A 123,128-nucleotide genomic window follows, 5' to 3' on the forward strand; every position below is an offset into this window, starting at 1 on the left:
GGAGATCACTGATGCTTCCCAGTATAGAAATCGTAATAGCGAATTGGTAGCAATTGCGATTCTGCCTCAAAACCTCACGGCGAGGTCACGTCTTTTCGAAGCTGTTCCATGCGCTCACGCTTTCGAAGCTAAGTAATCTTTCACAATTGTGTTTTTGTCGAGACTGTATCTATCTTTCGGTGTGTGTACCTATAGCGTGTCCTTAGGAAAATTTTCGGTGCTAATTTTTCGTACATGTATACACAATCGTCGGTTAATGCGTATCGAGTATTCTGAGGCCTAGTACTCGTAGGCTTAGGCTACCGTACCGTCTCCGACATTGTGGTTTTGTTTTCCTCAGCGGTTCGTCGAATGCGCTGCAATTATTTTCGTTCTCTGTTTCGTCCCAGTCGTTCACCCCATACTTCCTTGTTTAATATCTCGACAAAAAAAAAAAACCCCAAAAAATATTCCCTTCTCAGGTCTTATTCGTTTAATTGTTCTTATTTGTTCGTTCGTTCTTCGTTCACGTTGTTCGCGATCATGCGATCACGTGGTTAGAAATGTATAATCTCTCCCCTGAACAACTATTTTCTCTCATATATTATAACACCTTTTTCTTCTTCTCTTACAAAAGGATCTCTTATCCTCCCCCATCCAAAACCTTGATTTTTTTCTACCCCCGCTAATTTCGGTCCCCTTGTGTTTTGTACCTCTCCCCCCCCCCCCCCTTCCCATGCCTCCTCCCCCCAAGCCCTCTTCCTCCCACACTTCTCCCTGCTCTCAAATGTTGTGTTTGTGTGCTTCCCCTTCTCTCCCCATCTTGTCTTCTGCTCCCTCTTTTTGTATATTTTGCTTGTCTGGTTGATTTGTTTGTGAAATAAATGTTAGCTCTTTCACGAGCCGCTCTTTTAGCTTTTTGTTAGCTCTTTGTCAGTATACAAAAAAAAAAATGAAAGCAAACAAATTCTTGTCCCCCGCCCTTTCGATGAGGTCCGGCTTCCTCATGACTATCTCGACCTGATTAGATCATGTCGGTGATTGGATGAATTATGTTACCATGGCAACCATCTCAGTAACTTCAGTTGGCTTCCCATGGGGAGTTGGCTTCAACCATCTCAGTAACTTGGCTTCTGTAAACAATATTTCAAAAACTTCAACATTTCACTTTCATATTGCAGATCTATTCCTCATACCAACCACAAGGTGGGGTACCTAAACTATCAGCTCATTCTTTTCCAATGAACTGGCATCCATAATTGAAAATGAACTTTAATTTTTATTTTTTTTCCTGGAGGTCAAAATCGAATGGTAATGGTTGTAATAGTTCTGCCAAAGATTACAATTGTGGATGATAAAAAAGTGAACATTTATGTTCAAAGCAAAGTTTACACAAATTGCTTGATGGTTTAGGACTTAGGTGAACTAGCAACGGTACCCGCCCTATGGGCGGCGCTTCAATTGGGGGGCCCAAATTAAAAAGCAAAATGTCAGAAATTGAAGTTTTTATTTTATTTTAAACGATTCATATAAACATCCGTTAAATCATATCACACGCAAATCATCAAAATCTAAACACTTTGTAGAATTTCAATAAAAACCACATCACTGTTCATATCGGTAAATATTATTCCATTGTGTTTGGAAAAACAATATGGCCCATTTTACTCCAGGGCGTCCCAGGATGACCCACCCAGAATTTCGTTGCGATCGGTTCAGCCGTTTTTGCGGTACCTGGGAACGGACGGACGGACATTTGGTGAATTATAGTAAGATGATTCTCGCTTTGGGTTGGAATCTCACCCAGGCCCAATGAAAATTATTGGGTTTGTTATTCAAAAAGCGGGACACCAAGACTATACACTTATTAAGACCTCCCTCTGGAAACCATAAAAATGTCTGGTGGGTTCAGGTTCAGCTCCGAGCAATTCAAGGTTGGGGCCAAAGTTTCCTTGCAGCTTCAGACTTTCTCCAACCAATGTTTGGCGGAATCTCTCAAGCGGGACCTTGCCCTTTCAGTGACATCCACCCACTCCAAGAATGTTCTATAACCACACCACAAGTAATTCCGAAATACCTCTGTAGGACATCTCAAACCACCAACTTTTCCATTATTTCTTATCCAGCCTGTGGTTGCTGGTTGCATCATGGGTTGCTGGGAGCATGGCTTGTCCGCTGATGCAGTGCCCCCCTGTTTCCAGTAAGTTTCTTCCATCAGATTCAACGGATCTTATGCGTGTGACAATGTGTGATAGATCTTGCATGGTGCCGGCGATAACTTGCCTTCTCTTCGGAAAAGACAGTCGGACCTTTGACCTCCACCAACGACAGGTGCTGGCACACGTGTCCGCCGGTTTAAAGTCCAAAAACCCACCCAAGAGAGTTTTGCTCAAACCTCCAGGCTGTCGTTCCAACCCTAAAGTGCATCACGATAACCCATTTATCTCATTGCATCAACTTTATTAGCATTTTACAATTTCATCTCAACTTTGATGATGATGCCCTTCATTGTTGGAAAGCGTGTCTTGGAGCGGATGTTGATGTGAACTTGTGATGTGACCAATTGCACATTGCCCCTTTTGGTAGTACATTTGTCCATTATGCCATCGAGAGATCTTTTCCTGGATTAATGATTCATTTACAGGGCCTTCAGAAAGTATTCACACCCCTTGACTATTTTCACATTTTGTTGTCACAGCCTGAATTTAAAATGGATTAAATCGAGATTTTTTGAAATTGATCTACACATAATATCAAAGTCGAATTTATTTTCTAGATTAAAAAAATAAAAATTTTTATTAAAAATTCAAAGCTGAAATGTCTTGAGTCAATTATTCAACCTATTTGCTATGACACTCCAACATGAGCTCACGTGCATCCAATTTCCTTTGTGTCTACAACTTGATTGGACATGATTTAGAAAGAAACACACCTCGCTTATATAAGTTGACACAGTTGACAGTGCATGTCCGATTAGATTTTTGGGGGGGGGGGGGCAATCCCCCCTTACCCCTCCCCCCCCGTACACCCTCTTCGAGGCCGATTTTTTTTTATATGCCGTGAACATATTTTGGTACATCACGGGTGATGAAGGTTGTGGTCAGGTTTCATCGAAAGTGTGTAGTTTCAGAGGAAAAACCAGATTCATATTTTGGGGGTAAAACCTGGATCCACTTTGAACCCCGGTAGACCCTCTTCCCCCCCCCCCCCCCCTTAGACCCTTACCTTTTTTCATGCCGTGAACAAACTCGAGTTGCAACATACCAAATATAATTTGTGGCAAGTTTGGTCATTTTTTTCGATTGACTTGAAAGTTGAACATAATTTGCATATCGAGTCTCTGAATTGGGAAAACAACTATTTTTGAGGTGAAAAGGTCAAATGTCAGCTTTAGGTCAAACTTCTAAAATCATCAATTTTCATCTGCATAATAATCAATTTCCATTCGATTGACCCACGTTTTGATTATGATGGTCAATTTTAATCTTGATGAAATGGACAATTTTTTGTATGCATGGCAACCTTTTTTTGGAGGTAGGTGGTGGGGAGGGGCGGATTTTGCAAATATCGTGATATGCACATCTTCTTTTATTTATTTTATTTATTTGACGTTTATTTATTTATTTGACTTTTTTAAAAATTGTTTTATTCATTTATGTCGAAACTTCATAGAATCGAGAAGGGCTTGGTCGATATTCACAATATTGTTATTGTACACGGTCAGATCACGCCACGCCCCTCGTCTCCCCCCCCCCCCCCCTAGTGGATGCAACTTGTATTTTTTTTCACCTGTAAACGGAGCTTGAACGTAATCTGTAAACAGCTGCGCCTCCAGAAAATGATGCAACCAGCAGCCAAAGTCTACATACGAAACAACAACTGACACCATATTTCCTTCGTGGAGGGAGAGGGTATTGCGAGTTTAATAAAAGGTATAAAGTTACACCAACACAATGTGCTACCACCAGATACACCGCTTAATAATCTTGTCATGCTAAGAGTGTAAAACAGTGGTTACAAAATAACAACTTGTTGAATTACTTTAAATAAAATAAAAAGTGTGATAAGGAAGTCCTGTGAATATCGTTGACAAGTTAGATTTCGGCATTTTTCTATTACGAAGCTGCATCCCACGACCTCGTCCAATTGACTCCATCCAGTGTCTCGTCTGATTGCAATGCCCGCCTCTTTCGCCCCGCCCACTTTCGTACGTCCCGCCTGCTCTCTGCAACAGCCACGCCCCTACCACACCCCTTCCTACTGCGACGCTCCGCCCTATCTCATTCTCACTGTTCCCGCAAATCATGGCGTCTTGCTTTACGCTGCTGAACGACTTCTTCGTCGACGGGCTCGATGGAGGCGGCTTAACACAGGTAGAGCTGGACGGAGGGAAATGCGGGAACAAGGATAAATCCACTTCTGTCCCATTCATTGTATCTCACTCTTGTGAAGGACGCTTTTCGCTTCTTCAAAATAATACAAATTAAGTAACTGCTTATTTTATGGCAATAAAGCAACCGTTAATTTTTTTTATTGCACTTTATTAATACCTTCTTGTCGAGTTGATGAGTCCATTAAAATGGAAATTATGATTGATTGTTGTTTTGAGCTTTTGGAAACCGTGTCAAGTTTGACTCGGTAATCAGAAGGAGGGAGCAAAGGACTGGTGCAATGAAGATGGGAGATTGATTGAAGGGGAAGTAAAGATAAGGAAGTGACTTTGAGCTTTTGAGGTGTGTGTTGTTTGTGTGTCTTTTGTTTGTGTGTGTTTTTTTTTGTATGTTTGTGCATTTGTGAGTGTGTGTTTTTGTTTGTTTGTGTTTGTGCATTTGTGAGTGTGTTTGTGGGTGTTTTTGTTTGTGCATTTGTGAGTGTGTGTGTGTGTGTGTTTGTGGGTGTTTTTGTTTGTGTTTGTGCATTTGTGAGTGTGTGTTTGTGGGTGTTTTTGTTTGTTTGTGCATTTGTGTGTGGGTGTTTTTGTTTGTTTGTGCATTTGTGTGTGGGTGTTTTTGTTTGTTTGTGTGTTTGTGCATCTGTGTGTGTGTTTGTGGGTGTGTTTGTGCATTTGTGTGTGTGTGTGTGGTTGTGTTTGTGCATTTGTGTGTGTGTGTGTGGTTGTATTTGTGCATTTGTGTGTGTGTGTGTGTGATAGTGTTTGTGCATTTGTGTGGGTGTGTGTGTGATAGTGTTTGTGCATTTGTGTGGGTGTGTGATTGTGTTTGTGCATGTGTGTGTGTGTGTGTGTGTGTGTGTGGTTGTATGTGTGTGTGTGTGTGTGTGTGTGTGTGTGTGTGTGTGTGTGTGTGTGTGTGTGTGTGTGTGTGTGTGTGTGTGTGGTTGTATGGTTGTTTGTTTTTGTGTGTTTGTGTGTGTGTGTGTGTGTTTTGTTTGTTTGTGTGTTTGTGCATTTGTTGGTGTTTTTGTTTGTTTGTGTTTGTGCATTTGTGAGTATGTGTGTTTGTCGGTGTTTTTGTTTGTTTGTGTTTCTGCATTTGTGTGTGTGTGTTTGTGGGTGTTTTTGTTTGCATGTCTGTGTGTGTGTTTGTGGGTGTTTTGTTTGTTTGTGTGTCTGTGTTTGTGTGTGTGTGTGTGTGTGTGTGTGTGTGTGTGTGTGTGTTTGTGGATTTTTTTGTTTGTATGTTTGTGTTTGTGCATTTGTGAGTGTTTGTGGGTGTTTTTGTATGTTTGTGTTTGTGCCTTTGTGTGTGTGTGTGTTTGTGTGTGTTTTTGTTTGTATGTTTGTTTGTATTTTTTTTTTTTTTTTTTTTTTATTTTTTTTTGTATACAAGATCGAGGCTCGTTAAAGAGCGAACATTAATCACACAGAAAGACAAACAGACACATAAAACAAATAACATCGGGAGCGGTAGACAAGATGGGGAGAGAGGGGGAAGGACACAAACACAACATTTGAGAGCAGGGACCGAGAGACATGGAGACATCGAGAGATCTGTGGGAGGGAGAGGGCTTTGGGGGGGAGGCGTGTGGAGGGGGGGAGGCATGTGAAGGGGGGGAGGCATGTGAAGGGGGGGGGGTGGGAGAGGTATAAACATATGGACACTGCCAGGATTTCCAGGAAATAAGTTGGAATTTCAAACAAGGTGGATCTGGGGTGAGTTAGTGGGGGTAGAAAAGATCAAGGTTATGGATGGGGGAAGATAAGAGATGGTGGTGAACAGCTGTTTTAAAGACCTGGAGGGAGGAGAGGGATTGAAGGGAGTGTGGGAGTTTGTTCCACAGGCGGGAGAAAAGAGGAATGAAAGAGTGAAGGTGAGCAGAGAGCCGAGATTTCGGCAGTTTAACCATCAGAGGGTTGCTGGCAGATCTTGTGCGACCTGTAGGAATATTTGGGGGACAGAGCACAGAGAGAGCTGGGGGAGCAAGGCCGGAGAGGAGTCGGTAGAAGACAGAAAGACCACCTACCTGCCTGCGGTGAGTGAGTGAAAGGCCCTCAGAGATAGCTTCATCGCGGGAGATTCCAATGATTTTGAAAGCTTTGGATTCAACAGCGTGAAGCCGAGCCAGGTGTGAGGCAGGAGCACCAGCCCATAGGGGAGAACAGTATTCCATTGAGCTGCGGATGAAAGCCTTGTATGTGGTGAGGTATGTTTGTGTTTGTGCATTTGTGTGTGTGTGTGTGTTTGTGGGTGTTTTTGTTTGTGTTTGTGCATTTGTGTGTGTGTTTGTGGGTGTTTTTGTGTGTTTGTGTGTGTGTTTGTGGGTGTTTTTTTTTTTTTTTTTTTTTTTGCTTGTGTTTGTGCATTTGTGTGTGTTTGTGGGTGTTTTTGTCTGTTTGTGGATTTGTGTATGTTTGTGCATTTGTGTGTGTTTTTGTGGGTGTTTTTGTTTGTTTGTATGTTTGTGTTTGTGCATTTGTGGGTGTTTTTGTTTGTTTGTGCATTTGTGTTTGTGCATTCATGGGTGTATGTGGTTTTGTTTGTATGTTTGTGCATTTGTGTGTGTGTGTGTGTGTGTGTGTTTGTTTGTGTTTGTGTGTGTATGAGTTTTTGTTTGTGCATTTGTGTGTGTGTGTGTGTGTGTGTGTGTGCATGCATTTGTGTGTATGTGTTTCTGTTTGTGTGTTTGTGCATTTGCATGTGTGTGTGTGTGTTTTGGTTGTGTGTGTGTTTTGTTTGTGTTTGCGTTTTTGTTTGGGTGTTTGTGCATTTGTGTGTGATTGTGTTTGTGTGTGTGTGTGTGTGGTTGTGTTTGTGCATTTGTGTGTGTGTGTGTGTATGTGGGTGTTTTTGTTTGTTTGTATGTTTGTGTTTGTGCATTTGTGTGTTTGTGGGTGTTTTTGTTTGTTTGTTTGTGTGTTAGTGTTTGTGCATTTGTGTGTGTGTTTTTGTTTGTGTGTTTGTGTTTTTTTGTGTGTGTGTGTGTGTGTGTGTGTGTGTGTGTGTGTGTGTGTGTGTGTGTGTGTGTGTTTTGTTTTGTGTGCGTTTTTGTTTGTGTGTATGTGCATTTCTGTGTGTGTGTGTTTGTGCTTTTGTGTGTGTGTGTGTGTGATTGTGTTTGTGTGTGTGTGTGTGTGTGTGTGTGTGTGTGTGTGTGTGTGTGTGTGTGGTTGTTTGTGTTTTTGTGTGTGTGTGATTGTGTTTGTGCATTTGTGTGTGTGTGGGTGTGTGCGTTTTTGTTTGTGTGTTTGTGCATTTGTGTGTATGATTGTGCATTTGTGTGTTTGTTCGTGTGTGTGGTTGTGCATTTGTGTGTGTGTGTGTGTGTGTGTGTGTGTGTGTGTGTGTGTGTTTTGTTGGTATGTTTGTGCTTGTGCATTTTTGTGTGTTTGTGTGTGTTTTGTTTGTGTGTGTGTGTGTGTGTTTTGTTTGTTTGTGTGTTTGTGCATTTGTGTGTGTGTGTGTTTGTGGGTGTTTTTGTATGTTTGTGTTTGTGCATTTTTGAGTGTGTGTGTGTTTGTGGGTGTTTTTGTTCTTATATATGTGTTTGTGGGTGTTTTTGTTTGTGTGTGTGTGTGTGTTTGTGGGTGTTTTTGTTTGTATGTTTTTGTGCATTTGTGAGTGTGTGTGTGTTTGTGAGTGTTTTTGTTTGTTTGTATGTTTGTGTTTGTGCATTTGTGAGTGTGTTTGTGGGTGTGTTTGTGCGTGTTTGTATGAGTATGTGTGTGTGTGTTTGTATGTGTGTGTTTGTGAATTTGTGTGTGTGTGTGTGTGTGTGTGTGTGTGTGTGTGTGTGTGTGTGTGTGTGTGTGTGTGTGTGTGTGTGTGTGTGTGTGTGTGTGTGTGTGTGTGTGTGTGTGTGTGTGTAACATTTATTATGTAACAGAAACATAAATTATTATTATTTCTAACATGGTGCTGGTGCTCCAAGAGTGTGGAAACATTAAGTACAGGGATGTGAGTAGGTTGAGTTCCTTCTTCCCACTGTGTCTCTATTTTGGGAATGCTTGATGTAAACACTCTCCGTACCCTTGATAATGAAAACAGTTGCATTTTACCTTGATCAATATAACCATGCAGCATGATGCAGAGCTTGCGTTTGTGATGTATTATTAAAGTGTGGTGGCACAACTCAAAGGCTGGGGTTCTAAGCACAGCATGGTCCATTGGTCCAAGGGCAGCACCTTGGTGATGGCGAGTATCCAGGGGGTGATTCCACCATACATTCCTGAGTTTTCAGCATTTTTGAAGTCTTTGGTGAGATATTTTTCGAGTGTCCACTCTCAGTCTGCGAGGTTGGTGGTTCGAACCCTGGCTCGGTCATTCATTCCAAAGACTTTAAAATGATACGTGCTGCTTCCTTGCTTGGCCTTCAGCATTTAACAAGGATAGGGCACAGCCAAATAATCAGAGGTTGGCAACAATTGTGGAAGCTTGATGGACCTAATGTCCTCCTCTTGCGTTGAACCTCCTTGCAAGAAAACTTGTATCAAGGTCTTAGGTAGACTGTCCTGAGGTGTCTTTACCTCCGCCACCGAAGGTGAACGGAGGTTATGTTTTCACCCGTGTCTGTTTGTGTGTCTATTTGTCTATGAGCAGGATATCTCAAAAAGTTATGGACGGATTCGGACGGAACTTGGTGGACCTTTGGGGGAATGTCCATGCTTTGTTCTTTTTAATGCTGAGCATCAAGGAAAAGAGCAGCACGTGCTATTTTTGAAGTCTTTGGTTTTAACCCCTCAGCCCAAATTGGGCTAAGGGGTATTGTTACGGATACCGGCCCTAATTATGGTGGTTCTTGTTATCATGGTTGATTCTAGATGATGCTTATTGTGGTTAAAAGGGTTAAAAGCACTCCTGGTAAAATGTGGCCGGAAATCGGATCGTGACCCGGAAGAGATAAGGAGGGGAGGGGGAAGAAGCGGCCGAAGATCGTAAGCAGACGTTTCTGATTGCAGCTCCGGACCGAGCAGTCAAACGTACAGTACAAGGGAACTTTGCGTCCTTGAAAAGAAGTCCGCGCGATAGGAGATCGCCGGATTGCTGCGGAGCCTGCATAGTCGGATATCCTCACTGAGGTTGCCGAGTATCCTTACCTCCAAACCCGGGTGTGAGAGAAAGCCGTCTGCCATCTTCGCCACGCGCACAACCGGCAGTGACCAGGTTTTTGTGTCGCGTCGGCCTGGCGTTATTCTCCGGCTTGCCGGGGACGGCTGTACAAGACAGTGGCTTTTGGAGGGCTATTGACGAGACTCGCGGATTGCACCGCAACCGTGTACGTACCAGAAATCGGCTCTGGGAGGTTTCCCATTCTACCGCTATCGGGCTGGGGATTGGATCACGTGACCTGCGGGTTGGTTCGATGGTCTACGCCTCCCCTGATTGGAATCGGAAATTGATTCCACGATCGCTGGAGCGAATCGACGTCGCCTGGGAGGAGTACAGATACATTGGGGAAAGGGCCGTGAATTTTGGGGTTAAGGGACTCGATAAGGTGGTGCCACCTGTAGATAGGAATTATATGGTGAAGGGCTGTGCTAATTGGGGTCGTGATTCCTGTGTGGGATTTATAATATATTGTGGTTTGTTCGTAACCCATGGTGTGGACTAGTTATTGATTGGCTTGTTTTCAACCAAGGACAACACATCTTTCTGCCGGGGACTTCCTCGGGGTTCGGAGGTTTACCGAGACTAGAGGATAGGGGAGGACCCCGTAACAGTATGTATTGTCGTCATGGGCGTCGTCTGGGCGTCCGTCAACTTTTGGTTTCCGTCAATTTCAAGGAGAACGGCTTGTCCGATTAAATCAATTTTTGCAGTGTGTGTTGGGGTTGAGTAGAGGAAGGTTCCTTTCGAAAATGGGCGTGCTGCGATTTTCAATATGGCCGTCACGGCAGCCATCTGGGCTTCCGTCAACTTTTGGTTTCCGTCTATTTCGAGCAGAACGGCTTGTCCGATTAAATTCATTTTTGCAGTGTGTGTTGGGGTTGAGTAGAGGAAGGTTCCTTTCGAAAATGGGCACGCTGCGATTTTCAATATGGCAGCCATATTGAAATTGGTTTCCACATGCATGGGCTGAGGGGTTACGCCTGCTTTGCGGTGCGATTTATTTTTTAAAGTCAGCCAGGCCTTGAACCGCCGACCTCCCACACTCGGAGCAGACGCTTTAACCTTTGCACCATCGAGTCTGGTTAAACCCTTTCTTCTTCGATCATGCTTCGATCAACGTTCTGAACTGATTACATCCATTGCTTACCTCTCCGCCTTCGCAGGCCAACGCTAGCTTCCACGATTAAGATTAGCTCTCCATTCTGGTCACAAGAAAAGTTCCACTAATCTTCAAAACTTTTAATGTTTGGGACAAAAAAAGTCATCGCATTCATTTACAGCTGCTGAAATGGACTGAGGCTGGGGGTCGCTTTTTAAACAAAATTTAAACCAACCGTTGAAGAAGTTTCCCATTGTAGGAACTCTTGCACGGCACGTAATCTTCAAAATATGAGAGGTCTTTGGTGTTGGGCTGATGCTCCATTACCGAAGGTACAAGATGAAGTCCTCCTGTATCCCGGTTGGGAGCTATGTCAACCTGGAGCTCCTTTCTGTACCCTAAATTATTTCGACAAGGAATGGTTAAGTCTTGCATTAATAGTCTTCTGGTCCAACAGCTGATGTGGTCTCTCTTCGGTTTCCTGTCACGTGTCACAATTTGCCAGGATCTTTGAAACAACAAAAGTGGAATGTCTCAACATCATTCTGTAGTCACCAATTGTGGAAGTAAACGAAGTCACGTTCTTCATCGCTTTTCCTACATCCAAAGACCTCTCTTGTAGTGATGTATTGAGAACGTTCACAAACCCAAGACACTTAGAATATGGCAAGGCACACAATTAATTAATTCAACTCTTAAATGGAGTTCAAGATATATGAATCGGCTGTTCCTGGTGTTCTTAAATTCGGTTGTTTCGCAAGGACTGCTAAAGTTTCTACTGTGGATGGTAAGAAATGCAAAATTGCAGAAAAAAACGTCCGGACATTCCACCGATTTATTGCGACAAAGCTCTTTCACTTTGGCCCTTTAAGTAGCACAATGTGCACGTCCAAGTTCTCCTCCAAAACATGCTGATTTTGGGAGGAAACTCTATAATACCCCGTTGAGCAGTGCTCTTCCTCTTTCTCACAGCAGGGATGATGTGGAGAACACCAAAATGAGAGTGCGGAACTGCGTTCGAAGTCTTGCTCCCACCTTGCCGGCCATGATTCCTGCACCGTCATAGCACGGCTTTCTCGTTTTTGCTTGATTCAGGCCAACTTGCTGTGTAAACACTAACTCTTGAGCTAAATTGTCTCCTCGGGTGTGTTCTCTTAGCAAGCTGCTTGGCAAGCGGAACAAGGTATCAAGGGCTAGGGTGTGTTCCGTTGGCAAGATGCTTGGCACGCAGAACCAGGTATCAAGGGCTAGGGTGTGTTCCGTTGGCAAGTGGAACAAGGTATCAAGGGCTGGGGTGTGTTCCGTTGGCAAGCGGAACAAGGTATCGAGGGCTAGGGTGTCTTCCGTTGGCAAGCTGCTTGGCAAGCAGAACCAGGTATCAAGGGTTAGGGTGTGTTCCGTTGGCAAGCGGAACGAGGTATCAAGTGCTAGGGTGTGTTCCGTTGGCAAGCGGAACAAGGTATCAAGGGCTAGGGTGTGTTCCGTTGGCAAGCGGAACAAGGTATCAAGGGCTAGGGTGTGTTCCGTTGGCAAGCGGAACAAGGTATGAAGGGCTCGGGTGTGTTCCGTTGGCAAGCGGAACAAGCTATCATGGACTATGGTGTGTTCCGTTGGCAAGCTGCTTGGCACGCAGAACCGGGTATCAAGGGCTAGGGTGTGTTCCGTTTGCAAGCGGAACAAGGTATCAAGGGCTAGGGTGTCTTCCGTTGGCAAGCTGCTTGGTAAGCAGAACCAGGTATCAAGGGCTAGGGTGTGTTCCGTTGGCAAGCGGAACGAGGTATCAAGTGCTAGGGTGTGTTCCGTTGGCAAGCGGAACAAGGTATCAAGGGCTAGGGTGTGTTCCGTTGGCAAGCGGAACAAGGTATCAAGGGCTAGGGTGTGTTCCGTTGGCAAGCGGAACAAGGTATGAAGGGCTCGGGTGTGTTCTGTTGGCAAGCGGAACAAGCTATCATGGACTATGGTGTGTTCCATTGGCAAGCTGCTTGGCAAGCAGAACAAGGTATCAAGGGCTGGGGTGTGTTCCATTGGCAAGCAGATCAAGGTATCAAGGGCTGGGGGGTGTTCCATTGGCAAGCGGAACAAGCTACCAAGGGCTGGGGGGTGTTCCATTGGCAAGCGGAACAAGGTACCAAGGGCTGGGGGGTGTTCCATTGGCAAGCAGAACAAGGTATCAAGGGCTGGGGGGTGTTCCATTGGCAAGCGGAACAAGGTATCAAGGCCTAGTGTGTGTTCTGTTGGCAAGCGGAACAAGGTATCAAGGGCTGGGGTGTGTTCCGTTAGCAAGTGCTTGGCAAGCAGAACAAGGTATGAAGGGCTAGGGTGTGTTCCGTTAGCAAGTGGAACAAGGTATCAAGGGCTGAGGGGTGTTCCATTGGCAAGCGGAACAAGGTATCAAGGGCTGGGGGGTGTTCCATTGGCAAGTGGAACAAGGTATCAAGGGCTGGGGGATGTTCCATTGGCAAGCGGAACAAGGTATCAAGGCCTAGTGTGTGTTCTGTTGGCAAGCGGAACAAGGTATCAAGGCCTCGTGGGTGTTCCGTTGGTAAGCGGCTTGCTATCGCTTTCTAAGCCAGCCGTTCCATATCAACCACTTTGCCAGGCGCTCGCCTTGCCACTCGGCAGGCAGAGCAAGCGATTGAGAGAGGTGCTTCATTATGTTAGGAAAAATGGCCGCCATAGTCGGATCTGAAATTATGCTCCAACTAATGAAATGTTCAGAGGCATACCCCTGTTATGTATACTGATGATGTTATCGAAAAGTGCATTTCATACTTTTATTGTTACTTCCACCTTTCATCCTCATTCTTCAAAATCTACAAACATGCAACCTCCCCAAAATGCACAGTGGTGGGTGTATAGATAAGCTCGGCAGGGGGTTCCTCCTTCTGAATCCTCATTTATTTATCTTTCTTTCCCCCTGCCAACACAATAAATTTGTTTGGGGAAGTTGACACAAGATGATCGAGTAAATCTGAAAATGACGGCCCAGACAGACGATGGCATTGTTTACATTGGAGACCGCCACATTGTTAAGCGGTGCCAAGCATCACGTTCCGTTGGAGTGCTTGCTTGAGCGCTTTGAGCAAAGTAAGCTGCTTGGCAAGCGGTAAGCAAGCCGTTTGCTGATGGAATAACCCCCCCCCCCCCCCCCCCTGTTGTGCTTTCACTGACATCTATGAAAGTAATGAACTCATCTCTAATCTGGTTGGGTAGCGAATTGTGTCTGTAGCTTTGTTCCCCCTTAGCACAGTCGCTCGCATCATCAGCTGACAGGAAAAACTCAGATCCCACACAATCCGACATCATCTTTCTGGTTGCTACTGTATGTTTTGGATAAGTTGGCGCCTTTTTTAACATTCTCAAGGTGTTCCTCTTGAATTCTCTCCACAGCATTTACTCTGTATTGATGTCAAACTCTACAGAGTCCTGTGTTAATACCGTCTCGCATATATGGGTACGCCATGCTGCGTGTGTAACGAAGCTACGAGAATTTATTGCAGGTACCATATCAGTCACCGCGATCTTTGATGTGATGCTAGATCAAAGGACTCCTCTGCACTCCAGCCACACGGAAGCACAAGCTGAGGCCTTCCCTTTCTCCAACCGCTGTCTGCTAGTTTTTCCTCCGACCTGCAGGGTAGTGTTTCCCCACATAGCATGGGATCAAGGTGGGTCGCTCAGGCAGTCAGGCATGGTCGCAGAATGCCTCGGAATCCAGGCAACGTCGCCCCCTTTCAGATTCAGAGCACATGGGTACGATCCGCAGCCATCTGTCTTCCCAGGCTGAATAGCTTGTTGATGGACTTCATGGAGTCTGGAAGAGAATCCGGTATAGAATGTCGTGCAGACTCAGTACCGTTGGCCACCTTGAGCTGCCCGACTGGGTGAGCTTTTCCCGGGAGTGGTTTTGGGACGTGTTAGTCATTGAAGAGTTATGGAGTTATTGGCCTCGTGCTGGTTCCATTTTGCATGCGGGCTGGAGACAACACTGCCAGACCCCACATCCCAATACACAGCGGCCTTTGGTGGCCTCAAGACGGACCTCAAGTCCAACGTATGGAAGCCTAAAACCTTGCCCAAAATTTTGGACCTATAGGTGCTCCGGTTCAGCCGTGAAAAAGTAACAAACAAATGCACAAACAAACACACAAACACTTGAAAATACTTACAAGATTACGGGTTGCTTGTTTTGTGTGACATACATGTACATGCTATGTTTGTACTCCACAGTGCCCATTGCACTTGGACGAGAAAGTATCTCTTTAAAAATGTGGAGGGAGCAGGTGTGGTAACTTGCCCCCAGAGCTTTCCCCCGATCCGCCGCTATTTGGGGGCTAACTAAGGGTTCAAAGGTAGCACACTCACCTTTGAGCTGACTAGTCCAGGTTAGATTACTGACCCGACTATAAACTGCCATCCCTGGTGTTTCAACAGGCAAGGAATTTCCGCAAGAAGCATGCTATCCTCCAGATGGGATGTAATTTCAGGTCCTGTAATTTGGTCCAAAATGCCGTAAAACAATACGGTGGAATTCTTGTGATATTCTTTCACTATGGCAACTCTGTTCTTCACTTAGCTGAGACACTTTCATCCATCACCCAATCTGTAAAAAAAGAAAACGATATAATCAGAGCCTTCTAATGATTGCATTGTAGCGGTTACCGGTAGCATGACACAATTACCCTGCACCGCCGATGACGCAACCGGCGAGCGGTCACGTGTCCGGACTCGCCCGGGCGTGTTGAGACTTGCCTTTACCGGGCGAACGCTTGCCTTGCATACCATGCCCCGTTGAGAGGCATGGCTTATCTATTTGCATACCACGCCCCGCCTGAGAGGTGTGGCTATTGTGTGTTGAGTTTCTGATATATATTGCCACCCGTTCGATGGGCTGATTCAGTGCTTTGGAGTTCGTTTGAGTGAGCTGGGAATAAATAGCTCAGAGAAACCTAATTCCTGGCGTTGTCCATTTTGTCCGATTTTATCGTGCGAGCACAGCTCCCACAATTGGTGACCCCTTTCTACGAACACGGCGATGGAGTCAGCTGTAGCTTTGAAGCTCCCGGGCTTTTGGGAATCTCACGCGGCCGTTTGGTTTGCTCAAGCCGATTCTCAATTCGCCCTGCGGAACATTAAGGAGGACACGACGCGCTACCACCACGTGGTCTCCGCGCTCAACGCCTCCTCCGCTTCCCAGGTTCTGAGCTTCCTACAGCACCCGCCGGACGCCGACAAATACGGTGCACTCAAAGACCTACTCCTCGGTGCGTTTGGACTCACGGAGACTGAACGCGCCTGACAACTACTACACCTCCCGGAGCTGGGCAAGGCCCGTCCGTCCGAAAGCATGGACCACATGCTTGCTCTTCTCGGTGACCACAGCCCGGACTTCCTCTTCCGCGAGCTGTTCCTCCAGCGGCTACCCGGGCAGGTACGGTTAGCTTGGGCTAATTCGCCCATCACGGACCCTCGCGCCCTGGCCAAGGAGGCCGATAAATTTTGCTCGGCCAGGCGACACGTCGGAACGGCGGCCTGGGACCCTGGGCCGACCGAGGCAACGCCCGCGCCACGACCGGCGCCTCCACCGGCCGAGTCAGCGCCACTGGCAGCAGCGGCCGCCGCGACGCCCCGTCGACCGAACCCGACGCGACCGCCGGAGCCTCCACCAGAGCGGACCATGTGCTATTACCACGCCAGGTTCGGGCAGAAGGCCAGAACGTGCCGCCCACCGTGCACTTTCGGCGGGTCGGGAAACAACCAGGCCTGCGCTCGCTGCCTGCCATGAGCGTCGGCCATTCAGGCAGCCTTCTGTTTATCACGGACACGGAGTCCGGGCGGCGTTTTTTGTGTGACACTGGCGCTCATCTGAGCGTGGTACCCGCCTCGGTGGAGGACAAACAGGCTGCGCTTTGCGGCCCGGCTTTGGTCGCCGCAAACGGTTCCTCCATCCGCACCTTCGGTTCGCGCAGCATCGCATTCTGCTTCGGGGGCCAGCGCTTCAGGTGGGACTTCATCATGGCGAACGTGCCCATGGCCTTGCTGGGTGCAGATTTTATTTGCGCGCATGGGCTTTTGGTCGACGTCAAATGGCGTCGGCTCATCAACGCGGAGACCTTCAGCTCGCTCGCTTGCTCATTGAGCGGCTCCGCTCCGACCAAGCTAGCCTGCGCGCTCCCGGCCGTGGACGATTTCACCCACCAACTCGCCGAGTTTCCCGCCCTCACGCAGCTGACGTTTTCGGCCGTCGCCGTCAAGCACGGCGTCGAACACCACATCCCGACCACATGTCCACCGGTCGACGCCAGGGCTCGCCGCCTCGACCCGGCCAAACTCGCCATAGCGAAGGCGGAATTCGACACGCTGGAGCGATTGGGAATTGTGCGGCGCTCGAATAGCGTGTGGGCCTCGCCCCTGCACATCGTGCCCAAACCGGGTGGTGGATAGCGACCATGCGGCGATTACCGCCGCCTCAACGACGCCACCACCCCCGACCGGTACCCGATACCACACCTACAGGACTTTTCCGCCCGTTTGGCGGGGCGGGCGATCTTCTCCAAGGTCGACCTCATTCGGGGCTACCACCAGGTACCTGTCCGGCCGGCCGACGTTCCGAAGACGGCTGTAATTACACCTTTTGGCCTCTTCGAGTTCCTCCGAATGCCGTTCGTCCTTAAGAACGTGGCCCAGGCCTTCCAGCTGCTGATGGACAGTGTGCTGCGCGATCTCACCTTTCTGTTCGTCTACCTGGATGACATTCTCATCGCCAGCACTTCCCGGGCGGAGCACCTCGTCCACCTGCGCACGCTTTTTGAGCGCCTCGGCCAGCACGGCCTCATCATCAACCCGGCGAAATGCCAGTTTGGCGTAACGGTCGTCGACTTCCTGGGGCACCGCATCACGAAGCGCGGGGCCGTCCCGCTGCCTACCAAGGTGGAGGCAGTCACAAGTTTCCCGCGCCCTCGCTCCATCAAGGCCCTACAGGAATTTTTGGGGATGGTAAATTTCGACCACCGGTTCGTGCCTCGCGCCGCCCAACTCATGCGCCCCCTGTACGAAGCCCTCCGGGGCAAGCCGGCCAAGCACGTCGTCGCCTGGACCACAGAGATGGACGCGGCGTTCACGGGCGCTAAGCTGGCCCTCGCCAACGCGACCATGCTGGCGCACCCGGCGCTCGACGCACCCATCGCCCTCACCACGGACGCTTCCGACTATGCGGTGGGCACCGTGCATGAACAGTGGGTGAACGGAGCTTGGCAACCGCTGGCCTTCTTCAGCCGGCAGCTTCGCCCTAACGAGCGCAAGTATAGCGCTTTCGACCGCGAGCTCCTTGGGCTTTACCTGGCTGTTCGCCACTTCCGCCATCTTTTGGAGGGCCGCCCGTTCACGGCGTTTGTGGACCACAAACCCCTGGTCTTCGCCATGGCCAAGGTTATGGAGCCGTGGTTGGCCCGCCAGCAGCGCCACCTCTCCGCCGTGTCCGAATTTACGACGGACATCCGGCACGTCGCGGGCAAGGACAACGCTGTGGCCGATTGCCTCTCCCGGTCCGGCGCGAACGCCGTCCACCTGGGTGTGGACTTCGCCCGCATGGCGGCCGAACAGACCGCCGACCCCACGGTGCAAGCCCTCCGGACAGCGGACACAGGCCTGCGGTTGGCCGACGTCCCCTTCGAGGACACAGGCACAGTTCTCCTGTGCGATGTCTCCCTGGGCCAACCTCGCCCCATCGTGCCCACCGGATGGCGGCGGCACATTTTTGACGCCCTCCACGGCCTTTCCCACCCGGGCCGGAAAGCATCACAGAAGCTCGTGGCAGTGAAATTCGTCTGGCACGGGCTCCGTAAAGACGTCCGCGACTGGGCCAATGCCTGTGTCGCCTGCCAGAGCGCGAAGGTCCACCGGCACACCCAGGCCCCGTTGGCACCATTCGACGTGCCCACACGGCGCTTCGACCACGTCAATGTGGACCTGGTGGGACCCCTTCCCTCCTCGCGGGGCTTCACCCACCTCCTCACAATGGTGGATAGGACCACCAGGTGGCCGGAAGCCGTCCCGCTGGCATCAACAACATCCGCCGACGTGGCGCAGGCCTTTATTGGCACCTGGATTGCCCGTTTCGGCACCCCCTCGGACATCACCTCCGATAGAGGCCCGCAATTCACCTCCGAGCTTTGGGGCGCGGTCGCCCAGGCCTTGGGGGTCAAGCTTCACCGCACCACGGCCTACCACCCCTAAGCCAACGGCTTGTGCGAGCGGTTCCACCGCTCGATGAAGGCCGCTCTCAGGGCCAGCCTCCAGGACGACGGTTGGGCCGACAGGCTCCCGTGGGTCCTACTGGGCCTCAGAACGGCCCCTAAAGAGGACCTCCAGGCTTCCACCGCTGAGCTGGTCTACGGCCAGCCATTGCGCGTGCCGGGCGAATTCATCCCTGACGCCACCGGCCCCTGGTCCGCGGCTCGCCAACCCTCGGTTCTCCAGGAGGCCGCCAGGAGATTTGCCCCCATGCCCACGTCCCACCACGGCTGCCCCCAACCCCACGTCCCCCCAGCACTTCGCACTGCGGGGTACGTTTTTATCCGGCACGACGCACACCGGGGACCGCTCCGGCCGCCGTACGATGGACCTTTCCGGGTCCTGAAGAGGGACGACAAGTCGTTCACCATCGACATCGGCGGCAAGGCGGACCGCATCTCCGTGGACCGCCTCAAGCCGGCCCATTTGGACCTCGACCAACCTCCACGGTTGGCCCCTCCTCTACGTCGGGGCCGTCCCCCGTCAACCAGGCCCCCAGCCCGACCATCCACCGCCCCGCCAACTACCACCCCCACACGAATCGTCAGGGGTCGTTTCGGCCGGGTCATCAAGACCCCCCTCAAACTGACTCTCCCGGTGCATGTTAATTCTGGGGGGGCGCGTGTAGCGGTTACCGGTAGCATGACACAATTACCCTGCACCGCCGATGACGCAACCGGCGCGCGATCACGTGTCCGGACTCGCCCGGGCGTGTTGAGACTTGCCTTTACCGGGCGAACGCTTGCCTTGCATACCACGCCCCGTTGAGAGGCGTGGCTTATCTATTTGCATACCGCGCCCCGCCTGAAAGGTCTGGCTTTTGTGTGTTGAGTTTCTGATATATATTGCCGCCCGTTCGATGGGCTGATTCAGTGCTTTGGAGTTCGTTTGAGTGAGCTGGGAATAAATAGCTCAGAGAAACCTAATTCCTGGCGTCGTCCATTTTGTCCGATTTTATCGTGCGAGCACAGCTCCCACAGCATCACTCTGTGCTGATCTGGAATTTATTAGATGCCGGTCTGATAAATGGAACATGCCCTTCATTTCTGGAAACTCTCAGTCTCACTTCGTCACTCTGGAAGGATTGTCAAATTCAGTCTCGGGAACTTCTCGGCCTTACCATCAGCCATGACCTCTCCAAGGACAACGACATTGCCAAGCCGGCCTCCAAAGCCAACCGCAGACTGGGCATCTTCCGTCGATCCAAGTCTTTCCTTGGAAAAAAATCAAAGCTACTCATAGTCGACAAGTCCTTTGGCCGTAGCTCAATGGAGTACTGCTTTTCCCTATTGACTGGTGTCCCATCTTGGCATCTGTCCCTCCTAGATGGTTTGGAATCTAAAGCTCTCCAGCTCCACATTATTGGAATCTCCCATGACGAGGCTGAAGCACAAGGTCTGTTGCTTTCGCATCACAGGCAGGAAGGTCGGTTGTCTCTAAATGATGCCTCGCCATTCCTAAATTGACTGCAACCAGATGGGTGACCAATTTATACAGGGTGTTGGCATGCGTTAAATGCAGACACGTATGCAGATTCTGTGTGAGACGTGACTTGCATCTGCATTTCCAGGACGAGTAAATGCCCGATCCACCTGGGAACGTGACTCGGTGAAGAAAGAAGCTGTATGTGCAACAAGATCATTTATTATTTGTGAGATTCAGGTATGTTTTCTTGAACAGAAAAGAATTGCACTGCTTTAGCATCCGTTACCTTGCAATGACCATTCATTGGGTCAAAGTTTCGTAGCAGCACCATCACCATCTCCTTTCAAGATCGGTACTTGCAGTGAGATTCCAGAGGGGCAGAGTGTGTTCACGAATTCTGTTGGGTACAGGTGGGCATTTGTGCCATCAAGGAAGCTCTTGTACCTGTGTGATTCTCCAGGGAATTGAGAGGTCATGTGCAGATTCGCTCTGTCGACTTCTGCATTTGTTGGGCACAGGATATCACGTTCGTGCACCCCAGACTTCATCTGTTATGTTGAAGCCAATATCCTGATGCACCCATTCACAAAGGGCTCATGGTGCTGCCCGAGAAGGTGAGTTGTGAGTTAAGTTGAACTTTGAATCTCCTTGTTCTTTGCGGTAAGGTAGTGATTATTGGGGCCTGAATCTCTTGCAGGCAACTCAATTCTCATGTTCTACGTCAGCTTCATGACTTCCACATGCGGCCAAAAATAGGAGCTCGTCAGGCATCTGGATGCAAACTGTGCTCAACCTCCGTTTCTCACAACTGGCAGGATTTGATGCCAGGCTCCACTGCATACAATAGGAACCCCATCAAATGGCCAATTGCCTTTTTGAATACATTGCCATTAAAGGTTTGGTCAGCTACCTCCGCAACACGTCAATCAAGCATTGATACTTCACCAAGTGCCATGAGCGAAGTGGAGCAAATACGTTGTGTTATGTTGCCACACTCAGAGGCATGGCACATGGATTCCTCTGTAATGTTTTAGGTGCTTTGGTTCGACTGTGGAATGTGCCTCCTTTTGGTGGGAGGGTAACTGCAATCCCACTTGTTGCTGTTGCCAAGGCCGTCTTGTTTTTAGAACAAACGAATGCCAGGATAATGCTCAGAGTGAAGGTTTGTTTTGCATTGAGCTTGGGGATATTTTCCTCATAGTAGGCCTCCAGTCCATGAACATCAAAGTTGGTCTCTTCTTGTATTTCGCGAGACTGGCGATTGTTGAGTGCATCATCATGTGGTCTTTGGAGTTTGAAGTCCTTGGTGAGCTCCAGATTTGCTTCACTCATTTTCTAGATTTCGAGAAGGACTCCATTGAGTATTTGATCTGTTGGGTCGTGCACTTCATCCTGGGGCATCAAGTCATGGCACATTGATCATTTGTCTCTTTCCCAGAATGCCAGAGGGTCTGGAGGTGTCAGGTGGATGAGGAGAATTGGCAAACACCTGCCTCAGCTGAGGTCCAAAGTGGAGTCTGTGTTAGTGGTGGACCTTTTTCCTGCTGCTTGTCTTGTCTCATTTGGTTGAAAGATGACTTTCTGTTCATTTTCCATGTAAATTTGGAGGTTTTGCACACGGATATTTATCCTGGAGAGGGGACTCGTATATAGCCTCCAGAAAGCTTCGGATGAGGTGACGTAACAGCCATTTTGATAGCGCTCAATTTCATTATCCCGCAGATCTCTCTCCTGTGTTTGGCCTCCAACGTAAACCATAATTTGGCTGTGCCATTGTGAAGATAACGGAACTAACAACTTCAACATTGATGTGTGCTTTGTACCGAATGAGGACATATGAGTTGTCTGTCTGTCTGTGAGCAGGATATCTCAAAAGGTTGTGGATGGATTCAGATTAAACTTTTTGGATGGGTTGGGTGTGTGACAAGGAAGAATTGTTTCCGTTTTGGTATAGATCTGGATTCGGATCTGGATCGGGGATTTTCGGATCCAAATTTGGATCCGGATTTTAATTCTTGAGTGATTCTTCAACATTGAGCGAAGGGGCCAAAAACGATAAATAGCACGATCTTTCAAAATGTTATGGCCGGATTAGCACGAAACTAAGTGGATGAATTGGGTAAGTGACAAGAACAAGCTGATTAGATTTTGGTTAAGGTCCGAATCCAGATCTGGCCGGTTTTGAGGGAGTGCATGGGGGTTACGGATATGGTGTGAGGAATGGAGAAGGTGAAAGGATTTTGGAGTTTGCTGATGGAGCTGGTTTGTTGATTTGTAATACTCAGTTCCAGAAAGAGTAAAATAAGCTTGTTACATACACGTCAGGTGGGTCGACGACAACAGTTGACTACCTGATGGTGCGTAGGCGAGATCGGGGGAACCTCCGGGAAAACAAAGGTGATCCCGGGGGAGGAGGCTGTTTCAAAGCACCATTTGGTTGTCTGTGACATAAGGGTGAAAGGCGCGAGGAGAGCTCGGCGGGTGAAGTACCAACCGAGAATGAAGGTGTGGAGATTGAAAGAGGTGACAGCGAGGGAGGCATTAAAAGAGAGGCTGAGTATGGTAGAGCATGATGTGGTTGGATGTCAATGAAAGATAGTCTGTTGGGAGCCGTTGTTAGGATTCGGAAGCTTGGATTCGGAAGAGGGTCAGAGAGCGGTATTCAGGATTTCAAAGCAGATAGCGAAAGAGAGGTGTGATGTGATGGGGGTGAGTTGCTTGAAGCATGAAGTGGGACAAATCGTTGTGGACCTAGATGGAATTGAAGGAAATAGAAGAGATATATGGAAATGATGTTGAATGCAGAGAATGAATGGGATGGCAACATAGAGAGTAACCCAGTTTTAGGACCGGCAGAGAAGATAACTGAGAAGGAAGTTGAAGAAGCGATAAAAGCAATGAAGAGTATAAAAGCGGGAGGGCCGACGGGAGTTGTGGGAGATATGTTGAAGGCAGCAGGAAGTTGGGGTGTGAAGAGAATGACAGAGATCTGCAATCTGGTGGTGAAAGAAGGCCGCATTCCAGTGGATTTGTAACTGAGTACCCTCGTCCCTCTATACAAGGGGAAAGGTGACCTTCTGGACTGTGGCTCATATAGAGTGATGAAGATATTAGGGCATGGAATGAAGGTATTTGAAAGGGTGTCGGAGAGGAGGATAAGGAAGAAAGTGAAGATCGACGAAATGCAGTTTGGATTTATGCCAGGAAGAGGAACGACAGACGTGCCTTTTATTGTGAGGCAGTTGCAAGAGAAGTACATGGAGAAGAGGAAGAAGTTGTTTCTTGGGTTTGTTGATCTGGAGAAAGCATTCGATAGGGTTCCATGCAAAGTATTGACATGGGCAATGAGGAAGTTAGGAGTGGAGGAATGGTTGATCAGAGTAGTGATGGCAATGTACAAAAGAGCGCGCACAGCTGTAAGGACGAAGGACCGGAACAGTGGTGAGTTTGAGCTGAAAGTGGGAGTGCATCAGGGGTCGGTACTAAGTCCACTACTATTTGTAGCTGTGATGGAGGTGCTGGCTCAGAACGTAAAGGAGGGTTTACCGTGGGAGTTGTTGTATGCAGATGATCTGGTGTTGATTGCGGAAAGTATGGATGGACTGAAGGAGAAGATGAACAAGTGGAAGGAATGTATGGAGGCAAAAGGTCTGAAGGTGAATATCGGAAAGACGAAGGTGATGGCAAGTGGTAAAGCATGTGGTGAGGTGGTAAGAACTAGGAAGTGGCCGTTTGCATGAAGGGTGGCGGAGTGAACTCCATTCAATGTACAATGTGCGCTGAGTGGGTTCATCAAAAATGTAGTGGTCTGAGAGGGTCATTAACCAGTGTGGCAGCTACAGTCAAGTGTAAGGTGTGCACAGAGGGAGCTGCAGATGGAGGAAATGTTGAGTTGGATCTTGGAGACGGCGTGAAGCTGGAAGGTGTGAAAACATTTTGCTACCTGGGAGACATGCTGAATGGAGAAGGTGGATCAGATTCGGCAACGGTTGCTGGAGTGAGATGTGCATGGAAGAAGTTTCGGGAACTGAGTGATGTGCTGATGAGGAGGGGAGTGTCGTTGAAGCTGAAGAGAAAGGTGTATGCTGCATGTGTGAGAAGTGTTATGATTTATGGGAGCGAGACATGGGTAATGAACGTAGAGCAGCAACGAAGGCTGGAAAGGATGGAAATGTGAATGGTTCGGTGGATGTGTGGAGTATCGTTGAGAGAGAGGAAGACAAATGATAAATTGCGAAAGATCATGGGAATAGAGCCTGTGATTGATGCTGTGAAGAGAAACAGGTTGAGATGGTTTGGTTATGTGTTGAGGAAGGATGAACGTGACTGGTTGAGAAGAGTGATGGAAATGAATGTAAAAGGAAGAAAGAGGACGCGGAAGACCGAGAAAGACTTGGCTAAAGATGGTGGAAGAAGAAATGCGGGCAAGGGGGGTTAACAAGGAGAGGTGCAGAAAATAGGGCAAAATGGAGAAGATTGTCATGCGGACCGCAAGGCTAACCCCCGCTCTAGTAGGGAAAATGGCCTTTAAATGCCTGTTGTTGTTGTTGTTGTTGTTGTTGTTGTTTGTCTGTCTGTTTGTTTGTCTGTGTGTCTATCTGTTTGTGAACAAGATATCTTAAAAAGTTGTGGACGGATTTGGGCGAAATTTTGCAGAAAGGTAGTGTATGTGACAAGGACGAAATGAGTAGATTTTGGTGAAGATGCGGATTCAGATCTGGCTGGTAGAATTTTTGAAGTGATTCTTCACCATTGAGAGATAGGGCCTAAAAATATATATAGCAGGATATCTCAAAAAAAATTGGAAGGATTAGGACGAAACTTGATGGAGAGGTTGGGTGTGTGACAAGGACGAATCGATTCGATTTTGTTGAAGATCTGAATATGGATTCGGATACGAGAATTATTTAATTTACAAGTGATTCTTCACAATTGAGATATCGGTTGTGAAGCGATATGTAACATGATATTTAAAAAGTTGTAGACAAGTTATGACAAAACTAGGTGGATGAGTTGGTTAGGTTACAATAATAAGCTGAAGACGATTTTGGTTCAGGATCCCAAGCCCAGCACCCTAACCATTGGGCAATTCCAAGGTAAAACGATATCTTTTACCCGTTTAAAATAACGAAAAATGACTTCATTTTTATCATGCAGTTACATGTGGAAGCTGAGGCCGCAGTGACCTGAGGTGCGTTTATTCATAGATATCTTCATATCGATAGAGACGCTTCCTAATTCGAAAACGATGTCAGCTTTCCATCGTGCTAATCGTCATTGCTTTGTAAGTTCTGGTCTTCGCTCTCACAAATGAACACTTTGCTCCTGCCCTTGCCCAGTGTGCTGTTTTTTGGTTCGGTCATTCAGCAGCGCTTCTTCTTCTTCATGTTGAAGTCTCCAGCAACTATATTTGGTCTGTCTTTTGGGGATTCCCCCCGAGAGACGTGATGCTTTTATTTCTGGCCAGTTGGGGTTCCAAGTGAATGTGATAAAGTCGTCAGGTTTACCGTAGATTCTGATGTTGGCATCCATGGCATCCTGGAACCGTGTTGCATAAACTGTCTTGGAGAACCATAGCCTGATGGTGGATGGATGGCTCTGGTGCCATCTCCAACTTCGTCATTGTTGCTGATGGCATCCACAAGGCCATTGTGTTTCTCAGCTTTGGTTATTATCACTGGCCCATGTTAGACGCTGAGCCATGTACCTTTGCATATTGCTCTACCGGGTACTGCTGCAGTAACTGCTTGCCTCAAGGAGTAAATTGTCATGAGATTCCGTGTCGTGCACCTGGAGATACCTGTGGGATTGAGCAGGTGACATCCTCTTACCTGATTCTAATTAAAGCTGTTCCATCAGGGAGGACGACGACATTGTGAAGAGGGTCGGATGAGCGATGAATTTCACTGATTATTATTTGCATTATGGCTGTATGTCAGTCAGCGACAGGACACAATTTTAAACCGATCTTCATGAAACTTCACCAAATGCTAGAGTTGGTCATAAGGAAGAAACGTATTGATTTTGAGGTCAAAGGTCAAAAGGTCAACCATTGTGGCCAAAGGTCAACAACTTTGTCAAATTCCTAGATTCATCAATTTTCATCTGATTGACTTGAAATTTGAAGATAATTTGCACATCAGGTCTGCAAATCCCCCCTTCACATGCCTCCCCCCCTTCACATGCCTCCCCCCCCTTCACATGCCTCCCCCCCCAAAGCCCTCTCCCTCCCACAGATCTCTCGATGTCTCCATGTCTCTCGGTCCCTGCTCTCAAATGTTGTGTTTGTGTCCTTCCCCCTCTCTCCCCATCTTGTCTACCGCTCCCGATGTTATTTGTTTTATGTGTCTGTTTGTCTTTCTGTGTGATAAATGTTCGCTCTTTCACGAGCCTCGATCTTGTATACAAAAAAAAAAAAAAAAAAAAAAAAAAAAAAAAAATGTAACCACCAATTAAATCTGAGGTCAACATAGGCCAAAAGGTCAACATAGGCCTACTTTCTAAAATTGTCAATTTTCATCCGATTGACTTGAAATTTGGAGAGGATTTTTATTTTTATTTTTTGTATACAGGATCGAGGCTCGTGAAGAGCTAACATTTATCACACAAAACATCAAACAGACACACAAAGTATATAATATGGGGAGCGGTCGACAAGATGGGGAGAGAAGGGGAAGCACACAAACACAACATTTGAGAGCAGGGACATCGGGAGATCTGTGGGAGGGAGAAGGCTTGGGGGGGGGGAGGAGGCGTGGGAAGGGGGGGGGGGGGTGGTGGGAGAAGTATAAAACACAAGGACACTGCAAGGACTTCCAGGAAAGAAGTTGGTATTTCAAAAAAGTGAATCTGGGGTGAAATTAGTGGGGGTAGAAAAGATCAAGGTTTTGGATGAGGCAAGATAAGAGATGATGGTGAACAGCTGTTTTAAAGACCTGGAGGGAGGAGTGGGATTGTAGAGAGTGAGGGACTTTGTTGCAGAGACGGGAGAAAAGAGGAATGAAGGAGTGAAGGTGAGCAGAGAGTCTTGATTTTGGCAATTTCACCATAAGAGGGTTGCTGGCAGATCTTGTGTGACCTGTAGGAATTTTTGGGGGACAGAGCACAGAGAGAGCTGGGCGGGCTATGGCGGAGAGGAGTCGGTAGAAGACAGAAGAACCACCAACCTGCCTGCGGTGAGTTAGTGAAAGGCCCTCGGAGTTAGCTTCATCGCGGGAGATTCCAATGATTCTGAAAGCTTTGGTTTCAACAGCATGAAGCCGAGCTAGGTGAGAGGCAGGAGCACCAGCCCAGAGGGAAGAGCAGTATTCCATTGAGCTGTGGATGAAAGTCTTGTATGTGGTGAGGAGCTCAGGTGTGCCAAGGAAGGACTTCACACGACGGAGGATGCCCAGTCGGCGACTGGCTTTGGAGACCAGATTGGAAATGTGGTGTTCCCAGGAAAGATCATGGCAGATAGTGAGACCCAGAAGCTTGAGTGACAGAACTTCTTGGAGAGGATTGTTCAGAAAGTAGATGGGAGGGTTGTCCAGTCGGTCCTTTTGGAGAGACATAGTAAGAGTGTGAGATTTGTCAGGATTGAAAGACATGTTCCACTTGTTTGACCAGTCTGTGATTTTGTCCAGGTCTGCAGAGAGTGAGGAGGCTGCAGACTGCCGATCTGAGGGATGAGGAATGGAGCGGCAGATAGTGGAGTCATCAGCAAAGAGATAGAGAGGATTTTCAAGAGAGTTGGAGAGATCATTGATGAAGACCAGAAAAAGCACAGGGCCCAGAACACTACCTTGGGGAACTCCAGCCTGAACAGGAAGGGGAGATGAGAGAAATCCATTCAGGGCCACACGTTGACTCTGACCAGAGAGGAAGTCCGCAAGACATGCGTGGAGATTTCCATGCATACCTTAGGAGGAGAGTTTGGTGAGCAGAGCTGGGTGCCAGACCGTATCGAAGGCACGTGATATGTCAAGGGAGACAGCTCTGATTTCCTGTTTGGCATTGAGGACCTCCATCCATTGTTGAGACAGCAGAAGCAACATGTCCAGAGTAGAATGACCTGGTCTGAATCCAAATTGATGATCGGAGATCAAGCCATTGGAGAAGAGGAAGGATTTGATATCCGAAGCAATGATGGATTCCATGACTTTGCTGATAATTGGGAGCAGGCTGATTGGTCTGTAGTTGCTAGGATCTGTTTTTGCACATTTTTTGTGTAAAGCGGTAATGTTGGCTGATTTCCAAGATACTGGCAGATGACATTGAGCAAAAGAGAGGGCGAAGAGAACAGAGAGGGTGAGTGAAAGAGCGGCAGAGCAGGATTTTAGGACCCGTGGGCTGATGCCATCTGGTCCAGTTGCAGAATCAGAGTCGAGGGTTGACAGAAACTTTGCATACCAGGTCACTGAATTCAACCACCAATTGTTTTGGAGGTTAACATTGGCCAAAAGGTCAACTCAAACTTGAGACTTTCAACTATTACCATATTTAATCAAATTACCCTGACAGAAAATGCTGCTGGTGGAGGAGACGTGTGTTAAGTTGGGGGAGGGTATTGGGGGAGAGGGGTGGGAGCACATGCTTGAGTTTTACTGAGGAGGGAGGGGGGTAGGGGAGTTTCCCCCCAAAATAGGCATTTGCTTTCTTCTCAGAAAGTACACACACACGATGAAACATGACCACAACCCTCATCACACGTGATGTACCAAAGTTTGTTCACGGCATTATTTTAAAAAATCGAGGTCTAAGGAAGTCTATGGGGGATTTGAGTCCCCCAAAATGGGTATTTGCTTTCTTCTCTGAAACTACAAACACACTTTCAATGAAACTTGACCACAACCTTCATCACTCGTGATGCATCAACGTTTGTTTCCAGCATTAAAAAAATCAGGCGTTAAGGGGCTGTGTGGGGGGTTTGACCATCCAAAATAGGTATTTGCTCTCTTCTCCAAAACTACACACACAATTTTGATGAAATTTAAAAAAAACACAATTTTGGGGGGGGGGGGGGCGGGGGGAGGGGGAAAGGATGGTCGCCCCCCTAAAGTAGGTATTTTTGTCTTTGTTTGTTGAAAGTTTTATGATTCCGTTAGTATGATTCTGCACGCTGTCTCCTACCAACCATTGAAATTTATTTGGAATACCGTGATGCTATTTAAAATACCTTTAGTCAGTCATATACTGCTTTATTCTTCTTGGTGAGCACCAAAGGGTTGTTGTCCTCCGTCGCACCGCGGAGCGAAAGGGCGACTATGGTTTCCCCTCCGTCCGTGTGTGCGTCCGTCCGTGCGTGCGAGCGTGCGTGCATTGAACCTTGTGAGCGGAATATCTTGAAAAATAAGCGAAGTACCAACTTCTAATTTGGTGTGTGGGTGTATCTAGGCATGCGGAAGAACGCTATTGAAAATTGGGTCGCCACGTCAAAATCCAAGATGGCCGCCGCCATGTATGTCTGAACCTTGTGAGCGGAATATCTTGAAAAATAAGCGAAGTACCAACTTCTAATCTGGTGTGTGGGTGTATCTATGCATAAGGAAGAACGCTATTGAAAATTGGGTCGTCACGTTAAAATCCAAGATGGCCGCCACCATATATGTCTGAACCTTGTGAGCGGAATATCTTGAAAAATAAACGAACTACTAACTTCTCATCTGGTGTGTGGGTGTATCTAGGCATAAGGAAGAACGCTATTGGAAATTGGGTCGCCACGTTAAAATCCAAGATGGCCGCCACCATATATGTCTGAACCTTGTGAGCGGAATATCTTGAAAAATAAACGAACTACCAACTTCTAATCTGGTGTGTGGGTGTATCTATGCATAAGGAAGAACGCTATTGAAAATTGGGTCGCCACGTTAAAATCCAAGATGGCCGCCACCATATATGTTTGAACCTTGTGAGCGGAATATCTTGAAAAATAAACGAACTACCAACTTCTAATCTGGTGTGTGGGTGTATCTATGCATAAGGAAGAAAGCTATTGAAAATTGGGTCGTCACGTTAAAATCCAAGATGGCCGCCACCATATATGTCTGAACCTTGTGAGCGGAATATCTTGAAAAATAAACGAACTACCAACTTCTAATCTGGTGTGTGGGTGTATCTATGCATAAGGAAGAACGCTATTGAAAATTGGGTCGCCACGTTAAAATCCAAGATGGCCGCCACCATATATGTTTGAACCTTGTGAGCGGAATATCTTGAAAAATAAACGAACTACTAACTTCTAATCTGGTGTGTGGGTGTGTCTCCAACCCACTCGCAAATATTATCGACTCTTCCATGTTTCCTGCGTCTTCCACTTTGTCAACTCACATCACTTCACCGACGGGGGACCTAGGCGTAACGCTTGTTTCCCCTATTTGTTCCGTGATAACTCGTGAAGCACTGAAGGGATGTTTTTGTTTTTTTAACAAACTTGGTACAAAGGTGTATTATGATGCAAAGATTAACTTTAGGTCAACATCAACTTCAGTTGATTCAACTTTAGTTCAAAGGGTGACCTTTTGCTGAAAGTAGCAGATTGTCGTTACCTTGATAACTTGTGAACTGCTGAAGGGATTTTGACCAAACTTGGCACAACTATGGACTGTAATACAAAGATCAACTGATTAAATTTTGGGTTGAAATGGTCAATGACACAAAGTCAAGTGCCCTCTAATTGAAAATCTGTGTTACGACAATAACATATTGTTACGGATCTGGGACGACGGCGCTCCCCTTGCCAAGGGGGGTTAACCCCTTGTCCTTTATACTGGCCGTCGCCGATCCTGAAGCTACAACGTCCTTCCTGGACCGATGGTAGGTAGGGTTTGTTAGGCCTAGGGGTTCGCTACGTACCTAATTACTACCGCCAGCCGGGAACGAGGGAATAACTTCTGCTCGAACCACGGTTCTCGATGTTATCTGCCGAGCGGGTTAGCAGTCCGAAATTCGAGCCATTTAACAAAGACTAACCCGATTAGAAACGTTGGCCGAAATCGCACCACAGGTACTCAATGGGGAAATCACAAAGACGATCGGATGTGAAGGAAAAAGAAACCAAAGGTAAGAAATAACAGGATTTAATATTATTTACACCAAAAAAACCAAAGAGGAAGAAGAAACGAAGTAATTTACAAGGAGATAGACACAGAGCAACTTATACTTATACAAACTTAACTTAAAACCCCAGACAACACAGAGGACAGATGAAGAGCAGACTCACACGACTGGGGGATGAAAGGAATGGCAGAAGGTTCGTTCAGCTGGCGAGGTTCCGTTCCGACCCACGACTCTCTCTCTCTCTCTCTCTGTCGGTAACACTGGGATTTTCCTCTCCAGATCCTCTTCCTCCTCGTACCTCGAACCCAGCTCCAGCCTTAAACCAACTCAGCAGCACGTACCCAGCTCTCGTACCAGCTCTGAACCAAAATCCAGCACTTGAACCAACGCAGCAGCACGTACCAGTCTTGTGCGCGATCGTCGCACACATATATCAAGCGGGGTCGTGACACGCCCTCGGCCGTTTGGGTCCCGCCCCCGTGCTCTGTTTTGTGGCCTTATATGGCAATGCCACGATCATGTAACCTTATTTGGGCATGGAGCTGAACAGCCCTGCTCCCGTGGCGAGCCACGGGCTTGTCTCTTCTCGGCGACCCCGCCCTTCTTGTCCAAACAGAGCACGGAGCACATGTTCACAATGGCGGCGAACGCCGCTTTCAAACCAGGGCCAGTTGAGAGGGCGCGCACCCCACGCTTGTCGAGCTGTTTTGCACGGAGAGAGAGTTTTGCTGGGAAATGAAATCCTTGAAGGGGACCTATCTTATTTCATTCGGTGCAATGCAATGAACCAGTGGAAAAACAGAGCCTTATACTGACATATAATAAAGAGATAACTATTTAGAAGGTCCTATGATTTTCTACGTGTGTGCGATGGACTAACTAAGGGGATGACCTTTGATCTTTACAATTAATGGAGGTATTTACAAGGAATTATTACATTATTTACAGAGGGTGATATTTACAAACAATTACCAACGTGCAGGATTCTCAAATCCGCAACACAGCACCCTTCTTCCCCCAGGCACGTCCCGGGTCGATAAAACTTTACTTAATGTGACACGCAGGTGTAATTTCCCTCTACAATTAACCTGACCCTGAGTGCGACAGTTTTTAAAACACAAATAAATATGTCCCGCTGTTGCATTGCACCCTGCCTAACAGATTCACACCCACAGGATAACCGAATTGCGGAATGGTTTCCAAACTATACATGTACGGTGGGGAGCATTATTTACAAGACATTATTTGGTATTTACAAAACTGCAACCCAGGACCTGTGATTTTTCTTTTTAGGAAACAAAAAAAAGAAAATTCCTGTGGGAGGGAGGAGACAGCATGCATTGCATCGACGCGCCAGCACCAATAAAGAGCACCAAAACACCAAAGCACCCAAAAAGCAGTCAGTGAACAGTCATCACAATAATAATAACACACAACTGGTGATCTTGTTCTTCTGCTCCCTCTGCTGGCCGATGTTCTTCTTGATGTTCTCAACTCTTGTTGTTCTTCTTGATCTTCTTGTTTGCGGCCTATTTGGACATAATAAAAACAAAAAGCACACAACGCGTCCATCTTTTTATTTATGGCCAACAGGGGCCGACTATGGGTGGTTCACCTGTATGGCTTGGTGCCACCTCACCGAGGTCCACAAGCAAGATCTTCCTCTGACCAACCTGGCCGGTCCCAGCAGAGGGGCTAGGCCCCAACACGTGGGGTCCATGAGTGGTGCTCGGCCACAGACATGTGGTCCATATGGTGGTGCTCGGCCACAACAACGTGGTCCATAAAGTGGTGCGTGGATGCAGGCAGCTAGTTGCGGGGATTCGGGCACACAGACGCGGCCTCCCGCACGCTCCCCCTCAGTGCCCAGAGACACGATCCATGGGTCGGGGAAGGAAGACAAAGTGGCAGCGTTAGCGAGGGTTAAGGTCACAAGGGTACACATCAACAAAGGCAATGCAAGGTGAGGTGCGCACAGAGAGCGAAGTGAGAAAGCTCGTCCCTACCGTACGCCACCCCCCCCCCCCTGTCACCTACTCCACCCTTGCCCTTACCCATATTTACAACAATTTACAATTCGTCTCTACCGTCACGTCTTCCCCATATCTCCCCTAATAACAAATTCATCACAATCCCTCTAACCAAATTTGCCATCATCCAAATTCCTCATCAATTCCTCATAAGGAGGAAGAGATGGAACATCAAGCACAATGTCACACCCACGTCATGATGCGTCTCACATTTCCAAAACATTGCACAAAAATAAACAACAAACCATGGCATGGTGTGGAGCCCTGTCACCTCAGGTGAGTGGATGCAGATGGTGCGAGGAGATTTCAATCCTATTTACCTTCTAAATGACTTTAACACACTTTACACTACCCGGGGTCTTTCCCTGCCAATTCATTGGCTATCTTACTCTATGTGGTTCTAAAAACCAATTCCCATTGACCAAACTGTGGTGCTCATCAATATGGGGTCTCACTCCCCCGGTTCAACTCCCTGTGCCGTTGCACAATTTCAGGACTGAGTCGTGTGGCTCCCCTAACAGGTCTACTTACCTGTGCGCCTCCGCCACTGAAGTTGCCACCCGAGCTTACCTAGCTCCTCACCCTACCTATCTACCTGGGGAAGGCCCTCCTTGGCGCTTACCCCCTCGGTGCCCTCTCTGGCACTGGGCTACCCGGGTCCTTCCTCTGGATCCTAGGGCCCCATTTAACTCTACCGGCTCCCAGAGCCCACCTGCGGCCTCACCTGGCCGACATCCTCACAGTGGTGGAGTGCCCATTTAACTACACACACGAACAGGCCACACGCCCAGCCATTTCCACGCCACTAATGCACCCATCCAAACACCATTCTTCCCCACGCACCACAGATGCCAATATCCAACCACAATTTACCTATACCCGCTACCTAACTCTTAAACTACCCTCCCCGGGTATTCGTGATGGGGGTCCATCCTCCCCATACACTCCCTTCGCACCAACCACTCCACTCCACATTATCCACCATACTCACTCCACACCATCCATTCCATACTCCATGTATTCCATGCCATTTATTCCGAAAAACCATTCTCCATACACCTGTTCACTTGCACACCTGTGCAATCACACCTGGTGCTACCTGCACCCTCCTTCCTCCCAGGCTTCTTCATTCACTCAATACAATGCACAATCACAATTATTCCTCATACACTGCTCCATACACTTCCACGCTCAATACAACTCACAATCACCTCACACTTTTCACAATACGCTACTCCATACACTTTCAATTCTCCAAACCATTGCCTCAGGCACCCAAATTCTCCCACGCTCATACACACATCTCTCCCGAGCATTGCCCCTCAATTCCTCATTTGCTCAACATGCTCACCCGCAAAAAAACTTCCATACCAATCCTCATTCAATACTCTCACCAGCACGCACAACTGCATCATATAAACTACCTGGTATCCTTCTAACTTGGTGCTCCCCGTCTTCCCTTTAAACGAAGCACATACCACGTCATTATAATCCATTCTAACCTCTCTACGTCCCCGACTACCTGTACAATGTCGCTACTTACCTCTACTGTTACCTATTGTCATTTTTCTAGGTCCCTAACAATTATCCAAACCCTCCCTGGCTTGGTTTTCACCGCCATAACCCCATAACTAGTGCTCATGTGCCCCGTTTAACGTCGATGCTTCACTTGCATGCTCACACCACGCGTTCCGTTTGTTGCTCATACATCCCATGCACTTCGTCAATTCCACCACCGTACTCCCTGTTACACACCACACCTCTCGTGCACCTTCTCCCGGTACGTACTCCGTACCACTCATGGGGGTGCACTCTTGCATCCACCCACTCACGCGCTTCACTGGGCTCCCCCGCACCCACGCCACAACCAACTCAGGTGTGCGTTCTCACACACGCTCGACCATTCCAGGTGTGCATTCTCTCACCCGCTCCACCACCAACTCACTCTCCGGGTCCCTCTCACCCTCGCACGTACACTCCGTATCGCTCTCACTCTCCGTGTCACACTCCGTACATTCCGACGTGCATTCCCGCTCGCACTCGGTTTTACTCCCACTCTTTATAACCACTCACTCGCCGACGCACACTTTTTCCTCACACGCGTGGTATTCTTTCTCGCACCACGCACCCCGGACCTCCCACAAACGCCCGGGTGCCATGTCGACCCCAATCTCGCGACAATTCTTTTCGCGCCAAACACTCTGCCGAAAAACCTCAGCACCATACACAGCCCGTCTCACCTTCGGGGTTCTTCTTCCTCCCTGTTCCAACACCTGCAAATCTTTATAAGGATTAGCAAGTACGGCATCAGGATGTGAACTTAGACTTTGTACAGTATCCATCACTTCCTTCAATTCCCGGGCTACCTCCGTCGTCTTTTCAATTTCAACTATACCCATTATTTCTTTGTTCACCTCGATGACCGCTGGCTTTATTAAAATTCCCTCTTCTACCTCAGCGGTCGCCGGCTTCCCCAAACCCCGGTCGCGATCTCTATACCCGTCTTTTTACCCGCGTTTTGCTCCGCCTCGCTCAACCAGCGCTTCTCGACCCGCTTTACCTCGTCGCGTACCCCTGGGACCTGCTCGCCCAACCTGCGGTGTCTGTCCCTCTCCATTTTTTCAGTACTACGCCTTGCTTCATACCGGCTTTGTCCCTTACCAGCCCCTCACTAATTTCTTTAATTTGGTTTCCCATTGCTCCAATTTGGCCTCCCAATTGCTCACTGGTGCCCCTTGCTACGTCCCTCATTGCTCCCATTGTATGGTCCGTCTTTACCATATAGGCCATCATCTGTTTCATAAATAGGCCCCAGTCCATTGGCACCGCTGCTGCGGTCACGTGCGCCGTGCCATTTGGTGCTGCTGCAACCTCTTGCGCGAGGCCGCCATTTTGTGTGTCTGAAACCCCCGCTACCACATCCTCATTGCTCTCCTCCTCCATTTCCTCCCTGGGGTCCTGGGTCAATTCTACCCCCTGTAACTCCCCTACCGGCATCCGGTCGCCTTGATTATCCATGGCACGATTTAATTTAGATCTTACTACAATTTCGGCCGCTCCAAATTTTGACCAATTTTTTTTTTTTTGATGTTTTAAAAATTTGCTTCGGGTCCAAATCCCAACTCCTCGACACCAATTGTTACGGCCAATAGTACAATTGGTGTCCAAAATTTGGGCAAAATAAATTTAGTCCCAGGTTCCAGATCCCAACTCCTGACTACCAATTGTTACGGATCTGGGACGACAGCACTCCCCTTGCCAAGGGGGGTTAACCCCTTGTCCTTTATACTGGCCGTCGCCGATCCTGAAGCTACAACGTCCTTCCCGGACCGACGGTATGTAGGGTTTGTTAGGCCTAGGGGTTCGCTACGTACCTAATTACTACCGTCAGCCGGGAACGAGGGAATAACTTCTGCTCGAACCACGGTTCTCGATGTTATCTGCCGAGCGGTTTAGCAGTCCGAAGCTCGAGCCATTTAACAAAGACTAACCCGATTAGAAACGTTGGCCGAAATCGCACCACAGGTACTCAATGGGGAAATCACAAAGACGATCGGATGTGAAGGAAAAAGAAACCAAAGGTAAGAAATAACAGGATTTATTATTATTTACACCAAAAAAACCAAAGAGGAAGAAGAAACGAAGTAATTTTCAAGGAGATAGACACAGAGAAACTTATACTTATACAAACTTAACTTAAAACCCCAGACAACACAGAGGACAGACGACGAGCAGACTCACACGACTGGGGGATGAAAGGAATGGCAGAAGGTTCGTTCAGCTGGCGAGGTTCCGTTCCGACCCACGACTCTCTCTCTCTCTCTCTCTCTGTCGGTAACATTGGGATTTTCCTCTCCAGATCCTCTTCCTCCTCGTACCTCGAACCCAGCTCCAGCCTTGAACCAACTCAGCAGCACGTACCCAGCTCTCGTACCAGCTCTGAACCAAAATCCAGCTCTTGAACCAACGCAGCAGCACGTACCAGTCTTGTGCGCGATCGTCGCACGCATATATCAAGCGGGGTCGTGACACGCCCTCGGCCGTTTGGGTACCGCCCCCGTGCTCTGTTTTGTGGCCTTATATGGCAATGCCATGATCTTGTAACCTTATTTGGGCATGGAGCTGAACAGCCCCGCCCCCGTGGCGTGCCACGGGCTTGTAGCCTTATTTGGCCTTAGAGCTGAACAGCCCCTCCCCCGTGGCTAGCCACGGGCTTGTCTCTTAAAGGCGACCCCGCCCTTCTTGTCCAAACAGAGCACGGAGCACATGTTCACAATGGCAGCGAACGCCGCTTTCAAACCAGGGCCAGTTGAGAGGGCGCACACACCCCGCTTGTCAAGCTGTTTTGCACGGAGAGAGAGAGTTTTGCTGGGAAATGAAATCCTTGAAGGGGACCTATCTTATTTGATTCGGTGCAATGCAATGAACGAGTGGAAAAACAGAGCCTTATACTGACATATAATAAAGAGATGACTATATAGAAGGTCCTATGATTTTCTACGTGTGTGCGATGGACTAACTAAGGGGACGACCTTTGATCTTTACAATTAATGGAGGTATTTACAAGGAATTACATTATTTACAGAGGGTGATATTTACAAACAATTACCAACGTGCAGGATTCTCAAATTCGCAACAATATGAACCACTGAAGTGATTTCAACCATACTTGCCATACTTATGGACTGTCATATAAAGATGAACTGATTGAATCATCTGATGTTGTCTGTCTTATACTTATCTGTGTTCTCTCTCTCCCCCTCAAGGGACCTTAAATTTTTCATGTGACCTTTAGTTGAGATCAAACGTAAGTGGGATGACATCTCGGTTTGGCAGCGGCATATATATTGGCACATTCATGTCAAATTATACTTTGTAGCTTTTGTATGCAACATGTCTTGATGTTTCTTGTGGGCAAATGTCCTGGCATATGTCTCGGCCTCATCCAAATCTGCAAGGATGAAAATTCCATTGATAGTGTCTTGATGTTGTGTCAAATGTGTCATCCACAAGCAACTTTGAGGACAAAGGCACAATAAGCTGCCTGTCCTACTTACAAGCATCGACATGTAATGCCGTTTGACATCCGATGTGCATGAACAGGCACCATTTTGTTTTGCCTGAATTTTAGCTCACCTGGAACGTAGATCCGGGAAGCTTATGGGATGGCGCGCCGTCAGTCCGTCAGGCCGTAAACACTTGCAACTTCTTTTCTGGAACTGGTTGTGACCAAACTTGGCTAAAATTATATTTCAGGGTCTAATCAGGGTCTAAGAGGGTTACAGGGGGTAGGGGTGGTTGTCCCACAAAATAGGTATTTTTTTGTTTGTTTAAAGTCTTTTGATTATGTTAGTATGATTGTACATGCTGTCCTGTCTCTTAGCAACCATTTTAATTGGTATAGAATACTGTGGTATTATTTAAAATACCTTTAGTCGGTGTAGTGTACTGCTTTATTCTACCTGGTGAGCACCAAGGGGTATTGCCCCGATTTATATTTTCTTTCTGTAATATTCTGGCAAGGCACAATATTTGATTGAGCCGTCAATTTACCAGTAATTGTGTTTCCTTGCCGGTTTGCCCTATTCACCTTTGACCCACCATTGTCAGGATGCGTTTCCTCATCTCGACTTCTTAGACCTTGATCTTGGCTCCATTGGACTGGATGTGGACTCTGTCCTGCTGGGGCTACCTTGGGATGGAGAAGAAGAGGGGGAAAGTGATGTGATGCTTGAAGACAGAGAAGGCGATCCTGAAGATGTACTTGCCTGTGAGGTATAAACTATCTGTTTCTTCATTTCTCGTATTTTCCTTTTCTCGTATTTTATTTGAATATCCGTTGCCTGTATGTTTCATTCCAACCCCCACATTCTGTTTACCCTTCTTTTCCTCCCACTCCTCCATTTACTTCTTTGACATCCCAATCTCCTTTTCCTTTCCTACCCCTTATTCTCCAAACCAGCACAACAGACCACCTGCCCGGCTGGCATACCCGCACAATTAAGCAAATAATGTCGTCTTGCCACTATTCCATGTAATAAATGTGTGTTATTGTCACCTTCTCTTGTTTAATTACCGGCATCGTGCCAGATTGTGCATTTTAAAATCCAATGCTACATTATGACACTAATTGAGAGAGAAACTCACCTGGTGTTTTGATCAATAACTAGCAAAGGTACCTGGTGTTGCCAGGCAATGTGGAGTCACTTCACTGATGGGAATATGAAGAGAAGGGGGGGGGGGAGAAGGGAGGGCGAAAAAGGAGGGGAGGGAGTCAGTGGGTATAAGGGGACGGGAGGGAGAGGGGGAGAATTTTTAAGTGTATCCAGAAATATGGATCTGAGAATTTTAAGTGATTCTTCACCATTGAGAGATACGGCGAAAAACAATATATAGCGCAATATCTCAAATTTTTGGACGGATTTGGACAAAACTTGGTGGACAGGTTGGGTGTGTGATAAGGAAGAATTGATTCAACTTCGATGAAGATTCGAATCCAGATCCAGATCAGAGAATTTTATTTTTAAGTGATTCTTCACCATTGAGTGATAGGGCTATAACTGATACATAGCAGGATATCTCAAAAGGTTGTGGACGGATTCAGACGAAGCTAGGTGGACATGTAGGTTGTGTGACAAGGACGAATTGATTCGATTTTCGTGAAGAACAGAATACGGATGCAGATACGAGAAATAAATTTTTTTTTTACTGATTCTTCACCATTGAGTAACTTGATGTTGGCTTACTGGTTAAGGTGGCTGGCTTAAGGTCTCAGGGTCCCGAGTTCAAGCCACTCTCAAGCCGCTGAATTCACACGAGGTGGGTTGACTCAGCCCCTCATCCTTCCGATGAGTACCAGCTGACTGGGAAGAATGTTCCATTTGGGTATTCTGCGTCGGAGTGGCGACCCGTCCACGATTGTGCCCAATAGCCTAGGAACTGCTTCGGCAGCCATGTGCATCTTCAGATGCAAAAATGAGTGGTCTTCTCTTTTGTTCTCACCATTCAGTGATAGGGCTAAAAACGATATATAGCATATTAAAAAAAGTTGTGGATGACTTATGATAAACCTTGGTGGATGAGTGGGTTATGTGACAAGAACAAGCCGATTAGATTTTGGTTCATGTCGGATCTAGATCCGACCTATCAGTGGATACAAAACGTAAAGTGTTCAGCCTGGCGGAGGTATAATCGCTACCGAGTGCCGTTCTAGTTTTAAAAGAAATTCGAGTTGTTCACAAATTTCACCGAGTTTGTTTTCACCGAGTCTTAATCTACTTTAGCATCTATCAGAAATGAAAACAGAAATTGAATCGGAGTTAAAATGAGGGTGTGAGGCCATCGGGAAGCGTGCGTAAAAACAAACAAAAATGAGCGCTGTTTACTGTGTCGCCATGGCTTGCTACAACAGCTAGTAGAGTGCACTCCTGTTACGTATCTACAAATAATGGGTGTTTACATTTACTCAAACATCCAGTTTTCATTCCTGTACTCCGTTGGAGATCCCTTAATGTGCTTGCGCAGTTTGGGCCCGCTTGGTTTCATGGTTTGGGAGTTACGTAGGAGACACACACACACACAGACTGCCTTTTATTTTTTATAGATGGAGTCTTCTGCCATTGTGTGATAATGTTTGACTCCATAAAACAGTGACAATGTAACTATATTAAAGCAGACATGTCACATCACAGTGACTGATGTGCATCTGTCGGGAGCCATAGCGTGTCGTTCGGGGGAAAGAATTGTAATTGGTCATACGTCACCGTGTGTGTAGATGGAAAGCATTTCATCTCCATCTTCTTCTTCATCACCTTCTCACTCCTTGGAAGCTTCAATTACTGATGAGCTCCTCAAACCCCCAACCACTTGCCTGGTAAGTGAAGTATTTGTGACATTTTTGTTCTGAAATGCACTCCAAGCTAGTTTCTTTGGTTTTAGGTTTTGAACCTTAACCTTCAGTACAAAACACGTTCAATGAAATTAATTGTTTTTTTTTGTATTGGTTAAAGTATGGAGTGTTGGTTTTCAATTCAGACTTTTAACTCCAGAGTTGTCTGAACAGTCCGACATCTAATGGTGTATTTATTGACATCTAATGGCCCAAAAAGTTTTGCAACACAATTTTTTCTATTGCTCGTAATTTATTATACAATTCTTTGAACATACTCGTAGGATAACTAGATGTATTTATTACACTCTTCATTTTTATACATAATCTCCGCCAACTTCAACAGCCTTGCGCCAGCGAGAAACAAGAGCATGTATCCCCTTCTTGTACCAGTCTGAATCTTGAACTCGCAGCCACTTCTTCACTTCTTCAATAACCTCGCCATCACTCCCAAACCCTCTCCCACAGATGGAATCTTTGAGTGCTCGAAAGAGGTGGAAATCTGAGGGAACAATATTTGGGCTGTAGGGTGGTGGGTAAGAACAGTTCATCCGAGTTTTGCGATTGCTTCTTGTGTTTTCAAACTTGTGTGTGGTCGTGCGTTGTCGTGTTTGAGGAGGATTTCAGCAACATTTTTGTGAGGTCGAACTCTCCTAAAAACGATTCTGCAATTGTTTAAAAGTTTGAATGTACAGATCTGAGCTAATGGTTTGACCACTTGGCATAATGTCCACCAAAATCACCCCTTCTGCATCCCAAAAAACGGTGGCCATGACTTTCCCTGCTGAAGGGGTAACCTTAAATTCTTCTTCCGAGGAGAAGTTGGATGATGCCATTCCATTGACTGTCTTTTGATCTCCGGTTCAAAGTGATGGATCCATGTTTCATCCCCAGTGACGATCCGTGACAACAAGCTTTCAACATCAGCCTCGTAACAGGAGAGCAAATCTGAACGCACCTCTTTCCGCAAAGTTTTGTGATTGTCGGTTAGGCTTCGTGGAACCGAACGTGCACACACTTTTGAATATCCTAAGGCATCAATAATGTTGTTCACACTTCCCTTGGATACTGAGAGCTCAGTTACAAACCTTATGGTTGTAATCCGTCGGTCCTTTCAAATGAGTTCATCAGCACGTTGAAGCAACACCGGAGTGACTGCTGCTGTTGTTGGCCGGCCAGAGCGAGACGCGTCACTGAGCTCCACTTGGCCTTTCTCAGAACCCGCAATTCGTGAAACCCAGCGACTAACAGTGCTTTTGTCAACAGCATTGACTCCGTATACATTTTTTAACCGCCTGTGAATGTTCGTTACTGATTCTTTCTCCGCCTCAAGAAATTCAATAAACAAGCCATTGTTTAAAACGCTCATCACCACACAGCGCCATTTTGACGACCCCCCCGTGCATGCGCTAGAGAACGTATTGTTCCGCGTCGCTGCAGTAGTAAGCGGGACATTCAAAATTAACCACAGAGTAAGTTTCAGACATTTCCTGTTGATTTTGACTGAAGTATAAAAAGTGTTGCAAAACATTTTGTGCAACCATCGTATATTGATTGCTCCAATCGGCCGAGCAGAGCCTTGCATGCCAAGAGAGATGATACGATCGACCAGGCCAACCGGGTTAGTGTTTACTCTGAGTGCCTCCCATTGCTTCTCTTACGGGTTTCAACAAAAGGCAGCACGTTGCACTTCACAAACGTGTTGCATGTCTATCTATGTTTGTCAATGAGGATGTAAAAGTAAAACAAACGAAAAATGATTTTTTAAATAACATGTAGTTGCTGTAATCATGGCTGTGGTTGTTGTTGTTTGTGTGCTCCTTCCATGTACTTTTATATATTTTATGCCTCCGCCGACGAAGTCGCCGGAAGCATGTTTTCGGGTTGTCCGTCCATCCGTCCGTGATCGGTTTTCGTCACCACGATAACTTGAGAACGGGTGAAGGGATCTTAGTCAAACTTGGTACAGGTATGTATAATGAGGTAAAGATTAACTGATTATATTTTGGGGTCACGAGGTCAAATGTCAGAGGTCATGTTAGGTAAGAAATTCTGTTACCGCCCTAACTTGTGAACCAGCAATGGAATTTTGGCCAAACTTGGTATAAGTATATATTATGATGAGAAAATGAGCTGATTACATTATGGGATCAAGAGATCAAATGTCAGAGGTCCTGTTAGGTAAAAAGTCTGTTACTGCGCTAACTTGTGAACCAGTGATGGGATTTCGACGAAACTTGGTAAAGTATTGTTGCGGATCTCGAGCCCGTCGACGTACAGAGGGGGGAGGGGGGGGGGGTTTAAACCCTTTTCCCCCTCGGGCCTTCGAGTCCACGAGGCCGCGACCCACTTTACACTCGTGGGGCGGATTGCGGAGCAATTCCAGCCGCCACCCCCGTAGCGAATGTGCGGAAGGGTATCGGGTCGAATCCCCACGTACCTTCGATACACACGCTGCCATGACGACGGGTGCTGGACCTTGCACGGGTCACGCTAGTCGGATACGCCCAAGCGGTTTGCGTGTCATGTGACTCGTGCCGTTAATTCTTATTGAACCCTATTGAGCAGTTTTACTTGTACAGTGTGAAGCCAATGGTGGGAAATGACGTGAACGGCCAAAGGGATGCGAAAGAACACAGGTTTATTAAACAATTTATACAGTGATCAGGGTGAAGAGACACAGAGCAGAACTTAACAGCCTTAACTTAATCCCCGGACAAGGGCCCACTCACTCACGCGGGGAAAAGGATGAAGAAGAACGACGCGCTCCAAGCGTGGTCGTTGGTGCCGTTCGCCCCGGTCAGCTCGCTGGCGTGTCCCCTCGAGAGGTCCGTGGCATGCGCAGGGAGCCCAGGCAGGAAGGTCGTTGGCGTAGGTGGCCCCGGGAGAGACCGTCCTCGCAAGCGTTATTAACCGGCAGCAGAGCGCAGGGCAGGGAGAGTTAGTGCTTTTACAGAGAGCCTCGATCACAGAGAGAGTTCTAACCACACCTCTATCACAGAGAGCTAGTTCGGGGGCAGTCTCTATTCGTGGATCCGGCCCGGGTTCTATATAGCCACTCCCCAGAGTCTCACCCGAATGTTCCAAACTCCTCCCTTGGCTACCGTTGTTAGCCACTCCCTTGAGCTTCCATTGGCTGCTTGCCGCTTACCGGCCACTCCCCTGCAGCTCCTCCCTCGGGCCTCCCAGACTAGTGCCAGGCCCTAGCACATGGTATTCCAGCCCAAAGAGCACATGGTATTCCAGCACAAAGAACTCATGGCATTCCAGCCCAATGAACAACGAAGCCTACACTTACTCGCCTGCTCCAACGCATACTAACACAGGAAAGGAGACTATACTTTAACATTTAATAATGAATAACTAAACTAAGCGAGGCTACATGTTGTGGTGCAACTAACTAAAAAGGGGGGCTTGCCTTTATTCCCAAAACTACAACAGTATATATTATGATGAAAGATGAACTGATTAGATTTCGGGTAATCAAAGGTCAAAGGTCATTTCGGGTAAAAATGTAATGCTTGAGAACAGCTAAAGGGATTTAAATCAAACTTGGTACAAGTTTGCATTAATGTGGGTGGAGGCATATTGGTCGACGTCACGACGTTGAAGAGTGTTGTTCTAGTTTTCTATTGCTCTGAGAGGTATTACTATATATGTAAATTTGTGGGCTCTACCCGTGTCCTTGTAAAGGATTCTTTCCATTGTATTATAATAAAATTAAGGCTTGAGGTCCCGCTTCTTCTTCCTCAACCTGGAAAAACGGGCTTTTAAAACAGGAATATTTGTGATTAAATGGACACATTTTTGCGAAATAAATTGATTATTAGCTTTCTAACGGTACCATTTATATTACTCGACAGCAGCAGGAATCCTTTAGAATATGAAGCGTCACGCGCACACACACACACACACACACACACACACACACACACACACACACACACACACACACACACAATCTGCATATCATGTATACAGACGGATGCATCTCCCTTTAGTAATACATTGAGTGAGTGGCTAGATGCACTCATTCCTCGGGCTGAAGTCATGCATGAGTTCACAAATCCGAGTACGTCACACATGTGCCTCGAGAAGAATGAACATGTATTGTACTCCAAGTTAATTTGCACACAAGTATATTGTCGGGTCAGAGGCGTCGTCAATGCAGTTACTCTGAGCCGGAGGTCTTATAAATGCCGTCGCCGATTCCACAACGGTGGTTAAACTGTGTCCAAAGGTACTGGGTTTTCCCAAGGTTTACCCGACGTAGCTGAAACTGGCGGTGTTCACATGAGAAAGGAGGAAAACAGTAATTCTAAAGGTTTCTAATGGGTAATTCTAATGGGTTTTAAAGGGTATTTCTTATGGGTTTTAAAGGGTAATTCTGATGGCTTCTAAAGGGTAATATAATTCTGATGGGTTCTAAAGGGTAATTCTAATGGGTAATTCTGATGGGTTCTAAATGGTAATTCTAATGGGTTCTAAAGGGTAATTCTGATGGGTTCTAAAGGGTAATTCTGATGGGTTCTAAAGGGTAATTCTAATGGGTTTTAAACGGTAATTCCAAAGGGTTCTAGAGGGTAATTCTAATGGGTTTTAAAGGGTAATTCTGATGGCTTCTAAAGGGTAATTCTGATGGGTTGTAAAGGGTAATTCTAATGGGTAATTATAATGGGTTCTAAAGGGTACTTCTAATGGGTTCTAAAGGGTAATTCTGATGGGCTCTAAAGGGTAATTCTGATGGGTTCTAAAGGGTAATTCTAATGGGTTTTAAAGGGTAATTCCAAAGGGTTCTATAGGGTAATTCTAATGGGTAATTCTGATGGGTTCTAAAGGGTAATTCTAATGGGTTTTAAAGGGTAATTCCAAAGGGTTCTATCGGGTAATTCTAATGGGTAATTCTGATGGGTTCTAAAGGGTAATTCTGATGGGTTCTAAAGGTTCATTCTGATCGGTTCTAAAGGGTAATTCTAATAGGTTCTAAAGGTAATTATAATGGGTTCTAAAGGGTACTTCTAATGGGTTCTAAAGGGTAATTCTGATGGATTCTAAAGGGTAATTCTAACTGATTCTAAAGGTTAATTCCATTGGGTTCTAAAGGGTAATTCTAATAGGTTCTAATGGGTAATTCTAATTGGTTCTAAAGGTAATTCTAATGGGTTCTAAAGGGTACTTCTGATGCGTTCTAAAGGGTAATTCTAACAGATTCTAAAGGTGAATTCCATTGGGTTCTAAAGGGTAATTCTAATAGGTTCTAATGGGTAATTCTAATTGGTTCAAAAGGTAATTCTAATGGGTTCTAAAGAGTACTTCTAATGGGTTCTAAAGGGTACTTCTGATAGGTTCTAAATGGTAATTCTAACAGATTCTAAAGGATAATTCCATTGGGTTCTAAAGGGTAATTCTAATAGGTTCTAATGGGTAATTCTAATTGGTTCAAAAGGTAATTCTAATGGGTTCTAAAGAGTACTTCTAATGGGTTCTAAAGGGTACTTCTGATAGGTTCTAAATGGTAATTCTAACAGATTCTAAAGGATAATTCCATTGGGTTCTAAAGGGTAATTGTAATAGGTTCTAATGGGTAATTCTAATGGGTTCCAAAGGTAATTCTAATGGGTTCTAAAGGGTACTTCTAATGGGTTCCCAAGGTAATTCTAATGGGTCCCAAAGGATAATTCTAAAGGTAATTCCAAAGGTTTCTAATGGGTAATTCTAATGCGTTCTAAAGGGTTTTAAAGGGTATTTCTAATGGGGTTTAAAGCGTAATTCTGATGTGTTCTAAAGGGTAATTCCAAAGGGTTCTAAATGGTAATTCTAATGGGTTCTAAAGGGTAATTCTGATGGGTTCCAAAGGGTAATTCTGATGGGTTCTAAAGGGTAATTCTGATGGGTTCTAAATAGTAATTCTAATATGTTCTGAAGGATAATTCCAATGGGTTATAAAGGGTAATTATAATAGGTTCTAATGCGTAATTCTAATGGGTTCTAAAGATAATTCTAGTGGGTTATAAAGGGTACTTCTCACGGGTTATAAAGGGTACTTCGAATGGGTAGGGTAATTCTAATGGATTCTAAAGGGTAATTCTATAGGGTTTTAAAGGGTAATTCTAATGGGTTCTAAAGGGTAACTCTAATGGGTTCTAAAGGGTCATTCTGATTGGTTCTAAAGGGTAATTCTAATTGGTTCTAAAGGGTAATTCCAAAGGGTTCTATAGGGTAATTCTAATGGGTAATTCTAATGGGTTCTAAAGGGTAATTCTATAGGGTTTTAAAGGGTAATTCTAATTGGTTCTAAAGGGTAATTCTAATGGGTTCTAAAGGGTCATTCTGATTGGTTCTAAAGGGTAATTCTAATTGGTTCTAAAGGGTAATTCCAAAGGGTTCTATAGGGTAATTCTAATGGGTAATTCTGATGGGTTCTAAAGGGTAATTCTAATGGGTTTTAAAGGGTAATTCTAATGGGTTCTAAAGGGTCATTCTGATTGTTTCTAAAGGGTAATTCTAATTGGTTCTAAAGGGTAATTCCAAAGGGTTCTATAGGGTAATTCTAATGTGTAATTCTGGTGGGTTCTAAAGGGTAATTCTGATGGGTTCTAAAGGGTAATTCTAATCGGTTATAAAGTTAATTATAATGGGTTCTAAAGGGTACTTCTAATGGGTTCTAAAGGGTAATTATGATGGGTTCTAAAGGGTAATTCTAACAGATTCTAAAGGTTAATTCCATTGGGTTCTAAAGGGTAATTCTAATAGGTTCTACTGGGTAATTCTAATTGGTTTTAAAGGTATTTCTAATGGGTTCTAAAGGGTACTTCTAATGGGTTCAAGAGGGTACTTCTAATGGGTTCTAAAGGTAATTCTAATGGGTTCCAAAGGATAATTCTAAAGGTAATTCCAAAGGTTTCTAATGGGTTCTAAAGGGTTTTAAAGGGTATTTCTAATAGGGTTTAAAGCATAATTCTGATGTGTTCTAAAGGGTAATTCCAAAGGGTTCTAAAGGGTAATTCTAATGGGTTCCAAAGGGTCATTCTGATTGGTTCTAAAGGGTAATTCTAATTGGCTCTAAAGGGTAATTCCAAAGGGTTCTATAGGGTAATTATAATGGGTAATTCTGATGGGTTCTAAAGGGTAATTCTAATGGGTTCTAAAGGGTCATTCTGATTGGTTTTAAAGGGTAATTCTAATTGGTTCTAAAGGATAATTCCAAAGGGTTCTATAGGGTAATTCTAATGGGTAATTCTGATGGGTTCTAAAGGGTAATTCTGATGGCATCTAAAGGGTAATTCTGATGGGTTCTAAAGGGTAATTCTAATGGGTAATTATAATGGGTTCTAAAGGGTACTTATAATGGGTTCTAAAGGGTAATTCTGATGGGTTCTAAAGGGTAATTCTGATGGGTTCTAAAGGGTAATTCTAATGGGTTTTAAAGGGTAATTCCAAAGGGTTCTATAGGGTAATTCTAATGGGTAATTCTGATGGGTTCTAAAGGTTAATTCTAATGGGTTTTAAAGGGTAATTCCAAGGGGTTCTATCGGGTAATGCTAATGTGTAATTCTGATGGGTTCTAAAGGGTAATTCTGATGGGTTCTAAAGGTTAATTCTGATCGGTTCTAAAGGGTAATTCGAATAGGTTCTAAAGGTAATTATAATGGGTTATAAAGGGTACTTCTAAAGGGTAATTCTGATGGGTTCTAAAGGGTAATTCTAACAGATTCTAAAGGTTAATTCCATTGGTTTCTAAAGGGTAATTCTAATAGGTTCTAATGGGTAATTCTAATTGGTTCTAAAGGTAATTATAATGGGTTCTAAAGGATACTTCTAATGGGTTCTAAAGGGTACTTCTGATGGGTTCCAAAGGGTAATTCTAACAGATTCTAAAGGTGAATTCCATTGGGTTCTAAAGGGTAATTCTAATAGGTTCTAATGGGTAATTCTAATGGGTTCCAAAGGTAATTCTAATGGGTTCTAAAGGGTACTTCTAATGGGTTCCAAAGGTAATTCTAATGGGTCCCAAAGGATAATTCTAAAGGTAATTCCAAAGGTTTCTAATGGGTAATTCTAATGGGTTCTAAAGGGTAATTCTGTTCGGTTCCAAAGGGTAATTCTGATGGGTTCTAAAGGGTAATTCTGATGGGTTCTGAATAGTAATTCTAATAGGTTCTGAAGGATAATTATAATGGGTTATAAAGGGTAATTATAATAGGTTCTAATGGGTAATTCTAATGGGTTCTAAAGATAATTCTAGTGGGTTATAAAGGGTAATTCTAATTGGTTCTAAAGGGTAATTCCAAAGGGTTCTATAGGGTAATTCTAATGGGTAATTCTGATGGGTTCTAAAGGGTAATTCTAATGGGTTTTAAAGGGTAATTCTAATGGGTTCTAAAGGGTCATTCTGATAGGTTCTAAAGGGTAATTCTAATTGGTTCTAAAGGGTAATTCCAAAGGGTTCTATAGGGTAATTCTAATGGGTAATTCTGATGGGTTCTAAAGGGTAATTCTGATGGGTTCTAAAGGGTAATTCTGATGAGTTTTAAAGGGTAATTCCAAAGGGTTCTATTGGGTAATTCTAATGGGTAATTCTGATGGGTTCTAAAGGTTAATTCTGATGGTTTCTAAAGGGTAATTCTAATAGGTTCTAAAGGTAATTATAATGGGTTCTAAAGGGTACTTCTAATGGGTTCTAAAGGGTAATTCTGATGGGTTCCGAAGGGTAATTCTAATAGGTTCTAATGGGTAATTCTAATTGGTTCTAAAGGTAATTCTAATGGGTTCTAAAGGGTACTTCTAATGGGTTCTAAAGGGTACTTCTAATGGGTTCTAAAGGTAATTCTAATGGGTTCCAAAGGATAATTCTAAAGGGTTCTAAAGTTAATTCCAAAGGTTTCTAATGGGTAATTATAATGGGTTTTAAAGGGTTTTAAAGGGTATTTCTAATGGGGTTTAAAGCGTAATTCTGATGTGTTCTAAAGGGTAATTCCAAAGGGTTCTAAAGGGTAATTCTGATGGGTTCTAAAGGGTAATTCTGATGGGCTCTAAATAGTAATTCTAATAGGTTCTGAAGGATAATTCCAATGGGTTATAAAGGGTAATTATAATAGGTTCTAATGGGTAATTCTAATGGGTTCTAAAGATAATTCTAATGGGTTCTAAAGGGTACTTCTAACGGGTTATAAAGGGTACTTCTAATGGGTTCTTAAGGGTACATCTAATGGGTAGGGTAATTCTAATGGGTTCTAAAGGGTAATTCTATCGTGTTTTAAAGGGTAATTCTATAGCGTTTTAAAGGGTAATTCTAATGTGTTCTAAAGGGTAATTCTAATGGGTTCTAAAGGGTAATTCTGATTTGGTTCTAAAGGGTAATTCTAATTGGTTCTAAAGGGTAATTCTAATGGGTTATAAAGGGTAATTCTAATGGGTTTTGTTTGTTTCTAGACTTTGCGTATTTCATATTACAAATGCCAAACCGAACCGCTTCCTTCAGACATGGGTGTGATTTTATTTTTATTATCAAATGGCCAAACATTTTCTGGGACACTCCTTTCACACACCATACCACTTCTCCCATATAACTTTATTTACTCCTTCGCTCCGTCAACTTCATGATCATGAACACACAAACACACACACACGCCTCTTTCTTTTTGCGCATGTACAGGTATTCTTTAGTGTGGGTTAATGTCTCCCTAAGTTGCCCTATTGTATTCCCATGATCATCATCACACAAAATATACTATTTTACCTCGTTTACCCATTTGTCTTGTCCTTTGTTTATTTTCCCAATAATATCATTTTTATTCTTTGTTCTTTCTTGTTGACTCTTTTGCTCCTTTTTGTTCTTTATTTTATGTTCATTCAGCTTCAGCGCCTGCTCCAATCCCCGGCGTCCCAAAATTGCCTCCGACCAGCACCTCTCCCACAGTCCCGTAACCGTGGCAACCGGCGCAAGGTGAGGGGTGTTTGATAAGGTTATGCTTTTTACCTTTTGTTTTAGGCTCTCCATTTGAGGGGGGAAAGCCTTGGTTTCTTCACATTAGCATTATCTGTTGTTTTCCTTCTTCCATCTCAGTATATTTGAAATTGATGAATTGCATCACTTACGGTGCTTTATAAGCTGTATTATCGACCTGATTTAAGTCTGGCATCAATTATTTTGTGCTGAACATCCTTTAGGCTGAAACCTATGAATGTAGAATGAAGAACTAATTTTACTTGTGAAGGCTGCACCCTGATCCGTTCCATGTTCTAGCTCTTCCACGAGCCTTGACATTGTATACAAAAAAGACTAGTGTCGATCTGCATCCGTGGATGGGTACCTATCAAATGGGATGCAAATGAGTTAAGAGGTGACATGTGCATGATGAGAGACATGGGATGTGATGAGGTGTTGTTGACTGTGTGGTGTTTGGAAGTTCCTTCTGCACACGAGTGATTGGAGGAGGTTTGGGCAGAAACTTTAGATTTGGCTAAGGAGTTATTTAGAAGATGTGGCCGGTGAGGGCCGTATGGCAGAAACGTGCAAGTGGAGCAGTGGCCTAAATTGTCGCGAATGTGGTAGGCCCTGTATTTTCACATCATGGAAAAATATGCTAATTATGCCCAAAGCCTCAAGCTCTCAAGAAGTTCTGAAACGATGCATCGCAGTGAATGAATGTTTCTACAAGCCCATTGTCCAGAGGCATACTCTGACATCGCTTTTGATGGCTACAAGTGTCAAAGAAGGCCTATTTTGTGTGTCGGAGATCACTTTGGATGGAAATGGTTACACAAGGAGTTCCAGGAACAGGGGTTCTGATAAAGACGGCTAGTTATAGAAATAGGCCTAACAATCATGCAGCTTGCTTGATTGTCACCATCATGCTTGGCTATTTTCGATGCACCTAAGTTTTGGTCCAGACAAGCAAATGATCACCAAGAATTATGGAAATCCCATGCCTCAAAAACATCGTGTCCTTTTTGGAATGATTTTCAATTTTGTTTGACAGACAGACAGAGTACGAATATGATCTCACTCCTCTGCGCATTTGCGGTCGAGATGAATTCTGAAACAAAGTCCTGTCAAACTGCATGTCTTTTTCCGATTCATGTTCCATTTTGGGTATTTCAATTTAAGTAAGTCGTTCCTCGATCACAAACTGACGTTTACAGACGGACGGACATGAACCAGCGCTTAACCCCGCTTTTTGATCCGTGTGCGCAGGGAAACAACAGATTGTAACTTGGGTTTTCGCAGGTTTTGGTGGACGTCTCATCCAAAGGTCCTCGTCAAAAGGCTAAAACCTGAACGTGAAGCGTTCACCGGTGAGACTGCAATGCAGGACAGGACATGAGGTGCATTGGGTGTGTTACCTTAGCATCACAAGTGCTTTGGAATTATATCGGCTCAATAACGATCCCGATGGATTTCAAAACCAGAAATGCAAGAAAGAAAACAAAAGGACTTGTACACGTATGTGAGTGGAGTCAATTGAGGCAAGGGTGTGGGGTGCAAGTAATCCGTAGGAGTTTGTGCATTCTTCTATAATTGCCGTATGTTTTACCACTAATATCTTTCCCATGGCATTTGCCAGTCAACTGCAGAGAGAAAACAATATGGACTTGTATTACGCACAACTTTTTATTATCGTACTCCTACGAGTTCTACTCTACATCAAAGGTTTGCAATAAATTTAAATCTCTCCGCCAACAAAGTTTATGTTTTATCCTTTTATAAAAGGGCTTGGGACATGGACTCGGACAGAAGACAAAAATGGGGGAAATAAACATCTGGTTTTAAGCAAGCTAACACTGTACATGCTCTTGCACTTCCTCCCACGCCACCTGGCCCTCCAGCCGTCCTGCCCTTCCCCACAAAACCCCACCCTATCACCCTCGTCCCAATGTTCATTGTGACACCATACTTGGGATCACTTTGCGTCATTTGTACGGCTATTTCGTCAGAAATAACACTGGTCAACAAAATTTTAAAAGTTTTATGGTTCTAGTATATTTTGAGGTGATTCCAACCAACATGTACCTGTAGATTTCGATTATGATACCCAATTTTCACGAGCAGTTTTTGTTTCATCCAGTTTTTTGAAGACAGAAATCCAGTTTTTGAGAACCAGTATACCATAGGAATACCACTTCATTTGAAATTCACAAACCTCTTGTTGACCCTGAGAAGGTATTCTTACCACCACTTCATTTGAAACTTGGTTTGATGAAGAACTTTGTGAAGGCCATGGATCAAGATGGTGCTGGCTTCCACTACTTGCTAATGAAGTTCCAAGGCATTGTATCTGAGGCCAAAGTAAAGGTGGGTGTTTTCAATGGTCCTCAAATTCGTCTTGTACTCACTAATCAGGACTTTATAACGAGACTATCTGAGCTGGAAAGCGTTGCTTGGGATAGCTTTGTGGCTCTTGCTAACAATTACCTTGGAAATTTTCGAGCACCAAATTATGAAGAGCTTGTGGACAAGATGTTGAAGAGTTACCAGGCGCTCGGTGCTCGAATGTCACTCAAGATACATTTCTTCCATTCTCCTCTGGACTTCTTTTTACAAAATCTTGGCGATGTCAGTGATGAACATGGAGAAAGGTTTCACCAGGACATTGCCATCATGGAGACTCGATATCAAGGCCGATTCAATCCAAACATGATGGGCAACTACTGTTGGACTTCACAGCGTGAAAGTGATTACTCCTACAAACCCAAAAGTAAAGTTCAGAAGCACTTTTAATGTGATGTAAATAAAAACTTAAAGTTCATATTATTTTTTGTGATATTTTATAAAGTTCATATTATTTTTGGAGATTTACATTTTTTTATGTGATCTGGAGAAAGCATTCGATAGGGTTCCACATGAAGTAGTGACATGGGCATTGAGGAAGTTAGGAGTGGAGGAATGGTTGATCAGAGTAGTGATGGCAATGTACAAAAGAGCGCGCACAGCTGTAAGGGCGAAGGACGGGAACAGTGGTGAGTTTGAGGTGAAGGTGGGAGTGCATCAGGGGTCGGTACTAAGTCCACTACTATTTGTAGCTGTGATGGAGGTGCTGGCTCGGAACGTAAAGGAGGGTTTACCGTGGGAGTTGTTGTATGCAGATGATCTGGTGTTGATTGCAGAAAGTATGGATGGACTGAAGGAGAAGATGAACAAGTGGAAGGAATGTATGGAGACAAAAGGTCTGAAGGTGAATATAGGAAAGACGAAGGTGATGGCAAATGGTAAAGCATGTGGTGAGGTGGAAAGAACTGGGAAGTGGCCGTGTGCTGTGTGCAGGAAGGGTGTCGAAGTGAATTCCATTCAATGTACAATGTGCGCTGAGTGGGTTCATCAAAAATGTAGTGGTTTGAGAGGGTCATTAACCAGTGTGGCAGCTACATTCAAGTGTAAGGTGTGCACAGAGGGAGTTGCAGATGGAGGAAATGTTGAGTTGGATCTTGGAGACGGCGTGAAGCTGGAAGGTGTGAAAACATTTTGTTACCTAGGAGACATGCTGAATGGAGAAGGTGGATCAGACTCGGCAACGGTTGCTAGAGTGACATGTGCATGAAAGAAGTTTCGGGAACTGAGTGGCGTGCTGACGAGGACAGGAGTGTCGTTGAAGCTGAAGGGAAAGGTGTATGCTGCATGTGTGAGAAGTGTTATGATTTATGGGAGCGAGACATGGGTAATGAACGTAGAGCAGCAACGAAGGCTGGAAAGGGTGGAAATGCGAATGGTTCGGTGGATGTGTGGAGTATCGTTGAGAGAGAGGAAAACAAATGATGAATTGCGAAAGATGATGGGAATAGAGCCTGTGATGGATGCTGTGAAGAGAAACAGTTTGAGATGGTTTGGTCATGTGTTGAGGGAGTGTTACGTGGTCCCCTCGGTGACTACCTGGTCTCGGTGACCCCCGGACCGTGAGAGGACCTTCGCCAGAAAGTAGTATTATCTATGCGCTTTCGCAACGCAATTCCTATGAATTCCACCCAAGAGAAACTGATGTTCAATGATATATTTCCAGGGTAAGGATATCATACAATTTCAAGGATACAATCACGGGTATATTCCCCGAGCAATCAACAACAAACAACCATCAACAATTCCCAATCCACAATCAATTCCCTATATGATTAAGATGGCCATCTTATATATGTGTGTCCACTTCTGTACTCACGACCCCCTTTTGGTCTCTGCCCCTCACAATGTCTCTGGGCCCCTCCTGACCAAGATGCTGGTCGGCGTCGCCGCACTCGGGCGGTTGAACGAACCCCGGGTGGACGTTTTTCCACCGGGCAGGTATCGTACCAGGCACCGCGGCTGCAGCCCCTCGTGGCCACGCGAAGCGGGTACGGTAAAGCAAGCCAAAAGCCCCACGCCGCTTGCAAGGCGTGTTAGGCCCCAACGTGCGACCCGTACGCGTCTGTTTAGACGGTGCCGCGAACGGTGCCAGACGCGGGGTCGATGCACGGCCCCACGTCAACTTGACGTCTCCACCGGGTAGGTACACGTCCCGGTAACTCCTCTCGCCAGACGGGCTTCGGAACGCCGCTTTTCCACGCAGCGCAAGGTCGATCCCACCTTTCGTCGGAGCGGGGCGAGGAAGAAGAATCCTCGTCGCTTTTCTTCCTCGTGTCTTTTCCTCTTCCGTTTCCGGTCACTTCCGTTTCCGGACACTTTTTCAGAAGGGCTCCTGACCCTCCAACCACAACAACCCTTAATCTATTACACATGGATAAGCAAAGACCTGAATGGTAATTCACATACATTCACATAAATATGTAACACTCCCCCCCTTCAGGAAAGAAAGTTTGAACCCAGCGAAAACTTTCTTTGCCGGCCAATTTGGATAAACAAACCAGATAACTCAACCCCCCACCTTATCAGTTCCCCCCGGGCACAGTTATCACTTAACAATAAAGCAACAAAATTTCACACAACCCCCAGAGATTTTCAAAGGTAATTCCTTCTGGACAAAGCACCAGCCACGACATTGTCCCTGCCCTTTACATGTTCAATTTCCCCTTGGACTCCTGCCAAGCCAAACTCCATCTCATGACCCTCTGACTTTGACTGTCAGTTTCTTGTGAATGAAGGTTAAGGGGTTGATCAAAGATCCAAAGTTAAGCAACTCGAGAGCACTTTTTCCGGGAGGCCAAGCCGAGTATTCACTACATGGATGCCTTTAGGAACGTGGAGTTCACGGTTAGTCCGTGCAGGAAAGTTCTCTACATGGGCGCCTTGAGGAACGTGGAGTTCACGGTTAGTCCGTGCATGAAATCTTGGCTCGGCGGCTCCGCCGCCTTCAGTGCTTCAACTTCTCAGAACTTCCCTAATAATTATGGTGGGACCGCTTGTCCCTGTAGTCCCATGAATAGCGGTCTCCTTCTCGGCCACTACTTTGACAATCCTTCCTTCGGGAGCTGCCGTAACTCAGGGAGCCTCCATAATAATATTGATTGCGGCCACCACCAAAACTACCGCCCAGTTGTACTCTCCTGTAGACCTCTCGACGCCTACGAAATGCCTTCCCTACTGTTATGGTCCGACCCTCCAAATCCTTGCCATTCCAATTCTTCTCTGCCTCACTGGCGTCTTTTGTGCTGGCAAACGTGACAAAGCCGAACCCTCTTGACTGTTGCGTTTCCCTGTCTCTTACCAACCGCACTTCCACCAGCGGCCCATATCTGTTGAAGACAGAGGTCAGAACTTCTTCCTCTGTTTTGAAGTTCAGTCCCCCTACAAATAACTTGGTACTTTTGTCGCCCTCCCGAGCTGGTGTGGTGTTATTTTCCCTGCTGGGCTCTTTACCAACCCTCAGGTTACCATAAACTTGACCCCCGGCCAAATCATTCCCGATAACCACAGATACACCCTCTACAGGAAGCGTGGCTTGTAAACCGACGGTGACCGGTCCTGACACCAAATCGGACTCCAAATGGATGACATGAAGTGGAGCACTAACACCGCCCCCGATCCCCTGTAAACGAACACTATCCCCCGTTGCCGTCTCCTCGGACCATGGCAAAATGCCTTCAAGCATTAAAGATTGATGTGCTCCTGTGTCCCTCAATATCCTAACCGGTCTCCGGTTAGTCGAGGCTCCATCCAGTGATACAAACCCCTCTGAAATAAATGGTTGGTAACCCTTTTGATGGCGATTTCTCACAATGGCCATTGCATTTGGAGTCATAATAGTCGGACTCCGCTCTGGGTCTTCCCTTTTCATGCGGTAACAACTGGACATCAAGTGTCCAGGTTTTTTGCAAAAAGCGCAAGTAGGCCCGGAGGAAAAACTCGTGGTCTGCCTCGGGCCCCCCGAAATATAAGTTTGTCTTGGGCCCGCCTCCCTCTGATTTCGAACAGGTGGGGTATCCGCGTTGTCCCCATACTCCTCTCGAGGCCGCCGCCAGGTATTGTCGTTCTCCGCACCTGCTGTTCCCCACCTCCCCTGCGGAGATCTAGGCGAGGAGTTAGGTTCGTGGACCCCTATTCGGTGGGTTAAAGCATAATCATCTGCCATGGTGGCTGCGTCCCACAACTTTGGTACTTTCTTTTCCTGCAGATACACTTTGATGTCCTCGTGGACACACTGCTGGAATTCCTCCACCAGGATCAAGTCCCGCAATGTTTCGAAGTCTTTCCCGACTCCTTTTGACTCACACCACCGATCAAACATGTTTTCTTTCACTCTGGCAAACTCCACATGGGTCTCACTCTCCCTCTTCCTGGCATTCCTGAATTTTTGCCTGTAAGCTTCCGGAACCAACTCATAGGCTTTGAGGATGTGCTTCTTCAGTACCTCATAATCTGCACATTGGTCCATTGGTAGCGCCGAATAAATTTCCTGAGCTTTCCCCACCAGCACACTTTGCACAAGTATGGTCCAGGCCTCCTCCGGCCAGTTTAATTGTCGAGCCACTTTCTCAAAGTGTGGAAAAAATTTCGCGACTTCCTTTTCACTGAACGGTGGAACCAGCCTCACATGTCTGCCCACATCCCAGGTTTTCTGGTTAGGTGTCGACCCCGTCAGCAAGGGTGGTGCCTCTCCCCGTTCTCTCATTAACTCCAGCTCCTTGAATTTGATTTCTTGCTGAAGCTCCATGTCACGTTCCTTTAATTCCCTTTCCGCTTTTCTCTCCTCTGCTTCGAGGTCCCTTGCAGCTCTCCTCTCCTCTGCTTTTCTCCCTTCTAACCTTTCCTGGAGTTCTCATTCCACTCTCCTTTCCTCTGCTTGCTTCTCTTCTCTCCTCTCTTCTGCTTTCCTTTCCTCTTCTGATCTTTCCTTTTCTGCTTTCCTTTCTTCTTCTGCTAACCTTTCCTGGAGTTCTCGTTCCACTCTCCTTTCCTCTGCTTGTTTCTCTTCTCTCCTCTCTTCTGCTTTCCTTTCTTCTTCTTTTAACCTTTCCTGGAGTTCTCGTTCCACTCTCCTTTCCTCTGCTTGTTTCTCTTCTCTCCTCTCTTCTGCTTTCCTTTCTTCTTCTGCTCTTTCCTTTTCTGCTTTCCTTTCTTCTTCTTTGATCCGTTCCTGGCTCCGTAATTGCAACTCCAGTTTCCGGAGCTCAACGTCTTCTGGTTCTTCGGGTAGCCACTCCCAGGCGAACTCGTCCCATGTTCCTAATCCCACCATAGATTGTATCACCGTGGCCTGCAACTCTGCCTTCCTCAAATTAGTTCGGACCTCCAAGTTAAAATGTTTGGCCAATTTCAAGAGGTCCGACTTTAGTAACGCTCGGAACTGTGCCTCACTCGGTGTTACCGCAAAGTTCTGTGCCACAAACGCCATGGTGACTATCGTTAACACCTGTTAACCTTCACCCAAGACTTTACCCCAATTTCCCCAAAAATTTACCAATTAATACTTAATTAATAAATTTTAATTAATAAAAATATTATTTTATTATTTTATACAAATACACTTTTAGATCCCGGACGTAGACCCAATTGCGAATCCGCAAATCGTAATTTGGACGAGCCCCCAATTCTGTTACGTGGTCCCCTCGGTGACTACCTGGTCTCGGTGACCCCCGGACCGTGAGAGGACCTTCGCCAGAAAGTAGTATTATCCATGCGCTTTCGCAACGCAATTCCTATGAATTCCACCCAAGAGAAACTGATGTTCAATGATATATTTCCAGGGTAAGGATATCATACAATTTCAAGGATACAATCACGGGTATATTCCCCGAGCAATCAACAACAAACAACCATCAACAATTCCCAATCCACAATCAATTCCCTATATGATTAAGATGGCCATCTTATATATGTGTGTCCACTTCTGTACTCACGACCCCCTTTTGGTCTCTGCCCCTCACAATGTCTCTGGGCCCCTCCTGACCAAGATGCTGGTCGGCGTCGCCGCACTCGGGCGGTTGAACGAACCCCGGGTGGACGTTTTTCCACCGGGCAGGTATCGTACCAGGCACCGCGGCTGCAGCCCCTCGTGGCCACGCGAAGCGGGTACGGTAAAGCAAGCCAAAAGCCCCACGCCGCTTGCAAGGCGTGTTAGGCCCCAACGTGCGACCCGTACGCGTCTGTTTAGATGGTGCCGCGAACGGTGCCAGACGCGGGGTCGATGCACGGCCCCACGTCAACTTGACGTCTCCACCGGGTAGGTACACGTCCCGGTAACTCCTCTCGCCAGACGGGCTTCGGAACGCCACTTTTCCACGCAGCGCAAGGTCGATCCCACCTTTCGTCGGAGCGGGGCGAGGAAGAAGAATCCTCGTCGCTTTTCTTCCTCGTGTCTTTTCCTCTTCCGTTTCCGGTCACTTCCGTTTCCGGACACTTTTTCAGAAGGGCTCCTGACCCTCCAACCACAACAACCCTTAATCTATTACACATGGATAAGCAAAGACCTGAATGGTAATTCACATACATTCACATAAATATGTAACAGGGAGGATGAAAGTGACTGGTTGAGAAGAGTGATGGAAATGAATGTAGAAGGAAGTAGAGGACGGGGAAGACCGAGAAAGACTTGGCTAAAGATGGTCGAAGAAGAAATGCGGGCAAGGGGGTTAACAAGGGGAGATGCAGAAAATAGGGCAAAATGGAGAACATTGTCATGGGGACCGCAAGGCTAACCCCCGCTCTAGCAGGGAAAATGGCCTTAAAATCCCTGTTCTAGTTGTATTTACATTTTTTATATATGATGTAAATAAAAACTTAAAGTTCATATTAATTTTTGTGATGTTTTATAAAGTTCATATTATTTTTGGAGATTTACATTTTTTGTGTGATGTAAATAAAAACTTAAAGTTCATATTATTTTTTGTGATATTTTATAAAGTTCATATTATTTTTGGAGATTTACATTTTTTAAATGTGATGTAAATAAAAACTTTAAGTTCATATTATTTTTTGTGATATTTTATAAAGTTCATATTATGTTTGGAGATTTACATTTTTTTATGTGATGTAAATAAAAACTTTAAGTTCATATTATTTTTTGTGATATTTTATAAAGTTCATATTATGTTTGGAGATTTACATTTTTTTATGTGATGTAAATAAAAACTTTAAGTTCATATTATTTTTTGTGACAATAAATAGACTTATTGAGACTTAATCAAGAAATTCGCATGCTTGAAAGATTTTTTCCACACTTATGAATATATGATGTACTACGTCAAGGTTACGTGATAGCGAAATTTAAGGTCAGATTCGGATTCGTGGGCACCAAATTACTTAGAAACAGTCGAAAATAAGTCAGAACCAATTTGGCTGTTGACCAGTGATTTAGTCCCTGAAAATTGTTCAATATGTACTCGATAAGTCTTCTTGAAGTCCTCTTTGTTCGTTGTTTTATGTTGGTATACCGAGAGTGTTGTGTGTACATAAGTGTATACATATTTTATGTTGGTATTTTAAGTCAGGTCAGTCTTTTGGGACTGCCACTGGTAACATGTAACCACCCCCAGTGCTATCTGCCACATGGTCGGTTTGTCAGCGACTGAACCGACACCCCTCACTGGATTTGCAAGTGTGGACGGATGCAACGGGATTCAAAACGGTCTGTGCCACCCTGCCAGGACTAAAAACAACGCCTGACAAAGGGTGGATGAGCTCCCTTCAAGAGCCAACGGCCATCTAGTCCAGAGATGGTGTCTCCGAAAAAAAAACACCCAATGGGAGTAGGAAAATTTATTTAACTGCTTGGCCTAGTTACCCCCTCGTGCACAATGGTCCTGTAATGAGGGTTCCTTGTTTCAGGACAAGGTGAAGGTTTTGCCAGTTTTTCCTCTTCTTCTTTTTCTCAATAGCTCTCAGCCATGTTTTATGCAAACTTCAATTAAAAAATAAAATAGCACCATCACAAAACAACAAACAAAGAGAACTTGTTACTTCCCAGCTGCTAAAATCGTCATAAACTTTGTAATGGATGCCAAAATAGGGTCGATACATGGCAAGCACCATCTATTGGTCAGTACGATTGCAGCAATTCTGGGTGTGAAACAAGGGTTAATGGCCACCATTCCAATGAAAAGCTACTACTCGATATAACTACCATGTGGTCCACATTGTCAACCATGAGGGCAGTGTGCCAGAAAGGCATCCATGGATTGATTACCAAGTATTGGGTTTGGCTGGTTGACCTGAGGGCCACAGTGTAGCAGCTGACACTGCCTGTTTACAGTGGGTGGTTCTGCATTTCACAGACTATGCCCTCAGCATACTGTAGCTTCAGCAGGAATTACCTCTTTAACTGTGAAAACTATATATAATATTATATATATATATATATATATAAATAATCTACAGTGCATTCAGAAAGTATTCAGACCCCTTCACTTTTTTCACATTTTGTTATGTTGCAGCCTTATGCTGAAATCGTTTAAATTCTTTTTTTTCCTCATCAATCTACACTCAATACCCCATAATGACAAAGAGAAAACAGGATTTTAGAAAGTTTTGCAAATTTATTAAAAATAAAATACTGAAATATCACATTTATATAAGCATTCAGACCCTTTGCTATGACACTTGAAATTTAGCTCAGGTGCCTCCCATTTCTTTTGATCATCTTTGAGATGTTTCTACACCTTGATTGGAGTCCACCTGTGGTAAATTCAATTGATTGGACATGATTTGGAAAGACACACACCTGTCTATATAAGGTCTCACAGCTGACGATGCATATCAGAGCAAAAACCAAGCCATGAGGTCGAAGGAACTGTCTGCAGAGGTCAGAGACAGGATTGTGTCGAGGCACAGATCTGGGGAAGCCTACAAAAAATTTCTGCTGCATTGAAGGTTCCCAAGAGCAAAGTGGCCTCCATCATTCTTAAATGTAAGAAGTTTGGAACAACCAGGATTCTTCCTAGAGCTGGCCACCCGGCCAAACTGAGCAATCGGGGGAGAAGGGCCTTGGTAAGAGAGGTGACCAAGAACCCGATGGTCACTCTGGCTGAGCTCCAGAGATCCTGTGTGGAGATGGGAGAAACTTCCAGAAGGACAACCATCACTGCAACACTCCGCCGATCTGGGCTTTATGGCAGAGTGGCCAGACGGAAGCCTCTCCTCAGTGAAAGACACTTGAAAGCCTGCTTGGAGTTTGAAAAAAAGCACCTAAAGGACTCTCAGACTGTGAGAAACAAGATTCTGTGGGCTTTCATGTGTCTTTCACTGAGGAGAGGCTTCTGTCTGGCCACATCATAAGCTATCTATAAACGTTGACTCGACGTTTGTTCAAGGAGGAAAAACCCCTTGGGGAAGTGGGATATTTATGGTATTAATATTCTTTTGTAATAACATTAATATTGTTGCGGTTTTGTGGTTGTATAAAAGGTTAATTTCCCCTCATAGTTTAGTTACACTACACGTAGCCTCGTTTAAGCTCAGTTATTTCATAGTAAATGTAAGCGTAGACCTTTCCTATGTTTAGTTTGCTTTGAGTAGAATAATGAGAGTTAGGTCTCCTTCCAATGCTTATGATGCCTTGATTGTTTGTGGTTTTGGTGCGAAATCCCACGAGGCCGGCCTGAACAAGTCGATCAAGGCCAAAGGAAGGCGGGACAGGAAGAGTGGGAGTGACCGGTAAGCACGAGCCGCCAATGAGGGCTCGAGGGGAGTGGCTTACCACTGCTGCAAAAGGCGTGGTTTGGAACATTCGATGCGGGCCAGGGCGTGGCAATATAACCCTGTCTCCCGGAGCCCCCACCTCAGTTATGAGGGGAGAGGCGCTTGTTGAGTTGTGAGGAGGACACGCGCATGAGTTACAAGTTGAGTTCTCGGTTGAGCTTGAGTCAGATCCTCCGTTGAGTTACGAGAGTGAAAGCACGCAGTTGTATTAATCGTGCTGTGAAAGACAGCCGTGCCGGGCCAGAGACGCGCGAATATTTCCTTCCGCCTGCCTGCTTTGCCAATACACGCGCCGCGAGGATCCTTCCTTCCCACCTGCCTGCCTGTCTACGCCGGGATACGTGCAGTGACCGCCAGAGGGCCACGCCGGGTGAGCTGTTCCTGGACGACCAGAGCCGGCGCGTTCAGCGCATGAACCATTCTTCCTTCATCCCCCTGTGAGTGTGAATGGCCCCATTGTCTGGGAAATAAGTTAAGACTGTATAAGACTGCCCTGTGTGTCTGCTTCTTCTACCAATCATTGTAAATAATAATTAAACCTGTTATTTATTTGATTCGAGCGTCTCGTGTTTTCCATCATTGACTTAGCATGGTACGAATTATATCGCTCTGATCGGGTTCCAATAGCACGGACCACGTGGTACGCCATCCGCTCGGGTGTACTCAAATTATGCGTGGTTCGTGCGAGACTTGATCCCCGCTTCCGCGGCGGCGTGGGTACTTAGGCACGTGCGAACATTGTCCCGAAGCCCTGTCCCGCGTCTGACCGGAAGTGGCGACTCAGTCTCGCGGTTTCGAAGACCCAAGGAGAACAAGGGGCTTAATCTCCCCTTGGTAAGGGAACGGGCTTCGCGCAAAAACCGTAGCAATATTATGCTATTATCGTTAATTTTGTTATTCGAAGCGGCCTTGGAAAAACGCCACGATAAAGCTAACTTAACATTGATATACACCTCAACATGCAACCCCATTGACGGCAATGGCGGGGAAAACCCGGTCGGGTGAGAAAACCCCCTTGGGAAGGGGGGCAAATGAATGCGCTACAACCTTCATTGTGTAACCCTTCGTCATCCTGTCAAGTTTGGTTGAGATTGCCTAAGTAACAACGGATGTATTGGGGTCAAAAATTCATCAGACAGACAGACACCAAATTGCGTATTTTCTATATTCTCATGAGTCTGATTTACATCCAGGAACATAAAAATTATGGTTAACCATTTTGAAATTGCCTCTCTTTCATTTAAAATTTAAATGCTAGAAATTATGTTAAAACACTATTTCACTTCGAGTTTGCCCGAGCAACGGCAAGCTGAAAGTGCCTGGCGACCAGAACCGAGTCACTGGAAATGCACACACTGAGTGTGCACAAAAACGCCTCATTATCATTCACACGTCATTTGGAAAGTTCCGTATTGTAAGAGTCACGTGATAAGCTGGTGTCATGAAATGTAATCAACACATAAGCTGTGGCTCTGTTCTTGCATTGCATTATAGGCCTATTTATATTGTGTGTGAGAAACCAATTGAGTAAGAGTCATGTGATGGCATGATATCCAATTACAACTGTTCGTCATTTGATATTGTGCTTTATACAAACATTACGCAGGCAAAGTGAAATCTGCTCCTTTGAAAACACGCTCTCCTCGGGTATAACGTGATACATCTTTTTCACAGACTAAAGTCTTATAATGGATGACCTTGTGTTTTTTATTTCTATATATATATATATATATCACGTTTGGAAGACAAGAATATTGGCAGGAATGAGTGTACGTTTACATAAATTTACACAAGACATTCATGGACAACAGACAAGCCACATACATAACATAGTGAATGGGATTTGAATGTGGGATCCCAGCATCATGAGCTACAGTCACATGGGATTTTTGGAGTTCACATCATGAGTTTTGATTTGCTCTTTTATAGCCTGCCAATTATTCCTCAATTGTATACATGTACATTTATTGCAGTACTAGCTAAAGTACCCGGTGTTGCCCAGGGAAATCAAATGATATACTCGAATAATTATAAATTTGTGTGGTTGACAACAAATCATTACAACCTCAACACACGATCTTCACAATACATATTATTCGATCGCCTGCGGGGAAAAAAGAACTCAGGCAGTGTATAAGCACAAGCCCCAATTGAGGCCTGAAGGGCAATTATCTGGTTTTATCTGGTGTCAATTTTTTTGTGGGAAACATAGCCCTCGGCCTTTCTCTGGACGAAAGAGGTGGCCCGGGCTAAGTTTGGTCGCACTGGTTCCTGTAGGGTCCGAATGCAAAGTTGAACAATCAAACAAATAAACTTTCCTCATTATGTAAGTCGGACCACCCCTTTTAAGGGTTTTTTATTGATACAATATGGCTGCCAGGCCACGTGACCGATGAAGTCATAAGTTTACATTCTCCAATATAATTGTTGCGTATATCTCACTCAATAAATTTCAAACTGATCGGACTAAGCCTTGTACTGATAGGCTTATGACGTCATAATGAAGGCAACAATGACGTCATCATTAACAATCCTTAATTCCACATGCGGAGTTCTTTACAATGAGCCACGTTTCAATCTTTTCCATGGAGCGGTTTTGGAGATATAGAGGTCCAAAGTTTTTCGGTTCTTCATTCCAAGATGGCGCTTGTATGATGTGACCAATGATGTCATAATTATCACTGAAACGTTCTACACGTGTAGAGGCATATTTTGGTAAAACTTCAGTGTCAATCGCACCAAAGGTTGTTGAGAAAATGAATTTTTAAAATGCAGACACGTATGTACCGCATACATACATACGTACGACATACATATGACATCCATACACTTTTCACTTCGTGAGCGCAGGGTAATAACTTATGTTCTCTTATGACTGAAACACAACCATCACCCCATTTTGTGTTTATTTGGCTTGACGACACCGGTCAGCACAGAACTGTAGGGAATAATTGCACCATTCCACTCCAGTGATGCACTCGATGCTAATATTAGGATGTACTCGTGAACTTATGCCCAACAAATACAGTTTGTCTTACAGAAGTTTTCATCTGTTCCATCGTTACATCACGGAAGTAGCTACTTTTAGCCTTAATACGGAATGCTGTAACCCGTTGAACACAGGAAGACCCTTTTTTGTTGATGTTGGAGTAGATATTAAATCTTAAGTTCTCCTGTTTTGTTTGTCTGTCTTCTTCTGTCCATCCAGGGGACAACACGTCGCTGTCAAGCCTCTTCAGCACGGAAGCCTTTAGTTCATCGTGCCCAAGATGATGATGACAACGACTCCGACAATATGGATGTTGGACAACAGTTGGACAGTCTTTCTCCTTGCCTTGTTCGTCCGGCTTTACTCTCACCCGTACAACGTCTTCACTACTTCCACGGTTACTGCCGTTCCCTCTCTCCTCCGGACTCTGCTAGCTGTGGTGTCCAGGTCTCACCACGACGTCCGGGCCCGATTTTGGGGCAGCTTTTGTGCTGCGGTGTCGCTCTACTTGACAAGGAGAGGCCATATAAGTTGCCAGCGAGCCCCGTTTCCATGGAAACTCAAAGCCGCCACGCAGTGAGTGACCAAATGATGGAATGTCGGGGAGGGTTTATCGATTGTGAGGATGAAGAGGATAACTATTGCTGTGGAGAAAAACACCTTTGGTTTTGTTCTCGAGGATTTTATGATGAAGAAGAAGAGGGAAAATATTTCAGTAGTTGGATGGAGAGTGAAAAAGACTTTAACAAAGCACTTAATGCTTTTCAAATGCATAACGGTGGAGGGAAGTGTATCTTTGGGACCAAGGCTGGCAAGAGTACAGAGAACTCACTGAATGAAGTAGACATGACATGTTGCTGCTTGGGTTCAAACCTTAATACTGTACCAGTTGGTGAGACTGTGGTAAAGAAGAAGAAGAAGCCAAACAGACAAGGTGAGGTGTTATTTGTACTCCTGGCCAGCGGTATATGAATATAAATATAGGCTTGTATGTGGCTTGATGCATAACCGGGACTGCTTTGATCAGCAGGTTAATGAGATGTCCTTGCCACAAAATGAGAAACGTAAATTGTATGCTGGGCTGCTTCGGTCAACTCTTTCTCGGACAGAGAAAGATAAGAAACAGTTGAGGTATATCAACAGTGCAATTTGAGATTATATAAGGACCTGCAGCATATGCAGGTTAGATGGTGGAGACATAAAGCAGCGGAGATTCAAGTTTTGCTATTAGACACAACACCAAGGTCTTGTTTGACCCATTGAAAGAAACGTTTGGGCCACGTCGATCTACCATTCCACCCACAAGGTCGGCAGAGCCTCACTAAGTACTTTCTAGAATCTTTTTTTATGTTGAAGGATCTAGTCACGGACTATATAGTCCTCATCTTGTGAAGAAAGAGAGAATAGTCGAAGAGTTTTTGAGGAAGTAAAAAAAAAATCTGCTTTTTGAAAAGGGGAAGGTCGTAAGTGTTTGGAAAGACATGGGAAGGTGAAGATTCCAGAGTTTGGCAGGGGAGGGGAAGAAACAAACATCATAACGGGCCATCCTTGAGTTGCCAATGGCCACACAATAATCATGAGATGTAGTGGCTTGTCGAGTAAACCGTGGTCTCGCTAATGGTGGAGATACACGAGCAGAAAAGATAAAGAGAGCCAATTTTGCTTCGTAATTCGAGCCGCTCGAGTTTTGAGGTCAGATTGGGAGAGTTGATCAGTCGGATTACTTTGGATTCAATTCTGTCCAGTAAGTATGTGGAGCTGGAACCTCCCCAGATGTTGGAGTCGGCAGTACTCTATACAAGGCCCAATCAATCTTTTATATAGTTGAAGCAATTGTTCAGAGGAGAAGAATCTTCAATATCTGAATATGACTCCCAGTTTCTTCGAGGCATACTTAGCTATTTGTGTAATGTGTGGATTCCAGGATAAATTTGATGTTAGGGTAATACCTAGTAGGTTTATTGTATCACATAGTGTAATTGTGGAGCTTTAAAAGGAGATTGTTGAGTTGAGAGGAGTTTTGGAGGGAGATGGGAAGAAATTGAGTTTTAGAAGAATTACACTTAACTTGATTACATTTGTCCCACTGGGAAATCTTGTCTAAATCCTAATTTAAAGAGGTGGTTGCGATGAAACAAGATGTAGATCGAGTGAGGGAAGATGGGGCAGATGGGAAAAACATGGAGGAATGTTATGTCGAGTCATCAGCATATCAGTCCATTTGGTTATTTGTAGAAGAAAGAAGGTCATTGATGAAAAGAAGAGTGTTGGAGACAGGACGGAACCCTGAGCGACACCGCTGTTGATAGGGAAGGAGGGATATTTGAACAATCAACAATTACGGAGATAGAGCAGAGATATATATCTGGCCTAGTCATGATGAAGAATTATAGTGTGGAAGCTTAACTGTGAACGATGCTCTTCTTGGACTGGTGGAGTAGAACCCTATATATTCTGACCTAGATCTGGCTGCTCTATCTTCTGACAAATTACAAACTGCTTTGGGTCAGGTGAACAGTGGCAAGGCACCCGGGAATGTCGAATGCACATACCGGTGGTGGGAAGTTTATCCTTGGGACCAAGGCTGGCTAGAGTACAGATAACTCGCTAAATGAAATAGACCTGACTTTGCTGCTTGGGTTCACACCTATATTCTCAGCTTCCATACAGCTCTAGCTATACCATATTTGAATGCAGTTGGGCTCGGGCTGTGGGGAAGCTGACAGGTTTTTCATTATGTATGGGATTGCAATGATTGCCACAGAAGTGTAACAATGCCACATTGTTACATCGGGAAGCAGGATAATGCTGAGTGTGGTAACTGCGGAGGTACAGTCACGTGAAATAATAAGTACACCCCATGTAAAGTTTTGACCTTTTCAACATATTTCAACATACAGCTATTTGATCTTCATTTCAACAATATTGATAGATAAAGGTGATATAATATAACAAATATCATGAAACATTTACAGTTTGTAGTCCATTGTATAATTTAAATAAACATAAATGCAAATTTTGCATGTGGAAAAAGTAAGTACACCCTTGGCTCTAATAGGTGGTATTGCCCCCTTTGGCAGAAACAACCTCAAGTAGGCGTTTCTTATAACTATCTACCAGTCTCTGACATCGACTGGGAGAAATTTTTGCCCACTCCCCCATGCAGAATTCTTTCAGCTGTGCGATGTTTGAGGGGTTTCTTGCATGCACAGCTCGTTTCAAATCCCCCCACAACATCTCAATGGGATTTAGATCTGGGCTTTGACTTGGCCATTCCAGAACCCTCCATTTCTTTCTTTTCAGCCATTCCTTGGTGGATTTACTGGTATGTTTAGGGTCATTGTCATGTTGCAAGGTCCACCTTCGGTTGAGCTTCAACTTTCCGACAGATTGCCTCACATTATCCTCAAGTACCCTCTGGTACAATGAAGAATTCATAGTGGATTCTATGATGGTGAGCTGCCCAGGCCCTGATGCAGCAAAGCTGCCTCAAACCATAATATTTCCACCACCATGCTTTTCAGTTGGTATCAGGTTCTTGTGGTCAAATGCTGTCTTTGGTTTTCGCCAAACATGTCTTCTGGTATTGTGGCCAAATAGCTCTACCTTTGACTCGTCTGCCCAGAGCACATTGTTCCAGAAGTGCTGGTCTTTGCCGAGGTGTTCATCAGCAAACTTTAGTCTTGCCCTGATGTTCTTTCTGGACAGCAAATGTTTCCTCCTGGCACACCTCCCATGTAGATCAAATTTGTGCAGCCTCTTTCTAATGGTAGACTCGTGCACTTTGACATCAACAGTGGCAAGAGCTACCTGTCGGTCCCGTGATGACATGCTGGGGTTCTTAGAGACTTCTTTCAGCATCTTGCGGTCTGCTCTTGGGCTGAACTTGCTGGGGTGGCCTGGCCTGAACAAGTTGGCAGTTGTTTGGAATCTTCTCCACTTGTAGATGATCCTCCGGACAGTCGAATGATTGATTTCAAATTGTTTGGAGATCTTTTTAAATCCATTCCCAGACTTGTAGGCATCTATAACCTTCTTTCTGAAGGCCTCAGAGAGCTCTTTTGATTTAGGCATGGTGACGCCACACACTTCAACAACACAGAGCAAACCAAACTAAATGTCTGAAGTTTAAATAAGACAGGTTCCTCCAAGATCCTCTCTGACGATGTTCTAATCATTTGCACATGAGCTGGTGCACCTGATTCTAATTTTAGGTATTTGAAGTAGTGATAAATGTAGGGGTGTACTTACTTTTTCCACATGCAAAATTTGCATTTATGTTTATTTAAATTATACAATGGACTACAAAATGTAAATGTTTCATGATATTTGTTATATTTTATCACCTTTATCTATCAATATTGTTGAAATGAAGATCAAATAGCTGTATGTTGAAATATGTTGAAAAAGTCAAAACTTTACATGGGGTGTACTTACTTTTTCACGTGACTGTATGTCTTTACCTTATGACCCTGGAAAGATCTTTAGCTGTGTTGTTACCTCCGCTGCTGCAGGTAGACGGAGGTTACGTTTTAACCCCTGTTTGTCTATCTCTGAGCAGGGTATCTCAGAGATGTGACAGATTCGGGAGAAACTTGGTGGACAGGTTGGGAGTGTGGCAAGGACGTGATTTTGTGTTTTGGTTAGATTTTGTTGAAAATCCGGATACTATAATTTTAAGTGATTATTCACTATTGCGTTATAGGCCCAAAAATGATACATAACACAATATCTAAAAATGTTATGGACAGATTTGGAGGTAGCTTAGTGGACATGTTATTGATTCGATTTTGGTGAAGATCTGCATCTTGATCCGGATCCGAGAATTTTTAAAAGTGATTCTTCACCATTGAGGGTTGGGCCCAGAAACGATATACAGTATATATAGCATGATATTTCAAAAAGTTGTGGACAAGTTATGACAAAACTAGGTGAATTAGTTGGTTAGGTGACGAGAACAAGCCGATTCGAGTTTGGTTTAGGTGAGGATCCAGATCTGGCCTATCAGTGGGAGACAAAACGTAAACTCTTCAGCCTAACCTAGGCATGCGCTCTACCGAGTGCTGTTCTTGTCCATTTTATTTTTTTGCTGCCATTCTTGCTGAGCCCAATTCAGAGATTTGTCAAATGCGACTTTGCATGTTTGGTTCCACTCTAATGGTAAACGATTTGATTTCCAAAGAATGCAAAGAAAAACTGAAGTGAGTGGAACATTGATCAGATATCATTTCTTTTTTTTTTGCTGCTCCTGATTTGAACCTCTGCTCACCCTCGAGCCAATATCTGAAAGAGGTCGTACATCACGTTGCTGCTGCTGCTGATGCTGCTGTTGCTGCTGCTGCTGCTGCTGTTGTTGCTGCTGCTGCTGCTGCTGCTGCTGTTGCTGCTGTTGCTGCTGCTGTAATACAAAAAAATAATCAAGAAATAGGGACAGTTTGGAGAAACTTTTTATCCCATATTTTTTTTCATTGGCACCGTGGTTTATATTATTGGTGCATATTATGTGCATCCATCTGAGCTATCAATTTAGCAATAAGTTGGAATCTCAGGATTGTTTCTTGATTTCTTGACTCGCATACATACCGTAAAACGGGGTGAATAGGGACAGCCATAAAAATCCTATTTATTCCTATTTAACCCATATATGGGGTTAATAGGGACTATAAGTTGCTTTTTAAAAAAACAAGAGAACACTTTCAACCCAAATATCAACAAATCAGTTTGGTTATCAATTTTCAGTGAAAAAAGTTTCCGAACTTTTTTTCAGTTTGTGTCCCTATTCACCTTGCTGTCCCTATTCACCTTCTTGTCCCTATTCACCTCATTTTACGGTATGTATGTGAGTCGTGTGGTGTAGTGGACTTACATGCCTGCCTCACAAGTCAGGGGATCTGCGTTGAATGGAGACACGGCAAGTGGGTATGGGAAGCAGCTGAAAAAATAAAACATACGGGTAGACCCAGAACTATCCGAGTGTGACACACACAATCAAAATAATTAGAATGAGAACGAAAAAAATACACGGGAATGAGCACTCGATATCAAGAACAATTGACACGCAGAGCATAACATTGACGGCAGCGCAGACTCATCCAGTGCGATTACTTAGCTTTTTGGAAGCAGATCATTCGCCACATCAAGAGAAGCAACCACGACCAGAAAACCGGAAAAGGAAATCAATGAAGTTGTCAGTTGATTTACAGTTGAATGCAAAACGTAAATCGGGCCCTTTGCATTCAAGGTACACCACATGATCCAGGTTCAATGAGCTTTGTGTACAACTTGGTGTAACATCTTGCACTGTGCGTGTTTCGCAGGTGACTTCAAGAATTTATCCCTCAGCGATAGCATACCTGCAAACAGGTAACAGAGTTTTCCATTCGCCATTGCTATTGATAGATCAATGTCTTTGCTTTACATTTTTCAGCATGTTTTTGCTGAAGTGTTATGTGTACCACGAGGTAATGGTCAATATATTTTTTGTCTATTGAAAGCACTCCAGGAGCACAGTGATGCAACCATTGCGCAGGCTTGATGGGCCGAGTGGCCTCCTCCTGTGTTGAAGTTCCTTGTAAGGGAGCTTCTGTTTCTATATTATTATTGCTACTAGCGGACACTCCCACCCCCCGGGCGAGAGTGCCCTTCTCGGCCCACCTTCGGTGGACAATGTGCAGCGGAACATTCTTGGAAAGGCACTTTATAATTTTTGTCATTTTAAAAAGACATTTTATTAATCACAACATGTCATATTCCACATGATAATTTTGGGTAGATTCCATTATATTATGAAGAAGGGAAAGGCCGATGATTTGTAATACTGGCTGCCACCAAAGGTGGCGCTACAAACTCCTACATATACATATAATTATATATGTGTGCATACAAACTCCTACATATATATACATATATATATATATATATATATATATATATATATATATATATATATATATATATATATATATATATATAGTCAGGTGAAAAAGTAAGTACACCCCATGTAAAGTTTTGACTTTTTCAACATATTTCAACATACAGCTATTTGATCTTCATTTCAACAATATTGAAAGATAAAGGTGACATAATACAACAAATATCATGAAACATTTACATTTTGTAGTCCATTGTGTAATTTAAATAAACATAAATGCAAATTTCGCATGTGGAAAAAGTAAGTACACCCCTACATTTATCACTACTTCAAATACCTAAAATTTGAATCAGGTGCACCAGCTCAGGTGCAACTGATTAGAACATTGTTAGAGAGGATCTTGGAGGAACCTGTCTTATTTAAACCTCAGACATTTAGTTTGGTTTGCTCTTTGTTGTTTGAAGTGTGCGGCGTCACCACGCCTAGATCAAAAGAGCTTCTGAGGCCTTCAGAAAGAAGGTTATAGATGCTTACGAGTCTGGGAAGGGACTTAAAAAGATCTCCAAACAATTTGAAATCAATCATTCGACTGTCCCGAAGATCATCTACAAGTGGAGAAGATTCCAAACAACTGCCAACTTGTTCAGGCCAGGCCACCCCAGCAAGTTCAGCCTGAGAGCAGACCGGAAGATGCTGAAAGAAGTCTCTAAGAACCCCAAAATGTCATCACGGGACCTACAGGTAGCTCCTGCCACTGTTGATGTCAAAGTGCACGAGTCTACCATTAGAAAGAGGCTGCACAAGTTTGATCTACATGGGAGGTGTGCCAGGAGGAAACATTTGCTGTCCAGAAAGAACATCAGGGCAAGACTAAAGTTTGATGATGAACACCTCGGCAAAGACCAGCACTTCTGGAACAATGTGCTCTGGGCAGACGAGTCAAAGGTAGAGCTATTTGGCCACAATACCAGAAGACATGTTTGGCGAAAACCAAAGACAGCATTTGACCACAAGAACCTGATACCAACTGAAAAGCATGGTGGTGGAAATATTATGGTTTGAGGCAGCTTTGCTGCATCAGGGCCTGGGCAGCTCACCATCATAGAATCCACTATGAATTCTTCATTGTACCAGAGGGTGCTTGAGGATAATGTGAGGCAATCTGTCAGAAAGTTGAAGCTCAACCGAAGGTGGACCTTGCAACATGACAATGACCCTAAACATACCAGTAAATCCACCAAGGAATGGCTGAAAAGAAAGAAATGGAGGGTTCTGGAATGGCCAAGTTAAAGCCCGGATCTAAATCCCATCGAGATGTTGTGGGGGGATTTGAAAGGAGCTGTGCATGCAAGAAAGCCCTCAAACATCGCACAGCTGAAAGAATTCTGCATGGAGGAGTGGGCAAAAATTTCTCCCAGTCGATGTCAGAGACTGGTAGACAGTTATAAGAAACGCCTACTTGAGGTTGTTTCTGCCAAAGCGGGCAATACCACCTATTAGAACCAAGGGTGTACTTACTTTTTCCACATGCGAAATTTGTATTTATGTTTATTTAAATGATACAATGGACTACAAAATGTAAATGTTTCATGATATTTGTTATATAATATCACCTTTATCTATCAATATTGTTGAAATGAAGATCAAATAGCTGTATGTTGAAATATGTTGAAAAAGTCAAAACTTTACATGGGGTGTACAGTACTTACTTTTTCACGTGACTGTATGTATATATATATATATATATATATATATATATATATATATATATATATATATATATATATATATATATATATATATATATATGTATATATATATATATATATATATATATATATATATATATATATATATATATATATATATATATATATATAATATTCCGTTGAACTTGGGGCTGACTCAGAAGAAGACCTTTGTTGGTCGAAAGCTTGGTCGACAATTAAAGATCGACGTCCTGAAGCTACGTCCGCGTCTTATTTAATCTAACGATTATATACAGACTTGGCATTTAATATGGAATATTTTTTTTGTGGGGGTGAACTTACTTTTCAAGATGTCTTAGAGCCTAAAGTTCATTGGAATTATGTTGAAATTATTCTAGATTTTGTTAATGTGACCTTTTAAAGAAACAAAAACCACATTTGACATTTCGAAACAAATAAATTGATCCTTGAAAGTAATGTAAACTGATATCGAACTCAATTCATGGACAGTACTGTGTTAAACTAATGTACGTTTTCCAGAAGTATCTCTTTATTTTGCACATTAGCCAAAATTTTTTTTAGCAAACACAAAAGTTATATTACGACTGGGATTACGGACAGTAAAATTACAGTTCAGTATTTCGTGTAACCCCCACGAGCATTCAGGAGAGCACATACACGTTGAGGCAGGCTGTTCACGAGATTTGCCAAGGTTTGGACAGGAATCGCTTGCCATGTAGTGACAATAGCCTGCTGCAATTCACGCACAGAGGTCGGCTGCTGGTCCAAGTGGTCGATTTGACGCGTTAATTCTGCCCACAAGTTCTCTATCGGATTAATATCCGGGGACATGACAGGCCACTCCATATGCTCTACACCTTGGTCAGCAAGCAAGTGTTGGATCATGCGAGCACGATGAGGCCGTGCATTGTCATCTTGGAAGACAAAGCTTCCTCGAAAGGCTGCACGAGCAAATGGAAGCAATGTTTCTTCCAGAATGGCCCTGTACTTGAACTGGTTCAGGTTTCCATTCAGAACAACAAGGTTAGTTTTGCCCCCTGCATGAAAAGCAGCCCAGTGGTCACCCCACCACCTCCAGCTTGGACTCTTGGCACTATACAATCTTTGTTGAAGGCTTCATGCACTTGTCTGCGCACTCGGACGCAGCCATCTTGACGATAGACCAGAAATCTAGACTCGTCACTGAAGATCACGTGATTCCAGTGTCCTCGCTGCCATTGACGGTGCTCTCTGGCCCACTGCAATCGGCGCTAGCGGTGTTGTCTGGTCAGGCGTGCCTTTCCCAGGGGACGCCTGGCACGATAGCCTGCTTGAACCAGTCATTGGTTGACTAGCCTTCTGGATACAGGCACATTTGTCAGTTGCTGCCACTCAGCCCTAAGCCGATTAGCTGACTTGGTATGGCCATTGCGGACTAACCGGTGCAGCTGGCGATCATCCCTCCTTGTGGTTCTGCGGGGACGTCCTGGCCTCGGTATTGGAGTAGGGACACCCCTCTGAGCATTTCGTTTCAGGATCTTTGACACCTGACCTTGAGTGATGCCATACTGCTGAGCAATAGCACGCTGTTTCATGCCGTAATTTCGTAAGGCCACCACTCCATGACAAACAACATTGTCGAGTTGACGGACCATCTCCAGAGGAAGCGGCAATAACTTTTGGAGACGTGCAGCAGTTGTTTTCCACTAATACAGAACGCAGCAACCCTTGTATACCCGACTGTGAAGCCAATCTTCAAATGCACCTGTCCGTACATTTTGCCACGCCACCTGTGATATAATCCTGTTGTTGACTTCTTGCTGCGACAGACAATCAGTGACATGGTTCTTTTAACAAATAAATCACCAAAGTGTAAAAGAAACTCACCAGATTGATATACTGAGTTAAGAAAGTAAACCCAGGTCAAGAAAAAAAAAAAATTCCATATTAAATGCCAAGCCTGTATATATATATATATATATATATATATATATATATATATACATGTATATATATATATATATATATCAGATATCATCTATAAATGATATCTGATCAATATATATACAGGGTGAGTCAGATGTAGCGCCCGATTTCTGTTTATATATACATTTATTTCTACCTTCTTGCACACTGTAATACAAATGGCAAACAAACAATCAACTGATAGAAATATATATGCATATATAAACAGAAATCGTTATATACATTTGTATATATAGATAGATAGATAGATAGATGGATATATATAGATAGATGGATATATATAGATAGATAGATATATAGATAGATATATAGATAGATAGATGGATATATATATAGATAGATAGATGGATATATATCGATAGATAGATAGATATATAGATAGATAGATGGATATATATAGATAGATAGATAGATGGATATATATAGATATATAGATAGATAGATGGATATATATAGATGGATATATATAGATAGATAGATAGATATAGATAGATAGATATAGATAGATAGATATATAGATCGATAGATGGATATATATAGATAGATTGATGGATATATATATAGATAGATAGATAGATAGATGGATATATATAGATAGATAGATAGATAGATATATAGATGGATAGATAGATGGATATATATCGATAGATAGATAGATAGATGTATATATATATAGATAGATAGATAGATAGATGGATAGATTTTTTTTTTTTTTTTTTGTATACTGATTCGAGGCTCGTGAAAGAGCTGACATTTACTTCACAAACAAATCAACCAGACAAACAAAATATATAAAAAGAGGGAGCGGAAGACAAGATGGGGAGAGAAGGGGAAGCACACAAACACTTGAGAGCACACAACATTTGAGAGCAGGGAGATGTGTGGGAGGGAGAGGGCTTGGGGGGAGGAGGCGTGGGAAGGGGGGGGGGTGGGAGAAGTATAAAACACAAGGACACCAAGGACTTCCAGGACAGAAGTTGGTATTTCAAAAAAGTGGAATTGTGGTGAAATTAGCGGGGGTAGAAAAGATCAAGGTTTTGGATGGGGGAAGATAAGAGATGGTGGTGAACAGCTGTTTTAAAGACCTGGAGGGTGGAGTGGGATTGAAGAGAGTGAGGGAGTTTGTTCCAGAGGTGGGAGAAAAGAGGAGTGAAGGTGAGCAGAGAGTCTTGATTTTGGCAGTTTAACCATAAGAGGGTTGCAGGCAGATCTTGTGCGACCTGTAGGAATATTTGCGGGACAGAGCCCAGAGAGAGCTGGGGGGGGCAAGGCCAGAGAGGAGTCGGTAGAAGACGGAAAGACCACCAACCTGCCTGCGGTGAGTGAGTGAGAGGTCCTTGGAGTTAGCTTCATCGCGGGAGATTCCAATGATTCTGAATGCTTTGGTTTCAACAGCGTGAAGACGAGCTTGGTGTGAGGCAGGAGCACCAGCCCAGAGGGGAGAGCAGTATTCCATTGAGCTGCGGATGAAAGCCTTGTATGTGGTGAGGAGCTCAGGTGTGCCAAGGAAGGACTTCGCACGACGGAGGATGCCCAGTCGGCGACTGGCTTTGGATGTCAGATTTGAAATGTGGTTTTCCCAGGAAAGATCATGGCAGATAGTGAGACCCAAAAGCTTGAGTGACAGAACTTCTTGGAGAGGATTATTCAGAAAGTGGATGGGAGGGTTGTCCAGTCGGTCTTTTCGGAGAAACATCGTAAGAGTGTGAGATTTGTCAGGATTGAAAGACATGTTCCACTTGTTTGCCCAGTCTGTGATTTTGTCAAGGTCTGCAGAGAGTGAGGAGGCTGCAGACTGCCGATCTGAGGGATGAAGAATGGAGCGACAGAGAGTAGAGTCGTCAGCAAAGAGATAGAGAGGATTTTCAAGAGAGTCAGAGAGATCATTGATGAAGACCAGAAAAAGCACAGGGCCCAGAACACTGCCAGAACACTGCAGAACACTGCCTTAGACAGATATATAGATAGATAGATGTATATATATATAGATAGATAGATAGATAGATGGATATATATATAGATAGATAGATAGATAGATGGATATATATAGATAGATAGATTGATAGATAGATGGATATATATAGATAGATAGATTGATAGATAGATGGATATATATAGATAGATAGATTGATAGATAGATGGATATATATATATATATATAATTATATATGTGTGTATACAAACTCCTACATATATATATATATATACACATATACGCACGCATCTCCTCCATTATCGATAAGATTATTAATGTTGTTAAAGTGCATAGTGATTGTTGTTTTGTTGCGTAATACTTTGGTGAATGGGTCAACAACATTGTGGCGCCCTTTATTTTTACGTCCTTCACTTTTTATGATAAAATGTAGGAGACTTTTGCTTTTGTAATCAAACAATCATAACATTTTGGGGTTATAGTAATTGGAAAAAAGAAGCAGCCGATATGAAATATTTCATCAACTGGAAGTTGGCAAAGGTGTGCCAACTGCCGTGGAAAGTGAAACTAGAGCAAAGCCTTACTTTGTTTCCAACAGCGATTAAGCATACCCGATATCAACTTTCGACCAATAAGGTGGATTGGTCAAAATGGCCGCCGACGCAGACCCATGCCAGCCTCAACAGATTTCAATAAATGGGAAGTAGTTTGACGTTTAGTTCTTCTGCCTTGGTGTTTATTCATGTTTGAGTGCTGCTTTCATGGGTTTGATGTGACTTTGTGGTGCAGACTCTTTCAATGTGGCGCCATGATGGAAAGAAATGAGCCTCTGGAGAGGTTTCTACAAGTAGAGCTTCCAACAACTGCAGGTATTAAATAAATACATGAATTCGCCTTTTTTACCACCTGTTGTCACAACATTTTTCGTGCACACTTACCTTTAGATGGTGGAGGTTTTGGGGGTAGGTGGAGCAACATTTACTGATTATGTCTCCACAGTAGTGAGAGTTGAGAAAATCAAAATAAAGAAAATGAGTAAGGGAGGTTTCAGGAGGTTGGGGTAGGGGTGGTGGGAGAGTGGTGGGATTATTAAAGAAGAGGGTTGGGAGTGTGGGAGAGGTTGGATGAGAGGTCTTTTACTCACATCCTCTTGGGATGTCATCGCATGTTGAGTCATCCATTTTTCGAGGCCATGCTGTGTCAACACCAAACAAGTCAATATGTTCCAAGTTTAAAGAAATTCAAATGTACACAGCTGGAAGCATTTACAGCAGCCGCTTTCCCATCGCCAAAAAGGGTTACCATACTTGTTAAATGCAATCTTATGACATACTTTGCAGTATTATTTTGGCAGTTTGGCAGTATTTTGGCCCCTGAAGATGAGGGCAGAATTTGAAATTGGTCCATGTATTGGCCTATCTGGGGCTTACAGGATGGCCTAGACTCTAGAGCTATGCACACTCACTTCTAAGCCGTCTATCCTGGGTTTGAATCTCGCTTTAGCTACAAACTGTCATCCTATTGTCTCACATGCAGGGTGAGGCATCAATGTGTGTGCCGTCCCTCAAATGGACGTTAGGATGGGCATCCCATCTGCTAGAATTAGTTGATGTATGTTAAAGATGCCACGGTGTCCTTCACGAAGAGTAGGTGAGCTATCGCTGGCACCCTGAACAAATTACAATCTCCTGCTCCAGCCTACAGGGGGGCAGCGATGCATCAGCAGCACAGCTGCGTACCACTCAGCTAATGATGCGACTCTCTGTGCCATGTGCTGCTTACAAAAGAAGAAGAAGAACGCCCCATCTAATGTTGCCAGGCAGTTGGATAAAGAGAGGAGAGTCTATAATCAAGAGATTTGAAATCGCTAGAGTTACAGACCCACAGCCTGACGTTCAAGAGACGACCTGATGTGAAGCAGCTGCCGGATCTGCGGTACTTGGGCATTTTCAACCATGTGCTCAACAGTGGGCTTAAACGTTATCGTCAGGTTCACTATGTTTTTTCGTCAAAATTTTTTGGAGATTAGCAAAACTATACATTTTTGAAATATTCAGAGCATGAGGAATCCAAAAATTAATGTTGGCATTTGCGTAGACATCTTGTGTGGCCGCCATTTTGGATTTTCAAAATGGCCGCCATAAAATACATAATTTGCGCTATCTCGGCTTCTAGTCAACCTAGAATCTTGTTTAAATATGCTAATCCTATGTTTTCTGGGTCAAGAAAACCATTGGTGGGATCATTAGACTTCTAATCGTAACACTTGCTTCACTTTTAGGACTTTCCAGATGTTAGTGATACAAAAAATATTCTGCATATTCAGCATATTCCTGAACGGTATGGACCTAGTAGATCCTGTGTATAGGACTTATAGTTCGATCTGATACTAACAAGGCTGCTTTCTTGCTTTATAAACCCATACCTATAACTTCAAAGGCTGCAATATCATGTGTTATGTAATACAGTTATATCACAAATATAAAGACAATGGTTTTCAATTACCTTTGTTTGTTGCTTTTCTGTAATCCTGAGCACTATATTTAGGCCTTTATTGGATTCCTTGACCCATAAAACATAGGATTAGCATATTTAATTAAGTTTCTAGGTTGACTCGAAACCGAGATAGCGCAAAATGTATTTTATGGCGGCCATTTTGAAAATCCAAAATGGCGGCCATGCAGGTGTCTGTGCAAATGCCAACATTGATTTTCGGATTCTCGATGCTCTGATGATTCCAAAAATGTACAGGTTTGCTCATCCCAAAATTTTGAACGAAATTATATTTGTTAACATAGTGAACCTGACTTATTTTTACATCCACGAACCAGACTGGGTGGAGACTGGGTAGTGTAATGGGTCGATCACCTGCTCTCAGTCTGGGAGGTTGGCGGTTCGATTCTGATCATGGCCGAGTCAAACCAAGGACTTTAAAGAATGGAACTTGCTGCTTCCTCGCCTGACGCTCGGAACTTAGGGCATGGTATGGGGGAATCCTATGGTATGGGAGGGATCCTTCCTAACTAGCCCACTGACTGCAGAGAGAAATGTGACCTCACAAGATTGTGTCGCTGACACCCACAGTGCTTCAGGACATTACGTCACTGGCTATGTTTGTCCGATGTTTAAAGAAACGTCACCTCCTTGTCTGTTATCATCTATGTCTGCATGTGCGTGCGTTATTTGTGTGACAACTCTCCATGAGCTTTGAACCAGGTAACAAAAATGCAGAATGACCCAGTTTTCTTACGCAATAGCTTCGTCCACCTGCAAGCGATGGGGAGGCCCCACATAGAGCGTGCCAGCCCAGAGACAGCCTCCGGCCCGGGAGTTGGCGGCCCGCGGTAGCCACAAAGGATGAGCCCACCCATAGGCAGCCATGGTCCCTGGGCCCTGGATGAAACAGCTCCAGCAGTCATAGGATATGTATTATATTTATCATAAAGACTGGTCTTGTTTTGATGACATCCAACTTTAATCCTTCAATGTCAGATTGTTGTGTAGCAGCCTTCCATCTTTCTGCTGCTCGGTCCACCTGAGACAGAAGGCAAAGGGCAAGTATGGATCAAATGGAGCAAGTAAAAAGGGCCTGCCTGTAAGTTGTCTCCTCCTCCGTTTAATTCCCGTAGAAGTCGAATCGGAGCCAAACCACCAAGTCATTTTGCGCGCAGCAGGGGGCTCTGCATCACCGAACATGTAGTTCATGAGCCGTTCACAAGAATAGGCCTTTGAGCCGGTGTCATAGCAACAACGACCGAATTGGCGAAAATATTTGAATTGGGTCACAGTCAACATTCCCATTGCTGTTTCCACTGTGATGCAAATTTCCCGGCAATGCCTTTGTGTTCATCCGAGCGGTGACCAGACGAGCATTCCCAAGTTGGCACCATCGTCGATAGAAGATTGATTTGGAAACGTTGCCAAGTTTCAATTCCTCCCGGTTGCTGTTGCTTCATTGGTGCTTTTGATAAGCTGTGTCCAACTTTTAGTTGAAGACTTTAACGGTTCACCACCTGTGCCTTAAACAAAAATCTTAACCAGTGGTTCATGCTCATGGATCTTGCCCTCTCTCTCCCCCTCCCACACAACCCAGGATTGACTCCCCCGACAACACCTCCGCACAGACCCGAAGACCTTGCTTTCCCTTTGCCTGCGGAAGGGTCACTCCGTCGGCGCAGACCTCGCTTTGGAGATCACGATTACTGCCAAAGGGTCGTGACCCACATCGAGGGGCAGCAGGGTGATGCTTCCGCCAATAGGCGGCGGGCTACATCCGGGTCACGTAGCTCACACCATGCCACCCGTCCAGCCTAGAGAGCAATCCGAAGGGCGGAGGTTCTTGCATTGTCTATCGCTTACTGGGCTTTGGTGCTGTTTTAAATTGCGACCTCGTTTTACGCTAAAAAAAAAAGTTTTTAATATCCCGATTCAGACTGTCTCATTGTGCTCGTTTTTCAGAAGGTATCCGTCCGGGTACGTCATCGTGCGTCTACGTAATGTCTCCCTGTGGTCTTGAGCTTTCTCTTCTTCTTGCTTCTTCTCTTTGTGTCAATACCACTCGGGTCGTGAAATTGGTCTGCACTCTTATTTAGCGATCGGCTTGAAGTTCCACGTGGAGGTCATATCACTGATTGTCGATGTATCGAGTGGTTTATCCTAATCCAATCCTAGAGTCAAGATGCCCTGAATGTTGAGTGGTGAAGCTTGTTACCTGCAAATGTAACCACACCCTGCTTTTTTCCACAAGTCACATGACACGGTGTTCTAAAATATATTGCAAAGATCTATTTGAATGTACCGTATTACCCTAGAGTTGTCTTAATCACTTAACTTGAACTACCCCGATTCCAATTGCTCTTTGTTTTTAATTCTGCATTTGTTAGATTTTTTTTAATTTATGCCGAAGGCCATAAATCATCGTGTTCACGGATTGTCCGTCCGCTATCGGTTTTTTTGTTACCAAGATAACTTGTGAAGATACCAACATGTGAACCTCCAAAGGAATTTCAACCAAACTTGGCAAAAGTATGAACTGTGGTACAAACATGAACTGATTCGATTTTGGGTTCGACGGGACAAAACTCATCGGTCATGTGGCCTTTCATTGAAAATCTTTCTTACCACAATAACTTGTGAACCATTGAAGGAATTTCATGCAAACTTGGCACAAGTATGGACTGCAGCACTAAGATGAACTGATTCAATTTTGGATTCAAAAGATCAAAGGGCTCATGTGCCCTTTGAAATTCATTTTGCAGACAACTCGAGTTAGAAGCATCTGATGTTGAATCGGCTCCTCCACTTCTCTCTCTCTTGCTCTCTCGGGTGGCCTTTACTTTCTCATGTGACCTTAAAATTGAGATCCACTGTAACAGTGAGTTGACATCAAATGCGGGCGGAGTCTTTCACGTTCCATCACAGTTTATTTCCCATTTAAAATTTCTCAGCACTGTTTTGTTTGGATGCTTTTTTCGATGCTTTCTCACCTCCACCGTGTGCTTTTAACCATGATGTTTGTTTCTTCCCAGGGTTTACTTGAATATGGAAACACTTTCTGAGCAACAGCTCAATTAAATAACACCTTTTCTGCTATTTGTTTCCCACAACAGAATTGTCAGTGCAAGTCGTTTCCGACGTTTACATCTTGGCATATTACAGCATTGTGGGGCTGCCCAGGCGATTGTAGTCCAATACGAGTCCTTGTAAGAATAGGTGCTAAAACCCCATGCTGAACCCGTGAGAGACTGCTGTGGGGAAGGTGTTGGAGACATTTAGGGACCAGATGAGGAACCATTTAAATAAATATAAAGTAATGAGATGGAGTCAGCATGCGTTTACCGAAGCGAGATCAGCATGTTTAACAAATTGATGTGAGTTCCATGAATGAAGCAGTTTCTGATTGGATGGATGACGGAAGGGCAATGGATGTATACGAACAGGAAATAGCTCCTGGGCACCATTGATAATTATTACACGAAATGATACTGACCTGTACTCCAGCAATATCATGGTCAACCATTTCAAATGTGTGTCTACCCTCAGGAGAGCCAGGAAACATTATCTCTCTACTCTCAAGACCGAACTCTCAAACCTGTCTCCCTCTTCCAAATCCTGGTGGCGTCTGGTCAAATCTGTTTCTGGTGTTTGTTCCCCATCCATCCCCTCCCTTACCTCAAACAGCTACACAGCTGACTCCGCACGTTAAAAAGTTGAATGCCTCAACTCTGTGTTTGCCTCAGAATTCCTGTATTCTGAAATTGGCATTTTTTTGGATCTCCCTATATTTTCAGGGAATATTTTTCACCGAATTTTCAACAAAATGTGGTAATTTTAGAAAGGAATGTTTTGTTCTTTAGTGATGTTGGCTATGGCAACACCACTAAAGTGGTGTTGGCACAAATGCACAACGTAGCCAATTATATTGTCTATTTCTGTCTATTGTCATATTTATATTGGCAGACAATGTTTGTTTCTGTCTCTGTCATATTTTTGTAATCCCAGATTTATATTGTCAGACAGTCTGTTTCTGTCTGTTGTCAGATTTTCTATTGCCAAGCAATGTCTCTTTCTGTCTATTGTCAGATTTATATTGTCAGACAATGTCTGTTTCTGTCTATTGTCAGATTTATATTGTCAGACAATGTCTGGTTCTGTCTTTTGTCAGATATCTATTGTCAGACAATGTCTGTTTCTGTCTATTGCCAGATTTCTATTGGCAGACAATGTCTGTTTCTGTCTTTTGTCAGATTTATATTGGCAGACAATGTCTGTTTCTGTCTTTTGTCAGATATCTATTGTCAGACAATGTCTGTTTCTGTCTATTGTCAGATTTATATTGGCAGACAATGTCTGTTTCTGTCTATTGTCAGATTTATATTGTCAGACAATGTCTGGTTCTGTCTTTTGTCAGATATCTATTGTCAGACAATGTCTGTTTCTGTCTATTGCCAGATTTATATTGTCAGACAATGTCTGGTTCTGTCTTTTGTCAGATATCTATTGTCAGACAATGTCTGTTTCTGTCTATTGCCAGATTTATATTGTCAGACAATGTCTGGTTCTGTCTTTTGTCAGATATCTATTGTCAGACAATGTCTGTTTCTGTCTATTGCCAGATTTCTATTGGCAGACAATGTCTGTTTCTGTTGCGAGCTGCGAGGGATCTTTACAAAGCTGAAACTCGTAAAAGGTTACCACGGTCCACCATAACACAGGATCACTTGACAAACTTAGCCATTCTATTCATCAAGAAATAATGTTTTGGCTCGATCAATTTTCGTGATGTTGTTGACCAGTTTGCTGGAAAAAGGCACCCAAAAGTTGCATCTCATCGTCGATAGGCAGAATGGCTCAAGTTTGCCAAGCGACCTCAGATCCATTCGCACATTGTGAGTGATTTATATTATACTAGCCAGAGGTACCCGGCATTGCCCGAAGCTGTTCTAATCCTGTTGGCATTTTGAAGGAATCAAATTTTATTTTAGGGTCACGAGGTCAAAGGTCAGAGGTCACGTTAAGTAAAAATCTTGTTACCGTGATATCTTGTGAACCAGTGATGGGATTCTGACCAAAGTTGGTACAAGTATGAATTATGATGCGAAGATGAACTGATTCGATTTTGGGGTCAAGAGGTCAAAGGTCAGAGTCCGTAATAGGTTTATAACTTGAGAACAGCTAAAGGAATCTAAGTCAAACTTGGTACAGGTATGCATGATGATGTAAAGATGAACTGATTAGATTATGGGGTCCAGAGGTCAGAGGTCCTATTTAGTAAAAAAAAATTCTGTTACCGAGCTAACTTGTGAACCAATGATGGGATTTTGAGTGTTGACCAAATTTGGTGTAAGTATATATTATGATGAAAAAATTGACTGATTAGATTTTGGCATGAAAGGTTGTAGTTATTGTTTCATATGCAGCCTATGGCTGCTAGTTTGCATCATTTTTCTGGAAGCGCGTTTGTGCCGCTGATGCAGTGCCCCAATTACCAGTGGGCTTGTACTCAATTTGCCGATCTCCGAAGGATGACAGACTGAGTCAACCTCCCTGGCGTTAATTCAACGATCGACCGGGATTCCAACTCAGGATTACTCGGATCCCAAGCCAGCACCCTAACCGTTTAGCCAACACCAGGCTATGGCATGAAAGGTACATGGTGGATATGGAATGTCTCTTTAGTTCATCAATTTGAGCCAAGGACATTTAATCATGGAACCAATGCGGAGGAGGACGGACTTTGCCAAGTTGGCAACTGTTGGCAACAACACCACTAAAGAACATTTCCCAAAGGCACCTGGAACCCTCAGTGGCAGTGATGGAAATTATGATGGATTTGACACCTTTGCAAGTTCAAGCATTGGGTGATGCCAAAGGACAAGCTGCCAGATACATTTGCTGGCCTTGTTCTTCGTTTGTTTCTCTGCAAGTCATTTTTCTCAAAAGAATTTGTTGAGTGACGTGAAAAGATATCAAACAGCACTGGCCTTGACATGGTGCTCAGGTTGCAGTTAATTAGCACTACTTGTCTTAGGTTGGTGTGGGACATCAAAACATCAATGATATCCTCCAGACCCTCATCACCGATGGGATTTCACGGGGGCAATGCACCGCCACCTCATATCACCCCCATCCTGGCTCATGATCTGTATTATCCCCATCAACTCTTCCTAACCCAACCCTCTTGCTGATTTTAGGGTTTTTCCCTTCTCTCTTTACCTTTCCTGCTTGTTTTCCCCATGCTGATTGTGTCCAACTGTTGCCTTGCAACCTCCACTGTCAATTTAACTGTCCTCTTCCATGAGCCTCACTCTTGACTCTGTATACAAACAAGACCGACAGTCTAAAAATGGCGTAGCCGACCTTGTTTGATACATTCGTTGAAGAGGACAGTATGACCTCGGTGGGGATACCAGTTAGGGTTAGCAAATACAACAACAAACAACAACAGACAGACATTTTAAGGCCATTTTCCCTGCTAGAGTGGGGGTTAGCCTTGCGGTCCCCATGACAATCTTCTCCATTTTGCCCTATTTTCTGCATCTCTCCTTGTTAACCCCCTTGCCCGCATTTCTTCTTCCACCATCTTTAGCCAAGTCTTTCTCGGTCTTCCCCGTCTACTTCCTTCTACATTCATTTCCATCACTCTTCTCAACCAGTCACTTTCATCCTTCCTCAACACATGACAAAACCATCTCAACCTGTTCCTCTTCACAGCATCAATCGCAGGCTCTATTCCCATCATCTTTCGCAATTCATCATTTGTCTTCCTCTCTCTCAACGATACTCCACACATCCACCGAACCATTCGCATTTCCACCCTTTCCAGCCTTCGTTGCTGCTCTACGTTCATTACCCATGTCTCGCTCCCATAAATCATAACACTTCTCACACATGCAGCATACACCTTTCCCTTCAGCTTCAATGACACTCCCCTCCTCGTCAGCGCGCCACTCAGTTCCCGAAACTTCTTTCATGCACATCTCACTCCAGCAACTGTTTCCGAGTCTGATCCACCTTTTCCATTCAGCATGTCTCCGAGGTAGCAAAATGTTTTCACACCTTCCAGCTTCACGCCGTCTCCAAGATCCAACTCAACATTTCCTCCATCTGCAGCTCCCTCTGTGCACACCTTACACTTGAATGTAGCTGCCACACTGGTTAATGACTCTCAGACCACTACATTTTTGATGAACCCACTCAGCGCACATTGTACATTGAATGGAATTCTCTCCGACACCCTTCCTGCACACAGCACACGGCCACTTCCCAGTTCTTTCCACCTCACCACATGCTTTACCACTTGACATCACCTTCGTCTTTCCGATATTCACCTTCAGACCTTTTGTCTCCATACATTCCTTCCACTTGTTCATTTTCTCCTTCAGTCCATCCAGGGTTAGCAAATCATGTAAGTAATATTTTTTTTTTTCAATAAATTCCACGTTCCTGTGCCACCTTCAGTCAAACATCGGGAATTGACAGCAGGTTCGTGAATGACTTGGACAAAAAAGTACCCAGTCTGAATGTTGTTATATCCAGTCAATGGCGAAACTGCAAACGGGGAATCCGCGAATGTCACGGATGGAAACCCTGACGTCATTTCCTCATTCTGCTTGAAATTCGATATCTCTATATTTTCATTCATAATAGCATCATTCATCATTCCAATCACAAATGAATACAATAGTATTAATCTGTCAAAATATAATGTTAAATCATGATTGTATTGAGATATTATGAAACCAGTGAACCGTCGTCATCTGTTCACTTCCGGATTCGGGAGCAAGGTCCGTGTCGATCGCATTTCAAAATCATAATTGTTTTGAGGAATTTCTGAAACCTCCAACTTACCTTACGACACCTGCTGGGACCCCAAAACGTTCCACAGGTTATTATATTTTCATTTTAGTAAAATATGCAACTGTAATGGTTACTAAACGCTGTCCCCCTGTCAGGTGACCAGATCCTCAGCTCTGGTGTGTTTGCGGGGACATACGGACAGACAGCCGCTGTACTTGATGGCGTAGCCATGAAAACTACACACCTCGATACGTGCGAGACACATTAATTGGCAAGAACTCAGCAGCTGACGCAATGTCAAGACGGAATGCCCTTGATGCATTCTCCACCATTGACTTTCAGGCCCTTGCAACAGCAGATGCCAGATTTGATCATGTACATGTTGACATTGTTGGCCCACTCCCTCCGTCATGCGGTAATGCATATATACTGACATGCATCGATCTTTTCATTCGCTCACCAGATGCCATACCAATCCCCGACGTCTCTACAGAGTCTGTGTCCCGTTCCTTCATTTGATGTTGGGTGCAGGGATTAGCTGGGATAAGATTACAGGGATTTGGCAGGTCGTCTTATTGTGGGGCCTGCAGAAAGATGGCGGCCGACTGGTGAAAATCCCATTCGTTGATGAAGCACCCGGTCTGTGAAACATCAGGGTGACAGTTTATAGCTGCATCAGAAAGCGAACCCCAGCAAAAGGGCTTGGAAGTGAGTGCACGTAACTCTGAGGCCTCGGCCATCTTGTCAGCAGCCTTATATCTCTGTGAAAATAAAAGTAAAAAGTTGTCATAAAAATATATAATATACAAGTAAACAAACAAACAAACAAAAAATTATATATATATTGTTACGGATCTCGGACGTCGGCGCTCCCCTTATCAAGGGGGGGTTAATCCCCTTGTCCTTTTAGCTGGCCGACCCGGGTCCTGGGGGTTATACGCGCCTTCCGGTCGGTATTAGGTAGGGTGATTGGTCAATTTAGTCCCAAATACCTAATTACTAACCCGACCGTAAAGCAGGAAAATAACTCCCACCCGAACCACGGCTATTGGTGGAAACGCCGAGCGGATAGCGAGCCGCGACTCGGGCCGTTAATAATGACGCTAAACCCGATTCTAGCGGTTTCAATCGTGCCACGTTTACCCAATGATAGAAAGGACGGATGCGATCGGATGGAGAGGAAACGAGAAGGTAGGAAGAACAAGATGGGTTTATTAACAAATGTACAGAAGAAGAGGAAACGAAAGGGATGTATGTACAAGAGAGGAAGAGGAAGAAGCATAACACAGGGCAGTCTTAAAAACAGTCTTAACTTATTACCCAGGACAAACATACACACTCACACCGGGATTGTAGCTGGTAGGGTGGAAGGTCCAGGTAGAGGGTCCGGCAATGAGGTCCAGGCTCCAGTCGACTCCGGTCCAGCGGGCGAAACCTGGCAGGCAGCTCCGCGTATGGTTGGACGCGAGCGGACAGTTCATATAACGGGGGAGGCTGGGACGCTGCGTACGTAATTCGTGCACACTTGTGACAAGCGTGCTCTCTCTCTCTCGTCCTCCTTTGATAAGGTGCGCTCTCCCAAATAGTTCTATGATCAATGCCGTGCGCATGCAAGTCCCGTGGTGAAGGTGAGCTCTCTCCCGCAGTAAGTCCGAGTCCCTCTGAGTCTGACAAAGGGCTTTGCGTTCGCGCTTATATAATGCGCCACGCAAAATGCTCTCCGCGCTCCCCAAAGCCACGCCCGTTGGTGATGTTCCTTCAGCCCTGGTTGGCTGGTGGGGGCTTACCGGCCACGCCTTTGATGACGAAGATGTGGCCACACCTCGGCATTCCGCCCGCTTTCTCGGGCCTAACCGCATGGCTTATGGCGGCGTTTGAGCGAGCTACAGCTCAAGGCAGCGAACGCTGCTAACAAAGGCGCATAACAAATTGGAGAGCCATAAGGCACCGACTGTAGGGGCGCGTAATGGCGTCGCTTGGAGAGAGAGGTTGGCAAAAATGGATGGAATGGGCCTACTCCTATTTGATCGACGCAACGCAGATTCAACTATTGGAAACACGGCCTTATCTAAAACACATACTAATGAAATAACTGAAGTCCTATGGTGGCCTTCATGTTTATTGTGGCCTAACTAGGGGTGCTACCTTTAACCTTTTAATAATGGGATATTTACAAGAGTGTGGGTTCTAAAACCGCAACACTGCACCCCCCCCCCTTTTTCTAGGCTCGTCCCGAGCCGAAACAAAAGGGACTATTTTTTAAATTAATGTGACACTTGTGTGGTTACCCTCTACTTTTAACCTCACCCTGAGTGCGACAGTTTTAACACTAGATATGTCCCACCTGCTGTGTTGCATCCTATCTAACTGACTCACGCCCACAATTAACCGAATTACGGAATGGTCTTCAAACTACACATAAAGCCGGTGGGGAGCATTATTTACAAGACACTAATTTTTAATTATTTACAACTATAACCCAGGACCTGTCTTTTGTGGGAAAAGAGAAGAACTTTTGAGAAGGGGAAATGCCATTGCCATGCACTGCACCGATACACCATACCATATGCACCCATAAAATGAATGCACCATAATAAAGAAATGCACCACAATGAAAATGCACGAAAAGCACCAAAAATGAAAAGGCACAAAAACACTTTAAAATAATAAATGGTGTCTTCTTCTTGCGCTTGCTCTGCTGGGCCGATGTTTCTGGCTGTCTTCTTGCTTGATGTTATTTCAATAAAAAGGGCACACACCGCATCCACTTTTTATTATTTGCATGGCCAGCAGGGCCAACTCAGGTGGTCCACCTGCATGGCATCGATGCCACTTAAAACAGTGGTCCGCAAGCCAGATACTGCTGGCAACAATGGTCGGTCCCAGCACAGGTGCCAGACCACAGAACGTGTGGTCCATAAGTGGTGCCAGGCCACAGAACGTGTGGTCCATAAGTGGTGCAAGGCCACAGAACGTGTGGTCCATATGGTGCATCAGTGCAGGCAGGAGGCAGCAAGGGTGTGGGCGGACACCTGCACACTCCCCTCGGACACAAAAGAACATGGTCCATGAGTGGGGAAGGAAGACAAGCAGAGTCAGCAGGGGGCAAGGGCGCAAGGGTACACATCATACAAGGCAATGCAAGATGAGGGGCGCGGGAGAGCGAGCCGAGAAAGCTCGTCCCTAACCGTTCGTCACCCCCCATGTCACCTACTCTACCCTTGCCCCTACCCCGTATTTACACAATTTACAAATCCGTCTCTACATTTTGTCTTTCCCATCCCCTCTAATGCCAAATTCGTCATCAATCCCTCCTAAAGAGGAAGAGATGGAATATCAAACAATGTCTTCCCCACGTCCTGATGCGTCTTCCCCTTCCAAATGTTTGCAAAACAAGGTGTGGAGTTCTATCACCTTAGTGAGTGGATGCGGATGGTGCGAAGAGACTTTCATCCAAGCTATACTTCTAAATGACATTAACTCACAAATTAACTTCACAAAATCTAGAATAATTTCAACATAATTCCAATGAACTTTTGGTTCTAAGTCCTCTTGAAAAGTAAGTTCACCCCCACAAAAAAAATATTCCATATTAAATGCCAAGTCTGTATATATATATATATACAGTGAAACCTTGACTTACGAGTTTAATTCGTTCTGTGACCGAGCTCGTAACTCAATTTGCTCGTTTCTCAAATTAAATTTCCCCATTAAAATGAATTGAAATGCTATTAATCCGTTCCAGCCCCCCAAAAACCACACCAATTTTTTTTGAAATATACAGTATATATAAAAATATCTCGCGCTTTATATTTCACCTGTATGCAGCATACAAGTTGGCAGGATGGCCTGGACTGGAGGTACGCACACTTGACTCTAAACTGTCCAGCCTGGGTTTGAATCCCGACCCAGCTATAACCTGTCATGTCGGTGTTTCACAGGCAGAGTGATTCATCAATGTGTGTACCGCTAAACTGGGCACCCCGTTTGAGTCCCATTAGTTGTTGGATGTTAAGGATCTGTGTAGTGTTCTGGGCACTGTGCTATTTCTGGTCTTCATCAATGACCTCATCGAAATGACCTCATCAATGACCCATCGAAAACCTTGATATTTTCTACCCCCGGTAATTCACCCCAGAGTCCTTGCAGTGTTCATATGGTTTATTCCTCTGCCACCTCCCCCCAAGTCCTCCCGATGTCCCTGCTCTCAAATGTTGTGTTTGTGTCCTTCCCTCTCTCTCCCCATCTTGTCTGCCGCTCCCCTTGTTTTTTGTGTTTTGTGTGTCGGTTTGTCTTTTTGTGTGATTAATGTTAGCTCTTTCACGAGCCTCGATCTTGTATACAAAAGAGAGAAAAAAAAAAAATCTCACCGTGTCTTCCACAAAGAGAAGGCGAGCTATCGCCGGCACTCTGAACAAGTTGTGGCCTGGCATGCTCTTCTCCTCTGCCGTTATATACGTCCTCCTCGGCATCTTTTTCCAGAAGAGCCCTGTCTCGTCACAGTTGAAGATTTGCTGGGGGATGTATCCTTCGGCTTGTATCAGTTCGGCAAAAGTTATAATAAAATCTTCAGCTGCCTTCACATCCGAGCTTGCTGCCTCACCATGCCTGACGACGGAGTGAATGCCGGTCCTCTTCTTAAAATTATCAAACCATCCCCGACTGGCTTTGAATGACTCTTCCGATGCCTCGTCCGTTGATGTTCCCGCCGCCTGCTGCACCAAATCCCCGTAAATGTCTCGTGCCTTCTCACACATGATGCTCTCGGTCACGGTATCTCCTGCGAGCTGCTTCTCCGTCAACCACACAAACAACAACTTCTCCATCTCTTCATGGACAGAGGTCCGGAGCTTTGAAATAATCGTAACGCCCTTGGCTGGCGTTATAGCCTTTATCGACTCCTTCTGCCTCAAAATCGTACATATCGTAGAAGTACTACGATCGTACTGCCTCGCCAAGTCGACAACACGCACACCTCGCTCATGTTTTTCGACGATTGCGTGTTTTATATCCAAGCACATCATCCTCTTCTTCTTCTCAGCACTGCCCTTGGCACTCAATTTCTTAGGACCCATGGTTAAAACTAAGAAATTTTCCAAAATAACCAAAATGCGAAAACAAAGCAGCAGCGATATACGGCAGAGATGCTTACACGGCAAGATAACCACGTGACCGGAACGCTCGTTGGGCCACCTAGTGGCGGGTGCCGTAAACTCGTAACTCAGATCTCGGCTCGCATCTCAAAGCAAAAAACCGCCTGAGCGACGGCTCGTATCTCGGAAAACTCGTAAGTTGGTGCACTCGTAAGTCAAGGTTTCACTGTATATATATATATATATATATATATATATATATATATATATATATATATATATATTGTTGTGGATATGAGGATTGTGTTTTTTTATTATTGCTTTATTCTGGACCCTCCTGCCTCCAGTCAGTGTATAAAGGTCAAAGGGCGTTCCCGTAGTTAATTCCATAAAGCATACACGAAGGACACCATATATCGCTGTTCAATAGTTATATCCTTATTATGTGTATTAGTGTAAGCCTGTGTCTCCCATTAATTTAAATACTCCATTGCACCAAGTGAAATAAGAGTAGATCCCCCCTTTCATTCACATTCCCCTTCCAACAATTGCAAACTGTTCCCTCCGCGACTCCATTCGCCACGAGGTCAGCTTGGAGAAGAAGGGGGAGGAGCTGCCGACTCCTGGGCGTGCCCGCCCATCGTCATCAAGGGCGGAGCCAGAGGGCCGTGCCGACCAATCAGGGCCGAGGCGAGCTGACCGATGGGCGTGTCCTGGACACCAGCGGCTTGATCGCCTGAGGCGCTACATAGAGCGCACGCAAAAGCAAGAGAGAAGTTGTTGTTGGACTAAGAGTTGGACTGAGTGGGACTAAGAGTTGGACCAAGCAAGAGAGGAAGTTGTTGGACTGGGTTGGACTAAGAAAGAGAGAGGAGAGAAGGGGCGAAGTGAAGCAAAGAGAGAAAGAGTCCTGGAGTTTGTGAGAGAGGGAGAGAGAACCCGTCACGCCAGACCCCCCACCAGCGGCGTTGGCTCCACCAAGCAGCTCCGACCCGTTACCCCGCGCACACGACAGGATCGGTGGCATCGGCGGCCGTCGAGGTCCAGCCCGACATCCCGTGCGGGATCAAGCTCCAGCCAGCTCCGTTCCTTCCTCCCCCTCCAGCCACCCACCTCCTGTCATTCCTGCCTGCAATTTCCTCATTCGTGTACGTGAGTTTGTTCTGTTTGTCTTGTCCCTGGGTATTAATTAAGCCTGTTTAGATAAGCTAGCGATTTTCACTGTGTCTCTGATTTCTTCTGTAAATTATTTTATTATCCTTCCTTCTCCTTGGTTACTTTTGGGTGTAAATAGAAATAAATTATATTGGTATTTCTTACCCTTTGTCTTTCTTTCTTCTTTACATCCTTCGTTTTAGTCTTTTCCCCATTGAATATCTGTGGCGCGATTCGGCCAACGTTCAGGAATCGACGGTAACCGGGTTAGTCGGGGTAACTGTTCGGGCGCGGCGGCCATCCGCTCGGCAAACAACATCTTATCCGCGGTCCGTAACAATTGGTGTCGGGAGCGAGATTGGACCCGAAGCGCGCTTAACGCGCTCAAAATTACGAGCAGCCGAAATTTGTTTTGTTTTAGAAAAACCCGAACTTTGAAATCGCGCCATGGCTAGTCAAGGCGATCGGATGCAGGTGGGTGAGCTAGAAGAGGGGTTAGGGGTAACACAGGACCACAGGGAAGAAATGAAGGAGAGCAATGGTGAGGTGGTTGAGGAGGTGTCAGGCGCGCAAAATGGCGCCCTTGCGCACGTGGGTTTGGCGGCACCAAATAGAGCCGCGCCCTTTGTCCCAACGGTGGAAGACATGCAATTATTTCTGGCTGAAATGAGGGCCCTTATGGTTAAGTCGGGTGAAGAAATGGAAGACAGAAGGAGGGCTGACAGTGAGCAATTAAGAGAGGGGTTGAACAATAAATTTGAGGGGTTAGACAATAATTTTAAGGGGTTGGACAGTAAATTTGAGGGGTTAGACAACGGGATAAAAGAGGTGAAGAATGGGTTAACGGGGGTGGAAAATAGAATGGCTGCCCAGGAGAATCAGATAGAGGGGGTGAAAAATGGGGTAAGGGGGTTAGAAAACACAATGGACGACAAATTGCGGGAAGTAGGGGAGCAATCCGCCCGGGAAATCAAACGGAAAGGGAACCAGATAGAGGAGGTGAAAATCGGGTTAGACGCTAAATTGGATGCTCAGAGGGATAAATTGGAACAGATGAGGGCGGCATCTACTAAAGAAATGGGAGAAATGAAGGAGGAAATAAGACGAGGTGTAAGCGAGGAGGTCTCGGGGGTACGCGAGGAGGTAAAGCGAGGTGAGAAGCGTATGGAGAAAGAGGTGAGGAATAATACGGCTAGGTTACAAGGGGGCATAGAGGACCTGACGCAGGAGGTGGAACAGCTGACGGTGGGACAAAAAGAACTAGTAGAGCAGGTGGAAAAGAACACTGCGGTACTAGGAGGGTTAAAGGCGACACAAAAAGACATCAGGAACGAAGTGATAGCGACAAAGAAGGAATGTCAGATGGTACGTGAGGGACTGACAACGAGGTTGGACGAGGTGACAGAAGCAATGGAGACGAAGGACCGGGAGGTGAGGACGCACATAGAAACGGTCAAGGTAGCGTTAGAGGACGAAATTGAGGAGATGCACCGGGAAATAAAAGAGGTGAAGCAAAAGTTAGAGGAAGTGGAAGAAGGGGTGATTGAAATTAAGAAGAGACGGAGGGAAACTAAGAGGGAGATAAAGGAGGAGGTAATGGAATATGTGCAAGGTCGGTGCTCAAATCGTGATGGTGTGCTCACTAACCAAATAAAGAGTTTGCAGGTGGCAGAAGAGGTGCGGAGACGAGGTGCCAAGGTGAGTGGCGATATACGTGGAAATGTATATGATGTGAGGGGAGCTTCAGTCGGCTTGGGGGTTGATGTAGTCCCGGGTGTTCGTGAGGGACCAATGGTGAGATGTATGACTGGTCCGGAGTGTATGGAAAGAGGAGGTGTGTGAGAATGTCTGACTCTGGGGTGTGTGAGGAAAAAGTGCGCGCCAAGGAGTGAGTGTGCTGTCGAGAGTGAGTTGGTCGTAGCGCGGGTGCACATGGAAGCGCGGGATGGGGAGTGTTACAGAGGGTGTAACGGGAGAGTGTGCGCAAGAGGATGCGCGAGAAAGGTGTGTAACGGACGGGTGCATGAGGAAAGAGTGCGCTGTCAAGAGTAAGGGAGAATGCACACCTGTGGTGAGTGTTACGGAGGGTGTAACGGGAGAGTGTGCGCAAGAGGATGCGCGAGAAAGGTGTGTAACGGACGGGTGCATGAGGAAAGAGTGCGCTGTCAAAAGTAAGGGTGAGTGCGCGACCGAGTGTGGAGGTGAGAGTAGTGAGAGTGACACGGAGCGTGAGTTGGTTGTGGCAGGTGAGAGAGGATGTACACCTGGAATGGAAGGATGCGCACCTGGAATGGTAGAGCGCGTATGGGAATGCACACTGGAATTGGTAGTGAGGCACGTGATTGGCTGTGCAAGTGAGAGCACACCTGTGGTTGTCACCGAGGAGGTGACCGAGGAGGGGGCGCGAAGAGGTGTGTTGGTGAGGTGTGCGAACGACGAGTGTGTGCAAAGGTGTGCGGTGGTCAGGTGTGTGACAAAGTCTGTAAGCGGAATGAGTGTACCTGGGTGTGCCAGGGAAGGTGCAATGACAAAGAGCATGGAGATGGCTGGATGTATGAGCAAGGAACGGGCTGAGGGGTGTAAGAATGCGAATGGAGCATCGACGCTAACCGGGTTAGCGGTTAGAGCGACGTTTAGCCGAAGCGGGCCTTCGGTGCGAACCGGGCAGCTTTGCGTGCCGCGGGGATCCGCGGCGGTTTCGAAAGAACCGCCGTGCGAGATCCACGCCGGGCCGCGCTTTGAACGGCCGCGTCCGTGCTCCACTAAGCGGAGCGGGCGGCCCTGTAGGAAGGGTCGTCACGACAACCCTTTGTGGTTGAGGCGTTCCGGCAGGTCGAAATCGGGCCATTGGACGGCTCCGTGCCGAGATGGTGCGTGGGATCTCGGCCCGGGTAAGCCCCCGTCCCTGCACCGAATGCCAGAAGCATCCAGCCGCCGGCACCAAGCAACCCGCATTCATTGCTCGGCTTTGCGAAGCCGAGCTTTGGAGATGAATTGGCGCACCGAGAGGCACTAGTGAGTAGACGTGTGACGAGGATAGTGTTTTGGACCCGAAATTGCAAAGCAAAATTTGATGATTGGCAGAGAGATGATTGGCAGATGATTGGCAAATTTTTGATTTGTTGAATTTGGATGAGCAAAATTTATAGTGAAAGATACCCGATGTGGTGGGATTGCAACTTTGCAATCTCACACACAGCGGGGGCAAAGGAGCACTAGTTTTATGGGGTTTATGGCAGTGAAAACTAGCCCGGGAGGGTTAGGATATAGTGTGTAGGGATCTAGAGAGGATGACCTTAGGTAATGGTAAGATTAGGTAGTGACAATGATACCTGTAGTGGGGACGCAGGTAGATTAGTTTGGATGATAATGATGTGGTATGTGCTTAGTTTAAAGGGAAGACGGGGAGCACTAAGTTAGCGGGGCAACAGGTAGTTCAGATGATGCCGTATGAGTGTTGGAGGTGTATTCAAGTGTATTGAGCAGGGTATGAGTAAATGATTGAGTTGTGGTGTGATTGCACAGGTGTGCAACTGGACAGGTGTATGGAGCAGTGTGTGTGAGTGATAGTGATGTGAGTTGTGCTGACCAAATGGTCCAGGAAGGAAGGAGGGTGCAGGTGTCACCAGGTGAGATTGCACAGGTGTGCAACTACAGGTGAATGGAGAAGGGTTGTGTGGAGTATATGGAGTGTTGGAATGGATGGTCGTGGAGTGAGTATGGTGGAAACTGTGGAGTGGAGTGGATGGTGCAAAGGTGTGGATGGGGGAAAGGAGGATGGACCCCATCACGAATACCCGGGGAGGGTAGTGTAAGAGTTAGGTAGAGGGTACAGGTAAATTGTGGTTGGATATTGGCATCTGTGGTGCGTGGTGGAAGAATGGTGATTGAATGGGTGCATTAGTGTTGTGGAAATGGCTGGGCGTGTCGCCTGTTAGTGTGTGTAGTTGGTTTGGGCACTCCACCACTGTGAGGATGTCGGCCAGGTGAGGCCGCAGGTGGGCTCTGGGAGCCGGTAGTTGTTGTGGATGGGGCCCGAGGATCCGGAGGACGGACCCGGGTAGCCCAGTGCCAGAGGGCACCGAGGGGTGACAGAGCCAGGAGGGGCCTTCCCCAATTAGATAGGTTAGGGTGAGGAGCTAGGTAAGCTCGGGTGGCAACTACAGTGGTGGAGGTGTGCAGGTGGGTAGACCTGCTGGGAGAGCTGCACGACCCAGCCCGGAAATTGTGCAAGGGCACAGGGAGTTGCATCGGGGGAGTGAGACCCCAAATTGAGAAGCACCACAGTTTGGTCAATGGAATTTGGTTTTTAAAACCACATAGAGTAAGATTGCCAATGGTTTGGCAGGGAAAGACCCCGGGTAGTGTAAAGTGTGTTAATGTCATTTAGAGGATAGTTAGGATGAAGAATCTCCTCGCACCATCTACATCCACTCACCTGGGGTGACGTAACTCCACACCATGCCATGTTTTGTTATTTTTATTGTGCAAATGCTTGGAATGTGAGATGCATCATGATGTGGGTGTGACATTGTGCTTTGTTGTTCCATCTCTTCCTCCTTATGAGGATTGATGACGAATTGGGTGATGGCAAATTTGGGTTAGAGGGATTGTGGAGACGAATTTGGTATAGGAGAGATATGGGGAGACGTGACAGTAGTGACTAATTTGTAAAGGTGTAGATTTTGTAAATATGGGGTAAGGGCAAGGGTAGAGTAGGTGACAGGGGGGGTGACGTACGGTAGGGACGAGCTTCCTCACTTCGCTCTCCGTACGCACTTCGCCTTGCATTGCCTTATTGATGTGTACCCTTGTGACCTTTCCCCTCGCTCATCTGTCTTCTCCCCCCTTGTCTCCCACATGAGGACCTGTGCGCCACTGGGCGCCGAGAGGAGCGTGCGTGAGTCCGCCATTGTGCGCCCGAATCTCCCGGAACCAGCTGTCTGCATCGATGCACCACCTTATGGACCATATGTCTGTGGTTGAGCACCACTTATGGACCCCATGGGTTGGGGCATGGCCCCTCTGCTGGAACCGGCCATGAAGGCCCGAGATCTTGCTGGCGGACCTTGGTCACAGGGCACCGATGCCCCACAGGTGAACAACACATAGTCGGCCCTGTGGGCCATAAATAAAAATGGACACGTTCTGTGCTTTTTATTATGACAAATAGGCCGCCAGCAAAGAAGATGACAACATCAGGAAGAGAGCATTAGCCAGCAGAGTGGGCCGAAGAGCAAGACACCACCAAGGGTTTGTTGTTTTTATTTTTTATTGAACAGTGATGACTGTGCACCGATTGGTGCTTGAGGGTGTATTGGTGCGTTTTTGGGTGCTTCATGGTGCGTCGATGCAGAGCAGACTGTCTCCCCCCCCCCCAAAAAAAAGAACAATCACAGGTCCTGGGTTAGTGTTGTAAATAAAATAGCGCCATTGTAAATAATGCGCCCCCACCGTAAATGTATAGTTTGAAGACAATTCCGCAATTCGGTTAGCTGTGGGCATGAGTCTGTTAGGTAGGGTGCAATGGAGCAGCGGGACATATTTATTTATGTTTTAAAACTGTCACACTCAGGGTCAGGTTAAATGTAGAGGGAACTACACCTACGTGCCACACTAAAAGTTAAGGTAAGAGGCCCGGGACGTGCCTAAGAGGAGGAGGGTGCAGTGTTGTGGATATGAGGATTGTGTTTTTTTATTGTGTTTTTTTATTATTGCTTTATTCTGGACCCTCCTGCCTCCAGTCAGTGTATAAAGGTCAAAGGGCGTTCCCGTAGTTAATTCCATAAAGCATACACGAAGGACACCATATATCCCTGTTCAATAGTTATATCCTTATTATGTGTATTAGTGTAAGGCTGTGTCTCCCATTAATTTAAATACTCCATTGCACCAAGTGAAATAAGAGTAGATCCCCCCTTTCATTCACATTCCCCTTCCAACAATTGCCAACTGTTCCCTCCGCGACTCCATTCGCCACGAGGTCGGCTTGGAGACGAAGGGGGAGGAGCTGCCGACTCCTGGGCGTGCCTGCCCATCGTCATCAAGGGCGGAGCCAGAGGGCCGTGCCGACCAATCAGGGCCGAGGCGAGCTGACCGATGGGCGTCTCCTGGACACCAGCGGCTTGATCGCCTGAGGCGCTACATAGAGCGCGCGCAAAAGCAAGAGAGAAGTTGTTGTTGGACTAAGAGTTGGACTGAGTGGGACTAAGAGTTGGACCAAGCAAGAGAGGAAGTTGTTGGACTGGGTTGGACTAAGAAAGAGAGAGGAGAGAAGGGGCGAAGTGAAGCAAAGAGAGAAAGAGTCCTGGAGTTTGTGAGAGAGGGAGAGAGAACCCGTCACGCAGACCCCCCACCAGCGGCGTTGGCTCCACCAAGCAGCTCCGACCCGTTACCCCGCGCACACGACAGGATCGGTGGCATCGGCGGCCGTCGAGGTCCAGCCCGACGTCCCGTGCGGGATCAAGCTCCAGCCAGCTCCGTGCCTTCCTCCCCCTCCAGCCACCCACCTCCTGTCATTCCTGCCTGCAATTTCCTCATTCGTGTACGTGAGTTTGTTCTGTTTGTCTTGTCCCTGGGTATTAATTAAGCCTGTTTAGATAAGCTAGCGATTTTCACTGTGTCTCTGATTTCTTCTGTAAATTATTTTATTATCCTTCCTTCTCCTTGGTTACTTTTGGGTGTAAATAGAAATAAATTATATTGGTATTTCTTACCCTTTGTCTTTCTTTCTTCTTTACATCCTTCGTTTTAGTCTTTTCCCCATTGAATATCTGTGGCGCGATTCGGCCAACGTTCAGGAATCGATGGTAACCGGGTTAGTCGGGGTAACTGTTCGGGCGCGGCGGCCATCCGCTCAGCAAACAACATCCTCGCCGCGGTCCCGTAACAATATATATATATATATATATATATATATATATATATATATATATATATATATATATATAGATATATATATATATATATATACACATATACATATACATATTGTTGCGGATATGAGATTGGCCTCTATCCATATCCGCTTGTAAATATTCCCCTATTTCCCCAATACTTCCCAACTATCCCCAATCCCCCATTCCCTAGTCCCATTTTCTGTAAACAACACTCTGTAGACCCGACCTTCCCCTATTTCCCCCATTAAATGTCGCATCCAGGTCCACCGCATCTCACGTAGACAACTATAGGACATCTTGCTAGTTATTCGTAGTCTATGTCAGTTAAGGACTCGTTTCCATTAATTCTGACTCTTCGTTGCACCAGAATGTGATTGTATGGCACCGTTAGGAAGTTTAGGACCTCCCAATACCTCCCCGCAGCTCTTCCTCACGGTTCAGCAACAACAACCACAACAACAGCAACAACAACGGCGGCGGCGCGGGGAGTGCGCGTCCTCACTCCGGCTTGGTTATCCGCCATCGAACATGTGCTCCGACGGGGTTACCACGTAGGGGCTCGCTGTCAGCTCCTCGTCAAGGGCGGAGCCCGGTAACCCCCCGCACCCAATAGAAGCGGCGGACCGATTCCATCTGGGGCGGAGCCAACGAGCCGAGGGCGTGTCACTCCCCACTGAGCATGCGCAGGAAGAGGGAGGTGACGTCAGATGCGCGCTGGACTTGAAGGAAGAGAGACGCCACCAACCGAGCGCTGTGACACCTCCCTGCATCTACTGGACCGTGCTGTATCCTGTCCCTGAGCCAAGGTGCACCTTGTGCTATCGACTGCCTGTCCTTCCCTGCCATCAATCCCTGTGTAAGTCAGTCTTGTTCCGTTTGTCTGTGGTCTGTCTGGGATAGATAAGATTGTGTCTAAGTGCCCATCTTTTCTGTGCTTTACCTCATACCTTGTAATCTACCCCTTTTCTGCACCACCAATTATATCCTCCTCCGGAGGTCTTGAGAACTGTACCCCTTGTGTCGTTTCATTTATCCCAGTCGTTGTGTCTTTTCCTTCATTGATTTAGCATAGCGCGATTTGGCCAACGTTCGAGTGTAATCGGGTAAACTGTGCGAACACGGCGGCCATTCCGCTCGGCCCATCATAACATCTAAGTCGTGTCCGTAACAATTGGTGTCGGGAAGTGGGATTGGACCCGAAGCGCGCTTCACGCGCTCGAAATTATTAACGGCGAAATTTGATTTTGTTTTACAAAAATAAAAACCCGAATTTTGAAAGTCGCGCTATGGCAGATCAAGACGGCTGGGTTCCGGTAGAGGAGAGTGAGGCAGGGTCGATCCAGGACCAAATTGAGGGACATGAGGAGAGCGAAGCAGTGAGCAGGCAGGTTCGCAAAATGGCGTCCTCGCGCACGAGGTTGCGGGCGCGCAAAATGGCGCCTCGCACATAGCTACGACGGCCGCACCCGCTGCACAAGTGGGAGGGATGGCCCAAATGCAGGCCCTCATGGAGCAATTTATGGCGCAAATGCAGGCGTCCCTCAAACTGCAGAGTGAGCAATTGGGGGTAATGGGGAACCGGATGGATGCTCAGGGTGAGCGATTGGAGGGCCAAATGGGGTCCAATAGCGAGAAATTGAGGGAGGACATGGGGTCCAATAGCGAGAAATTGAGGGAGGACATGGGGGCCAATAGCCAACGGTTAGAACAAAGGATGGGGGCCCAGATCGGAGGGTTAGGGAGTAGAATAGAGGGATTAGACAATAGATTAGGGGAAATACAGGAGGGGTTAATGGGGGTAGAAAACAGAATGGCCGTTCAGGAGAATCAAATGGAAGGGATGAAAAAGGGGTTAGAGGGGTTAGAAAACAGTATGGAAGGCAAATTGAGGGACATGAGGGACCAAGCGGAAAGGGAAGTTAAACAAATGGGGCAGCAGATAGAGGGGGTCAGAATGGGGGTAGAAACTAAATTGGATGCTCACAGGGAGGAAATGGAGCAGATGAGGGTGGCATCTGGGCAGGAGATGCAAGTGATGGGAGAAGAGATCAGAAGAGGTGTGAGTGAGGAGGTCGGAGGAGTGCGTGAGGAGGTGAGGCACTGTAAGGAGCGCATGGAGAAGGAGGTGAGAAAGGGGACTGTAAAGTTACAAGGGGGCATAGAGGACCTGACGCAGGAGGTGGAACAGCTGACGGTGGGACAGACTGAGTTAGTGGACCAGGTAAAGAAGAACACAGCGGTAATAGAGGGTTTAAAATCGACACAGAAGGAGATGAAAAAGGACGTAGGGGTAATTAAAAAAGAGTGTCAGACGGTACATGAGGACCTGACGAGGAAAATGGACGAGGTGATAGAGGTAATGGAGACGAAGGACCGGCAGGTGAGGACGCACATAGAAACGGTCAAGGTAGCCTTAGAGGACGAACTTGAGGAGACGCACCGGGAAATAAAAGAGGTGAAGCAGAAATTAGAAGAAGTGGAAGAAGGGGTGAGCGAAATTAAGAAGCGACGGAGAGGGGATAAGAAAGAGATAAAAGAGGAGGTAAAAGAATTGGTCCAAAGTCTGTGTTCGGATCGTGATGATGTGCTCATTAACCGGATGAGGGATTCGCATGTGATGGAGGAGAAGCGAAGAGAAAGAGGACCCGGTGTAAGTGGTGACCAATATGGTCGTGCGTATGATGCGCCAGGTGATTTAATAAGCTTGGGGGTCGAGATAGACCCGGATGTTCGTGAGAGGCCAAGAGTGAGGTGTATGGCTGGTCCGGAGGGTATGGAACGAGGGTGCGAGCGAGAGGGTCCGGTGATGGGAGAGGTGCGAGGTGTGGGTGAGCAAGGTTGTGGTGGTATGGAATGGGTAGCGGGTTGCGGAAGTGGGACCCATGCATCGACACCAACAGGGGTAGTTTTTAGAGGGACAGGGGAGGCACGAGAGCCCCTTGGGGGTAATGTACTGTGGGGGCCCGGCCGGTTCGGCCCCGCGTTGACCCCGCAAGGGGCGACGCACGGGGTCCGGCAGGCGGGCAACGACTCACATACGAGGTGGTCCCACAAGGTCCCACTCGCGCCGTATGACGGTGGGTAAGGGTGGCATCCCTGCCACCCTTCCCATGTGGGGGGCAAATGCGCTATAGTTTATGGGGTGTATGGCAGTGAAAACTAGCCCGGGTGGGTTAGGATATGGTGTGTAGGGATCTAGCGAAGATGACATTAGGTGACGTTAAGGTTAGTTAGTGACAAGGATACCTGTAGTGGGGACGCAGGTAGGTTAGAGTGGATGATAATGACGAGGGAGCGCAATAGTTTAAAGGGACGACTGGGAAGCGCAAGTTTCAGAGGGGAGTAGTTAGATGAGATGATGCTGTGTGAGAACTGGACAGGTGTGTGGAGCAGTGAGGGAGTAGTGAGTGTTGTGGATCAGCGCGAATGCGCTTGCGGAGAGAAGGGTGCAGGTGGCACCAGGTGTGAGAGCACAGGTGTGCAAGTAAAGGTGGTGTGGAGAGAGTTGGAGTAAGTGGTACGGAGTGGTGTGCATGGTGCGAAGGTGTGGATGGGGAAAGAGTGGACCCCTTTTCACGAGTACCCGGGGAGGGTAGTTTAAAGAATAGTTAGAAGGTATAGGTAAATTGTGGTTGGATATTGGCATCTGTGGTGCGGGTGGAAGAATGGTATTGTGGATGGGTGCATTAGTGTTGTGGAAATGGCTGGGCGTGTAGCCTGTTAGTGTGTGTAGTTGGTTTGGGCACTCCACCACTGTGAGGATGTCGGCCAGGTGAGGCCGCAGGTGGGCTCTGGGAGCCGTTAGTGTCAGTGGGTGCCTGAGGATCCCGGGTGTGGATCGGGCAGCCCGTGCCAGAGAGGGCACTGAGGGGGTGAGAGTGCGAGAGGGCCTTCCCCAGTTAGTTAGGTTAGGGTGAGGAGCAGGTAAGCTCGGGTGGCAACTACAGTGGTGGAGGTGTGCAGGTGGGTAGACCTGCTGGGAGAGCTACACGTCACAGCCCAGAAATTGTGCGAGGGCACCGGGAGATGAATCGGGGGGGGGGGGGGGGGGGTGAGACCCCAAATTGAGAAGCACCACAGTTTGGTCAATGGGAATTGGTTTTTAGAACCCATAGTGTAAGTTGGCCAATGGATTGGCAGGAAAAGACCCCGGGTAATGTAAAGTTGTTAAAGTCATTTAGGAAATAGTTAGGATTGATGAACCTGTCGCACCATACGCAGCCACTTACCTGAGGTGATGATGATGACTCCACACCTGTGTTTCCTTGTTTTGTGTTGCAGGAAATGAGAATTGCTGTGTGGATTTGTGAGACGCATCACGACGTGGATGAGACATTGGGGTGATTCCATCTCTCCCTCCTTAGGAGGGACTGATGATGAATTGGTGATGGCAAATTTTGATGTTGAGTTGGAGATGGCAAATTTTGATGAGAGTTGGAAATGGCAAATTTGATTGGTTAGGAGGGAGAGAAGACGAATTTGGTTTATGGGAGGAACAGGGAAGACAGTAGGGACGTTGTTGATGTGTAAAGTAGATGTTTATGGGTAGTGTTGTGTTTTGTGGATACAGTAAGGGGTAAGGGAGGGGCAATGTAGGTTACCTGGTGGGGGGGGGGGGGCGTACGGTAGGAACGTACCTGTCTCACCTGGTTCCCATGTGCCCCCAGTGTGCATTACCTTGTATTGCGTGCACTTTTGTGCCCTTACCACCTTACTCAATTGTCTTTTGTCTCCCACCTCCGAGGATCTGGCTTTGGGGCAGAGAGAGAGGAGAGAGAGGTGCTGGCTCCGCAGTTGTGGGCCTGTACTTTCGCTGCTTGCTGCCTGGATCGATACACCATATGGACCGCAATTTTTGTGGCCACCCACCATGGACCGCAGTTCTTCTGCGGGCAAGCACCACCCGTGGATGGACCTATGGGTCAACGTGGCACCTATGCCATACAGGTGAACCACTTTTAGTTGGCCCCCTGACGGCCACAATTTAGAAATGGACGCGGTTGGCGCCTTTCTTTATTTTTAAGGAAGCCAGAAGGCCAAGTGCTCCATGAAGGCAAGACCAGCGGCAGAACATCGGCCGGCTGCGACACCACCGGTGACCATGGATACTTAATTGTGCATTATTGTTGAACACTTTATTGGTGCACCGGATGGTGCTGACTGTGTGTATGGGGTGGTGCTTTTGGTGCTTGGACGGGGTGCTCTGCACATTATTAAAGGCCGTAGGGCCACAGGGCACTCGTGGGTTGGTGTATCGATGCTGGCATGCGTGCTCTCTCTCTATGCATAACATCTGCATGTGTTCCTCAAAGAACAGGTCCTGGATCGTAGTGTAAATATCAGTCTTGTGTAAATAATGCTCCCTACCGGCTGTATGTATAGTTTGAGGATTCTTTCCGTGATTCGGTTATCCTGTGGGTGTGTTTCTGTGAGGAGAAGGGTGCAAAGTCGCAGGGGGACATATTTACTCATTTGTGAACATCTGTAAAACTGTCGCACTCAGGGTTGAGTTAATAGTAGAGGGAACTACATCTGAGTGCCACACTAAAGTAAGTAAAAATTTATCGGGTCGGGACGCCCCGAGGTAGAGAAGGGTGCAATGTTGCGGATATGAGATTGGCCTCCATCCATATCCGCTTGTAAATATTCCCCTATTTCCCCAATACTTCCCAACTATCCCCAACCCCCCATTCCCTAGTCCCATTTTCTGTAAACAACACTCTGTAGACCCGACCTTCCCCTATTTCCCCCATTAAATGTCGCATCCAGGTCCACCGCATCTCACGTAGACAACTATAGGACATCTTGCTAGTTATTCGTAGTCTATGTCAGTTAAGGACTCGTTTCCATTAATTCTGACTCTTCGTTGCACCAGAATGTGATTGTATGGCACCGTTAGGAAGTTTAGGACCTCCCAATACCTCCCCGCAGCTCTTCCTCACGGTTCAGCAACAACAACCACAACAACAGCAACAACAATGGCGGCGGCGCGGGGAGTGCGCGTCCTCACTCCGGCTTGGTTAGCCGCCATCGAACATGTGCTCCGACGGGGTTACCACGTAGGGGCTCGCTGTCAGCTCCTCGTCAAGGGCGGAGCCCGGTAACCCCCCGCACCCAATAGAAGCAGCGGACCGATTCCATCTGGGGCGGAGCCAACGAGCCGAGGGCGTGTCACTCCCCGCTGAGCATGCGCAGGAAGAGGGAGGTGACGTCAGATGCGCGCTGGACTTGAAGGAAGAGAAACGCCACCAACCGAGCGCTGTGACACCTCCCTGCATCTACTGGACCGTGCTGTATCCTGTCCCTGAGCCAAGGTGCACCTTGTGCTATCGACTGCCTGTCCTTCCCTGCCATCAATCCCTGTGTAAGTCAGTCTTGTTCCGTTTGTCTGTGGTCTGTCTGGGATAGATAAGATTGTGTCTAAGTGCCCATCTTTTCTGTAGTTTACCTCATACCTTGTAATCTACCCCTTTTCTGCACCACCAATTATATCCTCCTCCGGAGGTCTTGAGAACTGTACCCCTTGTGTCGTTTCCTTTATTCCAGTCGTTGTGTCTTTTCCTTCATTGATTTAGCATAGCGCGATTTGGCCAACGTTCGAGTGTGATCGGGTAAACTGTGTTAACACGGCGGCCATTCCGCTCGGCCCATCATAACATCTAAGTCGTGTCCGTAACAATATATATATATACATATACATATATATATACATATATATATATATATATATATATATATATATATATATATATATACATATATATATATATATATACTAGCGGGGTCACCCGTGGGAATCCCACGGGCATGGATGTGTGTGACATTTCGACAGATTGAGTTAGATGCTGCACCTGCACATTCAGTTATATAAAATGGTTACTGGCAATTGATCACATCCACAAATGATGTAATCCACACAATTTATGTACCTTACATAACGTTAATAGGAATACATGCCCGTGTAGATGGGAAATACAGTTTGTTTGAAATAAATCACAAATATCAGAAGAAAGTTTTTTAAATTTAGAACTATTCTCACTCAGAGTTAAACATCACCGTAATATTATGCAGTTGCTTCAACGTTTTCGGTGAATTATATGTCATCATTGTGAGATTTTTTTGGAATTTTTTTTTTTGAAATGAGATTTTTATATTTAAAAAAAACGGCAAAAAAGCATCAGAACAGCTGTGAAACAGCATCAAAACAGCAGTGAAAAAGCATCAAAACACTATCAAAACAACAGTGGAAAGCATCAAAACACCAGTGAAAAAGCATCAAAACAGCAATGAAAAAGCATCAAAACAGCAGTGAAAAAGCTTCAAAACAGCAGTGAAAAAGCATCAAAACAGCAGTGAAAAAACAGCAGTGAAAAAGCATCAAAACAGCAGTGAAAAAGCATCAAAACAGCAACAATGGTCCGGTGATTTTTCAGTCACCGCAACTAAATGTGTCGGAGTAATTAACTATTTTCCTTCGTGCCCTCCTTTTGTTGCCTGAATGGTGTCACTGCAGGACCTCCGGGTAAACAACATTACGGGTGAAGATTCCACTGTGGCCATCAATTTTTCCCTGTTGGCCATTACTGACTACCTTTACCTTGACATCCTCAAATCGTTTAGCACGCGACAATGCAACATATAATTGGCCATGGCTGAAGACGAGTTCTGGTAAATAAATCCCAACTTTGTGTAATGTTTGACCTTGACTCTTGTTTATTGAGAAAGAGAATGCCACACGAACTGGAAATTGATGGCGTTTGAGTACGAATGGTAGTGTTGTATCGGAAGGTGCAATACTAATCCTGGGTATAAATGTGTGTGTTCCTTTGTGACTGCCAGAAATTATTTCTCCGTCTATTATGTTTGGCAACAATCTTTTAACAACCAATCTTGCACCATTGCACAGTCCCTGTTTTGGATCAAAGTTACGGAGTAACATGATGACAGCACCATCTTTGAGACGAAGTTTGTGCAATGGCATTCCAGAAGGAGTTAATTGATTTAGGAATTCCATAGGATAATTTAGTGCCTCTTCAGGGTCATCACAGACAATGGAATCAGCGCTGAAGTACGTCTTTTCTTCCCCAGGAAATGCATCCAGTATCTCATCGTTGATCACAAATGTGGATTCATTCTTTGGACACAACACGGCTCGTTGTGCCAGCGCATCATAGTTTGAATGGATTTCGTTCAAATTACCGAAAACAGCCTCTGCTAAAGAAATGTTGTCTTCTACACAGATACGATCAGGCAGTCGTATTAAATCTGAGTCAGGAATTGTTTCCACAGTCCCATTTCCAACCGACAGTAACCATTTTGAGAATTCTTCATCATTAGCTCTCATGTTTGATGTTAAGTTCAGCTGTTTGAACTTTGGCCACAACTTGCTACGCTTGATGCATGTGGCGATGATTGCTGCAGGTGCAGCGCGAGGTACAACGGGCAAAACCTGCCTGAAGTCCCCACCAAGAAGTAAGACCTTTCCACCAAAAGGAATGTTGTTGCTGGTTACATCCTGGAGACATCGATCAACAGCCGCTAAAGCATATGCTGGAGCCATAGGTGCTTCATCCCAAATGAATAGGTTGGCCTTCCTTAGAGCATCTGCATCTTTACTCGTAGGTGATATGTTGCATGTGGAGTTTTCCAAAATGGGCACTGGCAATTTAAATCGATGGTGCGATGTACGGCCCCCTGCTAGCAATGTTGCTGCAATGCCCGAGTACGCCATTGGAAGAACCAAACGACACTGGCCTCGCAAGATGTGCAGAAGCATATTATAGAGAAAGGTCTTGCCACTTCCGCTGTAAGTGTTGTACCCCTTTTCGTACAATGGCTTCTTCCTCGTTACCATCCCTGAACACAACAGTCTGCAATTCAGGTAAATGTACCGCAAGTCTGGTGATGGAATGGGACTGTTTGTGCATTTCAAATTCCATCAATCTCCATGCTGCCTCTGGGGCACTGACATATCTGCAGTCCAAATAGGTCTTTATTTCGTCCACCTCCACTCTCCCGCGCTCTCGAATTTCGATGCTGGCACAGTCATGTCCCTTGTACACATATTTAAATAAGTACTTTATACTCTTTATGCTTGCGCAAACCTCAATGTTGATGTGTGCTCTGTACTTCTTCAGTAAATAAGCATTGAATGGGACCACAAATTGGCAATCAACATCGGTTCCATGAACGGTTATGGTGGGTCCATTTGGGGGACGCTTGTAAAGGGCATAGCCATCTATGCTCGCAAGTGTCTCTGCAGCATACGCTTTTGGAAAGCCTTTACTGCACACTCCATCTTTCACACAAATCGAATGGCGATTTAAAGTGCCACACGGACCATGTATCATGTGAGACTTCACCAAGGAATGGATCTCTGGTGACTCATTTGAATTAGGAATTTGTGCGGAAACAATTCTGTCAATGTCTTCGGCGGTACAAATTTTATCTTCTTGGCACAGCATGAGTAATATGTGGGCATGCAGTAGGCCACGCTTCTGATACTCGACGACGTAGAGAAATGCACGTACTTTGCCCAACACATGCTTTCTTCGTTATATCGTCGATTAACTCTTTTAATTTCAGATGAAACACGCGTGCCACTAAATCTGGTCTGCCTTCAGCTCGTTGGTGTTGTCCGATGTTTTCTTGTATCTCTGTCCATTTTGGATTACACGTGAACGTGATGAAAAGATCTGGTTTTCCGAATTTGCGAACAATGGCCATAGTATCTTGGTAGTTCTGCTGCATAGCTCTTGGACTCCCTGCAAAACTCGACGGCAAAATGACGATACGACCGACAGGACGTTGGTTATCAGCAGCAACGTTCTGGACGTGGTCCAGTAGTCCTCTGTATTCCATGACTCTAAGGGTTTCCTGATTTTGTTTGAAGTATTGCAGTCGATTTGCTTCTGCCTTGCAATATCCGTCGACAACATACTGCTGGAACAATTTCCCCGAAGAATGGATAGTGCTGAATTCATTTCGAATAGCCAGTCAGTAGGCATAGAATTCACAATGAGTTACCTTGTTTCGAACCGCAGTTTGTCGCTGGTGAGGCATGTTTATCATCCATCCAGGCTCGCCATGTGGAAAGAGAATGGGATATGTCATGGGATCAATGTGAGAGGAAAGTGGAGAGAGATTGTGTAAGCCCTGGTCATGCAAATGAACCTGGAAATCCCTGTTTGCAGGTGGTTCACCATCTTGTCCACTAACGAAGACAGCAGCAATTTCATCAGCAGTTGGTATGTTGTAACGTCTTTGGTCGTCTGCACACAGTCGACGAAAATGCATTTCCAAGTTAGAAGGGAGGCGATCTTCAAGGACAGCTTTCCTGATTTCTTCCTGTTCACGCTCGAACATAGTCTTGTAACATGTGACATAAGGATTAACGTCAGATAGTATGTTGTGCAGTTCTGCCATCAATTCTTGCTAACATCTGTGATTCTCAGGTCGATTCATACGTTCCTTTGTAGCTTGAGCTGTATCCAAAATAAATAATTCTGCAAATTGTGCTTGTTCATGTACATGTGATGGATGTAATGGACCACAGCGATGGTAAATTTGACCGTGGATTTTGAAACAGTACGATCCATTTCCTGGAGGAGATGAGATCAGAGCACCCATTGATGCAAAAGCTAATGCCTAATTGTAATTCCGGATATTGTCTCGGAAGTTGCGACATTTTCCATCGTCACCCTGATAAAGTTGTTGCAGTCGAGCAGGTACGGCAAATAGTGGAGGCAATTTAACTTTTCCCTTGGAACAACACAGTGTAAATCCATCCCCTTGTCCTGTTGATTCATTTGTGAAATGGTGTGCAGAACAGTACACACATGGTGACATCATTGGACCGCAATTATGCTATTGAACAATATTATCGGACACTTCGGCCGGATTCATTATGGCTGCGGTTGTATATGTTTGCTGAGCACTCCAACGTCTTTGTTGCTCAGCATGCCGTGCGAGTCTGTGTTGACGTTCATGACGGTCTCGTTCTCACACCTCATCGTTGTTGCAGCAGCATCCTGTGCGAGTCTGTGATCATGTTCCTCGACTGTCTCGTTCTCCCTCCTCATCGTTGTTGCAGCAGCATCCGGTGCGAGTCTGTGTTCACGTTCCTCGACTGTCTCGTTCTCCCTCCTCATCGTTGTTGCAGCAGCATCCTGTGTGAGTCTGTGTTCACGCTCCTCAACTGTCTCGTTCTCCCTCCTCATCTTTGTTGCAGCAGCATCCTGTGCGAGTCTGTGTTCACGTTCCTCGACTGTCTCGTTCTCCCTCCTCATCGTTGTTGCAGCAGCATCCTGTGCGAGTCTGTGTTCACGCTCCTCAACTGTCTCGTTCTCCCTCCTCATCGTTGTTGCAGCAGCATCCTGTGCGAGTCTGTGTTCACGCTCCTCAACTGTCTCGTTCTCCCTCCTCATCTTTGTTGCAGCAGCATCCTGTGCGAGTCTGTGTTCACGCTCCTCAACTGTCTCGTTCTCCCTCCTCATCGTTGCAGCAGCATCCTGTGCGAGTCTGTGTTCACGCTCCTCAACTGTCTCGTTCTCCCTCCTCATCGTTGTTGCAGCAGCATCCTGTGCGAGTCTGTGTTCATGCTCCTCAACTGTCTCGTTCTCCCTCCTCATCGTTGTTGCAGCAGCATCCTGTGAGAGTCTGTGTTCACGTTCCTCAACTGTCTCGTTCTCCTGTCTCATTCGTTTTCTTGCTGCAACCTGTTCCAGTCTGCATTGACGTTCGTCGACGGACTCGTTCTCCCGTCTCATTCGTTTTCTTGCTGCATCCTGTTCAAGTCTGCATTGACGTTCGACGACGGACTCATTCGCCCTTCTCATTCGTTTTCTTGCTGCATCCTGTTCAAGTCTGCGTTCTTCATCGACTGTGTCATTCATTTTGGAAATGGAAGTTTCCACGCAACGCATGAATTGTCACGATAGTCAAGAGGAAGTGTCTCGTCATCATCAAATGACAAATAAATTACATTGTGAAAATTAAAGATTTCAAATAAACCTATTTAAAGTGTATGCGCAAATAACTAATAAATAAAAAAACGAAGATAGGCTCCGGGCCAGGTATGGTCCATCTGCACCCCCCCCACAACTCTCCGACCCTGGGTTTTTCTGAACCATTGGGGTGTCCTGGGGTGGAAATCAACTGGTAACAGTAAATAAACTTGGACTCACTACCCATTTGGTACCTATATTGGATGGTACCCTCAAAACAGCATATTTTTAAATCCGCGTTGCGCCATATTCGACACACGTGTTCTTTTGGTATTTGTGCCTGCTAATATTAACTCAGAATAAAAAGTTATATACCAAAAGAAAGCTGTTCATCTACTGATCATCATAGAATATTGACACATTACTTATAATGGTACCTTAATGGTCATAACTAGTGCTGAATAGCAGTACCCCACTTTAACGTAACATAATTCGGTATCGACCGTACTATTTCATCTTACACACATAATATGAACACATTACACCTGATATGCTTACATATATATTTTATTGGCTTTCTCCTGTATATCAGCTTTAATTTGATACCAGATACATCCCCATAGCTTCAATTCTCTTTTTTATACAGCGTGTCAAAGATACTACCGGTATGGGGTGATATTGTAGGCGATGCTGCATTTGTCAATTTACAAATGCTGCCACGTATATCATGTACATATATGTTGGACACATGACAAAATCTATGTATTGTTAATATGTGTTACTTAATATATTGTTGTATTGATGTATCACTGTAGTTTATTGCAGGAATTTTGACGAAAATGGCATGCAGATCCTTCCATGTTTGTATCCTGCGTAAATTGAGATCATCAGATTGTACAATTATGTTATTTAAGTGTCTCTTACAGCGACAGAACGAGTCAATTAGTTAAGTTAAACACCTTTTTTTACATAGTTAAGTATGCAATATAAGATATTTTTTATAATTAAGATGCAATTTATAATAATTATTCAGCTTGGTACTTACCAATATTTTGATGTGTTTTGCAGGTGAAGTAACAACGCTAATATGGAACATCCGGCGCGAGCGAAACGTACACGTGAGAGTGAACAACCACCCATTGTGTGCATAACTCATGTAAAGGGACTGAGCTATGGAGAGTTGCACTTGTTATCTGGACTCAAAAATTCTGAGAAGAAATTGGCCAAGCTGCAGGAGGTCAAAGAAAGACGCCTTGCACAACCCCCACAGTCTCCGCATATGATGAAGGACACATGTGATTTGGTCCCTGAATCTCTGGCCGAACACCATGGTTTCCACTGGGAGTGTTACAAGCGTTTCACGATGAACTTAGACAGACTGAACCCTCCTACTGCAGGTACATCTGAAACAACTGGTGCCACAACTCAGCGGATGGCCCGTACTAGTTCTGGTGACAAGATCATATTTAAGCCAGACTGTATCTTCTGTTCTTCGGAAAGTCGTAAAAAAGTGAAAGTGCATGGCAGTTGGACTACCCAGGGGATGAGCCAGTTCGAGTATGAAGGCTGGAAGACGGTACTGGAGATGGCTGAAATGAAGCAAGATGAAACGCTCTTAATGAGGATCCGAGGCCATGATCTTTTTGCCTCTGAGGCAAAGTTCCACAAAACTTGCCGTATGAAATATATGCAAAAGCCAGAGAAATGGCGCAGTACTGACGAAGAGGCACAGCACCATCAAGGAGAATTAGAAGAAGCCCACAGACAGGCATTCGATGTGGTATGTGATGCCATTGAAAGGGATGTGTTAATGGCCAAGAAGATAATGAAACTATCCGACCTGAGGCAAATGTATGTCATTAACCTGCAAACCAGCAAATATGCGAATCCTGACTACCGAGCCAGCAAACTAAAACTGAAGCTTGAAAACCACGAGCCTTTCAGGGAGAGACTATCATTCTGTGATCTGGGAAAGTCCTACATAATATTCAGCACTGCAATTGACGTCCAGACAGCAGTGAAACAAGCCTTCAAATTGGGATCAAGAGATATGATTGAGAGTGCAGGTAGCCATTTACGACTGTCAATTCTGGATGATTTCTCGAATGCCCCAGAACTGAAATGGCCACCAAGTCCTTCTGATCTCCAACAAATGGACGATGTTATACCAGATTCACTCAAGAAGCTGCTATGCTACATCATACAGGAAACAAGCAGAGGCTAATAAACGTCAGTAAACTCGCAGCAGACTTCGGCCAAGAGAAGAGTACTGCTCTTATGGCACTTCACGCCTACAGCGGTTGTGACAGCACTAGCGCTTTCCGAGGGATTGGAAAAATCAAACCTGTTAAAACGCTGCTTCGTCTGCCGCAATACATCCCTATTCTCAACAAGCTTGGAGATACGTGGGATGTTCCAGAAGAGCTGAACAATCAACTAGACAGCTTCACATGTGCCATGTATGGAAGAGGAATGGTATCACACGTTGATGATCTGCGACTCCTGAGAATAAATGAGCTATGTGCCAAGGAGAATCGTCACCTACCCTCAGGCAATGTAGACATGGCCAATATTCCACCATGTATGAGGAGCCTCACACAGCACATCCGAAGGGTCAACCACCAAGTGGGAATTTGGAAGAGAGCTCACGTTCCTCGACCAAGGATTCCCAAAGCAAGTCCAGGCCATGGCTGGGAAGAGGAGAAAGGCTGCCTGGATCCTCTCTGGTATGATGGAGACATGCTTCCGCGTGAGCTGGCTGATATAGCTCAGGTCATGTCAGACGACGATGAGAGTGATGATGAATCAGGTGATGAAACACCTGATGATATGGATCGTGTTTTGTACAGTGATACCGATGAAAGTGACAGTGACGATGACTGATCATGATGGACATATGCCATTCGTGCAAGCAAGCCAACTTGACTGCACTCATGCAGTGTTTGACTTTTGTTGATAATTAACAAAATGCAATTGTTTGTTTGTGTTCTTTTGAGAGTGGATACTTGTATTATATGATATAATGTGGTTAACTGAGTGTACGACATACATATGTAATTGTAGGGATAAAACTGACTGTTAATATTATTATGATATCTGTTGTTGAGCAATAATGTTTGGTTTATCATCAAAATATTCGATACTAAAAAATTTTTCAATGGGATGTTAAAATTTAGTTTCAAATAAGAAATATTTTTACTTTTACAGTAAATATTCGAGCATTACATTGTTACTGTTCTGTGGAAGGTGTTTGACCCAGTGTATGAATATTAATATGATGATATTAAAAACTACTGTGATTAATAAACAAGTTTTTCTTGTTTAATATGTTAATAAGATGGCAGTATGATTATGATATTCGATTATGAATGACATTTATAAGTGTAATAGGCAGTTCTTTTGAATATAGACAAAGACTGTTACCGAGATTATATGATTCATGGTTCCCGCGAAACAGGTAGTATCTTTGACACGCTGTATAAAAAAGAGAATTGAAGCTATGGGGATGTATCTGGTATCAAATTAAAGCTGATATACAGGAGAAAGCCAATAAAATATATATGTAAGCATATCAGGTGTAATGTGTTCATATTATGTGTGTAAGATGAAATAGTACGGTCGATACCGAATTATGTTACGTTAAAGTGGGGTACTGCTATTCAGCACTAGTTATGACCATTAAGGTACCATTATAAGTAATGTGTCAATATTCTATGATGATCAGTAGATGAACAGCTTTCTTTTGGTATATAACTTTTTATTCTGAGTTAATATTAGCAGGCACAAATACCAAAAGAACACGTGTGTCGAATATGGCGCAACGCGGATTTAAAAATATGCTGTTTTGAGGGTACCATCCAATATAGGTACCAAATGGGTAGTGAGTCCAAGTTTATTTACTGTTACCAGTTGATTTCCACCCCAGGACACCCCAATGGTTCAGAAAAACCCAGGGTCGGAGAGTTGTGGGGGGGGTGCAGATGGACCATACCTGGCCCGGAGCCTAAATATCTCTCGGTAATTTCCTGAACCATATTTTACTTCCGGCTAATAATGTTGAATGAAATAAAAACGAAGAAATATATGTCGTTTTGTGACGACTGTCATCAAAAGTAAAAGTAATATATCTTAACGGAAAAGAAAAAGCGAATTCTAAATATATGTCGACTTATTTTAGGCGGTGTATTTTTGTTTATCATCATGGCGCGATTTTAAAAATATATATCTCTGCATTTTCCTCTCCAATACCTCCTCACACTTTACACACACACACACACACACACACACACACACACACACACACACACACACACACACACACACACACACACACACACACACACACACACACACACACACACACACACACATACACCCACACACATATACACATACACACATGTAGCGGCTACCGCTGGGTTTTCACAATCGCCTTGCACCTATCAAGGACGCGGAGCGATCACCATGCCGGGCTCGTCCAGGACGCCCGGGCAGGCCCGCGCTCAACTTGCCAGGCCTCGGTCGGGACGCCCGGGCATGCCCGGGCAGGCTCGCCCTCAACTTGCCAGGCCGCAGCCAGGACGCTGGGCCACGCCCCCTCTCGCCTTTCCTGGGCAAACGCTCCGGGATAATATGTATATATATTGCTGCCCGATAAACGGGCTTTTCAGAGTGCCTGAGTGTTTGGTTTGATTAAAGCAACTCGGATGAATTCCAGCTTTTTGTCGCGTCCATTCTTCCGATCAATGAAGGAGCCGGGTGGCCCTTCCGCCGCGGCGAGGCCGCCCCCCGTCCACGGTGCCCCCCACTCGACCGCCCACCACCACACCGGACCCCCTCCCACGACCCGCCAGGGGTCGCTTCGGCCGGGTCATCAGTACCCCCCTCAAATTGACCCTGCCGGTGCAAGTCAATTCTGGGGGGACGTGTGTAGCGGCTACCGCTGGGTTTTCACAATCGCCTTGCACCTATCAAGGACGCGGAGCGATCACCATGCCGGGCTCGTCCAGGACGCCCGGGCAGGCCCGCGCTCAACTTGCCAGGCCTCGGTCGGGACGCCCGGGCATGCCCGGGCAGGCTCGCCCTCAACTTGCCAGGCCGCAGCCAGGACGCTCGGCCACGCCCCCTCTCGCCTTTCCTGGGCAAACGCTCCGGGATAATATGTATATACTAGCGGGGTCACCCGTGGGAATCCCACGGGCATGGATGTGTGTGACATTTCGACATATTGAGTTATATGCTGCACATTCATTTTTACAAAATGGTTACTGGCAAGTCATCAGATCCAGAAATGGTGTGATGAACACAATTTATTTATTTCACATAATATGTGACCCCTCACTCCTCTCCACCTGACACTCTCCTGTCTCCACCTGACACTCTCCTGTCTCCACCTGACACTCTCCTCTCTCCACCTAGCACTCCTCTCCTCTCCAAACCCTCACATCCCTCTCCTTTCCAATCCCTCACCTCTCCAATCCCTCACACTCCTCTCCTCTCCAATCCTTCACACGCCTCTCCAATCGCGCCTCACACTCCTCTCCAATCGCGCCTCACACTCCTCTCCAATCGCGCCTCACACTCCTCTCCAATCGTGCCTCACACTCCTCTCCAATCGTGCCTCACACTCCCCTCCAATCACTCCTCTCCAATCGTGCCTCACACTCCTCTCCAATCACGCCTCACACTCCTCTCCAATCGTGCCTCACACTCCTCTCCAATCGCGCCTCACACTCTCCAATCGCGCCTCACTCGCCTCTCCAATCGGCTTTCCCCGTCTCGTTTCTCTCCTTTTTCTCCCGTCTCGTTCTTTTTCTTGCTCCAAATCGGCCCGTCGGAATCGGAAATCGGCCCGTCTCGCCCGTCGGCCCGTCGGAATCGGAAATCGGCCCGTCTTGCTTTTGTGCTTGTGCGTAAATAAATTGTGTTCATGACACCATTTCTGGTGTTGGGCTAGCGGCTAGGGTGCCGGCTTAGGATCCTGGGTTCGAATCTCGGTCGATCGCCGAATTAATGCCAGGGGGGTTGACTCAGCCTGTCATCCTTCCGAGGTCGGCTAATTGAGTACCAGTTCACTGGTAATTCCCTGTTTGTCGTTGAAGGCGGCAAAAAGGGTTGGCGTCAGGAAGGGCATCCGGCCGTAAAACATTGCTTCAAAAAGGGGACAAAAAACAACAACTACCACGGTCCCCGAAAAGGCCAACCCCCGCTTTGCGGGGAAAAATGGCCTCTAAACGGTGGTTTTTACACCCTTTCTGGATCTGATGACTTGCCAGTAACCATTTTGTAAAAATGAATGTGCAGCATCTAACTCAATATGTCGAAATGTCACACACATCCATGCCCGTGGGATTCCCACGGGTGACCCCGCAAGTTTGCATTGACGTTCGTCGATGGACTCGTTCGCCCGTCTCATTCGTTTTCTTGCTGCATCCTGTTCAAGTCTGCGTTCTTCATCGATCGTCTCATTCATTTTGGAAATAGAAGTTTCCACGCAGCGCATGAATTGTCACGATCCTCAAGAGGAAGTGTCTCGTAATCATCAAATGATAAATGGCAAGTAAATTATATTGTGGAAAATTAAAGATTTCAAATAAACCTATTTAAAGTGTATTCGCACATAACTAATTTTAAAAAACGAAGAAATATCTCTCGGTAATTTCCTGAAACATATTTTACTTCCGGCTAATAATGTTGAATTAAATAAAAACGAAGAAATATATGTCGGCATCATTGTTGACGTTTTTGTGACGACTGTCATCAAACGAAAAAGTAATATATCTTAACGGAAAAGCAAAAGCGAATTTTTAATATATATCGACACGTTGCCGTCGGTGTCATGTTGGGCGGTGTATGATACACCATGACGCGATTTTAAAAAATATATCTGCATTTTCCCGCGTGTGTGGAATGTTCTCAATTATTGCTGACACCGACTCTAAAACCATCGATAAAAATGAAATCATATGGTGAGTTATATTGGAGATAAAGGCGTGAGAGAGACTCAATGGCCTTGAAGTTACAGGCATTTGAGAATTCATTTCGTTCTATAAACGGCAACTTTCATCGGATTTTCTTCTCGTTTTTTTTCAACCGAGTCTAAAACTATGTTAGCGACTGTGAAAAATGAAATGATATATCGAATTTAAAATAGATATCGACACATTGCCGTCGGTGTCATGTTGGGCGGTGTATGATACACCATGACGCGATTTTTAAAAATATATCTCTGCATTTTCCCGCGTGTGTGGAATGTTTGTGGAAAATTAAAGATTTCAAATAAACCTATTTAAAGTGTATGCGCACATAACTAATAAAAAAAACGAAGAAATATCTCTCGGTAATTTCCTGAAACATATTTTACTTCCGGCTAATATGTTGAATGAAATAAAAACGAAGAAATATATGTCGGCATCATTGTTGACGTTTTTGTGACGACTATCATCAAACGAAATAGTAATATATCATAACGGAAAAGCAAAAGCGAATTTTTAATATATATCGACACATTGCCGGCGGTGTCATGTTGGGCGGTGTATGATACACCATGACGCGATTTTAAAAAATATATCTCTGCATTTTCCCGCGTGTGTGGATTGTTCTCAATTATTGCTGACACCGAGTCTAAAAGTAAAACCATCGATAAAAATGAAATCATATGGTGAGTTAGATTGGAGATAAAGGCGTGAGAGAGACTCAATGGCCTTGAAGTTACAGGCCTTTGAGAATTCATTTCGTTCTATAAACGGCAACTTTCATCGGATTTTCTTCCCGTTTTTTTTCAACCGAGTCTAAAACTATGTTAGCGACTGTGAAAAATGAAATGATTTATCGAATTTGATTTGAAATAAAACTGGGGGAGAGCAAGACACCACGGGCCTACAAAACAGGACTCAAAGCTATGCGAGTTAATAAAATGGTGGATATTTGTTTATAGCCACTCCCAGAATGGGTGGAGCTATGGGTGGAGCTACTCTGCAAACCGAGTAAGCCACACCCCGGACAGACACCCAACAGATAGACAGACAGACAGACAGAATCATCTACGGCTATTATAATATAGATATTGCTGCCCGATAAACGGGCTTTTCAGAGTGCCTGAGTGTTTGGTTTGATTAAAGCAACTCGGATGAATTCCAGCTTTTTGTCGCGTCCATTCTTCCGATCGACGTGGGAGCCCCAGCTCCTTCACACACACACGTACATCGACACACATACACACACACACACACACACACACGTACAGACACATATACACATTACACATATACACATATGTATCCACATACATACACACACACCGACATATATATACACATACACATACAACAACAACATGCATTTTAAGGCCATTTTCCCTGCTAGAGCGGGGGTTAGCCTACATACACATACACACACATATATGCACACACACACACACACACACACACACACACACACACACACACACACACACACACACACACACACACACACACACAAACACACACACACACACACACGTACACATGTCCCACATGTATATACATGTTTAAAGTGTACGTGCCCTTCCCCCCTCCCCCGCCCGGCAACGCTGGGTACTTCTGCTGGTAACTAATAAAATAAAAACGAAGAAATATCTCTCGGTAATTTCATGAAACTCGGTGGAATTGGATGAAATTCGCTCGGTGAATTCACTCGGTTTGTTCGGTTCGGCTCAGTTCACTCGGTTTAAAGACAGAGCGATAATGTCGACATGTTACCGTCTGTGTCATGTTGAGCGGTGTATGATACAGGTTGGGCGGTTGGGCGGTGATATGGTGTATTTTTAAATATATATATATATCTGGATTTTCCCGCGTTGCTGACACCGAGTCTAAAACCATCAATAAAAATGAAATCAGATGGTGAGTTAGATTGGAGATAAAGGCGTGAGAGAGACTCAAGAAGGCCTTGAA

At 45.5% G+C, this 123,128-nt stretch overlaps 1 protein-coding gene across 2 annotated transcripts; it reads left to right on the plus strand.

The window, feature by feature from the left end:
• Window positions 1-4,244: 4,244 nt before the first annotated feature.
• Window positions 4,245-84,393, plus strand: LOC137413029 (uncharacterized). Of its 2 annotated transcripts, none has more exons than XM_068098411.2 (8): window positions 4,245-4,352; window positions 38,979-39,143; window positions 41,143-41,241; window positions 51,113-51,202; window positions 66,522-67,236; window positions 72,620-72,665; window positions 79,591-79,670; window positions 82,895-84,393. In XM_068098411.2, the coding sequence occupies exons 1-8, from the start codon at window positions 4,284-4,286 to the stop codon at window positions 83,113-83,115; spliced, it is 1,485 nt and encodes a 494-aa protein (XP_067954512.2). In that variant the 5' UTR covers window positions 4,245-4,283; the 3' UTR covers window positions 83,116-84,393. The 2 variants fall into 2 exon arrangements, 1 of the variants encoding a protein (XP_067954512.2); XR_010981598.2 differs by having other exon boundaries at window positions 4,248-4,352; window positions 66,522-66,878.
• The last annotated feature ends 38,735 nt before the right edge of the window (window positions 84,394-123,128 follow it).

The sequence above is a fragment of the Myxine glutinosa genome, chromosome 1 (assembly GCF_964187855.1).
Source record: "Myxine glutinosa chromosome 1, kmMyxGlut1.1, whole genome shotgun sequence".
NCBI classification, from domain to species: Eukaryota; Metazoa; Chordata; class Myxini; order Myxiniformes; family Myxinidae; genus Myxine; species Myxine glutinosa.

What these genes read in the sequence shown, in the direction of transcription:
- LOC137413029 (XM_068098411.2), top strand. Translation starts at nt 4,284, where the DNA reads ATGGCGTCTTGCTTTACGCTGCTGAACGACTTCTTCGTCGACGGGCTC. An exon ending in GAAGAAGCCAAACAGACAAG is followed by an intron (nt 67,237 to 72,619) that starts GTGAGGTGTTAT and finishes CGTGTTTCGCAG; the next exon opens with GTGACTTCAAGAATTTATCC. An exon ending in GATAGCATACCTGCAAACAG is followed by an intron (nt 72,666 to 79,590) that starts GTAACAGAGTTT and finishes TTTGTGGTGCAG; the next exon opens with ACTCTTTCAATGTGGCGCCA.